Here is a 110246-nt window from a genome sequence, read left to right on the forward strand (position 1 = left end):
GTCACTGGGGTGGGCTTTGAGGGTTCAAAAGCCCATGCCAGGCCCAGAAGTTAGTCTCTACCTTTCTCTCCCCACCCCCCTCTTTCCCTCTCCCTCTCTCTGGCCATGTAGATCTAGCACCACTCCTGCCTGCCACCATGCTTCCTTCCGTGATGATGATGGACTGAACCTCTGAAACCGTAAGCCAACCTCCGTCGCAGGTTTTCTTCTGCTATAGTTGCCTTGGTCATCATCTCTTCACAGTGGCAGATTTGCTGACTGGTTAGAAGCACTTGCCGCCCGTGCAGAGGACTTTAGTTCAATTCCCTGCATCCATGGCCAGGCAGCTCAAACCACCTGTGACTCCAGACCCTATGCTGCTGTCGTGGTCACCTGTCATATGTGGCATGTACTCACACAGATACACACACCACAAATACACACACAGATACATACACACACAAACACATACCACACACACCAGACACACACACACCACATACACATATCCACACCAGACACACACATACCACATGCACATATACACATACCAGACACACACATACCACACACACCAGACACACACCAGACATACACACATACCACATACACATATACACACACCAGACACATACACATACACACACATATACACACACCAGACACACACACATATACACACACCAGACACACACACATACACACACACCACATACACACATACACAGATACACACACACACACAATTTTTTAAACACCCTGACAAAAGCTACTTAAGAAGGGTTTCCTTTAACAGTTGAAGGTTCTGTCCCTCATGACAGGAAGCCAAGGCAGCAGGAGCTTCAGCAGCTGGTGACAGCACATCCACAATCAGGAAGCAGAGGGGGACGGATGCTTGCTGCTCCTTATCTCCCTTTCTGGTTACCTAGTCCAGGATTCAGTCTAGGGAATAACTCCACCCACAGTGGTCGGGTCTTTGGGTCTTTCCACCTCCACTAAGGTGGTCAAGATAACCTCCCAAACAAGGCTGTCTCTTGTGGGACTCTAGATTCTGTCAAGGTGACAACAGTAATCATCACAGGGTGGGAAACCCCACCCTAAATGGAGGCCACGTCATACAATGGGCTGAGAGGCAGGCTGTCTAAATGGGGAAGCAAGCTGAGTATCAGAACTTACCATTTTCTTCTCGCTGACTGACTGTGGATACAAAGTGGCCAGCTGCCTCCTGCCGCCTTCCTTGAGCTGTGGGGCTGCTGCTGACACTGAGTGGAATTCAACTCCTCTTTTAAGTGGCCTTTGTTGGGTATTTTAACACAGCAACATGAGAAGTAACTAACACAGAAGGTTACATTTTTACATAGCCTGGTTCCCTTTCCACTTATTTTCTATAGCATGAAAATCTCCCCGGTTTTCAAAAAACAGGTTTTTCAATTTTTGTAAAGAGGCTCACCTCGTGGCCATGGTTTACATAACTGGCCTGCAACTTCCAGCATGAATATACTCCTGGGTGGCCACTGAGCTGCTCCTAATGGATGGCCAAGCCTTCAGGTTTTCCCTGCCTACTTCCTATAGCTACAGTGGGTGGTATGACTGGGGTTAGGAGTACAAGTATTTTAGGGGCTCATGAAAAACCTTGCTTAAGTGAATTCCAGAGCTTGTGTCAACTGCTAGAGGAGAGACATAGCATTCTGTTCTAGTCACACTGCGTGTGTCGTCTGCAGGATTTGGAAAGCCCAGCAAGAGAAGCACGTCTTCCCCTGGACTTGTATTTTGGTGTAACTTTGGTTTTTATAGTCTTGTTTATTAGCCATTTACATGTATTTTTCTGAATTACTACTTTTTTTTTTTTTGCCTTGAATCTCATTCTAAATTTGTTTCCTCTTTCTCTACTGGATAGGCTGACAATCCCTTACCCAAAATGTGTATGGTCAGAAGTGGTTTAGATAGTTTTTCCAGATTTGTGAATATTTGACTATACATAGTGATTGATGTATCTTGGAGACAAGACCCGAATATAAGCATAGAAGTTTCATTTATTTATTTTCTTGTGCATGTGGGTGCTTTGTTTTCATGTATGTATGTACCTGGTGCCTTCAGAGGCCAGAGGAGGGCTTTAGGTCCCCTGGAACTGGGGCTACAGATGGTTTGAAGGGTCTCATGGGTGCTGGGAATCTAATTCAAGTCCTCTTGAAGAGCATTTGGTGCTCCTAACTGCTGAGACATCTCTCCCGATCCTAGGTATGAAAGTTTTAAAAATTTTTTCTATTTCTATGTACCTTATAAAGTAACCTAAAGTTAATTTTATACAATATTAAATAATTAGCATATCTGCACTTTGACAGAGGCCCGGGACAAGAGGCAGGTGGCACACAAAAACTCTAGAAGTCTGGATTTTGGAAGGTTTCAGATTTTTAGGTTAGAAATTCTCAGCCTGAGTTGACTCCTTTGTAATAATTACTTCTTACTGTTATAATGATGGAGACAGTGCCCTTCCTTCTCCTTAGAGTTTGAAAGGAGCTGAGAAACTTTGCTGACCCAACCTCTCTGCTTCCTTTTCCCATTCTTCAGCCGCTGTGGCACCCTACGCCCTGGAGTTGTTGTGTCTGTCTGTATCATAGCTGTTTACATGTCTCTTTCCTCTTTAAGAATGAGCACTCAAATCTTGTTTTTGTGGCATGGATTCCCAAGGGATATTTGCTGAACTAGACTGTTACATTATGACAGAAATGCTCACAGTCGTTTGTGAATATGTGCATATAAAGCAGACTCTAAATGGGACTCAATAAAATGCCTAGAATTCAGCCCACTGATGATGGAGGACTCTCATTGGTTAGTAAAGAAACTGCCTTGGCTTTTTGATAGGGCAGGATTTAGGTGGGTAGAGTAGACAGAACAGAATGCTGGGAAGTTAGTCAGACCACTGCCATGCCTCTCCTCTCTGAGACAGATGCAATGAAGCTCCGACCCAAGATGGACGTAGGCTAGAATCTTTCCCCGTAAGACACCACTTCGTGGTGCTACACACATTACTAAATATGGGTTAAAGAAAGATGTGAGAATTAGCTAATAAGAGGCTGAAACTAATGGGCCAGGCAATATTTAAATGAATACAGTTTGTGTGTTATTTCCGGGGCTAAGCTAGCTATGCAGGAGCTGGGCGGGATGAAAAACAGGCCTGCCCGCAGCTCCCCACTACACACTGATGTTTTGATTCTACCTGAAATAGTCACAAATGGCAGTTTCCTTCCCTTTCCTTGGATGTGTTTCTAAGATCCTGAGTTCTTAGCAACATTGGCTAATAGACAAAGTGGTAGTGATAGCAAGGGTCATAATTGAAGAGTTTTAATTGTCAAATGTTTAATTTACTGTTGTTTCCACCAAAATCATCTATTGTACCTGTAATCAACATAGCATACGTTTATGTAAGTTTCAAGTATTATATTATTATTAATTTTATTATTATTATTATTAATTATTTGGGTTTTCCTAGATAGAGTTTTCCTGTATAGCCCTGAATATCATGGAAGTAGTTCTGTACACCAGGCTGGTCTCAAACTCAGATATCCATCTGTCTTTGCCTCCCAAGTGCTGAAACTAAAGGTGTATACCACCATGCCTGGCAAGAATTCCCAATTTTTAAAATTTAATTCCCATTCAAAATATAACTATGAAAACAATCTAACTATCTGGAAAATACTTTGGAAAACTTTTTGATTCCTACCAATGAGGTCATAAAATAACATCTTGAAAAATTATAAAAGAAAATTATTTGGGAGTGAGAGGTATTGAGATCATTTTTCTAGGTAGCCCAGGCTGGCCTGTAACTGTCAGCCCTCATCTCTTAACCTTCTAGGAACTGGGGTTTACCAAGAAGTTTTAAAGATTGCATTGGACGTAGAAAACAAAATTTTAGACAAGTTTTTATTATTTATGTGTTTGTGTATGCTTCTGTGCATCACATTTATGCAGTGCCCCTGAGAGCCAGAAGGGGGTGCCGGATTCCCTGGTGTTGAGGGTGGTTGTGCGCTGTCAGATGTGGATGTTGGAAACGGAACCCTGTCCTTTTCAAGAGCAAGCGCTCTTAACCAGAGAGTATTTCATCTCTAGTACTTACAGGAAACTTTACCAACATCCTTTTATTACTAGCTGATCAAGTTAATTTTTACACCCCACTTTTTTTGGTTGGTTTTGGTTTAGATTCTTTTGTCTTCCACTTCCACCCCATTCTGCTTTGTTCTTCACACATTCCAGATGATTTCCTGGATGTCAAAGTAGAAATCCTGTTTCCTGTTTCTAGAGTGCCTTCCCCCTCTTGGCCCCTGTCTGCACCGCGCTGTTTACCATGAGGTTCTACAGCGCTTAGAAACTCCGCAATACTGTGAACGCATCCAGAGACCAGAAGGGACCACTGGGGTTTTCTTTCTGTAAATACAAAAACATCTGTGCCAGTGGCTGGGACAGCGTGCTTTTGAGGGGCACTTTAAGCACCCTGTGATTGAAATCACCTTTCCAGGAATGTCACACACCTGGCCTTTGTTCGCTTCCAACCGTCCTCCCTCCTTTAAAGTTTCACGACTCTATTTTGTTTAAAAGGTCTGCTCAGACCCTTGCTAACACCCGCGTGAAATGCCAAGTGCATGTGCGTGTTGCCTGCGTGTGCGCACTTGCAGCGGTAGTCGGCCCTGGTGCCCGACTCTGGAGGAGAGCATCCATCCACTCGAGCTCCTGGCATCCACGGTCCGCACACCTTGATCTCGGGAGCGCTGGCTGTGATCTTGGAAGGGGCTTCCGGGCTCAACGAGTAAAAGAGACACAGCCTCATTCTAAGCATGGGGCGGAGGGGGGCAGAAAAGGTAAGGAGGGCACTAGGGTGCTCGGGCTTTCGCCCTCATCCTCTTCTCACTGAAAGAAACAGGAGGGCGATTTCCAGGGCAGGAAGCCGAGGTTGCTCAGGCCTTTTCTGCGCGGGGACGCAACAGGGTTTGTGAGCTGGGCAAGCGCCGCCAGGCCACTGGGTTGGCATTGTTGTCCACCGGGTGACTTCCCGATCCCACGCTCCCATCTGAATCCAACAGGAGGCAGAGCCGGACACTTCATCACACCCTCTGGAAGGAGAAGACGGTGACTCAGGTTACACGGGTCCGAGCTTCCCTCCCCACAGCTAAGTCGTAGCTTTGAAAGGAAGTGACTTGGGTGGGGAGAGACGTCAGCCGAGGACCACCTTTTTTTCCCCTCCCCGAAAGGTCCACCCCTTTGGGTGGAGTCTCGCTTTTTCTTTCGCGTGTTGGCTGACTTACAGCTTCTCTAAAGTAGAGGCAGTTTCTGAACCCTAGGCAGCTGCCTGGCAGTTCTAGCTGGTGAGCGCCAATGCACAGCGCTGCCGGGAACGAGGTAGGTGGTGTCCCTGCGATTTCCAGGCACCTTCTCCTGGGGTGGGGCGTGCAATGGTCAGAAGCCCTTCTCTAGCAGGGTTTCCTCAGCTCTGCTGGTTTTCCTCAGACTTTGGAAGGGATCGGGGCAGGCTGGGGGACTGGTGTGGTGGTGAATGATGCCGGGTGGGGAGCGAGGTACAGAGGCTCCGCCGAGGACCACTGCTTTGTCCCTGGTGGTGAGGTGCCTTTGGGGGCTCTGCGAGCACCCCCCGCCCCCTCGCAGGGTGGAAGCGTTTGTTTGGCCACCAGTGAAGCTGTAGAGAATCCTCTTGATACGCACACGGGCTCTCTTTTGTGTTCGTGCAACACGTTCTTCTGGCTCTGGTGTTTCTATGGCAACCACAAAAATATACTCCACAAAATACAGTCCCGATCTAAATTGATTTATTTGTATTTCTTTCCTGGGCTTGGCCTGGCTGGGCCCCGCTGGAGCGCGACATGACTCTGTTGATACCCCCTCCTCGTTTTCATTTTGGTTTTTCCCTATCGCAGAAGGGCTGGGGGAGGGGAGTTGTCAAGGAAACAGGCATTTGTAATCACCGCGGTATTTACTTAATTTTATGCTATTTTATGCTTCTGGGTTCTCCATCAGATGTCGAGATTTTTAAAGGGTGTGTGGTTGATGTTTATGAAGCTTTCCGGCGTTTGGGGTAGTTTTAAAAAACTTCAGTATTTCTTAAAACGTGCTACTGGACAAGCTAAAAAGGGAAGGAGGGTTTAACTCTTTACAGGCCCGGAGGACTTTGAAATAAAGTTTTGGAAAGTACCTGATAATTCACAATGGTAAGTACGTTATCCTACACATAGAGACACACGTGCACTGGAGCCTGCCTCCTACACACAGAGGCTTGCCCCCAGGTCTAAACATGTATGAGTCTTGGCTCTACTCTGAACTTCATTTAGCCACAAATCAAAGTGCGGTTAGTGTAAGACATGTTAACTACCTAGCAGGGTCCCTAGGATGACGACTTGCTTTGGTCTGGCCTCCGTTACCCAGTATGTGTTACCCAGTGCTCACCCTCCAGTCTTCCCAAACCTGGAAGGATCTGTTCATCTGAAGAGTCATCCGCCAGCATTCTCAGCTAGTGAGAAAGTTACCTTAAGAGAAGGGAAACTGAGCATGCATGTCTCTGTATGTGGGAGGCAGGCTCCAGTGCACGTGTGTCTCTGTGTGTAGGAGGCAGACTCCAGTGCACATGTGTCTCTGTGTGTAGGAGGCAGGCTCCAGTGCACGTGTGTCTCTGTGTGTAGGAGGCAGGCTCCAGTGCACGTGTGTCTCTGTGTGTAGGAGGCAGGCTCCAGTGCACGTGTGTCTCTGTGTGTAGGAGGCAGGCTCCAGTGCACATGTGTCTCTGTGTGTAGGAGGCAGGCTCCAGTGTACGTGTGTCTCTGTGTGTAGGAGGCAGGCTCCAGTGCACATGTGTCTCTGTGTGTAGGAGGCAGGCTCCAGTGCACGTGTGTCTCTGTGTGTAGGAGGCAGGCTCCAGTGCACGTGTGTCTCTGTGTGTAGGAGGCAGGCTCCAGTGTATGTGTGTCTCTGTGTACAATGTGGGGAGGTCGGGGATGAGTGGGATGGGGGCTGGGCTTCTGTTTGATTAAAAAAAAATCAGGAGTCCCCAGTTAAAAATATGATATCCTTCTGATCCACCCGGGGAGATAAACAAACCTTCAGAAGAAACTAAGATGTGAGAGAAAATTACCACCTACCTAGTGATAAACAGGGGTAAATAGTTCATTGCCCCCAGGCAGGCCCATTAGCAGGTGTGGCTTTAGCTTCTGAAAAGTTGACCCTAGTCCAGAGGTCTTAAGCATGTCAGATAGAGAAGTTCTCTGCCAATGGGAGCTGAGCAGCATAGCACAAAGTCGGAGGGCTGGGTTTGTTGCTCAGTGGTAAAAAACTTGCCTAACATCCCTAGAAATCCTCAAAACGAACAAATCATCAAACAAGTGAAAAATGGGGTTAAAGACAAGTGAACTAGGTACAGAGCATAAAACGTCTGCAAGAAACGACTGCCTGACAATGGGCTTACCATGGCCTTCCACAGCCCATCAGCAGGGCGCTCACAGCCTGTCCCTCTTGAGTTTCCAGACCCAGGAATTTCACAGCAAAAAAACCCACCCAAACAGACAAAACCACTCTCTGATATCCAGGTAGAAAGGGACAGGTCTGACCTGTGGAAGACAGCTGGAGCTGTGTGGAAGCAAGGTACCCCAGGATGACCCCCAGAAGGCCAGCCTGTGTCATAGCCTTGGCTTGGAACCTTGGGCCGGGGTGGGGGAGGAGTAGGGTGGCATCTTGATCATCCATCCTGGCCATTGCCTTAAATCATGGATGCTCAGAACTAGAAATGACTAAGGCAACATTTTTTTTTTTTTTTGTGGCACCTACTGTGTTCTGAAGGGAGATCTAGTGGGCAGGGGAGAAAAGTCATGCGTGTTTCTGAGCGACTCTTGATTTCGAGATGGGTGATGGCTAAGCCTGGCTCAGCCATCCTCTGACATTGGAAGACCCTGTGTCTGTCCAGCTCAGCAGTTTTCATCTGCATTGAGTCAGTTTGGAAAGCTAGCATTAGACCAGGAGATTCCATTTTCTGGGGATGGCAAGCCAGGGCTGTGGGGAAAAGGGGTTCCTGCTCGGCCTTTCTTGGGACTTGTAATTATTGTGTGTCTCCTATATGTCAGGGGCTATGGACACATCAAGTTAAGTGTCACCGTTTTAAATCATGCGGGGAGGGTTTTAAGAGAGTTTAAAGGCTGGCCAATCTCTTTTTTTCTTCTTCTAATGGCTAAGAGAAAATGCCATAAAATGAGAGTGATTTCTGTTGACGCTGCTTCTACCCCACCCAAGAATGCACTCTTGTATCACAGAGGTTTCTTGTCTGTTTTCTCATTCTTTTAATTCGTTCTAGTACCTTCCTGGACCCTGAGCCCGGTTAGTGCCCATTGACTCGTCCACTTTTGTACATACGTCCACCCGTGTCCGTTGTCCAACGGCCCTTCATACAGTCGTTCATACATAGCATGTTGCAGCACTGTGTGTTCTGGGTACATGCTCAGGAGCTGGCACAGGGAAAGCACCCTCGCCCTGAGATACCTATAGAAACATCCACTAGCTAGTGACCCTGACTGTTGTTTCCACAATTATTTTTATACATATAGGTTGCACTGGGCAGTGGGGGAGGAAGTGGTTAGCTGTTGACTGACTTGCCTCGCTTCGAGTTTTTTTTTTTTTTTTTGTGTGTGTGTGTGTTTTCTCTATTGGTTGAACACAAGGCTGGGAAACATCTGTTAATTAACCTAAACAGGAGGGAACAGGACCCTGTATGCAGGACCCATATGAGAAGAGAGGCCGTGCAGAGCGAGATAGAGTTGCTGCGGGGGACTGTGGCTCTTCCCGGCAGATATATACAGAATATAGTTTGCTGTTTTGTTTTTGGACCTCTCATGTTCTTTGGAGCTAGCCCATGTGGAGCCAATAGAAACAAGAGATCCTTCATCACCTCAGGCAGGCTGTAGCCACAGCAGCTCACCTCCAGACCCTGGAACATCAAACAACCTCCTTGCTACCTCAATGTATTTCCTGGGGTCAGAAGGTTTTCTCAGCAGACTGATCTTACCCTGCAGTTGTTGCGTCTGCCTGGAAGTGACTTGGAATCCGGACAAAAGATTCCCAGGAAAAACACCCTCTTCGGCTTGCCTGCTTGACCTTGGGAGGAAACTTAGCGAGTCTCCCTTCCCATTTTCTTTGTTGTTTTAATCTCTGAGGAGATTAGCCTCAAAGGAATCTGCTGTCCCTCCCCTGGGTTAGGTCTCCAACTCTACCTGGGGTGGATCCTGCTAACCCTGTTGCCTAAAGAAGAATTTGAATTTGAAGAGCTGTTCTGCCTCCCTCAGTTTGCAAGTGACCGGCCGAGACACTGATGGACTGGCCTTTGTGTAGAATCCTGGAGAATGCTCTGGGCCCCTCTTTGTTGAGGGCTTCCTACACGTCAGCTGATTGATCGAACTTCAGGGGAATCAAGTTTGTTTTGTGCTCGTAACAAATTTGCATGCAAAATCTGTCCTCACTGCCCATTGTGCAAACACAGATTAGTAAAGGGACTCCTCTGGGACTGTGACTAGCTACGCTGGGGTTTGAACTCTCACTTCCCAGAATCTTGCCTTGGAGTGACAGAAGCCGCCTCCTCTCCTGGTCTGATGACTTCTTTCTCTGTGTCCTAGTCCCAAGCACACAGCCTAGAGCCGTGGTTCTCACTCAACCTTCTTAATGCTGCGACCCTTTAATACATACAGTTCCTCATGCTGTAGTGACCCCAACCATACAATTATTTTCATTGCTACTTCATAACTGTAATTTTGCTACCATTATGAGTCATAATGTAAATATTTCCAGAGATGGAGGTTTGCCAAAGGGGTTGAGACTCACAGGTTGAGAACCACTGGCCTAGAAGACAATGGACCTGTGGAGCCTTATTTATTTATTTATTTATTTATTTATTATTGTGGGGTGGGAAAGCTTAAGGGGGAGACAAGATTTATATATCCAGAACTGGCCTTTAAACTCCCTATGTAGCTGAGGATGGCCTCGAACTCCTGATCTTCCCGCTCCACATTCCAAATGCTGCAGTTTCAAGTGGGCACTACAAGGATACCCTTTTTATGCAGTCTCAACCACTGGAAGTCCATCCCCAGCCGAAGGAGAGAAACAATGTTTGTGTTTTAGGTGAGCAAATCGCTACCCTCTGGATCTTCCCCCACGTGCCTTTCGTACTTATTTTTTAAGTCTGCTGAAATGCTGCAAGACCAAGAGACGTTTCAGAAGTTGGAGAAGCAGAAGCAGTGCGGAGAAGACAAGCAGTTGTCATTCCGGAGAGTGTTGTAGTTTTCTGGGAGACAGTGTGGGCAGGGAAAGACATTGCAGGGCACACAGTAAAACCGGTATGAACTGCAGTCAAGACCTGTGTTTACCCAAGGAGCCAGCCTGCCTGAGTCACTTCTAATTAAGGACCCCTGCTGCTGCCCCAGTCCTGCAGGCCAAGATGGATGGAGCCCTGGAGCCCGGCTTTCCTCACATTCAAAACCCCGGTTAAAATGCAGATTATCTGTGAAGATGCCGCCTGGCTTTATCTTGGACAAGCTTTGAAATGCGAATGGGAAAGACGAATTGACAGGGGTGCAGTCCGGTCGGCTTCAGCTCTCTCTGGGCTCCCTAGTGAGCAGTCAATTCCCTGCGGGCAGGAGGCTAACCGAGGCTGATGAAATTTTAAAGAACCAAGCGCATCTTCTTCCCAGATTGTGTGCTCAACACACACAATCAATTGTGTGCTCAACACACACAATCAATGCCACTGTCAAAACTTTTGCCCTGGATCCTGGTTGGCTGACAATCGCCCTAGCCCCTCCTTCCCTTCCCTGTTGTGAGAAAGGGGGAGCGTTGGTGGGAGGGTTCAGGAGAAAGGGAGGCCACACAGGTGTTGTTACTTTTCTTGGTGCAGTGATAAAATGCCTGAGGAAAGGATGGGAAGGCGTCTTTGGGCTCACACTTCAAGGGGACACAGGGCAACAGTGCAGGAGGCAACCGGATTTTCATTCAGAAAGCAGAGAGAGAGAGAGACAATGAACCTTGGTGTGTCCCTCACTTTTTCTCCCTTTTATTCAGACTAGGCCCTTATGCATGTGGAAATAAGTTGGCCACATTTAAGCTGGGTCTCCACGCCTCAGTTATCCCCAGCCACAAACTCTGTCAGAGGTTAGTCTCCTAGGTTAGTTCTAGGTCCTGTTAAGTTGACAGTCCATGTAGACCATCCATCTTCTTGGTAACCCTGAGGCCATCTCTCTCTCTCTCTCTCCCTGATGTTCTCCACCCACCCTTCTAGAAAGAGTGGCAGGGGCATAGTTGTGCCACGTGGCAGTTACTGACTACCGTCCCAGGTTCTTATGGACAGTGCTGGCTTCTCAAGGAACCATAGTTGGCACAGAAGAGGGCAACACGCATGAAAAGGGAGTCCTTGGTTGAGAAAAGATGGGCACAAGGCCGCCTGAGGAGCTGCCTATCTGTGTGCCTCCCGGTCAGGCTTCCCACGTGTCCTTCCTTAACGGCAAGACTGCTCTGCCGCATCACAGTTGACTTTTGGGGACAAATAACTCTTGTGTGGGGGGCTGTCCCATGCAAGATAGGCTGATAACGGCATCCTGCCATGAGATGCCAAGAGTAGTAAGGCCTCCCACTGAGGCCCTAACAATCTAGAATGTTCTAGAAATTGCTAGATATATCCTTCAGGGATAAATTTTCCCATCAAAGCTGAGAGTCATCACTGTGCGAAAGAATTTCTGCTTATAACTCCAGGAATTCGTCTGTTTGCTTCCTGGCTCGAAGGAAACAATCTTTTAGGGCTCATATGCATAAGTGCTGCCTACATTAGTTTTGCCCCTCCCCCAAGAGGCAATCTCCTGATTTAAATTCCTAGATACTTGCTTAAGAACTGAAAAATACTGGCCAAGTAAAAAGTAGACATGGAGTCAACAAGCCCATATTGAAAGAGTTCATGCCTTCTGTCCCGAACAAGCTGCTTGTAGCGTTAGGCTGGGTTTGAACCGTGCAGGTAGATCTGCCCCTGATGGAGTCACAACCACCCCCCTCTAGTGAAATAGATGAGCATGTCAGAGAGTTGGGGGAGCCACTCTGTAAACTGGCCTCTGCTCCCTTCTGCTGAGTTGGTCTCATGCCTCCTTTGATGTACCAATTAGCTGCCAAATTCCATTGCAATGCCCACCCCAGCCACAAGTCTTTCTCTCCAACTCTGGCCCTGTGTTTCCCACACAAGGACCTCCCTGACTGCCTTCCAAGACCAGCCTTCGGGTCAGCCTCAACTTCCAGTCACTGGGAGACACTGAGTTTCTCTGACGAGCTCTGGCAGATCCAGGGTTCCTGTCTTCACCTCCCCATCCTTCAATCCAGCCTTGCACATCCGTGTGAGCAGTGCAAGTCCTGCATTCTACCGTCCCATACAAGTCAAGCCTCCCACATTTCTGGGCTCAAGTCCTTGCACTTGCCTACCACAGGGGGTCCAAGAAGGAACCAGACACCTCCAGTGCCCTGGAAGAGGGCAAGAGCCCACATAGATCCTTCTAGCCCTGTGAGATAAGAAGCTGGCCTCTGAGGGATCGCAAGGCCTGCCAGTCCACCCCTGCCCAGCCTGCTGCCTAGGAAAGCCTCCTGGAGACCCCACTCCATCTCATCCGAGCATGCTTGCTCTTCCTGAACAAAGGTAACGGTTTAGCTGTCCGTCACTGTGGTGAGATACTCGGACAAAAGCAGCTTAGAGGAGAAAGGGTTGTTGTTGGCTCACAGCTGGAAGTGTAGTCCAAGGGAGTTGTAGCAAGGGAGTTACAGCAGCAGGAGCTTGAAGTAAATGATGGCAGTACACCTGCAGTCAGAGGACAATGAACACACACCCTGCTCGGCCTCCATTCATACAGTCCCCTATCCCAGCCAGGAAGAAGAGGACAATGAATGCACACCCTGCTCAGTCTCCATTCATATAGTTCCCTATCCCAGCCAGGAAGAAGAGGGCAATGAACGCACACCCTGCTTAGCTCTCCATTCATATAGTCCCCTATCCTAGCCAGAAAAGGCCTTCAAGCATAGCTGGGCAGGTCTTTCCAAATCAGTGCCATCCAGATAGTCCCGCATGGACATACCCATGTCCGAGGTCACTCTAGATTCTGGCAGACTGATTGCTGTCATTCACCATCATAGAAGTGAAATCTGTGTAGCTGAGAGAGGAATGTAGCTGGGAGGTCTAGGGGGCTGGACAGCAGGCAAGCCTGGAGTGTGGTGGCCTGGGGAGAAGCACATGGCCTGTCCAGTGGGAAGCAGAGACCTCCCCAATCTGCAGAGGAGGAGAGGACGCAGGTTAGAGAATCCGGGAGCTGGTGGCTGGTTGTGTTGAGAGCCTCTCTGACACTGGAGGAAAGGGAAGGTTTCCTATGCTGTCCTTTCCAGCAGTCCCTTGTCCCGTGAAGCTCCATTCTGCCACATGGTCACTTCTCGAAAAGCCATGTCCCTCTGTCAGCAGCCACTAGATGTTGAGCGTGCGTAGTGCATGTCAGTCAGCCTATCCCTCCTCTGGCTGTGGAGGTTATAAGATTATCTTCCCTGGTTTGATGGAAGCTGAAGTCCCAGGGCTAAGAACCCTCAAGCACCCCAAGTGGGCTGTGCACGTGATGATAAGATGATCGCACACACATTACCCAGCCTCACCTTTCTCCAGGTTGATTTCCTCTTGCTGTGGAAAAGACTTCTCTTAGATTTAAAATGAAATGTACACAGACCTTTTTTTCTTCATTCTCACCCCAGTGACTCGGGAAAGACTGAAAAAAAAAATCACACAGACCAAATTATATAACGGACAGTGTGTGATCCCTTAAAGCCCAGTTTGGCCTCCTGCTGTAGAGGACGAATGCGGTTCACGCTTTAGTAGGTTGGGAGAGAGGACGATGGAAGGTTTCGAGTATGCCCAGTTGTTTGATTCTTTATTCATTCCAGATTTTGCATCATTGAGCCTCCTCCCCGCTTCCCTGTTCCTTCTCTCTTGGATGTCTGAACTGTGGACTCTGGTCCTTCACAGCTCCCATCTTGCTTGGTCCCTTTCCTCTGACCACATACTTTGTCAGGTCAGATCCGGCTGTGTCTGGGGGTGTGGAGGCAGCTTCCAGCTGAGCTGTTGTTTCCTGTGTTTGTTACTTAGTTTCCACCTGCCAATCAACAATGCCCTATCCTGGTCAAGACTAAAGGGACATAGATATGCCATTGGAGAGAACCAAGAATGCCACCTGCACCTGCTTTTTGATTTGGTCACTTGGAGCAGTGTACACACACACACACACACACACACACACACACACACGTGGGGAGCCTTTTAGGGACCATGAGGAGAACATGGTGTGGAGGGAAGCAGGGTTGAGGTACTCGGTCTGGGTTTTGCCCAGAATTCAGTGTCTGTCCATGAGACCTTGAACACGGACCAAGAGTTGCTTCCTGGCACATGCTGCCCCTGGCACAAGGGGCTGGCTCATCTGATGTCCCTGTGAGTGTTGCCTTTGTTTCCTTTGTGGTCAGCAAGGCCTCCAGGGCCAATGCAAACTTTGTAACCAAGGCACCAGCTCTGGAGCCATCTGTGGTGTGCAGACTGAACTCAGTCCTCTCTAAGGTCTCAGCGGTGCTGAAAGAGCTAAGGGGAAGACTTTGAAATGTGGAAACAGCCAGATGTGGCTGTGTTCCCCATACTCTGGAGGCAGAGACAGGAGGATCGAAGTTCAGAGCTATCTCCAAGTGCTCAGCTTTTGAGGCTGAGCTTGGTCTATGCGAGATCCTGATTTGTGAAACCAAAAGCAGGCTGGTGGGATGTCTCAGCAGGTTAGCTACTTACTGCCAAGCCCAACGTGACTGAGGGAGAGAACTACCTTCTGGAGGTTTTCCTCCTGACACCCACAGGGGTGCTGGAGCAACCCTGTCCCCAAAAATAAATGCTGGGGGAAAAAAGCAACAACAAACAAAACAAAAGCTAGCAGAAGGCACTTGGTGCTTAGCTACGAGCTCCCCTGCTTGGGGAATATTTCTGGGAAATTTTTGAGGAGAAACCCAAGTTGGATGGTCTCTTGGTAACTCTGGGAAGGAAGGCATGCTTGCTGGCCCCAGTCCTTCCATGCTTGTCTCTTTACCATCTATTTCCAGGTGTGAGCTTGAGTTCTAGAAGGATCAGAGGGTGCATGAGACGCAATCACCCCAAGACCGTTCTTGCCGTGGCTGCTTTTCATTCCTGCTTTTAAATTCCTGTTATTTTCTGCCAATAACACATTTAGTGGAGGTTTGTTCTTTCTCATCTCTCTGGTCATCTACCCTTTAGGGTCTTCCTCACTTCTGCTGGGATGAACTCCCTTCTGGGTTATTCTAAGACACACCCTGTTCTTTCTGAGCTCTGGTAATCCTGTCACCTTGGACAGAAACTGCTTAAGTCATAGACTGACAAGTTGTTTCTTAACTCCACGATCTCTGCTCTGGGGTCAAGGTCAGTCAGTACCTTCACACTATATAGCCCCTCCAGGTACTGGGAGCTCAGGGTTTTATGTTGTAGGAATTTGGAAACAGCCAGGATCTACTCATAAGTAAAGAGAAAAGGAAAAAAAACACAGACTAGTCTCATCACAGGAACACCCCTTCTTGACCTGGTTTTGAGTGTTTTTAATAGTAAGGAAGGCTCCAGTTGTCTAGATGTATTTCTCTGATCAATACACATTCCCAGACAGAAATAGGGTGATGTTGCTGAGGTTTCCCATGTGAAATGCAGCTTCTCCACACTACAGTGTTGGCTGGGTTGTGGGAGGTGGAAAATCCTCCTTTTGGACCCAGGGCTGTGCTAAAGCCTCCTCCATCAGGTGGGTGAGCATAGCTGCTCTGTTCTACCATGACCAGACTACTCAGAAGCCACAGCTGGATGTCCCTTGAGAATAGTGGGGGGAAGGGACCAACCACCACCTATTCTGAATATTTCTCTGTCATCAGCCCCAGCCAGGCCTGCACAGGACACCGTGTGTACAAGGCTGGAAAACTGTCCTCACGTAAGGACTCCGTCTTTGTGGGAAGGCAGAGGGACGGGAGGTGGGAGTTCACATTTCATCCTCGTATCTGAGATCCTAGGCTGCCCTTCACGTCACTGACCTTGGAGAAGGTGCTCCTTTCTGTGCTCTGCTTGAATTCTGTAGCAAGGATCCCCACAGTGTAGAAGCGACCCTGAAAAGACCAGCAGAGGGGCCCTCCCTGAGTGGGGAGGGAGATGGCATAGGCTATGCAGGGTTTTGAAGGGCGAGCATTCACGCACTCAACAGTCAAGAGTGCTGTGAGGGGAGAGGCACAGGCAGAGGGGACGGAGAACACAGTGTCCAGAAGTATGGGAGTGAAGGCCACTTTGGAATTCTATAAGTGGGAAGAACCCCCTGCCCTCACTGCTGCCCTCTTGTGCTGGTCTCTGTCTCCACTTTTCAGCACACACTTTACAGGAGAGAGGCAGTTAGCATCGACTTTGTTACTTAAATTTATTACCATTCTTTCTTAGAGTATAGCAAACTCCTTGGGAGGTTTAGCATCCTGCTCCCCTGCAAGGTGCTTCCAGAAGCATTTATTTTTTGAGGAGCAAACGGTATCCTCTGAGGAGATCCCCCATCGCAGCTACTCATCTGAAGCCCACATTGCACACCAGCACCCAGCTGCTGGACCAGGTGATGCTGTTGTTCAGGTGAGGTGAGGGCTCCTATGTCTTGCTGCATTTCAAAGTGGTATGAAAATTAGTTCCAGTCTTCATCTCAAATCTTTGCATCAGAGATTCCCTCCACAAGGCGAGTCCTAACGGTCTGTGAGCAGAGGCCAGAGGCAGATACAATCTAGTTGCATGCTCAGTCCCAGGGCAGAGGTCACACATGTGCAGTTGAGCTAGTTTCTGACTTTGAAAAGTCCCTTTTCAGATGATGCACATGGACTTTCTGAGAGTTATAGAACTCTCAAAAAATAAATGCTTCTGTAGTAGGTATAGGTGGACTTCTGGGGAAGTGGGAAATCTCCCAGATATAAAACTGGAAAAGGGACAGCAGCGTTTGAGTCCTGTCTGGGGCTAACTTAGCTCTTCGTCGGTACATTTGAACACATTTCTTCTCTATTATTCTCCCCACTGACTCCACCAAGGGAAGCCCGTGGCAGCTCCTCATCCATAGTCTTCCTCAGTGCTCGCTGAGTGCCACCCTCGCGGCCCCAGGGAGCTGACTCCAGGGACACTGACTATGGGAAGTCAGCTTCCTCCCCGTCTTTTCCCTCATGAGTCATGAAGCTTCATGGGAGTTACAGCCTGGTGAGTCTGGTGCACACAGTCACCCACTGCATCTGTTAGTGAGCACCGCCCTTACCACTGGTGACAGCTGGTGAGTCTGGCACACACAGTCACCGTCACATCCATGAGTGAGCACTGCTCTTACCACGGGTGACAGCAGAAAATGTAACAGTAGGTTTTCGGAGTAGGCTTATGTGAAGAGAAACAGTCCCGTGTCCTGCTCAAGGTTTCCTTTGAGACTTCGTGTCAAGCCTGGTTTTTCTCAATGGAGGCAATCTCTGCGTGGCACACAGGCCTCTGCTTTTGATGGACTGTCGACAGAGTCACTGTGACGTTCCCACAGCCCTTCCCACCTGCTGGCTGTGCTCAGGGGCAGGGTGATGTTGGACCTGATTTTCGTTTCTGCTCCGGATTCACAGATGTCTCAGTGTAGGAAGGTCCCTGGAGCTTCCCCAAGGTGCTCTGACCACTCTGACATCTGCCAGGGCCCTTTGATGACATGGCTGAGGACTGATTGCCTTCTCTGTAAGACTTGGTTCATTTCCCTGTTAAAATAATACCCTACACTTTATCTGCCCACTTTTCCACGTGGACCTAAGCTGCTTGTGCTTATGGTTTGTCTTCTATAGGACCAATGTTGTGTGTGTGTGTGTGCACGTGTGTGCACGTGTGTGCACGCGCGCATTACAGTTATTCTTGGGTGTGTGCAGGTGTGCATATGTGTGTGTACATTTGTGTGCATGCATGTGTGTATGTGTATGACATCCAGAGGTGGACATCAGCCATTTCCTTGCTTGCTTCTCAACCTTACTTTTTGAGACAGGGTCTCTCAGCGAAGCTGGAACACATTCATGACAACAGGCTGGCTTACTAGCAAGCTCTGGGGGCCCATCTGCCTTTTCCCCATTGCTGGGGTTGCATATAAACACCTCTGTGTCTGCCTCTTCCATGAGTGCTAGAGGTGTGAACTAGGGTCCTCATCCTGTGCCACTCACATGGAACCATCTTCCAAAGCATCTTCACGGCCCTGCTTTAACACTACCATCAGGGAGACAACAATGGCCTGTGGTGTGTTCTGCCATTTGCAAAATCTGCTAAATGGTGTGAGATGCAGTCCTTTGTGTTTCTAGAGCCTCTGAGTTGCCAGGATTTACTTTCTTAGAAATAGAGTCCCGAGACGAAGGAACCGCCTCCAGAAAGCACTAGTCTTCACTGAACCTGGGGCTCCAGTCTGCCACTGGGCAATGATCTTTAATTAAATTATGATTAGCATAAGTCTTGGGGCCAAGGCTTAAGAGAGGAAGTTCTACGTCCTCTTAGTAAAACCTCAGGATTTGCTAAATCATGCTACCGAGAAGAGACAATGAAAGAGTGCCCAGAGCTTCTAGAAGAATTCTTTTCCCTCTGTGCTCTGCCCTCGGTCATGTTTACTGTGAGCAAAAGAGCGGGAGCACCGTCAAGCACACAGTAGGTGCTCCACAGATGGTATTTAGAATTGCCCGTGGGTGCAGACATGTATACCTTTAACCGCTTGTCATGCACACAGTAGGTGCTCCACAGATGGTATTTAGAATTGCCCGTGGGTGCAGACATGTATACCTTTAACCGCTTGTCATGCACACAGTAGGTGCTCCACAGATGGTATTTAGAATTGCCCGTGGGTGCAGACATGTATACCTTTAACCACTTGTCATGCACACAGTAGGTGCTCCACAGATGGTATTTAGAATTGCCCGTGGGTGCAGACATGTATACCTTTAACCGCTTGTCCTGTTCCCGCCAGTTTTCTTATTAGATGTTCTCAGTGGTTTTGTGAGTCAGGTCAGGAGGAACTGTGAAAGAGGAACCAAGGCTCTGAGAGGGTTGGGGATGGACAACAGGGCAATTAATGGCTGAAGAAATTCAAATTGGAGAGCGTCCTTGGGCCTTTGTTTTTTACCTGTAAAATGTTCATATAAATAAACCAGGAATAACAGATCACAAAGCGATCACTGAGTGGTGACTATATAGCCTTGCTCATGGATCTAAAAATGCATTGAGTGGTGTTCCTAAGAGCACTGGCTACTCGTGCAGGGGACCCAGGTTCGGTTCTCAACACTCAGATGGCAGCTCACAAACCTCTGTGACATCAGTTCTAGGGAATACGATGCCCTTGTCTTTCACCTGCAAGGACCGTAAGCACATGGTACACACACATGTACATAGGCACATATATGCACACGTGTGTGTAGTGAGGAGCAGCGGGCTGTGTTCCTGCCACCCAGCTCCTGGCCGCCTGGCTTTACACCCAAAATAACAACACACAAATTGTATTCATTTAAACACTGCCTGGCCTATTAGTTTCAGCCTCTTATTGGCTAATTCTCATACCTTGCTTTAACCTGTTTCTAATAATCTGTGTAGCACCACAAGGTGGTGGCTTACCGAGAAAGATTTAGCATGTCTGACCTGGTGGCTGGCTTCATGGCGACTGCCTGACTCACTTTCTCCCACAATTCTGTTCTGTCTTCCCCGCCTACCTATGTTCTGACCTATCAAAGGGCCAAGGCAGTTTCTTTATTAACCAATGAAATTAACACATAGAAGACCCACGTACATCATGTGTGTGCGTGCATGCGTGCACGCACACACACACACACAAGTAAATATTTTTTAAATTTATCGTGAAGCTTTGACCTTTAAAAAATAAATATATTAGCTAATTTTTAGCTAATCTTTGACAAATAATTGGGGAGCCCAGAGAAGTGTAAAGGAAATGAACACCTTTTATGAGCTCACTAACGTAGAGTGTCTGCTGGAGTGTGGCTTCTGGAGAGAAAACTGGCCGGGCAGTGGTGGCACACATTTTAGTCCCAGCACTGGGGAGGCAGAGGTAGGCAGATCTATGTGAGTTTAAGGTCAGCCTGGTCTACAAAGGAAGTTCCAGGACAACCAGAACTGTACAAAGAAACACTGTCTCTAAAAAGAAAACAGAAAAACCACACACACATACACACACACACACACACACACTAAACAAGACAGAAAGTCAACTGTTAATCCATGGTAAAGTTGAAGCTGTGAATATCAGAATGCCATAGTGATTCCAGGGCTAATATTTGTTACTGCATTGCCCATGACAGTGAAAAACAAAACAAACAAACAAAAACAAAAAAGAAATATCCACCAATATGGGAAGAGATTAAGTTTGCTGAAATCCTTCTAAGGAATATTCTATTGTTGCTAAAATGACCAGAACAGGCTACGGAGCTGGCTCGGTGGTGAATAACTTCCTGGAGGAGTGGGAGGACCTCAGTGTGGATCCATGGGATCCATGCAAACGCCTTGCATGCCTGTGTGGTAACCCACGTGGAATTCCAGCCTCAGAGGATGCTGGGAAATCCCCAGCGTCTCCCAGCTAAGGGGGAGCTCTGGGTTTGATGGAGAAAACCTTCCTCACTGAGTAAGGTGGAGGAACAATGGCCGTAACTCCCAACACCAACTTCAGATCTCACATGCACGTGTGTCCATACATGTGTAAAACGCACGCAGGCACGCACGCACGCACATACAAAAGGAAAAGGAAAATAAACATTAAAACAACTGGAACTGGGGGTGTGACAAAGAGCAGAAATCAGCGTTAAGTGGAAAGAGCAGATTAGAAAAGGAAGCATTCACTCATTTTCTGCAGGCTGAGGGGGGAAGGTAGAAAGAAGAGTTGCCTGTGCTTAAACATGGTGACAGGCACCCCCAGTCTTATTTCACAGTGGGGCAAACCCTCCCAAAGCCCCAAATAACAGCTAACTGAGAAAAAAAATGCTCACTTTAAATGTTGTAGGTCAGAGGTTGTTTAACATACAAAGAGCTGGGTTTTTGTTTTTGAGACAGTCTCTCTCTTTGTACCCCTGGCTGTCCTGGAACTCTGTAGACCAGGCTGGCCTCAAGCTCACAGAGATCCTCCTGCTTCTGCCAGAGGAGGCAAGAGATAAGTGAACACGAAGAGCCAGAGTTCAGGGCCAGCCTGGACTACATTTGGAGATCTGTCTCAAAGAACAGAACTGTGCCCAGTGAACACTGTTGAATTACTATTTATGATAATGTAACTGCTAACCTTCCGACCAGCACCATCGTAAACACCCTAATTCTTTATACCTTAAAACTTGCATCTCGTTTTTAATTACTAAAGCTTTTTCCACAATGTCGACCACTTCATTATTTATTCTTGAAAAGAAAAACAAAAACAAAACAAAGGTAGGTGTGGAGGTGTAGTCTTGTAGTTCAGGACTGAAGCAGGAGGCTCCCCCAGAGTTCAAGGCAAGCCTGGGCTACACAGTGAGCCTCAGGTCACCCTGGGCTCCGACGCAAAACTCTGTCTTATAAAAGAAAGGGAACAAGAAGAAAAGCTTAATTATACAACACAAAGCAGAGAGGTAGGGATTCCCATAGCCTAGCATGCCTGCTACATGGATAGTTACATTGCCACATGAACAGTTACATATTAGGATTAAAGAAAGAACACTGAAATTGCTTACAACAAGATTGTAACCATGATTAAAAGCTAAAAAAGTCCCCCCTGCAGTGAGTTAAGCAAGAACAAAGCAAAGCCTTCTGTGATGTACTAAAAACTAGAAGAAAAGGAGATTAGAGTGTCCCTGATATATTTGTATTCTCCACCTTTGAGCTTTTTCCTAGTGTGTGTGAATTACTATAATAATGGGAATAATTTCAAAGCATTCATGACCCTATGACTGATAAATAACTCATACAGATAGTTCAGAATCCTGTTTTTACCAGATCTGTTTGTATTTTAATGGAAAACTCCTTTCTAAAAGGACAAGTCTGTCACCTGTGAGCTCCTCCATCTAGTATCTGGGGCTTAGGTAGCTCATTTGCTTTCTTGTGACATTTGAGTCTGTTTGAGAGATGGCTTGGTACTTTTGCAGCATTGCCATGAAGAGGCTCTTTGTGCCACCTGTGGGGTGCAGCGTGTTGGGTGGCAATCCTGTAGGTTTGTCTGGCCTTTGGAAGCAGGCGCCATGATGAGGCCCCTGCTCTGTGCTCGCTCCAGTAGCAAAGGAGGGAAGGTCCATCTGCTCCTGCTGTTCCTTTCAGGTTCTTTGGGAATTCACAGCCATCAGCCTGGAAATTTAATTACATTACATCATCTAGAAATTGAGATCCAATCAATGTTTATTGAGGACCTGTGTGTTCTGTGAGAGGGGTAAGGGGTGGTAGTCTCTCCCGACTGCTGTATAACCTGTTAATTGTATTACATCATTAGATACAACATCTAGGAAAGACCCATTAGAATCACAAGTCTAATGTAATACATGTATAAAGTGACCTCCCAAACGCGAAACAATCAATTAAAAAAAAAACCTTAAATTACGATTAGTGTGTGTACATTACATAGAGGAACACCATATGGCACATGTAGAGGTCAAAGGACACTTGCAGAAGTGGCTCCATTCTGCCATGTGGGTCCCTGTAGGTGGGGACTTCTTGTTTTTTTCCCAGCCACCCAGGCCCAAAATAATCACATAGAAACTGTATTAATTAAAACACTGCTTGGCCTATTAGCTTATGCATATTTCTAGCGAACTCTTACATCTTAAATTAACCCATCTCTATTAATCCAGGCATCATCATGAGCTACATGGCATCTCCCTGACTCTGCCTTCTTTTCTCCTCTACCTCTGCTTGGAATTCCTGCCTTGCTCTATCCTGCCCTGTCATAGGCCCAAGCATTCTTTATTCATTAACCAATGAAAGCGGCACAGATACAGAAGGTCTTTCCACACCAGGTCCCAGGATCAAACTTGGGTTGTCTGACTTTAGTGGCAAGTTCCTTTACCAACTGCTCCATCTTTGGGACCCCAAGCGATGAATTTTTTGGTTTTACTGATTTTAAAGTTAGCATACAAAATAATGACTTCTATCAGGATGTTTCATACATCTGTATCAATAAATTTTTCAACTTAATAATGAATGAACTCCAAAGACAGACAACCTAGTGAATGAACAAAATTATCAATGAATGAGTAACTGAGTGTATGACTTAGGAATCCCATCCTGGGCTCTGCCTAGAATCTGGTATGCCATCACCACTTTGTGAAAGTCTGTGCAGCTCCGGAACCGTAGGACTGAAGACAAGACAAGGAGTGTGAAGGCCTTGCTTCATGCATCGTCATCTCCGTTAATATTAATGAGGCTTTTCGAGGAACAGCGAGTCCGCAGTGACCCCGAAAGCATCCTTCAGACTTGAGTGCTTTGATGTGCTTACAGCTGAGTTTCAAGGCTGTCGAGAAACAAGGGTACTGTAAGTCAGCTTATTTTGGTCACTCACCGCCAGCACTTCTGTCTCCAATAAATGATTCATGTCAGAGAGGCACCTAAGTGCATCCGCGTCCTAGCGCGACTCTCCAGGCCCATTGCGGTTGCGTCTACTTGGGGGAAATGGCCTGGGTTGGTTTGACATCCCGGTATGAAAATCAAAGCAAAAATATTTTTCAAAGGTAGTTACATTGATCGCTCACTGATTCCACTGTCCTTACCAAAAAAGGAAGATTGGCATAGGCAGTCTCTCCAAGAATTCAGGAGTCAAGGGCACCTCACAAATAGGGACAAGGACAAAGAAGAGCCCAGCTGCCGGTATCTGAGATGCAGAAGGGAAAGAAATGCCTGTTTGCCCCAGCCAGCCTTTTCTGGGTGGAATGTCCCTGGGTCAGCACCGAAAACAAGTTCTTGTGGCACCATGGCCCCATTACCACACTTTCCTTGGACTCTTGGTCTAGGTGTCTACCACCCCAAGTACAAATGTGTAGCATGAATTCTAATTGGTATTAACAATAAAAACCCAGAGTCAGATATGGGGGTTAATGCTGAAGATCAGAGAGAAGCAGAGCGGCCAGCTACTAAAGAGTTCTTTTACGTCTACCAATGCTCATGCTGAAGGGATGGGTGATCCTGTCTTCAGACTGCATCCTCAGACTGACTGTCTCGACTGCGTGCTCCTCCTGCCTTATAGACCCCTCTCTGCCCAGCCATATCACTCCTGTCTCCAACTCTCTAGTGCCGGGGTTAAAGGCGTATAATCCCAAGTGCTGAGAGCACCTTTGTGTGAGCTCTGATCTTCTTAAGATGGATTCAATCTCATGCAGTCTTGAACTAACAGATTCCTCTGCGTCTGTCTCCCAAGTTCTAGGATTAAAGGTGTGAGCCAACACTGCCTGGCCTCTAGTGGCTTAGCTCTGATCTTAACTCTGATCTTCAGGCAAGCTTTATTTATTAAAACACAAAGTATCAGTACACAGATGCATGTTCACTTCCACAAGCACGAACACGAGGGTGCAGGGCGTGTGGATAAGTGCCCACATCTACATTTTCTGGGCCATGAAACCAGCGCCTATAACACGGTCTGTAGTCTGTCCACAGGGTTTCTGCCCATCCTGGGCCCATGGGAGAGTCGGGACATGGGGAGGTCAGTGATTTTTTTTGGAGACAGATGAGGAAGCTGAGATTTGGCAAAGGTACTCAAGAGTCAGCCTCACACGTTCTGACTGTAGGGATCCTTCTCCTTTTGCACTTACTTATCCCACCATAGAGAGCCCCGTTTCTAGGCTGTCAGGTAACCATGGCAATACAAAGTACATCTCTTCTTAATGACTTTTCTCAAAGCTCGTTGGTTTGTTGAGTGTCTCCTTCTTGTGTGGCGTTGTTATTGGCCTCTGAGCTGTGGTTCCTCTCACTTTAGGTCTGAGAGAATTTATCTACGACCCAGTAACCTCCACAGGGCTGGAAGCTGGACCCCTGTCTATATGGTTTACCGTCTCTGTTGGTTTCCAGCCATGGCAGGTGGCCACAGATAATATATCCTGTGTGAGATGGAGTCCTAATGGAGCCATTGGCCCAGACAGGCTGGGTGGATGGGACCAGAACAGCAGGCAATGTGCCGTCCTACCCCCTTTCAAGGTATGAAGAGGACTGGTTTGGCTGCCGCTGGTGACTGGAGTTGTCTCCCCATAGTGTCCAGCCTGCCCGTCTATCACAGGGCAGCAGGATGTGGCTGCGTTTCACCTTGCTGGAATCTAGTCAAAGATCACAGAGGACCGAAACGATTATGGTTGATGCCTTTCCCCATAGTCATTAAGAATGGGAGTACTGGTCTAGAGACATGGTTCAGCATTTAAGAGCACTGGCTGCCCTTGCAGAATAACCAGGTTTGATTCCCAGCACCCACATAGCTGCTCACAACTGTTTGTAACTCCAGTTCCAAGGCATCCAACACCTTCTGGCCTCTGGATATCAGGTACATGTAATTCATAGTCATGCATGCAGGCACAACACCCATACACATATAAAATAAACCATTTTTTAAAAAAGGAAAATGCTAGATGATAAAATAACTTCAAGGTAATTCCCAACAAAGTTTTGAAATTTTTCCTAAGTCCTAATTTCAGGACAAGATGAAGAAAAATCTGACTAATTCAAACTGATGACCAGAGGCACAGAAGAAAAGTTGGTAAGAAAAAATCTTCTGGGGGCTGGAGAGATGGCTCAGTGGTTAAGAGCATGGCCTACTCTTCCAAAGGTTCCTAGTTCAGTTCCCGGCAACCACATGGTGGCTCACAACCATCTGTAATGAGGTCTGGTGCCCTCTTCTGGCCTGCAGACATACACACAGACAGAATATTGTATATATAATAAATAAATTAATATTTAAAAAAAAGAAAAAAAGATCTTCTGAGTTGAAAATCCCATGGTTGAAATGGTTGAGACCTGAGTTTTGAATTTATGTTTTGTTTTTTTTTGATTTTAGAAATATTTGTGCATACATCATGAGATGTGTCAGGCGTTGGACCCAAGACTAAACTTGAAATCCATGTGTATTTCATGTTCTTTACATACATAACCTGAAGGTGATCTTAGATAATAATTTTAATAACTTTTGTGCATAAAACTTTGTATTTAGGTTTTCAGAGAAATGCTTATCCTATAATGAAGATATTGGGGGATGTAGGGAAGCATAGGTGGAGCAGGAGAGGGAGAGCCACCTATAGCAGGGGTGAAGGCAGAGGGTAGGGTTTGTGGTTGCACTTGGGGCTCTCTATCAAGAATGCTGATGATTGTAGCTCCATTAAAGTAGTATAAAACCCGAGGTTCGGCCGGGCGGTGGTGGCGCACGCCTTTAATCCCATCACTCGGGAGGCAGAGGCAGGCGGATCTCTGAGTTCGAGGCCAGCCTGGTGTACAAGAGCTAGCTCCAGGACAGGCTCTAGAAACTACAGGGAAACCCTGTCTCGAAAAACCAAAAAAAAAAAAAAAAAAAAAAAAAAAAACCCGAGGTTCGCTGATGACTGGCTAGACAGACACTGCGTGTTCAAGGTCACACAGTTCAGATGGGGCACTCCACTGATGTGTCTATCTGCAGCTCCGTTGAGGACAATGTGAGAAGGGCAGCAGTGGCCACCAGCAAGGCTGCTGGCCCTGGCCAATGACGGCAGGAGTAGACCAGGAAGTATTTGGTGTAGGGAATAAAGTTCTCAGTTTCCAGTGTCAAATAGCAATACCATTTCCTTCACGTCTACCTCTCTAGGCGCAGAAGTGGGGTGGTCAGTCATTTCCCCACTTCGATGGCTCCAGTGGAGGGTGTGGCTACCTCTCCTGTTCCTCTGCCTCCATGTGCCGCCACCATAGGCTTATGCCCCATCAGCTAAGGCCCCTACCAGATGGCGGTTGTCACGATGATGAAGATCACAGCAACATCCAGTTTCCGTTTAGCATTTGCTGTTCCCCTCCCGTGTCTGGAATGTTTCATTTAGTGACTGAAACTGTCTCATGCAAAGCAGGGGGACACGGAGAGGGTCATCCATTTAGAAGGCGAATTTTCCTTTTTGCATTATAGGTTTGGGTTTTAGTGTTGTAGGAACTTACTATATTTTTTTTTCTCCAGTTTTTATTGGACTCAGCAAACTCTAATAATACACAGTCCAGACTTGGGAGATGGCTCAGTAGGTAAGATGTTTGTTGTTCAAACATAAGGACCTTATGTTTGGTGCCCATATCAAAAGGGGGGCATACAGCACGTGCCTGTAACCCCAGCTCCAGGAGGGTGGAGAAGGGAGACCCTCAGGGTCTCACTGGCCAGTCAGTCTAGTTAAGCAGGGCTTTCAGGTTCAGTACAAGATCCTATCTGAGGAAATGAGGCGGGGACTTTTTGAGGGACCTCTGGCTTCTGCAGGCACTCAACACCGTACACCCGTTATACACATGTTATATTATTTCTACTGAGCATCTTTTAAAATAGCTGTTGGCAATGAGACCAGCCAACCAGACTCTGCAGGCTGTGTGAAAACATGGTGGTCAGCACCTGTGAGCACCCAGCCCTCAGGGAGGTGGGGAGAGCAGGGTTAGGGTCTAAGATCATGAACATCCTGCTTGGAAGAAGGGCACCTCTGGGATGCTCTGGGACCGCCAAAGGACTGCTCAATTCACCATCACCCTACCTCAGACATGGGACCAGTGATGAGAATCTGAAGCAGTCCTGTGAGGCTGAAGAAGTTCATGGTGAAGCTGCCCATCTAGGGCCTCTTGTCTTACAGGGAATGTCACAGTGATTGACACCAGGAGGCCTGGTCCACATCTGGCCCTGCCTCGACCTTCCATTTAAACTTTTCCCCTTAGCTGGGCTATGGACATCTGTTTGCTCGTGCAGTCAGAGGATGCTTTTCCCCTCGTGACTTCGTGTGACCATGAGAGAATGTGACACATTTGTGGTAGGGGTCTGACTTCATCAGAGAACCTGGGATGTTTCAGTCTGAGAGCTCTTGTCTCATACAAGTCCAAGCTTCCAAAGACCCAGCAAATGTTCAACACACTTCCCTTACCTGCCTTGGGGGCTCACAGCTGTAATCCCCGTGCCAGGGAGGCAGAGACACGAAGACTACTTAGTGAGTTCCCGAGCTCAGTGTGAGGCCCTTTTCAAGGAAAAAGATAGAAAGGAAGGAAGAAAGACAGGGTCCCGGGGGCAGTCCAACAGATGAAGGTGCTGTCATAAAAAAGTCTGCCCAACCCTCGCATCCCCAGACCCGAGTACAGGATGGAGAATCATCTCACTGACTCATCCTCTGACCTCCACCTGCATATTCAGATCCTGACCCCCGTGTCCCCATCAGAGAAAGAAAGATAATCTTTCTGTCTCTATGTTTCTCCTGTTATCAGTTTTTCTGAGTTTTCTTTTCTTTGAATATAAAGCTCTTTATATTTGCCTTATTCCTGTAAGCATCTCAGAACTATTAAATATAAACAAAGATGCTGTAGGCGGGCTGCTTAGACCCGAAATAATCACACAGAAACCATATTATTTAAATCACTGCTTGGCCTATTAGCTCTAGCTTCTTATTGGCTATCTCTTACATCTTAATTTAACCCATTTCTATTAATCTGTGTATCGCCACATGGCTGTGGCTTACCAGCAAGGTCTGGCTCATTTGTCCCTGGCGGTGGCTACATGGTGTCTCCCTAACTCTGCCTTTTTTTCCCCCAGCATTCAGTTTAGTTTCCCCGCCTAGCTATGCTCTACCCTATCATAGGCCCAAAACAGATTCTTTATTAACCAATGGTATTCACAGCATATAGGGGGGAATCCCACATCACAAAGATGTATATTTTCTGTGTCCTGTGTTTTTATCGTCCTGTAGCTAAATCCTGGAGAAGGGTGAAGGGCTGTTCATTAGAGGACAGAATGAAGCCCAGAGTGATTTATGGGCTCCATGGTTTGGCATTCTTTAATGGACATCATGTACCATACAGAGGATTTGGACAGTGTCCTATTCTATGAAATTTTAAAACAAGCTACTTTTATGTAAGAGTCTGCCAAACCATTAGACAATGATGGTATTTTAATTGAAGAATATTTTGGTTCAAGATGGTCCTGTAGACGGTTAAAATTCAGTCTAGAACACTTTCTCTGTGTCATTTTTTTGGCCTTAGGCCAACAGTGTTGCAGAGATTCTAAAACCTGAACCTAGCCTGTTTGTCAGGACAAGCCAGCCCACTTGGGGTTGCAGACTCCTTGCCATCTCTGGGGAGAATGGCTAAACTCCTCCAGCTGACGTGCGTCCAGTAACCAGAATGCTCTGTACCCCAAAACGACTTCACTAATTCCTCCCAGGATGGCGCCACTCCCCTCCGCATTGCCCCTGGCTGTTCTCTGCCCCACAGGCCACCAACACTGGCCTAGAAACAGAATTTGTCAACTGACCCCACTTTAGCTGCTTCTGCCATTGCTAGCCGCTGAAGCTGCGCTTGCTTTCATTTATCTGGTCCCTCGGGCCTCCTTGAGGACTTTTTCTGCAGGCGGTGTTGTGGAAGGGTTTGGAATTGACTTGGTAACTTACCTTTGTCCATTCTTCCTGAGGTAGGCAACTGGGGCCAGGCTCCAGGCAGGCTGGCATGCACAAGTATGATATGCATATATGTAGAGGTGAGTGTACGCACATATGTGGGATGTGTGCTATATGTGGACAAGTATGTGTTTGATGTGTACATTCCTATAGTGTGTGAATGCATGTACATGTGGGATGCATTGTGTATGTGTACTAAGATATCTACTGTTGACATTCTGGCTGGGCCTTTGGTGTTCTTGCTCCAGTTATTTCAGAATTGTAATTCTGTGTAACTTTGTACCCTTTGTCATTTTGTATCACAGTGAAAATGTATCCTTCCCACTACAAATCTGTTGCAGGACAGTTCACCTTCTCCTTGAGATGGATCACCAGGGGCTGGTCCGATCGATCAAGTAGTATGAAGATATTGAGGGCCCTGCATGTGCTTAAATTGCAAAGAGGACAAGTGAGTTTGTGCTCCCATGGAAGCCATGAGTCCCTCTGTGCCTCATTCCTTCAGAATGGAGCATTATAGTAAAAAACAAATGAGCTTTGTTTGAGCTTCAGCTTCCTCGTTCTCTTTTTGTGCATCTTGTACAGTGCTCTGGATATGGAGTCTCTAAGGTCCTCAGGTGATGGTACTGCTGGTGCTGAGCTGGCATGGAACGTTCAACAATTCTTTTTTGTTTGTTTGTTTTTTGAGACAGAGTTTCTCTGTGACTTTCTGTGGAGACCAGGCTGGTCTTGAATTCATTAAAGATCGGCCCGTTTTTGTCTCCCAAGTGCTGAGATTAAAGGCATGCCCCATTATTGTCCAACCAAGTTGATTTGCTTAGTACACAGGAAGAGGTTTGGCCTCTCTAAGCACCTGACCTAATTGGGTGCTATAGCATGAGTGATGGATAGATTACGTAGATGATAGATAGATAGATAGATAGATAGATAGATAGATAGATGGATAGATGATAGATTAGATAGATAGCACTATAATGTGCAATAGACAGATGATAGATGGTAGATAGGTAGATATAGATAGAGGATAGGTGATAGTGCTATAACATGTGCAATAGACAGACAGACAGACAGATGATGGGTTGTGGGAGGGTGGTTGTCCTCATGCTTTCTTCCTAGCTGCAGATCCTGGGTGAGACTGAGGTGTAGGTGTCCTGTTTGCTTCTCCTCTGTCTCTGTCTAGAGAAGGGTACAGTTCAAACTCTTCTGTCTGCTTAAGCATCCATAACATGTCAAGACTATGAAGGCCATGTGCATGCGTGTGTACCTGTGTAGCTCAGTGTCTGTAAACTCCATGCTAGATGTGCTACCTAAGGGATCCAACGAGTTGGTGGCTTCCGCTGGTTTGCACTTTAATGTCCGATTATCAGTTGACAAAGGAGATAAAGTCATGTGAATTGTACAAAATTTTATTTATTTTTTCTTTTATGTGGGTGTTTTGTCTGTGTGTGTGTGTGTGTGTGATGTGATGTGATGTGCACACAGTGCCTGCAGAAGCCAGAAAGAGGGCATCAGAATCTCTAGAATGGGAGTTACACATGTTTGAGAGCCACCATGTGTGCGCTGGGACTTGAACCCACGTCCTCTGTAGGAACATCAAGTGCTCTTGACTATGGAGCTGTCTTACCAGCCTGGTCATTAGAGTCTGAGGTGCATCATCTTCCATCCTAAGACCCTACCAGGAAGCATAGATGAGAAAGAAAGCATGGAGAACGGGCATCATGACCTGCATTGAGAACACACCGAGGAGACGCCAACATCTAAGTAAGATGGATGGAGGATCTAAGAGGAGGAAGAGTCTACCCACAGCCCACAGCTTCCCCTTGCTGCTTCCTCCTTGCTTTATTGGAAGTGAGAGAACTTCTATGTTGCAGGCATCATGCTAGTCTATCAGACATGCTATTCTTCTCACCCTCAGAACTGCCTGGGTTAGACAGAGCCGCTCTGATTTCACAGAGAGGAACGTAGAGAAATGGCCAAGCTTGGATTTGTGTCTAGGCTTCCAGGATCACTGGTTTACAGTGCCCCGTGCCATGGTGCCCTGTGCACACTGTGGAACTTGGGTTCTCCGTAGTCCCAACTCCTTCATATTCCAGGATTCCCTTGTTACTGACAGGTGGATGATCTCTCCTTTCGTCTCAGTTAGTAGGCAGCATGTTCTTCCTCCCTCACAGACATGTGGGTGCCTCCCCTCACCCTGCATGTTTGTCAATAGCCACATCAACCTCCGAGAGCTGGGATAGGGATCAGTCAGTCTCTGTCTCGCAGGACAGGTGTCATTCTTTTGGCAGAAAAAAAACAGTAAATCACAGAACTAAGCCACAACTCTCCTGCCAGTTAAGGCACTATTAGTAGATGGTTGTGGATTGATCATAGAGTAGAGGTGAGTTCTATTTCTGTCTGTCTATCATCTATCACTTATTATGCATCATCTATGTCTATTACCTATCATCTATATATCTATTTACCTCTCTACCCTCTATCGCCTATCATTTATCTACTACTACCTATGAATCTATCATCTATTTGTAAATCTATTATTGATCAATGACCTATCAATCTACCTATCCCCTATATCATCTATAAGTTATTACCTTACTATGAATCTGTTATCTACCTAAATGTCTATCTATCTGTCCTATCTATTTATCTTTTATCTATCATCTCTCTCAACTGCCTCATGCTGGTTCATACATGGGGAAACTGATGGCTGAAGAGGTTTAGCCACCGTCACTGTGTTGATCATTGCGTCTTTACAAAGTTATAACTTACATACAACTTCATTGTTAGGGTTGCTCTCTGAATCCCATAGGTTATCGTCTGGATCTTCTCAGAAGTAGTGTACAATTCTGTCCCACTCTTGCCTCGTCTGATCACAGACTGTCTAAGTGGCTTTGCTGAGGTGCTTTTCCACAAAGTCTAAGGACTTCCAAGTGGAAAGAAAAACAGGCAAAGGATCTTACAGTATTTTCTCTCTAGCTATTTTCATCTTCGCTCAGATATTTATACCATCTTTTCTCAGCCTGATGTGAAATTGGCTAGTTGCCACATTAGGAGAGAAAGTTCTTTTTAATTCAGAATGGCAGGTTCCCCAGACTTTATCTGGGATTAAAATTCATATCATCTTTTCTACACCAGACATACCCGATACCTCTCTAATGATTTAGTGTTCTGTCTCTGTCTCTCTCCCTCTCCCTCTCCCTCTCCCTCTCTCCCTCTCCCTCTGTTCTTCAGGGGACACCCTGACTTATTTTGCTTTTGTTTTTCAGTTAGGTTCTGATGCATCTCTATAACCAAATACTAGAACCTGGATGATGTCTCAAGAAAAAAAGATTTACCTAATTTTCTGTTCTGGAGGTTCTAGAGCATGCTGCTTGCTTCTCCCTGGCTTTTGGTTGTCTTAGTTAGGATTTCTATTGCTGTGATAAAGCACTGTCACCAAGCATCTAAAGCATCAACCTTTGGTGGACAAACCTTATCTGGACTGTGGAAGTCAAATTAAGTTCCAAAGAGCCAAGAAACATTATCTCCCTTGGAATTTTGATTAAAATGGAGTAGCCATGGTAGATCACAACTTCAAATCCAAGCTACCCAGAGAAACCCCAAGTCTATACCTATACCTATACCCATACTCATACCTATAGCCAGAGTTTGGGCCTGTGACACAGGACGGGCCATGTCTGCTAGGCCCAGCTAACTGCTAAGGAATTGGACCTGCTCTCCCCGTACATTTCTCTCCTTCTGGAAAGGTGTGGGAGTTGCACAGGATTGCAGGTGCCTTCCCTGAAATCTTTAGGATGAACCAGCATTCTTCTTGTGCCCTTCCTCATTGTCAAGACCCTCTTAAAGTCAGTGCAAATGACCCAAGACTGAGTCCTTGCTTCTATCTCCCCACTTGAGTGTCCTTTGTGACTTGGAACTTCGCTGCAGGCCGCCCTGTCTTTTGCCCTTGGGGGACTGTGTGAGCTGCTGCACAGAGAAATCTTGAGTCGGTGTGGGCCCATATTTCATACAAAATATTTACAGGCAGGCGCTCTGGCCATACTTAATTTCCAAGGCAGCTGCAATTCTGCCAAACAAGCTAGCCACCTAACAAAGGCCAGGATGTATGGCTCCTTCTCCTTTGTTAAAATGTAGATCGCCTGGGGAGAGATGTTGTTTCCAAAGCTGGTGACTTAAGTTGCAGGTGTTTTGCTAGCCCCCCACCCCTCCAGTCCCCTGGAAAGAGAATATTAATGAGTATCCACTGGTTTACCTGGGGGATAAAAGGTGTTTTGTATAATAAACGCGGGTAGATCTTCAGGAATGGATGTAGCCTGAGATGCCCTTCCGAGATGGCTGTGTGAACTGTGTCTCGTTATTCCTCGCACCTCCATACCAGTCCAGTTAAGGGAAAATAGTTTCTATGTTGGGGCATACGGGCCCTGACAAGTCGGGAGAGCGCCCTCCTCGCAGCCCATGGGCAGAACAGCCTAGACAGGTGCAGGAAAGACTGAAGCCCTAAAATCAGCTACCAATTGCCATGACTTCATGGAGGTCACCGAGCCTAGAACTGCCCCTTTCCTTGCTCTGAAAAATGGTTCAGTTGGTAGAGTCCTTGCCTAGGCTTGCCTTAAGCCCTGGGTTTCATCCCCAGAACCACATGAATCTGGTGTATAGCACACACCCGTGATCTCAGCATTCAGGAGGTGGAAGCAAGAGGGTCAGGAGTTCAAGGTCATTGAGGTCATCCTGAGGTACATGAGACCCTGTCTGAAAACAAAAGCCTGAACTCATGATATTCCTGGGCATCTAGGATAAACTAACAGATGTGAATATCTACAGATCGGTGGTCATGCTAAGCTAACAGATGTGATCATCTACAGATCAGTGGTCATGCTAAGCTAACAGATGTGAATATCTACAGATCGGTGGTCATGCTAAGCTAACAGATGTGAATATCTACAGATCGGTGGTCATGCTAAGCTAACAGATGTTGAGCATCTACAGATTGGTGGTCATGCTAAGCTAACAGATGTGAACATCTACATATTGGTCACCGTGCTAAGCTAACAGATGTTAATATCTACAAATTGGTCATCGTGCTAAGCTAACATATGTGAACATCTATAGATTGGTCATCATGCTAAACTAATAGATGTGAACATCTACAGATCAGTCATCATGCTAAGCTAACAGATGTTAATATCTACATATTGGTCACCATGCTAAGCTAACAGATGTGAACATATACAGATCGGTGGTCATGCTAAGTTAATAGATGTGACTATTTACAGATCGGTCATCTTTGCATGATAACAAGTTAGCAATTCTAACCTCTGCCAACTGTGAGGAAGTTTTTTCTAAAGCGTGAGGCTTCCTTGGAAGTCTGAAGTCATCTTGGCTCCTAGGAGAAGTGAGCCTGCCTCCACCCTTTTTTTCCAAGGCCGAACTGTGAGGTCATTTTATCCTTTTTGTTCCAGACCTGGAGACTGCTTAATGGCATTACACGTCCGGACTCTCTGTGCTGGCAGAGTTATTTTCTGATTTAACAAATCTTATGGGGTGGGTGCCATATACCCGTACAAATTACATATATACATTATAACCATACACTGAGGATTGGCCTAAGATACTAGGAGTTAAATGAAACCCCAATCAGGATAGCAGACAACTTATGGGTTATTGAGTTGTCCACTGTGAACTAGTCTAAGGCTCTTGAGGGTAGAGACAAGCCCAGCTGTGTCCCCCTAATGTCATCCAGAGTAATCTTGAATTCTGGGAAGTCCAGCCAGCAGGAGTGGTGAGGTGAGGTCAGTAGGAAAGCAAGCAGAAGGAAATGGGGAAGGGATGGGCAGGCCTGTGTTGCCTGAGTGAGGCCCAAGCAGGGGCCACTCAGTGTGAGTCTGGGACTCCATGCCACCGTGGCTGCTGTTTGAATAGCAACTTGAATGATCTTGATCTAGTCGCTTCATTTTTCCAGGTCTGGTTCCTGACCCCAGAGGCTGCTGGGAGAATTAACGGGAACACGGCTGGCCCTAATAGGGCCTAGACCGACAAACGGGAAGCAATGCCATAGCGATGCCTACTAGACAGAAATGAGTCAGCTTTTACCTTCTGGCGTCTGCTTTTCCTGTTCTCTAATATAAAGTTCACCATGCTTCTGCTAATATATAACATTCCTGTGTTTCAGCTGCTTTCTTGAGCCCCGGCTCTCTCTCACTTTTGGAACTATCTCACCATCCACATTTCTCTACTTTGAGAATTCTCCCACGTCATGGACCTCGTTGGGCTGCTGAAGTCCCAGTTTCTGTGCCACCTGGTCTTCTGCTATGTGTTCATCGCCTCGGGGCTCATCGTCAACGCCATCCAACTGTGCACACTGGTCCTCTGGCCCATCAACAAGCAGCTGTTCCGCAAGATCAACGGCAGACTGTGCTACTGCGTCTCCAGCCGTAAGATCCGTACCCTTCGCGCTTCCTTCCTCCCCAAGATGGGATGCTTGGCTTCTGGTTCCTCACAGGCATTCCACTAGGCTGGCACGCTAGGCTGGGCTGCTGTGTCTTGCTCTTGGTTGCTTTAGATTTGAAATGCCCATTCTTCCCCCACTCTACAAAAATTATCCTGCCCGTGAGAAATGCCAGTAGCGCAAACAAAGCTGAGCAGCCGAAGGGCGAACTGGGAACGGCAAATGTACCTTCCATAGCCGCTTCTCCCGCTTTCCTCCTCAGAAGTGAGGGGTCCATTTCTGCTTAGTTATCCGGATGAAAATGGAATTAATCTATGGCTGGCGTGCACCCGAGAGCGGTGGGCTCTCTCTGGGTCACAGCCTTGGTTTGCAGTGCTGCGAGTCAAGTATACATGGATCTTTAGAAACTAGATGCCAACATACCATATTGCTCTCTTTCTTGCTTTTGTTTTTTCCTTATTTTGTGATCATCATAGACGTATGTGGCGTTGTAAGAGACAAAACATTGAAATCCCCAATTTGTTATGGGATGATGTAAGAGAAAAAAAAGGGATGAACTTGACTCTACACCCAAGCACCCTGTGCTAGTTCCCATTAACTGCACGGTGGTCGTGTTAGTCAGGCTCTCTAGAGGAAAAGAACTGGTAGAATGAGTATTTATATGTAAGCATTCATTCTAATAGGTCACATGCGCGCGCGCGCGCGCGCGCACACACACACACACACACACACACACACACACACACACACACACGGCTTATCTGAGTGGCTTACAGTCTGTCGGCCAGCTAATCTAATAACGGCTATTGTTGTAAGCCATACTTTGGGGTAACTTCTCTAGCAGTCTAGCCATGACAGGTTCGTGCATTCCAGGGTAGGGGCGTGAGGATTAGAAACGTTAGGTAGGAGGAACAGAGATATGAGAGAAACACAGACATAGGCGAGTACCAGGAGGGCAACTTAGTGGATGCTGATACTGAATTTGTCCAAGTTTAATTTTCGTATGCTTTCATATCCCAATACAAAACAGGGGAAGAAGGTGAAAGACTCTTTAACGTGACACAAAGTATAACAAAAATAGTTACTTGTTTCAATACTTGAGATATCAAGCCATTATTTCCTGGGTAAAACATTTTGATGTTTTGGGCAGGATATGTAGCGAATACACCTTAGACACAAGTATCCTATAGACAGTTACTTCCTATGTCAAACCTCCTGTTTTAAAATGAAGGAGCAGGAATAGGCTGAATCCTCTGACCTTTGGTCAGGCTGAAGCAGATCCCCCTCTATGGGCCATCTTAATGTCCAAAACACCAAGTAACCACATCCTAGGTCAGAGTTTCTGTTTTGAAAGAGCAAAAATAAGCTCAAACTCTCTGACCTCCAGCCAGGGTGGGACAGGCTCACATCTGTGGGACCTCACAGCCTGTCTCTCAATGGAAGGTTCAAGAATCCAGTAGTTGTCCGTTTTATGAGATGGGCTGTCTCAGCTGGTCTTCAGGATATGTCAGACTCCCCATAAAGCAGGCTTGAGGCTCTGATGCTAGTGAAGGAACGCCTCAGCAGCAGGATAGATGAACTTGCCAGCGAGAAGGAGGGCAAGCAAGCAAAGAGCAAAAGCTTCCTTCTTCCATGTTCTTTATGTAAGGTGCCATTGAGAAATGTGGCCAGATTTAGGATGGGTCTTTCCTCCTCAAAAGACCTGGATCTAAGGTGGGTCCTTCTATTTCAAAAGATTCAAATAACAACAAAAAAAATCCCTTAAAGGTGTGCCCAACTGCTTGAGTTTTTAGTTGATTCCAGATTTAGTCAAGTTGAGAACAAAGGTTAGCAGATAATTGGAATACAGTATTAGCCAGGAAACTGATGTTCATAGAAAACATCAAACATGCTTAGCTTTCTTTCATCTTTGTGTGTGTGTGTGTGTGTACTCATGTGTGCGCACATGTTTGTGTGTGTGTTTATGCTTAGCTGGTTGAAGCATAACTCATTTGGCCAGAGCTTCCACAATTGAAAGCAAGGCGGCAGTATATTGCAACATGTAGTGGTGAATTTTGTTGCTGATAAACACTGAGCTATATTGTTCCTTAAACTAGAAAATACTGTTTCATTATCAGTTATATATGTGGCTGAAAATATATTCAAAATGTGGGCCTTGTTGGTCAAGCCAAGCAATGAAACTATCTCTGTAGCCTTAGATTATGGCCAAGAGACAAAACTATTATCTTTCCAAAGCAAACAAGGTTATACTTAAACATCCTGCTTTAAACAGTAAGTTCTCTATTGGAGTTTTTTATTTCATTTTTTTGATTTTGAGACAGGGTGCCACTATTATAGTTAAAATAGTTTTGAACTTGATAATCTTCCTTCCCTGACTTTTGAATATTGGGATTCTAGCCATGTGTTACTTACTGTAGGCAGAGACTGTTTGTTTCCTGGCAGCTCCGACCCAAATAATCTCACAGAAAACTGTATTAATTGCAGCACTTGTTAGTCTATTAACTCAGGCTTCTTATTAACTAACTCCTACATCTTAAATGAACCCATTTCTATTAATCTGTATATTACCATGAGGCTGTGTCCTACCGGGTAAGGTTCTGGCGTATTTCTCCTTCTGGCATCTCCCTAACTCTGCCTAATCTCTCTCTATGTCTCTGTTCAGATTTCCCACCTGGCTATATTCTGCCCTACCATAGGCCCAAAACAGCTTCTTTATTAACCAGTGGTAATAAAACATATTCACAGCATACAGAGGGGAATCCCACATCATGTTACAATGTCCAACTTTATAGTCTAAACTTGTAAACTTTATTATCTTCCAGTGTGTGCATGTCTGTGTGTACATATGTGCATGTGAGTATAAATGTCCACAGAGACCACAAGATCCCATCAGATTCGTTTCTGGTGTTTTTTTTTTTTTTTTTTTTTTTTAGTTTTCAATGTCATTGTCTAATTTTGGTGTTACAAGAGTGCTGGCTTGATAGAATAAATATGAATAAATATGGAAGGGTTTCTTCTATTTTGGTTTTTTTGTTTTGTTTTCCTTTGTAATCTGAGAATGGACAGTGTCAGTTCTTTAAAAGCTTGGTAAATTCCACAGTGAAGTGTTTGTTCCCAGAATTTTCCTCCTCAGGAGACTTCTGTCAGGTTCTCTGTTGCAGTTCATTGTTTTTTTTTCAGGTTTTCTGTGTTTGTATGGTTCACTTTTAGTACGTTATATGTACCAGGAATTTAGCCGTTTCTTCTAGGTCATCCAAGTTGTTGGCATCTAGTTCTTCATAGCAATCCCTGTGACCTTTTGTTTCTGTTGCAGCCATTTTAGTGTCTCATTTTTTCCTCCCTGCTTTTAATTATTTTTGTCTTCTCTGTTTTGCTCAGTTAGGGTAGTTAACCCTGTGTTTTGTTTGTAAAACAAACCCAGTTCTGTTTCATTTTTCCTATTCTCTTCATTTTGTTTATGTCTTCTCTGATCTGTTACTTCTCTTCTGTTAAGCTTAGGTTTGTTTTGTTCTTGTTTTTCTAGCTCCCTGGTTTGTATCATTGCATTCTTCACCTGAGTTGTCCCTCCATATCTGATGCAGGTGCTTGTTTCTGTACGCTTTCCCTCTTGGTTCAGCTTTGGATTCATCCCGGAAGGGTTTACTTTGTTGTGTTTCCACTTTTACTTGTTTCAAGCAATTTTGAATTTTCTTTTTGATTTCTTCATCGACTTATTGATTGTTCAAGGGCATGCTCTTCTTTTTAAAAATACGTTTATTTATTGTTCTTGGTTGTATGGGTGTGCTCTAGCTATGGCGGGCGGTGGGAGTCAGCTTTCTTCCTCCTTGAGACAGGGTCTGTCTTGCTTCTTGCTGCTTCTAGTGCACTCCTGCTTGTGATTGAGCTTCCCTGAGTTTCTCCGGTCCCAGCTTCCTGGCTCACTGTAGAATTCTGGGTAGGTCCCACTGACTGGCTTTCTTTTGTGTGTTCTGGGGCCTCAACTCTGGCACCTCACTGGCATAGCCAGTGCTCCAAGCTGCTCTTTTTTCATGGTGAGCAATTTCATTGGCCCAAGGTCATGCCACTCAACTCCCTTGAGTTTATATCATTTCTAAAGTTCTTGTTGAGTTCCAGTTTTATTGCATTGTTACTAGAGAAGATTTATGATATGGCTGCAATGTATTCAAACTCATCGGCCCTTCTTTGTTTTTGGCTAAGCTTTCACACAGGGTCTTGCTGTATGTCCAACACTAGCCTTCAGTTTGACATCTTTCTGCCTCAGCTTCTGAGTGCTAGGGTTACAGGTCTGCACGGCCACACCAGGTTGTAGCATATTTTATGCCTAACATATGATCTGTCCTTTTTTAAAAAAATACATTTTATTATTTATCTATGTGTGTGTGTATACCTGTGTGAGTGCAAGTGCCCCTGCAAAGGCCCAAAGAGAGCATCCAGTTCCCAGGAACTGCAGTTATAGATGCTGGTGAGCCACCACATGGGTGCTGGGAATCGAACTCAGCTACCTGTAGGAGCAGTCAGTGCCCTGGGCCATCTCTCCAGCTACTTGAACATTTTTTTTGTATGTTGGCATTTTCAGCTATTGTATGAAATACTCTCTGAGTGTAAATGGACCTCTATGTGATCGATAGTGTATTTTAATTTCAGTGTTTCTTCATGGACTGTTTTTGTTTGGTTCTGTTTAGGTGGTCCAAAGTGGGGAGTTGAAGTTCCGATCTATTACTGTCTGGAGTCAACCTCAACCTTTAGACCGGACAGTGTTTGCTTTGTACACTTGAGTGTTCCAACAATGGGTGCACATGTTCTGAATTTACAGTACTTATTTCTTGTTTTGGTTGATCTTCAACAGTGGCCTTTTGGCCTTTTATGACTTAAAATTTATCTCACCTGGTATAAATACAGCTGTTCAGCACTCCCTCTGCACGATGCTTGTGATCCTGTTCCTTCAGTTGCGGTCTACATGTACCTTTGATAGTGACGTGAGTTTCTTGCAGGCAGCATATCATTGTATCTTTCTTCTTGTTTTACTTTTTGTTTTTAAAATACCCATGAGCATTTTAGTAATAAAAACTAATAGTGCCAAGTTAATGCTGTTTGGTTTTTGTCCATTTTACCAGTCTCAATCCTTTTCTAAAAATTTTTATATGTGTGGGTATTTATTATGCTTACACAGCATGTGTGTGCTTGATGCCCACATAGGCCAGAAGAGAGTGTCAGATCCCCAGACCTGGAGTGATAGACATCGTGAGCCACTGTGTGGGTGCTGGCAACTGAACTGGGAACAATAACTTAACCCCTGAGCCATTTCTCCAGCCCAAGGATACTATCCTTGGTTGGCATTTTTTATTCTTTTAGGAATGTGGAAGTTGTTGTCTTCTGGGCTAGATGGTGTCACTAAGAAGTCTGCTGTCATTCTGTTGGGAATTCCCTCACATGTGATGCTTCTTTTTCCATTTATTTGTCTGACTGTCTATTTTGTTGTTGTTTTTCCAAGATAGAATTTATCTGTTTAGCTCCGGCTCTCCTGGAACTCACTCTGTACCCCGGGCTGGCCTCAAACTCAGAGATTGCCTTACCTCTGTCTCCTGAGTGCTGGGATTAAAGGCATGCACCACCACTGCTCAGCTTTTCCTTTTATTTTTGAAAGTCTCTTTGTCTTGCACTAGTGATAGTTGCCTGTGATAGTCCTCAGAGAACATCATAAATTGTTGGGGAATATTATTTTAAGGTGTGTTACTTTTGTTTATGCTGTAGAACATTGGTTTAATGACATAAAGATGTGCTGCTTTTGTTTATGCCGCATTTGTTTAACTCTGTGAAGCTGTGATTTGTTGCCTGTCCAAAACACCTGATGGGTCTAATAAAGAGCTGAACGGCCAATAGTGAGGCAGGAGCAAGGATAGGCGGGGTGGCAGGCAGAGAGAATAAATACAAGGGGAATAGAGGAAGAAGGGGAGAAATGAGAACAAGGGAAAGAGGACATCAGGGGCCGGCCAGCCAGTCTCCAGCTACTAAGAGTGGAGGATATACAGGAGTAAGAAGAGGAAAACGCTCAGAGGCCAATGGTAGATGGGATAATTTAAGAAAAGCTGGCTAGAAATAAGCCAAGCCAAGGCTGGGCATTCCTAAGAATAAGTCTCTGGGTGTGATTTATTTCCCCAAGGACCAAAAGAGTAAAGAGAAAGAATAAAAAACAACCACAAGTCCTTTGAGTGTCCTGCATCTGGATGCCCATACATGTGTTTTCCAAATTTAGCTCCATTTTCAGTATTTTATTATATAGGTTGTGCGCTGCCTCGTCTGTTCTGGCTAGAGCGCCTTTCGTATGAGTATTTGCTTTCTGATGTCACAACTGTCTCACATGCTTTCTTTTGTCTAGCTGGGTTTTAGCAGAAGATCTTTTCAGGTGAACAAATTCTGCTTGGTCTGGTCTCCTGTTGAGGCTCTCAGCCGTTCTGTCATTTGCTTTTGCTTGCTTGCCTTTTAGTTCATCGACTGCATTCTTCAGCCCTAAAGTGTTTTTTTTTTTTTTTAATTTTACATACTAATCCCAGTTTCCCCTCCTTCTCCCCCCATCTTCCCCTACCACCCCCCAACTGCTCCTCAGAGATGGTAAGGCCTCCCATGGGGAGTCAACAAATTCTGTCACATTTCCATGTTGAGGAAGAACCAAGGCCCTCCCCTTTGTGTCTAGACTGAGCAAGGTTTCTCTTCATAGGAAATGGGCTCCAAAAAGCCAGATCATTCATTAGGGATTGGTCTTGGTCCTACTGCCAGTCAGCCCCTAAATTATGAAGAACACAGCAAGTCATGAGTTGTGATTTTTTTGTTTGTTTATTGGGTGAGGGGAGGAGAGAGTGAATGAATCACACCCTGTGGACCACACTCTCCTTCCCTAGGAAACATGCTGGCTCCTCACAGAGCGCTCGCCCCTTTTCCATTCATGCCCCTGCAGAAATGACTGTCCTGCTTGACCTAAAACTCAATGAGCTGTGTCTTGGGGAAATAGGGACGGAGCACATGGGACATCCTAAGACAGCAAGTCTTCGGTATATTTAGACTGCTTACTCTTAATTTCACTCAGCCCTGAAAGGCCAATTGTCTTGAATAGTTAATTCTGGAGTTTCGTTTGAATTTGTTCTGAATATTTTAATTTATTTGTAATGCTTTTAAAAAATCCTTCATCTTTCTTTCTAAATTGTGACTTACTTTAACTTCCACCAGAAACGAGTATATTAAAGTACCCTCCAGATAAATATCTCCATAAGCAATCCCTCTCAGACATGGGCCTGAACCTGGCTGCTGACTTCTAGCTCCAGTGAGAAGTCTGACTCTTAGCTATCAGGTTGAAATGTGGACAGGGTTCATAACAGTGCTGACAGATATGGTCTCAAACTTGAAATGGGAGGATTTTGGAATCACGTGAAGTATATGCTAGACTTCTAAATGTGATTTTTTTTTAAAGTACAATCAGCATTGCTTTGATAAACTTCATTTCATATAGATAGACCTCCCCTGCTTCAGTGTGGGGAAATACCTTTAAAAATGTAGTCTTCAGCTCAGTCAGCTATCATCTCTCCCATAATTATGCAAACCCTCCTTCACACAGCTGCAGTCCCTCCTACTTCTTTAGGCTCTGACGAATATTTCCTTTTTCTGCACCAGTTTAGGTGCCTAAATACTAGAACCACACAAGAATAAAGCCGATGACATGGGAAGGCACGCTGTGTGGTGCTGGGCTGAATGGGTGTTTGTATCCAGTAAGCCATGGACAACAGATTCAAGACTTCAGGTCTTAAAAGGCTGAACATTCTTGACATGTGTGTAAAAACCCCCCTGTGCGAACGTCAAGCTTCAGAAATATGATCAGATGTATTTGTGAATTACGAGTCGTAAAGGGAATTCTGAATAAGGGTGTTGTTGTCATTTTTTCCTCATAAGTATTTCTTAATTTACAAAGTAAGGCACATATAAAGGATGATGGGATTGCCAGGTGGCTGACTAGAAGTGTCGGAAGGGAGGAAACAATGATCAGACAGCTGTTCTTACTGTCTCAGTCACCCCCAGAGTCCTGTGGGGATGGAGGGGTGCACACACAAAATCGGTTTGTAAAGGGACTGAGCTGCATAACACCTTTCTTCAATATACCCCAGAGATTATCCCTAAAGAAAGAGGGACTTTGCTCAGTAAGCAAACAGCCTCAAGACATGAACACCATGAGCTTGGCCGCTGGAGGGGCACACAGCCTTTGCAGGGCCTTGCACCCTGTGCAGGAGCTGCTGAGTTACCACACTGCTACATAGTTCTACAGAACAGCCTGCCATAGACCCTGCCTGATGCAGATTCATGCTGCAAAATGCTCCTGACACGAGCCCAGCAAGGGTTCTGTGAAGTAACCAGGCAACTGTCTCCAACTACTTCATCTTGGCCCTTAAACCAGCCAGGTGGCCCTGCTACTCTCCCACACCACAGGAAGCAGCCGAATGCCATGCTGAGTAGCTCAGTCCAAGGGCCCCCTGGGAAGCAGACAGGTGGTTGTATCTACCCACACTTCCACACAGAAAGCAACTGAGATGCCTCCTAAACAGCTCAGCCCACGGAGATGCCTGGGGAGCAAACAGGTGGTCCTACTCACTCATCTTTGAACCTCTGCCAGGCCAAGCTTGATCTACCATGTGTCCTGGGAGGTAGTCAAGCTGGGCCGCTCACCATTCCATGGCTGGAGTTATCTCTCCTTTCTGAGCCAGACACCAGGAAGCAGATAGGAAGCCCTCCCTGGGCAGGCCACCAATGCCCTGCCCCTACACCCCCAGCCCTACTGAATGGTTCTGCAAAGACAGCTTCCCAGCTCAGACACAGAGATAGGAAACCACCCTGACCATCAAGCGTGGTCCTCACACACGAAAATGCACACACCCTTCCTGCTCTGACAGCTACACACTGTCAGATTATTGACCCCAAAGCCAAGCAACATCACAGTCAGGGCAGTCAGTAAACTGTTCAAGTAACAGCTGCATCCCAGAGATACGACCCTTCCCCTTTATTCCCCCCCCCCCCCCACCGCCTCCCGCCAGCTCAGTCCTAGGTCACTCACACACGCTGCCAGGGTTTATTACCGGTGTCAACTACTGCGCCAGCTTCAGAACAAGGCCAACATAGCCTACTCAAGCTGTACCCCACACATTGTTGGAAGAGTCTTACAAACTGGTAAAACTGACCTACCAGATGTGCAAATGGCAATGTGCGGACATAAGATAAAGAAACACAATAAACAGGAGAAACTTTGATGCTGCTTAGGAAACATGACAACTCTCCTTCCTGTAGACTAGAAAGAAAAAGATGAATTGCCTGAAAAGAATTTAAAATGGGTGTTATAAAGAAACTCAGTGAGATACAAAATGATACAGAAAACACACGGGCTAAGAATCACAAGTCGGCCTCTTGCTCCTCTCTCATCTCTCTTGTTTCTCTTGTTTCTCTTCTTCCCCTTGTCCCTTCCCTGTCCTCTGTGTCTGCCTGCCTCTCGTGGACCCACCCTTTCAGAGCTCATGGGTTCCATCTGATGCATCTGCTTAGATCTCCACAGCGCCCCCTATCTGCTATCCCAGTGGTAGGCGCAGAGTCAGGTTTTAATTCATCTTGTTTTCCTTACTTTCTCTGAAAAGCTGCAGAAGGTCAGACTGTAGGACGCTCTCCTGGGCTTTGATTCTCCAGCCGACAGGTCACTATCTGGGCAGCAGCTTGGTCAGCAGAGAGCTGTGCCATGCTGATCTGGCTCACCTTCCTATATATTCTCTCCAAGTTAAGATTAAAGCCTGCTCTTGGAGTCTAATGGTTTCTTCTGGCACATGAATCACTGGAAGCAGAGAATCTGCGGCATCCATCATTTGCAGCTGATCCGCTAAGAGAAAGCAGATTAAATTGTTTCCCGGGGTTGGACCCTGGTCACATTTCACTAACTGTCATTTTCCTTTCCTCTGTTAAATATTCGAGCTCCCTGTGTCACCAGTGTGTCCCGGGGCAGCATCCAGCTCTGACGTACCAAAGAACACAGTGGCCTCGGTGACAGATAAAGTATGGACACTGTAGTCACCAGCAGAACACAGGGAGCAGAGAATGTCCATCTAGCGGCTAGGGCCAAGCTGAGTGATTGGCCTGGTGGGGAGTGGGAGGCTGAGTGGTAGGCAGTGCTTTGCCATCCTGTTCCTTGATTGCCGTGCTGTATACACAGAAAGCGCTAAGTCGGTCTCGCCCTGTGCTCTCAGAGTAGAAGGAGCCCACTGAGCAAGCTCCTGGGAGGTGAAAAAGGAAGCTGGTTGTAAGCTGTGGGATGGAGGTTGGATCTCACACCTTTGTACTGTGCAGATTAATCTCCAGGGTAGTGGTTATCAACCTGTGGATCACGACCCCCTTGATGTAAGGGTCAAATATCAGCTAGCCTGTATCAAATATTTACATTATAATTCATAACAGTAGCAAAAACTACAGCTATGAAGTAGCAACAAAAAATAATTTTATGGTTGGGGTCACCACAACATGAGGAACCGTATTCAAGGGTCTCCGTGTTAGAAAGGCTGAGAACCCCTGCTCCAGGGGATCTGTGCTTTTTAATCTCCAGGAAAAGGAGGCGGAGACAGGCTCATCTGAGATTATATTTTCTTTTTTTTTCTTATGCTATAAACAAAACAATCAGAAAACTTAGTGGTCTATTAATGTCTATTAGTGTCAGGGGGAATAAAGCTTGTGAGGAGAGCTAAGATGGAGCAGCTGTTTTAGAAAAGACTGAGGAAATAAAACAAAAACAACTCAGCCTCAATCCCAGCTCTGGGGCGTGGCTGCCAAGTTCACTGTTCCTGTGCCCGCACAGGATTGTTCATGAGCTATGCTGCTCCTGGTTTCAAAGGGCTGCGGCTACAGAGTCCCTCCTGTGTCCAAGTCCACGAGGGAAGGAGAGAGACAACCTGCAGTGTTAGGATGTCCAACAGAATATTCTAAAGATTGTTTAATGTGTGTGTATGTGTATTTGCGTTTGAATGTTAGTTTGTGCACCAGAATTCACGTGCCCATGAGGTCAGAAGTATTAGATTCCCATTGGAACTGGGGTTACAGGTGGCTGTGAGCTGCCTGATGTGGGTGCTGGGGACTGAATCCCGGTCCTCTGCAAGAGCAATACATGCTTTTAGCCACAGAGCCCTTTCTATAGACTCTAAATAAAATATTCTGCCTACCTGCTTACAGGCCAACAACTGACCCGCCACAGGAACCTCAGTCCAAATGATAAGACCTCAGTTGCTGGTGGAATATGCAGAATGAGGTGCTATATATAAAATGTTTCCTAAATTGCTTAAAGTCAGGCTGGAGATATAGCTCAGTGGGTAGAGTACTTGCCTAGAATACAAGATACACTGAGTTAGATCCTGGGCACTCGAGTAAATCAAGTGTGCTGATGCCTGAGTTCAAGGTCATCCTTGGCTATAAAACTGATTTGAAATTAGACTAGGGTGGTGTGGAATATTTTAATCAGGCAAAGATGTGTTGCGTTCGTTTATGCAGCAGACTATTAACTATGTAAAGGTGTGTTACATTTGTTTATGCTGCGTTTGTTTAATGATGTAAAGATGTGTTGCATTTGTTTCACCTTGCCTGCCTAAGGCACCTGAGTGGTCTAATATAAAGCCGAACAGCCAATAGTTAGGCAGAAGAGGGATAGGTGGGGCTGGTGGGCAGAGAATAAGTGTGTGTGTGGGGGGAAATCTAGCCTTGAGAGAAAGAAGAGAGGAGAGAACAAGGGAGAAAGGGAGACACCAGAGGCCAGACAGACGCCAACTAGTGAGAGGAACAGACAGGTTTTCTCTCTGTAGGACGAACAGAGATAAAGGTAAAAAACCCTGAGGCAAAACATAGATAAAGAGAAACAGATTAAAATAAAAACTGAACTAAGGCCAAGCATTCAAAATGAATAATAAGTCTCCTTATCATGATTTGGGAGCTAGTTGGTGTCTCAAAGAAAAAGCCTGGAGCACAAGGGTACGTGAGATCTTGTCTCAAGGAATAAACTAGTAAGTAAGGAAGTGGATTTTAAGATGAAGTTTAGAACTCGCTGTGTGGGTCCGTAGCTCGAGGAGACTGGGAAAACATGCCTGTCTTTTTCTTCCCGTTATGGTTTGTTACTTGGGTAACTTTGGAAACTCCATATGTTTGATAGAGGATGGGTTGGAATTGACGAGGAGCCCCATGCTTCGGATATAGTGTCTTGATTTGTTGTTGCTGTGTTTGATCACAGGAAGGTATTTATGCCACCTTTCTGTACCCCAACTCCAAGTGACCCTGGAGGTCACTTGTCTCGTGTTTGTAGTCGGCTGATCAGCAGTGGCTGAGCCCGGGAGGAACAAGTTCTGGATATCACTTAAAGGACTTGCTTGGGTCCTTCTTGGGATAGGTCGATTCTCTCGCCTTGAGCCCAGTGGACACTAAGGAGTGTCTCAGGGAGGTGGAGCAGGTCTGGGAGAGGCTGTCCTGTTCCTGTCTGAAGGGGGTAGTGGGGCTCGGTGCCTTGCCAATCACAGCCTCAGAAAGGCTATCCACGAGGGAAAGGAAAAGGTCCTGTGGTGTCTAAAGACGGTGGGGACAGAGGGGGTCCAAAATGGATGACTGTAGGAAACGGGAGTCAGTTCTTGTCATCCCGAGGGAAATGGAGTTTTCACCCAGTTAGAGCCCCCAGCACAGTTTTTAAGCTGTTCCATCTTCAGGCTGGGTGGAAGATTGGTGATCTGTTCCTTCCCTGGGTCATCTTCTTTGTCACGGTGAAGCATCAACAGGAACTTCTGTAGATGAGGGTTCTGGAAGAGAAGCAGTCTGTGGCCCATGGGAAGAAATACTGGATCAGAGGAGCTCAGCTCCTGGACCTCGGAGGCAGCTGTGGTAGCTGCTGTTTCTTTCTGTTCTGTCCCCTCCCTCCCCTAGTGTAGGGGTGTGACTGCCAAGGCCCTGCTGGGGTATCCCTGAGTATGAACCTCCTTTTTCTCACTGGCTAACAGCCCCTTCTGCGTCATTTTGATGCAGCAAATTGCAAAACAAAACTCGCCCCTACCCTCCCCCCCCCTTTTTAAGTAAGAATTTCATTTTCTGCTTCCTCTAGGGAGCTCTTTGAGAAAGGGCAGATGACAGGCGCATGGCCTGTGTACCAGGTCCATTGAGGTGGAGGTGGGACCAGGGTGATGCTCTGGTGAGAGACCTGCACATCGTCACGTTGCTGATGTGTGAATTACAGAACTAACACAATCCAGCACCTCCCGGTCTTCTGACCTGGGGAAGCGGGAATCAACTGGAGGTGGTCGCTTCTTCAAGCTTGTCAAGGGGCACCAGAGAAACAGTAGCCCTGTGAGGCCAGGCCCATGCCTGTCTCTTGGACAAGCAGACACTATTGAGTGTGGTGGAGAATAGGCTCACGAGCTGGTGCTGTGTAGTTAAAGACAAAGATCATCTGGACACCTACCTAGTTAGAAACTAAGGAGCCCTGGGAGCAAGCAGCCCTAGCTGGTGTGGGGAGGAGGAAGGGGCTGCATGAGGGAGGGGAGGAGGACCAGACATACCCTGAGCATCAGCTCACTCTGGATTATAGGCTTCCTCTCTGGGGACTCAACAGGAACCCCACCACCTATTGAGTCCCCAGCAGCGTCTCCAGAGGGTGGAGGTGGCCTCACCTGGGTCCCAGAGAGAGGGAAGCTCTAGGGAGGCCTGTGGGGAACTGGAGAAAGGAGGAGGCTGTATGGAACTCCAAGAGAAGGAGCTGAGAGGAACCCCATTGGCAGACACCACGAGGAACGAATGGCACCCCTGTTCCCTGTGCTGCAGCCTTGCTAAGGACCGAACAATTCAGCCAATCCCAATCTAGACTTGTTTAGGGCTTCAAATCTAGCCCCTTTCCCAGATATTGCCTAGACTGCCTTCTGATGCACTGAAGCCACCTGGGCACGTGGACTCACACTAGGCCCTAGGACAAGGCTCTGCTGTGCCGGGGAGTGTGCCCACTGTCAGGGCCACTGAGGCCAGATGGCTAAAGGCTCCATTCTACTCTGGTTCCACCTAAGGGGCATTTGTCACCAGGGGACAGCTGGACAGTGGGTAGAAAGACACTGGAAGGCAGGCACTCTTGCCACAAATCTCATCAGGGACCCAGGCATTACCAGCGATTCCTGCCTGATTAGGGACACTTGTACCTCTGGGTAGCCCACCCATCCCTAACCCATTGAATCCTGTTTGCTGGATTGTAGGCTGGTTCTGGGACAGGTGGTATTGGCGGGCATTGTGATGGCTATTCTTGATTGTCAGCTTGATTGCATATAGGATTTTAATTAAGCCAAAAGCTGGGCACACTTGTGAGGGATTTTCAGGTAATTGGATCACTGAGGTAGTAAGACCCACCCTCAATTTAGGCCATACCTTCTCCTGGCAGCTAATATAAGGACGTGGAACAGAGCAGCCCCCCTCCCCCTCCCTCCCTCCCTGTCTCTGTCTCTGTCTGTCTCTGTCTCTGTCTCTGTCTCTCTCTCTCTCTCTCTCTCTCTCTCTCTCTCTCTCTCTCTCTCTCTCTCTCTCCCCCTCTATTCTGCTCCTCTAGAGAAGCCAGTGCAATGCAGGCATTAAGACAGCCTTTTCCTAAAGCATGCATTGTCCTGCATCACTGCTAGTCTTGGAGCACTGAGCAGAGAGTTGCAGGAGGCCTGGGATACGTGGGTATGAGAAGCAGGATTACACATGAGCTAGGCACATGTGGCTCTACGCTGTAGAGAGAGGCAGCCAGGGGTTAGCTAGTTTCAGTTCCCATCATTGCATTTTCTCTGGAGTCCCCTGAACCACTGAAGCTGATCACAGCCCAGGTGGTAAAGAATGGGCATTACCCTCGCTCAGGTGGGCAGAGTCCTCTCCAGGCTTAATGACAGCCAGAGGAAAGCTCCTTTCTTTGTGTTTTTGCATAAAAAGGCCTGGGAGATGAGGTCCTGTCAGATAGACCGCATGCTGTGTTGTTCCAGATCCTGAATTTTGTATTCTGAATCTCGAGAGACCTACCCCAGCTTAGTTAAGCCGTGTTGTTGCTCCCCGGTCACTGTGGAGCCACCAGTAGCGGAATGATTTTGTTTAACATGGAGCTCATTACAAGAGCAGCCTTTGTGCCAGCAGCACCTCTGTCAGCTTCAGGGAAAGGAGGATGGCCTGGGGTTGATTTCTGGGAATACCGTCCGTGTGTGGTTGGCTAGCTAGTCTATCAAGCAATATTGCATGCTGTGTGGCAATAGGTCCGGCTATTAGCAGCAAACTGAACCTTCTTATAGCTTTACACTAGGATGCAAACTAAGAGAGGAGTGGAAACAAGGGCCTTGAATTTTTTAAGTTATTTTCTATGTGTTCATGTTTGTGTGTAGTTGTGTGTGTGTCTGCATGTGAAGGACAAAAGACAACATTGTCTTCCCTCAATCACTCTCTACCTTGGTTTCTTTGGAGGCAGCATCTCACTGAACCTGGGGCTTGCTGAGTTGGCTAACTGGCTGGTTAGCCTCACCTGGGTTCCTTTAGTTTCTGCCCCTCCGGTCTGACACCCTCCCCGCTCCGCCATGGCTGGGATTACAGGTGCTTGCTGCTCTGCCCAGATTTTTTATACATGAGTGTTGTTGAGTGTCCAACTCAGGACTTTTGTTTGCACAACAAACACTGGGGTTTTCAAGTTCTTAAAAGAGTAATTATACTATTATATTATATATTTATTTTGAATAATGATCCACTTGTTGCTGCTTTCCCTGAGTGTGTGTGTGTGTGTCATATGAATCGCTGATCCTTGGTAAAAGAAATGACTTTACATCCTTAGAACAGAGAGATGTTTATAATGTAAAGTTTACGGTTAGGCCCACTAAAGAGCTAGTGAATTTGGGGATTCAGCTGCTATGCTGAGTGCTATGAACTGGTGCCAGGTTGGCTTAGCTGTTGCTATGGGTTACAGAGAATGATTGTCCTTGTTTTGGGATTTGTTTGGGATGTGGTAAGCTTCGCTGGTGGCTTGGGTTACAGTTTTCGGTTTGGCTTGGAGTTAAATGTGGTGTCTTGGGTGTGGCTTGGGAGACTGAAGTTGCCAGGAAAGAAACCATAAGGTTTCTACTTATATTTCTTTTGTCATATCAATCTTCTGAGCAGGAGCAAACAGTTTAATATATTCCATAAATTATGAAAAGTACGTTTCACATTTATAAAACTTGTGTATGCTAGTGATACATATTTAATTTTTTAAAGAATGAAAAATATTTGAAAAGTATTGTGGTTAGCCTGGAGTGTTTTGTTTTACTATACCAGAGAGGGAAATAAAATGACTTAATTAGCCATTAAGTCAAGTTGGGGTAAAGTTCTCAGAAGGCCCAATCCCTCATAGCAAAACATCTCCTGTTTTCCTCCAGGTCACTACTTCTCTTGGGTCCTGATGGGATAGGAGGCTTCCTCTAGGGACCCATACCAGGTTTCCAGGAAGGAGGGAGTTATGGGTAAAAAGCATTCCCCAGACTCCTCAAATCCTAGGAATGCACGCCACCCCATGACTTAAAATGTGTACTGTGCCCCTCCCCCTCCCCAGGTAGAGCTCATGGTGTGGGCAGCCCTGAGCAGAGCAAGCGTCCCCAGTGTTGAAGCTCCCTTTGGAACCTGCATGCGGCTGTTAAGGGGGAGTCTACAGTCTCCCCCTTAACAGCTATAGACTCCCTAGGAGGAGGGGTTCTTACTATGGAACTAAGGGAACCCTGATATGGATTTTTCCTGTTTTGTTTTTAATTTTGAAACAGGAAAATGCACTTCAACATGCTCTGAAAACAGGAAGGTGAAGGGTAGTCTCAGGTGTTTCCCACCTGGTCAGATAAGCATAGTCTCAGATGGCAGCGAACACACGTGCTTCTCGGGGAGCCTGACCACCAGGACTGTGTGCAGAGAAAGCTTTTGGGTGGGATGGAGGGGGTGGTGAGAGGTGGAGGGATGTGGAAGGAGGTAGATGCTAGGGAGCCCTGGGAGGATGGGCCTGGGGGTGGTCAGAGCAGTGTTTCCGTGTCGAAGGACATTTTCTGGGAGAAGTACTCCTTGCAAACATTCTCTAACCTGAGAAGGCACCTGGAGAAGGCACCCCAAAAAATGAACGCAGAGGCTTCAGCATAGGGTCCACCCAGAATGGAGCAAAGACCCACAGACTCGGGGTTCTCGCTTCTGGGTAGTGTGTGGCCTGGCATGAACGTGAGGGCTTTCTTCAGTGTGGAGGAATTGTCCCCTATGCCCTCAAGCCATAGAAATGAGCCTTGAGCAGGTTGTACCTGCTCCGGCTGTGTTGAAAGTTTCCCCCAGCTCCTTAAAGGCATCCTTATGAGACTAAACCCTTAGTGCTTAACAAAAGAATCGGGCTTAGTTCAGATCTGTAGGGGGAAAGAAGTTAGGGTAGGAGAAACCAAACTGTGAAGATGCTGAGCTTTTGCTAGAGAGGATGGGCAGAGGGCTGGACTTGTAAGTGTGCACAAACTGTGGTGCTTTGAGCTGAACAGAAGTTCTGGAAAGCCCATGGTTGTGACCACAGTGCTGCTCTTAGCTTGGGGGGGGGAGGCCAAGGCGGGTGGGGGGGCATAGGAAAGACTGATCAGCCCAAGGCACCTCTGTCGGCATTGGTGTCTTGTTCCCCCGATGGGGACTAGTCCACCCTGCTCATCTGTCCCTCACTTTGCATATGGAATCTTCTTTTCTGTAAGAGGGCAATACCCAGTCAGACCACAAAAGGTCAGTCACCTTAGCTTTGTTCAAAGCGAGGATCTCGAGACTTTAACCAGTGCCTACAATTGGACCAAGTTGGCGTTCATCCTTGGTGGGTGACCTTAAGGCAAGGACAATTGATTTCCCAATAATGCAGGCTCTCCCGTTTTAACCTTTGACTCCTTTCTCTTTTATCATGAGCCTCAGGTACTGTTCATTCTCTAGACAGTGTTTTTGGAAGATTTCTCAGGTGTTGTGTTGGTGTGGATGCTCAGGGTAAATAAACCGGCCAGTCACCCTGAGCTTTATAAATACGACGTTGGTGTGTGTTGCATCAGCCAGCAGCTGTGACTGGCAGAAAGAAAACAGTCCTACAAATCCATGGCAATTAATACAAATGAGGTTTCTGTTTCTAGCTTAACCTGGCTGGCCGTTGAAGGTCACTGCCCTGTGTACACCAGCCTGCAGGCTGGTGTGTGGAAAATCAGTGGTGGGCCTCTGTGTGTGTGTGTACCATTCTCATGTCATTTGCATGAGAATAGTTTGTCATATTGGGGATTCTTTCCTTAAAATGAAAGGGTAGCCTGGTGTAGATGGAGCAGCAGGGCTGCGTCCTGTCACCCGGCTAGCTTTACACCCGAAATAATTACACGGAAACTGTATTCATTTAAACACTGCTTGGCCCATTAGTTTCAGCCTCTTATTGGCTAATTCTCACATCTTGACTAACCCATATTTAGTAATCTGTGTAGCACCACAAGGTGGTGGCTTACCAGGAGAGATCTTAACCTGCGTCTGTCTCAGAGAGGAGAGGCATGGCGACTGCCTGAAGCGTCTGCCTCACTGCCTTCTTCCCAGCATTCTGTTCTGTTTACTCCGCCTACCTAATTTTCTGTCCTATCAAAGGGCCAAGGCAGTTTCTTTATTAACCAATGAAAGTAACACGTAGACACTCCTCCATCAGTCTGGGCATTCTGTGGAGTCTTCACCAAAGGCAGGTCCTTTCACAGTGTGTAGCATGCTCTTCCACGGCTGCGCAGCATGGTCGTCTGGCTACTGTCTCACTGAAGGACCCGTTTCCTTATCTCCCGAGCACGTCTCTCTGATGTGTTGTTTACAACACTTGCCTCTGAGCCACCTGAAACCCAGGTGCTGCCACTCAAGCCACTGGTGGATGATGCATTTCCCAGCCCTTTCCTGGTCTCCTCTAACAATGGTCATTTCCAGTTGAAAACTGCATACGCTAGGGTCAGTGGGTTAGGTTAGGGGTGAGATCCAGAGTCGACAGCTCCTGCTATCCTCGCCCTGGAGGGGGCCCCCTTTCCTGTGTGGTTCTGTGAATGAGCTAGTCTGCCTACTACCCCCGTGCCCGGTGTGCGCCCCATATGGCACTGAGTGCCCCTAGACTGTACAGACAGCTGACTTGGACCCTGGAGGTACTTTTCCTTAACCTTTGGAGTATGGGGAGACCAGGATTATTTTATTATTATATTCCATTACTTGTAAGTCATCATGCTTTAACGAACTCCAGGCTGTGTGGCTAGGGCTCATCCAGCTGTAGCCATGAAACCAATCATAATACAGAGGAAGAGCACACACAGCTAATCTACCAATTCCTTCATATCAGAGACATGAGTACTGGGACTTCCCACAGAAAGAAACGTGATTGGGACTGTGGCCAGGCAGTGGCGGTGCATGCCTTTAATCCCAGCACTTGGGAGGCAGAGGCAGGCGAATCTCTGTGAGTTCAAGACCAACCTGATCTACAAGAGCTAGTTCCAAGACAGGCTCCAAAGCTACAGAGAAACCCTGTCTCAAAAACACCAAAAAACAAAGCAAAAAACCCCCAAACATTTGTCTAAAGATTGGGACTGTGTCTCAGTTGACAGTGCTTGCCAACTGTGCTCCAAACCCTGGGTTTGATCCCTAATACCACACAGACCAAGTGTGGTGGCCCACACATGAACTTCTTCACCAGGGAGGTAGAGGCAGGAAGAAGAAAGTTCAAGGTTATCCTCGGCTACATTGTAAGTTTGAGGCTAGCCTCAGTTACCTAAGCCCCAGTCTTGATAAAACAGTTGACTGGCTTCAAGAGGGCCAGCCTTGAAAAGGGAGGGGAAGGTAGGCCATCCAGGGTGTTAGTGGTGTGGCCTGAAAATCGGCTAGCTCCACCAAAGCCGGGGTAGACTGGCTCACAAGCCCTCACTGCAGGAGACAGGCAAACTTTAGCCTTCCTAGGTGTCTTAGGTGCCGCACACTGCACGGCTGTACCAGGAAGGGACACTGAGTTCTGTTCTCTGAAGATGTCTTCTCTTCTGGAAGCCTGGCCGCCAGCAGCTGCCTGTTCTCCGCGTCCTCTTTTATGCCACCCACACGGTCAAGGCCCCCCAACACACACGCATCTGGCCTGGTCTGTAGCAGCTCAGAGTCCACATCCAGTGAATGTGCTACAGACCAGCTGCAAAAATGTCAGGGATTTTTCAAATCGTTATCAAATACTACAGACGTGTGATAAATTATGTTATATAATCAAGTTGATGTTCAGGACCCGTCACTACCCAGGTAGCTGACTGTATGGTACTATTGCCTGCATGCCAGACGTTAGGCCTTTTTCCCCAACTCCCATTCAGTAATTCCCTCCCCCACTGCCCAATTTCCCTTTCAGTGACTCCCTTTCACCAGCTGCCCTCTACCACAATGGAAATATGGAAACTGGCAAAGCTATTTTGATGGCAATTATCGATTGTCAACTTGACAGGATCGAGAACTGCCCAGGAGACCTTTATGCATGTGTGTGAGGGGCTTTCTGAACTGGGCTCCCTGATATGGGAAGACAACCCCCACAAATGTAAGGCAGCCCCATTCTTAGCCCCATTCTTACGGATTGGGTGCTACCTACCGTTTATCACTGGCTCCAGCGCCTCGTCTTTTGGGGTCTCAGTGGAACACAGTGCTCTGTGGAAGAAGTGGGTTGAGTGCAGAGGAAATCTGGATGATCCAGGGACCCTGACCTCAACCCAGCTGTGGTGCAGTGGGAGCGCAGCGCCCCCCTGGCTGATGGTTGTGAGATCAGTCCAGCATCAGAGGAGTGTGGGAGAGCTGACCACAGGGGCTCTGACCTGGGTGCATCCGATGAGGGCTGGGCTATGTCTAGGGCATTTAAGCGAGTCATTGTGCTTTCTGGATCATTCCTTCACTGGGATGCTTATGGTGGTCCCGAATATGTGACATTCTGCACAACCTATCCAGGCTCCTTAAACAGATGGCGAACGTCGCAGATCCTAATCAGTGGGATAAACCACAGCAAGACCCACACCTCTGCACTAAGTTACTATAAACAGAATCAGCCTCGGGGTGCAGGAAGAAGCATTTACAGTGGGGCAGTTGGCTTGAAAGGTCCTGCTCCAAATCTTCCCCTGACGTCTAAGCATGCACAGTGGAGTGATCTTCTAATCATTTCAGTAGACATTTAGTGAGCACACACTGTCATCCCTAATGGGCCTTGTGTTTAAGTGCCGGACTCAGAGATGACTGGGGCTGTTTTTCTGTCTTGAGGCCTACAATTCCCAGCCTCAGCACTAGGCTTGATTTACAAGCAGGATGGCCAAGTCTTTTCACATCCCATACCTGTTCTTAGTCTCTGTCTCCTGACGCCGTTCCTCGTTTTCTCTGTTCTCTGACAAGCCTCGTGGCAGAGGCAGGCCAGAATGAGGACTTGCCTGAAAAGAAATCATGCAAGGGGTGGAAACGTCTAAAGAAATATAGCGTGGTGAAGCAGAACCTCGTGCAGGAAGGAAGACCGCACTGGGCAGTCAGAGCGCTGGGCCTTGGGCAGCCAGGGGGCAGACATCATGCATGAGTATCATTGAGCTTCCTGCAGCATAAGTTGCAAGAGGGCAGGGATGGGAGTATGTGCACCACTCTCTCCACTGACGATAGGAATTGGAGCAGGCGATGCTGCAGCTGCCTGCCCTCCTGAACTCAGGAGAGCATACTGCTGAGATCCTAGGGATGCTGCCTCAGCAGCCTCGGCCCCTTGCGTCCGTCATCTGTTCATTTATTCTCACCCAGCCCACAGTGAACTCAGAACTCTGAAAAAGAGACATCGCCAACTTGTATTTGTGTCTACACATGTCACAACCTTCTTTGTTAGGCTGTGAAGGAGCCGCCTTGTCAAGTCCGGAGGGAGGGAGCCCTTGGCAGCCTCTGGGGTTTGGCTCTCATTGAATGGCAATTTTTATTTGTTTTCTTTAATCCCTGTCAAGTAACTGCAGAGCGGCAGAAAGAGGCGAGCGTGTCTGAGCCCAGACAGCTTCTAGCTCCTGGACAGAGAGAGAATAGCTAGCCGTCCTTCATGGGGAGGGTGCGGAGAAGCATTGCTTGTGAGCACAGACCAATGAGTCTGTCGCCTCTCCTCAGGGTGGCATGTGGCTCCTTAGGCACTGCTTGGGTGGGCTGCTCTACCTAGGAAGGAGAAATGGTTGTAGTTTGGAGACTGTGCTGGATCTTTTGGTTTCGTTTTGTTTGCGTTTTTGGAGCTAGACTCTTGACTATGTAGCCTTACAACGATGGCATCAGACAGGCCATTCTCCTATCTCAATCTTGTGCTGCTGGGATCACAGGTGTGTGCCTCCTCCCCTGCCCCCTCCAGGCTTGCTTTCCTTTTGAGTACTAGGAGAGACCATTGTCTCAGGTGGATCAAGCAAAGAAGATTCTTAGCTGTCAAAGGACCTCATTATTCCAGGATGTCCAGACTGAAATGTCTGCCAATTAAAAATACACAGTCTCCACTCACGGGAGTCAGATGAGGGCGGCGCCACGCTGAGCATCCAGGTTGTTAGGTACGGTGACAGGACTAGACCGTACAAAGTCACTGTCATTCCGCCCTCCCTGGTGTGAGCATATGCCAGCCAGTTCAGGAATGAAAGTGGCAGAGATGGAGAGGGCTGGCAGTACAGGGAGCCTGAGGTCCAGTATACACTGCCCACTGGGGTTTGGCAAACTCTCCAACCCACAGAAGGTCAGAAGCCGTTGGCAAACTAATAACGCATTAGAAACTTGGCAGGCAGTCATATGTGGGAGTAGGGTCATCAGTTAAATAGAATAATTAGTGTTGCTTGCCAAATTGGGAGGACTTGTGTTGTGTATAATAAGCATTAGAATTGTACTCCGGCCTGGAGGAATGAGAAGTGTCTGGTGATATCACAGGAGCAGACAGGAAACATAGCGTCAAGGTGGATGTAGACTTGTATCGTTGTAGGAAAGTAGGGGCCCTGTTGCCATTATTCTAGTTCCATCCAGGGACAGCTGCGGGACAGGGGTAGAGGCCATTCTGCACTCTGAAGCACTCCTTTTTGGCACGTGTGTGTGTGTGTGTGTGTGTGTGTGTGTGTGTGGCGGCTGACAACCAAGCTCTGCACAGTGCATTCCTGCTGGCCTGATAACAAATCTTCCATATTCTCTGAGGCTTTCCTAGGCTGGCAGGTTGCAGGCAGGCAGCTCCCAAGTGATGCCTAGGGAGGCATGGGAGACCAAGTGCAGTAGTTGGGGAAAAAAATGCCCCCAAAGAAAGGGAGTGCCACCATTAGAAGATGTGGCTTTGTTGGAGTAGTTATGGCCTTGTTGAATAAGTGTGTTTCTAAGGAGGTAGGATTTGAGGTCTCTGCTTAAACTTCACTCAATGTCACAGAATATGTCCTGTTGCCTGCAAGATGTAGGATGCTCAGCTAATTCCTTGTCCGCATGCCACCGTGCTCCCTATGATGATGATAATAGACTAAGCCTCTGGAACTGTAAGCGAGCCACCCCAATTAGATGTCATGGTCATGGTGTCTCTTCACAGCGATAGAAACCCTAAGACGGCAAAGGAGCGACTTCTGAATTCAGCTTACTGCGGGTAGATGTAACCGATGACCCGAAGGGCACAGACCAGCCAGACTGAGTCTGGTTCCCAATTCCGCAGACCCGCACAGGAACTGGGGCTCAGTTAACTGGATGAGTCTCCATCAGTTCTTGCCTTGTACAGGCTCTTGCATGAATCCGGTCTCTGACCCACCATCTGTCTATGCATCTTGAGTTCCTTCCTTCCTTCATTCATTTAGCAAACATTTGTTCAAGTTGTGCGCATGCCACACTGCTCTTGGAGGAGGGCAGACAAATGAGGCTTGTATCCCTGTTGGAAAACCCCAAGGTGTGACCTACAGTCTTCCTGTAGCTTGGTGGTTCTCAACCTTCCTAATTGTGTAACCCTTTAACACAGTTCCCCATGTGGTGACCCCAGTCATAAGATTATCTTCGTCGTTACTTCATGAGTGTAATTTTGCTACTGTTATGAATCATAAATATCTGATATGCAGGATATCTGATATGTGACCCTCAAGGGGTGGTGACCCATAGGTTGAGGACTGCTGCCCTACAGCCTGAGGGACTCCTAACTCTTGAGGCTCAGATAAGGAGTCTTGCTGATTTAAGCAGCCAAAATAAACTTGGCTGATCTCCCTGTGGCCGGCGCTGCCTGGCTCTAACTCCTTCTAGCCCTGAGATTCCAGTCTTGGTTCTGCAGGTTTCAAGCCCTCCGTGTGCCCCAGCTGTGGTGCAGATGGAGATTTACATGACAGGAAACCAATAACCTAGCTCCCTGCTTTGTTAAAACTGTGAACGCATTTGTAGCTACATTGGTGAAACCTTTCTTTTGGACTGGGATTGTTCCTCCTTAATTGGATGGCACCTAAACCCTCTTCTCTAGGCCTCTGGTCCACATTGTATCACGAGCTGTCAGAGAATATGGCATAATGCCAGCAGACCTTGGAGCAGTCTTTGGGCTTTTTCCCACTTTTTCTCTTTTTCGGGACAGTAAAACTCAAGAGTGCTGAGATTACAACAAGTGTGTGTGCCCAGGCCTGGCTAAATCTCCGAGTTTCTGCTTGCCCAGCTCTTAGTCTGAGGGTCCTGGCGGGAAGGAGCTCCTTCCACATGTTCCACTTTTGATAAAGAAGAATGTGTTTCATCCAAGGGCCAGGAAGCATCGCTCTATTCTGGGTGGAAGTTACGTTTCCGTTTTCTGATAGGTCTGTGTCATTTCCTCCTAATTCACAGGAGGCCATGTGTAGCCTGGGGATTCCCTCAAGGGCGGGCCCATCCTGTACTCAGATTCCCCAGTGCTGACAGCATCCGTCCATCCTGTCATGACCAATTCTTTCCTGTTGGCTGGCCACACATTTTATCCTGTCTTCTGCTTCAGTGGTTACAAATTATGAATGAATGAAACACAAACTGTGTTTTACTGTGCCTAATGTAAATACTCGGAAACATATTATTTATGCATTATATTCAAAAGTATTATTTATTTGGTTTCCTTCTGACTACAATTGTTTTTCTTATTTTTCTGCATCTCTAGTAATGAACATCTGTGTCTAAATGGATAATTAGGCCTTGAAAACTAAATGGCAAACGATAGCTAATTTTTCCTTTAACTCAAGGCACTCATTGCAAGCATTTGTGTGTGTGTGTGTGTGTGTGTGTGTGTTGTTTTTAAGTGACTTCATATTGAACCTATGGAGATGGGGTAGTCATGTGCTTCATTGTATTCTCGGGTTTGTCTCAAGGCTGCTGGTGTTGTCTAGTGACAGTGTGCAGTTCACCAGCTTCTTAGCGTCACAGTTAACAAGAGGTGACTGAAGATAAAGAGTGGGTTTATGTTAGCACCTAGGCTGCTATTATTTATTATTATTATTTTCAACTTTTTATTATATTTTTTATTATGTTTAGAGAGAGCATTTTCAGGCTGTGGTCTACACATGGAGGTCAAAGGGCAGCTTGGACTCCTCTTTCTGCCTTGTGACTGCTAAGGCTGGAACTGTGGTCACTGGACTTGGTGGCAAGCTCCTCTATATGCAGAGCCTATTTGATAGCCTGTTATTTTCAACTCTTACAGCGGCCTTTCCCCTTTAATCCATTTCTTAAAATCAATTTCCCTGCAGTTTGATGTTTCAATTCTTAGGCTCTGTTGGTTATTCTATGCTGTCTTTTGTTTTTTATTTTTGTCTTTTTCCCTAAAAGTCACATTGCTTCTTGAAGCTGTGTTTTTCTTGTTCGTCAATGCTCTGGAGCAAATCCAGTCGGTACAGGCTGCACCAGCAATCTGCTAAGCTACGTCTCAACCCCTACAACCAGGAGCTTGTTCAGCTGTCCTCCAAGAGTTGGGCTGTTCTGAGAAGAGACAGGTACTGCATTTGAAGCGACCTGGACATGGACTTGGCATTGGCGTGCACCCCGGGGGTGTCACTCTTCTGCATGTGATGGTTCATCTTGGCTCTCAGCTTGACAGAGTCTAAAATCACTGAGGAAACGAACCCCTGGCACATCCGTGAAGGACTACCTAGGTTAGGCCAGCTGCTGGGCATGTCTATGAGGGATTGTCTTGATTAAATAAGATGAGAAGACCTACCCTAAATGTGGGCTAGGGTCCTGGACTGAATCAAAAGGAAGCAGCAAACCGAGCATAAATAACCACCTCTCTGCTTCCTGGCCACAGATGCAAGGTGATTCCAATGCCATGAACTCCCCTACCGTCATGGGTGATGGCCAAGAGCTGTGAGCTGAAGAAACTCCTTTCTGCTTAAGTTGTTTTTGCCGGGTCATTTGTCACAACCATGATGCAAATAATGACAGCCTTGCCTCCATGGGATACTGGCTAGGCTGCGGTACTGCCCAAGGTCTGATGCCGGGAGAGAATATTCTAAGCTCAGGGTCAACACAGGCACTGGAAGGAGCCTTGTGGCTGCCCCTTCCACGGTCTCTACCGCTGATGTCTCTGTCAAGCTAGCACAGGGTTCATGCTCAGCAGGACACATGTCCTGGCACCTGCTATGGGTAACCGGGAGAACCTAGGGTGGAGGCACAAAGGTGCAAAGCATGGGTTTGGAATCAGTTTTGCCCACCGGGTTCTGGGTCCTGTGATTCTGGCCAAGCCAGCGTTGCTACGCTTCTCAAGCTTCCCTCAGGAAGCGGCACAGAGGTGCAGTCTTCACTCTTTCCTCCATCACGAGTAGTGAGCGACCTTGAGGCCCTGTTTGTGTGTGGTTTGAAGGCTGTTTAACCAATAGTGCCACCAAGTTGTTCACACCAGGCTTGTTTTTTTAAATGCATTCACCTTGCTTTCTTTCTTTAAACCACAACTGTAATTACCCTAAAGCTGACGTAGAAATAATTTCAAAGCAGTCAGTGGGTCAAAGGGACGAGAATTGTCCAAGCCTTGCTTTCCCCAGGATTTGTTTATGTTAACTACTTTCCTTCTTCCAGTAAGAAAGTACCTGCAAATACAACTGAAGGAAGGGAAGGTCTCTGCTGGCTCTCAGTTCAGGGTGCGATGTGTAATGGTGGCGAGGTCATGGCGGCTTGCCACTTGGCATCTACAGTCAGCAGTAAGAGGGCTGAACCCTGGAGCTCACTCCTCAGCTCTCTTCCTCTTCGCTGTTGAGTTGAGGATCCTAGCCCATGCCATGGTGCTGCCCACATTTAGGTTGCATCCTTTCCTTCCAGTTAACTGAACCCAGAAACTGCCCCATGGGCACGCCCAGAGGTTTTTCTCCCAGGCAATTCTGTATCCTGTCAAGCTGACTATCCATAGTGGCCTTTGGGGATGATCAGACTTGACAGCTTCAACTCACCAGAGTGTGGCTGCTCTGCCCTTGGCGCCAGGGCATTTCAATTCTGTACGGCTTCTGAGGGCAGACAGCTGTAGATCAGTGTTGATTGACACTTTGTTTTTCCTGTGAAGATTTAATTAGCATCTATAAAGTTTCAGGGAGTTAAACTTAATCATGAGATAATGGGATAATGAGAAAGGGAGCTTTTTTTGGTTAATTGTCTTCAGCTGAAGGACAGATGTCAGGCTTCACGTGGGGGTCAAGTAGGAACTGCATTATTTACTTTCAAAGGAGAAACTGCTTATACAGCAAGTGGTATGAATATTAATTGGAATATTATTAAAGCCAACAAAATAACAAGTCACCCGAGTCAACTGAGGAGCGCTTAGAAGCTCACTGGTGGAGAGGAAAGGCGTCTTGAAAACTCACTGAGGAATTTTCATCCCAATCCAGGACCACATCTTCAGATCAGACGGCTGGGCATATACACTCTGTCTCTATGGAAAGAGAAGCCAACTGATAGGTGAACACATACGCGCCTAAGGATTTATTGATGTAGAGAGTCAATGTATTCTACTCATCTGGATGTAAGTTAAGGTTTTTAAACATATCGCTGCCTGTGTGTTTAGACTTGAGAAGGTCAAGTCCACTCAAGAGGCCACTGCTGGAACAGTCTAGGATCCACATTAATCTTAAGTGTTTTTGGCTGGAGGTCTCAGCCGCTCAGCTAATCCCTGTGACTACTCATTTATGCTAATGTATGCGTGTACTTCTGTTGCAGTGGCATCTCTGGTAAATGCTTTCCCTTTGAATTTAGAAGGTCTAAAGAGGGTCAGGCGCTTCAAAGGGTGGGGAATTGGGTGCTACCAGTGGTCACTAGAACTCTTCTGTAGGGCTTCAGACTGGTAGACCTCAGGAGCTTCAGTCATAGAGAACTCACGCGGCCAAATCCCACCAACCCTGATGCGTTCATTATGCGTTCAGTAAACATGTGGAACATATACCACATGCAAGGCTTTGTACTAGTCGCTGGCTGTAATTCGTTGAGTAGAACGCCGCAGAATGTCCTGAAGATTCACTATCTAATAGTCTAATGTGTGTTAGGGTTAGAGCAGGCCAGGGCATGAATAAACAATGGAGATGCATTCTGGTTACTAACTGCTGTGTAACACATGATCCCTGCCCCTGAGCAGCTGAAAGCAAGCATTTATTCTGCCCTGAAATTCTCCGAGCCTGGAATCAGAGCGGTGGGCCACTGGGCACAGCTGGAGTCTGCGCTAGGTTGCCTGTTTTCACTGGGGGATTCTGTAGCTGTGGAGCAGGAATCAAGGGTGATGTATTTATTTACGTGTCTGACAGTTGCTGTCTGCTGCCTCCGGGGCCTCACCTGAGCTCTTAAAAGAGCGATTTATCCTATTTATCCATGAAGCATCATCAGCATGGTGTCCAAGGCTCTGAAAGTGGTGTGTCAGCACTCAGAGGACTACTACCTTTTATGGCCTGTCCTTAAGGTGGGCCACTTCAGCAGGTCAAGTGCTGACCGCCCAAGCAAGAGAACCAGAGTCCCGATTCCCAAACACCCATGCTAAATGCAGGCACCACAGCATGAGTCTGTTAAACCAGCACAGCTGAGATGGAGATGGGGAGGCAGCGGGCGCTCATGGTCACCTGATCTAGGTTCATAGCAAGATGCTGTTCAAAAAATAAGACAGAAGTGGTACGTGAAGATCCCGATGCCCACCTCTGGCTTCCATGCTTGTTACATATCAGCCAATGCCTCCCACCCCCAATCCACACACAGCCATGTACCACTTCCACCATTTCCTCCTGGCTACAGGCAAGCTAGTTGTCCTTCCAGGTCAAATCTGTCTCAATGCAGGGGAATGGCTGTGTTCTAGAAGAACACAGGGAATCCACAATACTGCTTCCACCATTTTTAAAAATATAATCTATTGATAATGGTCGTTTAAAAAATGTCTCTGATGGTTTTTCTTGTAACAAATGAAATTTAACACTTAACTCCCCTATTGGAGGGAGGAAGGAAGGACTTAGTGTCTTCTGTTAAGTGGCATGAATGGTGAATTCCAAGGGAGAGGCATTAAAGCACAGCTTCTGTCTTTTCTCTCTCTCACACTTATTTTTTTGTGAATGATTGCATGCATGCATGTATGTATGTGCCTATTACCCAAAGAGGGCAGGAGACTTCACATCCCCTGGAACTGGAGTTACAGACATTGTGAGCCACTGTGTGGGTACTGGAACCTGAATCTGGGTCCTCTAGAAGAGCAACAAGTGCTTTTAACCTCTGAGCCATCTTTGCTGTCCCTTTCTCTTTCATTCTTGTGGAAATCAACTACCAAGACCCTTTACATCCTAGCATCTTAGCAGCCTTCAGAGAGGCCTTGAGAGGTGGCGTTAAGATCTACAGCTAGTTGCTGGACATTGCTTGTTGGCCTCAATCAACCCTAGCTGATACCCTCCCAGGAGACTCTTGACAGAAACCCAATGCTGAGCCTTGCCAGTCTGAATTCTTGACCATCCGAGATAATCCGTCTTCACTGTTGCTTGAGCCGTTATCCTCAGCAGCAAGCAGATGGCGTGTCTAGCCGGGCATCATGGCATGGAGGAGTGTGTCCATTCAAGGTGTGCCCATAAGAGCATCAGACCATGAGGACATTAGAAATAGGAAAAGGATTATAGAGAATAATGGCCCAAGCATAGATTATAGATCATTGTTGATTCAATGGGGCTCTCCTGGTCAGGTTGCAGAGTGACAGGAGTGGCCTTTGGGACACAGTGACCTCCCCCCCACGCACACACCTGCCCTTAAGTCAGCCTGGGCATCTCCCTGCAACTGTTGATAAAAATGCGAAGTCAGGGACTGGAGAGATGGCTCAGAGGTTAAGAGCATTGCCTGCTCTTCCAAAGGTCCTGAGTTCAATTCCCAGCAACCACATGGTGGCTCACAACCATCTGTAATGGGGTCTGGTGCCCTCTTCTGGCCTGCAGGCGTACACACAGACAGAATATTGTATACTAAATAAATATTTTTAAAAAATGCGGAGTCAGCGCGGGGGTGGGGGCGATGGCTAAGCTGATCAACTGCTCAGATCTCAGTTTGATCCCTGGAACCCACATGATAAAGCTGGGGTGTTGGCACATGATTGAAATGCATTGCTGGGGAGGTCAGGACAGGTGGGTCCCCAAGACTTGCTGGTCAGCTAGCATAACGTTTTCTCTGCAAACCCCAGGTTCTAGTGAGAGGATCCTATTGTGAAAAATAAGGAGGATGGTACACCTGTGGCTGACTTCTGCCTTCCACATGCGTGTGCACACACAAGCACCTGCACAGTCTGTACTCATACATGTACGTCTATACACACACACACACACACACACACACAATGCAAGGCCATTGCCCCGACCCAAGGCTCTGCAACACTAGCTCGTGCCCTGCCTACAGGGCATGTTCTGGTTTGAAAAGCCTCTCTGATCTTGGAGTTCCAGGTACCTCCCAGGAAGTTCCTGCTAGGGGAATTGAGGTGATAACCTGCAAGCAAGAAGTGACTAATAGAAGAGGCAGAAAACCCAACATTTCTCTTGGTTTTTATAAATGACTTTCTTTCTTCTGCATTCTATTTTTAACCTGAAGTGCTCGTTGAATAAAAATGAGACTTAAAAAAAAAAAGTCAGTCGGCCCCTGTAATTTCCTTTCCTTCAGATATTTTAACATCTCCCTGGGGACCACAGCGCTCATTAATCCAGTCCCAGGGAAAATTGTCATTTGTCATTAATGACTTCTTAACCTTTGCCTTATCTGATTAGGTTCAGAATTAAGTCTGCCTGGACAAGCCTCCGCGCCCACCCTGCCTCCCGTCCTAGTGCATTTTCTCCAGAAGGCACCGAGCCATCAATACTTGCAGGGGAAGTCAGAACAGATCAATGGAACGAGATTTCCTTGTCACAGGGCTCGATTGTGATGACTTCTTGGCTAGCTGCTGTCTGGGTGGCTGGAAGCTTGGAGCTGCTGACAGAGAAATCTCTCAGCTCAGTCTGGGCTCACGGCCATCAACTGTGCAGTCACAGCCTCCTGGGCATAAATGTGGTGTTTTGGTGCCTTTTATAACCTGTACTGTTACAGGGACCAGCTGTTCTGTGCTTGTGAGTTTGGACATTCAGAAATGATGGGATCTAGGGGTAATCCTTAGCATCATAAAGGACAGAAAGGAAAAAATAAGAACCCCCAAGAGGCTAGTGCTGTCTTAGGTCATGTGCCAAATGGATCATGTGCCAGACTGCTTCAGGGTCCATACCTATGATCCACACCATCTCCTAGGTCTGGGCCAGATCTGTTAGACACCGGGCCAAACTTCTCACTGATAATTAGTGTCTTAGTGCAGATATCTGAAGATAAAATTATATTTTAGTTAAGAGATAACTCTGAGTCTAGACAGCCTACTCTATTATTTCTTGGTTTGTAAACCCCTTCCTGTAGGGTTGTTTGGCACTCAGAGCTTAACTTTAAATATTAATAATACTCCTTGAACGCATTCAGTGCAAGGGGTAGTTTCACCAGCATTGACTCTCTCTGCTGTTCTACCATCAAAGGAGCACTTGCCTGCCTGGGAGGATTGAGTGGATTTTAAGTTTCCACATTTGCCTCTGTCCTTCCATTTCTCCTTCCACCCTCACTAGACCCATCCTCCTGCTGTGTTTGCTTCTCTAGAAACACACTTCAGCATCTTTCTCTGTCCCCCTTTCTCCATTTTCCCGTTGCTCTGGTCCTGCTGAAAGGAGATATTTAAAGCTTTGTTCCAGGAGTCCAAAGACTATAAAGTCTTTAGACAGAGTTAACACTCTGATGGGAGGGGGTAGGGATGCAACTCGGACCATTTCTCCAGCTAGCGCGTTAGGCATGGCCCTCATTCCCTGTCTCTCAGCCAGTGTGGGCTGCTCTATCAGCCAGGCTTTTAAAGGGATCGATGTTGTGTGTGTGTTGGGGTGTGTGTGAGGCTATAACCACAAATTGACCCCTTTGTAGCATCACCCACGCTAGTCCTTGATTAAATCACTGGGTACCATAACCCGGCCAAGTAGACAATTCTGCTGTCGTTGCAACAGCCATGGCAAAGTGCCCGCTTGTGGTTTTTACCCTGACTGTTGGCCACACCAGTCTGTGTTTTGGCCAGAGAGAGAGAACTGTGGTTCATACAAAGGAGAGGAGGGTGTGACTCAGAGGGATGGATGCTGGCAAGTACGTGCTTATGGAATATACTCATGGTACTGTGTGACAGCTTCTGTGTCTCTGGAAGCTGGACATGATGTTGCACCGTCTCATTTATGTAAGAAGGACCAAGAGGCCAGTCATTTCTCTGTAATTAGCAAACTGGGATCATTTGAAAGCTATGCTGTTATGATGTAGGTGTGTTTTCTGTCTATCTGATGATTTCATTGGTTAATTAATAAAGAAACTGCTTGGCCTGATAGGTCAGAACATAGGTGGGTGGAGTAGACAGAACAGGATGCTGGGAGTGAGGCAGACACCTCGGGCAGATGCCATACCTCTCCTCTCTTAGATAGTCGCCATGAAGCCAGCCACCAGGTCAGACATGCTGAATCTTTTCCGGTAAGCCACCACTTCGTGGTGCTACACAGATTATTAGAAATGGGTTAATCAAGATGTGAGAATTAGACAATAAGAGGCTAGAACTAATGGGCCAGGCAGTGTTTAAATGAATACAGTTTGTGTGTTGTTATTTCGGGGCATAAGCTAGCCAGGCTGCCGGGAGCCAGGCGCGGGAATGCAGCCTGCTCGACTACTCACTACACCTTTAGGCGAGGCTGTTTCATGCATATGTTCAACAGGCCACTGATAAACACTTAGAATTAATGGAGATAATCTTTCCCAAAGGCACAGGGTGGCATGGGTTTCTCTTAGGGTGTCACTAGAGAGAGTTCAAATATGGAATCCTAGGTCATGTGAGCAAGTTGTTTTCCTTCCAGGCTATACTCTTGTATTCATTTTAAAAAGAATACATAAGACCACTCCCAAGCATTTATACACTTAGTTTTAAAAAGGCCATAAAGCTGAAAATATCTTAGGCACTTTTCCCATGGCAGATGGAGAAACTGAGGCAGCATGAGGTGCCAGTACACAGTGCAGAGCGAGTAACTGTGCAGCTGACTGGCCCTTAGCAGGGGGTTGCGCCTGTGTGTCATCCTTGTGACGGTCAGTAGGCATAAGTCAGGTTCACTGTGGTAGCCTGGCTCACATTTGATGCTGTGCCATTGTGGTAGGAACACCGGAGGATGCTTAGCTGCATTCCTGACCTCTACCTGCCAGCACCAGCAACACCCCTCCCCAGGTGTGACAGCCTAAAGTATCTGCCAGAATGTCCCCAGGGAGGGGTTATCACCAGGCTTAGGATAGCTCTTGGCTGAGAGCTGTTTCCCAGACTTTGAGAAGCCTCTCGCTTATCAGAAGAGGAAGCCACAGTTTAGAGTGTTCTCTTATATTTAGGAGACAATATGTAAATTGTTTTTCCTACCCACCTTTAAAACTGAGAACAAGAAACACAGAACTCTTTAGTAGAAAAGCCTATTCCAGTTCCTTTATTTTTAAATAGAAGGGTTAAGAGAAATATTTTAAAATACAAAGCAAAAGAACCATGCTCCATTTTGACTGAGAAATGTCCCCTGCAGGCTCCAGTTCTGGGGATTGGTTGCCCTGGTGATGGGTGGGCGTCAGCCCCTTGGTGGATTCATACTGTGGCATTATTGGAAGGTGGTGCCTCGTTTGAGAAAGCAGGTCACTGGAGGAGGTGTTTTGTCTCCCACCCTTTGCCTTTCAGCCCCTTCTTGTCTGTGCTGAGGTGAGCAGCCTCCTGTGTCTCCTGGATGGACCCTTCCTCCTCTAGCCGCTCCCTTGGTGGTTCTCACAGCCCACCCCCGTGGCATATCTTCTTTTCCTGTGATGTTTTTCTGTAAGGCATTTTGCTACCTCTTACCCTACGATCACATCTCTTTCCTGAGACTCAGAGTTCTAAGGACATGGCCTTTGTCAGGGGGCAATTCAGGCAGCTCATCCGATTTCTAGAACAATGACACCCTATGAACAGGACTCAGTGTTTACCCCCCAAGACATCAGGCTGCTGCTGGGTCCCCAGGGTGGCCTCTCCATACTTCTGGGGCCTCACAGTGAACTGGACATGACTTTCAATTCTAGCTTTCACCCCATGTCGCTTCTGGCGTCTTTGGAGCCCTAGGTTGCCCCCCAAACAATCCTTCTCTGGCTTAACTGCTCCCCCAAATGCCCGGTGCATCTTTGCTATCATTCCTCTGTGCCGTTTGATACCCATTTCCTCCTGTCTCCTGGTCTCTTCTTCCTGACTCCACCCCTTTCCCGCTTTCATACTCTTCAGTGCTTTTCTTCCTTTTATTCTCTCGTTAATTTTTTAAATTGATTTTTGAGATAGGTCTTCTGTTTTTTTTGTTTTTTGTTTTTTTTCATTTTTTTTGTCTGTTTTGCCCTGCAGCTTACTATGTAGCCCAAGGCTGGCTTCAAACTCGCAGCCCCCTGCCTCCACCTCCTGTGTTGGGGATACAGGTGGTGGCACCACACCCAGCCTCGTTTGCATTATTATTCCCAACCTTGCTCTCCAAGTAAGAGCCTGACACTTGGCACTCCTGTCTTCCTGGTGGTCCCCCACCTCCATCTCTTTCCTCCTGACAAGAATTTTGTAAGAGCAAACAGGCCAAACCAATCAAGGGAGGCATCAAAGTCCACTTTCCGTTTTCAACTGTGATATCAAGGCCCATTAATTATGTTAGTTCTCAAAGTCTAACCCTTTGAAGGTTCTTGAATGCCAGGTGTGGCAGCTGTCACAAATACGGCGTTGTGAGAAGCTGCCAGGTGACCTTGCAGAAAGCTGAGGCCAGTGCAGCAACGTCGTGATACTTGGGGAAGGGATAAACCTTAAAGCCAGACTCTTGCGTGACCCTTCGAGGCTCCAGGGTTAACCTGCAGTCCAGAGGCAGGCCAGTCGGGCCGGACACAGTGTCTGTGGGCTCTCCTTTCCTGCCTCCGGTTTTTAGGTATGAGTAGTTTGGGATCTGAGGGCAGAGGCCTTCCTGCAAGGTTCCCCTCCTGGGAATTTTCCTCCCAGGGTGGCTGAGGCTGCCCCTGTCCCGCTCAACCTGTACAGTCCACACCCTCAGGTTTCTCCCTTGGGCCTTGCTGAGTTTTGTTTCTGCCTTCACTGCACACGTCACAAACATACCTGGCCCGAGGGTCCCATCATGGGTACTTGAGGAAATCCTTTCAGCTCTTACAGTGGCCCTTCTGCCATAAAGGACAAGCCTTCTCCCAATCACAGGGTCGCTGTGTTTCCAGATGGTGAGAATGACCTAAATTCGTCACATATTTCAGCACCAGTGAATGTTTGCTTAGGTGTTTGGAGTCTAGCGTGCATTCCCGTCCGGTCGTCTGTGTTGGTGCTTTCCAAATGCTTGAGTCTGTTTGGCAGAGGGAAAGTTAGACTTGCCCTGAAGATGGAAGCCACTTTCTCACCTTGAAAGCTTCTGGCAGGGTTCAACTAAGTTATTTAATATTCTTTCAGACAGTTAATGGTCTCAGCGTTGACCTAGGTGGTGGTAAAGGCTTTCAGAGAGGTCCAGAAGTGGCTCCATTTGTTAGGGACTTGCAGAAACTGAGCAAAGGCATAGAAGGAAGTAGGTAAAATATCCCTTGCTGCTAACCAGAACCGGAGAGATCACAGCTTTGTGTGAAAAGCCAGTGTCTGTTGGCCAGACCCCAGGCTAGGCAGATGGCCCCAGACATTGTCAGGTGGCCCAGGGCAGAGCTTAGAGGTTTGAGGGGGAAGATCAAGGGGCAGTAGGATGCATATGGGAAGAATTAGGGAGCCAAACCCAGAGTGTCCAGTTCATCTTCCCATAGAGACCAATCACTCAGGAAGAGTCCGGGATTCTGAGGTTTCCTGGAGAAAGGTCCTGCCATGAGAAGCCGTGGTGGTTAAAAAGAGGCACTGCTCTCTCTAAAGGTCATGTGTGTTGATCTAAGGAAATGGGGCATCCATTCACGCCATAAATGTCTAGGTCCAAGTCTGGTGACATTAATGAGTAAAGCAAATTTCTTTCCTCAAGTAACTGGTCTGTGGAGGAAGCGTGCATGCGTGTACGCTCACACACATGGGATGCGGGTGGGGGAGGGGAGGGGAAAAGAGAGAGAGAAATGACATCAAGCAACCAGGCTGACAAAGAGGCCAGCGACAACTCACAAAGTCTCTGTGTCTTTTTATTAGAGTTGCTTATCATGTTTATACGTGTGAGCATTTGCCTCTGTATATGTATGTGTGTATGTGTACCACGTGTGTGCCTGGTGCCTGGTCAGATCTCCGGGAACTGGAGGTAGGGATGGCTATGAGGCCCCATTTGGGTCCTGGGGACCAAACACGGGTCCCCTGGAAGAGCAGCCAGTGCGCTTAACCTCCTGAGCCGTCTCCCCAGCCCCTGTTTTTATACCTTATCTGTTGGACTGATCACATTTCAAAATCTTGGCAACCTCATGGCTGCAGCTGCCATACTGGGACAGCTGTGGAGAGTGGCAGGAAATCCTTTCACATGGCCAGGCTCAAGGCCCAGAAGCCTTCCCTACCTTAAAGTCAGGCAGACCCACAGCCCCAAAGGTGCGACACCTGAGGGTGTCTCCCCTTCGTCTATAAACAACTTGAAAGCATACATTTAAAATTCCTTTTAAAAGAATCAGAGCTGTCAAGAAAGAGACGGGACATTCAGGTAAAACCCAGGGGACTTGGGAACCCGGAGACTCAGCATGCTCGACTGGGAAGGAGTTTGAGGATATGTCCTGAGAGAGTGTGGGCGTCTGTTTCCAGTGCCACTCAGCACAGACATGGGATCTAGAGCCTGCCAAAGGTCAAGTGGGAGATGCTTGCTGCACTAAATAAGATCCTGAGTAGCTGTAATGTCACACAAAAGTGTGTGTACACGCGTCTGCACACGCATGTACTTATAGAAGTCAGAGGACAACTTTTTTTTTTTTAAATATTTATTTATTATGTATACAATATTCTGTCTGTGTGTATTTCTGCAGGCCAGAAGAGGGCACCAGACCCCATTACAGATGGTTGTGAGCCACCATGTGGTTGCTGGGAGTTGAACTCAGGACCTTTGGAAGAGCAGGCAGTGCTCTTAACCTCTGAGCCATCTCTCCAGCCCCAGAGGACAACTTTTAATAGCCAGTTATCCCCTAAGCCAATCAGCGAACCTCCCTGATTGCACACCAGCCCTGACCTTAACCAGGAGGTGTGAATCGATTCTTAGAGGAGCCACTAAAAAAAGAAGAGTTTCTATAACATAGCTTGGTTGGTAGAGGCCTGCCCAGAATGTGCAAGGCCCTGGGTTCAGTCCCTGGAAACCCATAATCTAGGCGTAGTCCCGCGCACCCACCAATACTTCAGACATTTCAGGGCTAAGAACGCTAGCATCAGAAGTTTGAGGTGATCCTTAGCTATGCGTAGTGAGTTCAGAGCGTGGACCACACGAGACCCTGTCAAGGAAGGAAGGGAGAAAAATGAGAGAATAAAGAACAATTCATTTGTCCATGATCTTCTGGAGAAGCAGCCCCTTGACTCCAGAGTCCATAGAGGCAGCAGTGACCTTGGGCTCGGGTCGCATCCTTGAGCTCTTGTGCAGTTGACAACACCTTTGTCACCGACACTTTAAGTATCAGGCTACAAAAGTCACACAGCTGCCGTTTAGTCTTGATTGTGTTCTTAACCTAATTACTCAGTCCATGTCTCGAGGGCTGCGACAGGTGAGGGACAAGTGTGTGCATCTGTCCTCTCCTGTTTCCTACCTCCAGAGCTTCTGGGAGTATCTAACAGGTTGGACCCTTTTCTTGATCCTGTTCAAGAAGCCTGCATGGGTAGTAGGGTGCTTGGCCTAACCTAGCATTCAGAGACGGGTCTGTGGTAGTGCCTCTATCACAATGAAACCGTTTTTGTTTTAGCCCTGTTGGGAAGTGAGAGGAGTTGGAGAAAGAGGCTTTGTGAGAATGTCCTTAAAGGATATGGAGAGACTCATGAGCAAGAGGTTTGTCCTTCCTTCCATGTTTGTGCCCACCATGACTCAGAGTCCAAGCAGAAGATGGGAGGGAGCAGAGCTGGTGGCAAGAGAGTGGGTTGATGAAGGTACGGTGCCCAGAAGGTGGGCGCACTGCCCTGGCTGTAGCCCCCAGCCACCCAGATCCACTGTGTGAGAAGGGCACGGATCCCGAAGTCTTGGCTTTATGTGGTCTGCGGCGAGCCCAGCTCATGCCATGAACCTGCTTCTTCATCTCTTAGAGGAACACGAAACCTGACAGGCGACTCCCGTGAGACCTAAGCCTTGTCTGCTGTCTGCAGTGTGTGGGCCATAAACCTTGACCAGTCCCCCTTGACTCCTCATTACCTTCTTTGTGCCTTTATCCCATCAGTGCCTGTCCCTGGGTCCTGGTTGTCACCCTGAGCTGTATGGTCCCCTCCTCCAGTGTCACCGCTGTACTAACCCTGTATATGCAAGCTTCTACAATCTTAAGAGTCAATGCTTTGATTGTTCTCCACGCCAAAGGCCAGATGGGTTCCACATCCTGACTCCTGGTGTCCCTAGGGCTGCCAGGCTATAAGGTTTAGGCAGTCACTCATAATTTCACTAGCAAACTCAGGCGAAACATTGGGGACATCCTCTCTCTAAAAAGGTTGGGCGTAACTAAAGTACGAATTTACTGTTCAGACTTATTGTCCCGTGAAACATGTATCCTACCTTCGCAAGAGGCCAGCAGAGTCAGAGACCTTGACCCTCAGTAGGCAGGGTCTCAGCAGCTTGGGACAGTCAGCATGCTTCCCTGGATCTGTGTGGCTTTGGGAGAGCCTCATCGGTGATTTGAGATATGGACATCCATCTGGTCAGGTGCAGTTGGCCAGTGAGGCCCTGCTCCCCTGGGGGAGGCTGTTTACCCCTGAAAGGTCACTTCCCCATCCTCTCTAGCTGTATCCATGAGTTGCAGCAGGGCTGGTTGCCATGACTACCACTGGGCAGATGTGGAGACTGCCTGACTTAACAAATAGAAACTCGGCATCAGCCACATTTGAATTCCAGGCAAACAATAAATGATATTTCAGTGTTTGATTCCAGTGGTGCTCATAATTTATTACAAATATGTCTGGTCAGGTTTATGTGAGCAAATGAAGTGTAGTTTATGAGAAATCAATATTTAACTGTATACCTTGTGCTTTACACGGTGACCTCAAAGGGACAGAAAATCACACCCCCCCCTTTTTAAAAAAATATTAGAGTTAAAGATTTCACTGGCAACAACTGGTATTAGGGGAGGACCTCAGAGCTGTGTGTGGGGAGGGTCCAGCACTGTGTGTGTGTGTGTGTGTGTGTGTGTGTAGGACCCAGAGCTGTGGGGGGGGGGACGACTCAGAGCTGTGGGGGGTGGACTCAGCTGTGTGTGGGGAGGACTCAGAGCTGTGTGTGGGGAGGACTCATCACTGTGGGGGGAGGACTCAGAGCTGTGGGGGAGGACCCAACGCTGTGTGTGGGGAGGACTCAGAGCTGTAGGGGAGGACTCAGAGCTGTGGGGGGAGGACCCAGAGCTGTGGGGGGGAGGACCCAGAGCTGTGGGGGGGAGGACTCAGCGCTGTGGGGGGAGGGCCCAGCACTGTGTGGGGGAGGATTCAGAGCTGTGTGGAGGAGGACTCAGAGCTGTGGGGGAGGACCCAGAACTTGGGGGGAGGACCCAGAGCTGTGGGGGAAGGACCCAGCGCTGTGTGGGGGGAGGACTCAGAGCTGTGTCAGGGGAGGACCCAGCGCTGTGTGTGGGAATGACCCCCACTATGTGAAGGGAGCATCAAAGAACTCTGCAGAGACTTCACTGGTTCTCAGTCTGACAGGAGAACCTACAATTTATGCCTTTTTCTCCGTAGTTAACGTTTTTATTATATTTATTTAATTGCATGTGTATTTGTGTTTATTTGCATACATGTTTGGGTGTGTTCACATCCTGCAGATGTGTGGAGGTCAGAGGACAATTTGTGGAAATTCTTCTACCAGAGATGGAATTCATGTCAGGCTTGCTGACAAGCGCCTCTGAAACCATGTCACTGGTCCTTCCTACATAATTAAGCTGCTTTATTTAAAGGTCCTGTGTCTCAAAAGAGACAGACTTAGATATCCTGAGGCCCCATACTAAGCAAAGATGCCTCTTGGGAAGATTTTTTTTTCCTCAAGAGAAGGTTTCTCTGTAGCTGTGGAGCCTGTCCTGGAACCTGCTCTGTAGACCAGGCTGGCCTTGAACTCACAGAGATCCACCTGCCTCTGCCTCCCGAGTGCTAGGATTAAAGACGTGCGCCACCACAGCTTGGCAGGGAAGAAATGTTTTAAGAACCTGATTCAAGGAGACCACACTCCCTTTGCGTTTCTCTCCGATCAGTTTGATAGTTGTATACACTTTAGCATCGGCTTATTCCTTTCAAAATTTGGATAAAGATGGTTTGTGTATCTGTGTGCATACACATTTCTATTTCTCTGTGAAGAATAAGTTTGTATTTTGAGAATAAGTCTTATTCTATTCCAATGTGAAGAAGCAAACAATAATGAAAATTTAAAGCAGGTGTTTCTTATGTGGATTTAAACTTTAGTATAAACAAACGTTCCTTAAATGACACTTAATGAAGTGCAAGAGAAGGCTCAGAGGTTAGGAGCATTTCCTGCTCTTCCAGAGGTCCTGGGTTTGTTTCCCAGGACCCACATGGTGGCTCACAACCATCTGTAACTCCAGTTCCAGGGGATCTGGTGTCCTCTTCTGGCCTCCAAACCTCCAAAGGCTCCAGGTATGCACATGGTACACAGATATACAGGCAGACAAAACTCATACACATAATTTCTTTTAATTGAAAGATAATAATTTATTTTTGTTGTTTCGGAACACAGTCTCACTCTGTAGCCCAGGCTGACGCCAAATTCATGTCAATCCTCCTGCCTTAGCCTTCTAAGTTGTGGGATTACAGGTGTGAGTGACATATGAATGTTTTCCGAGGTTATTTGTAGGATACTTTTTAAAAGGTCTTAGGACTGAACCATTTCCAGTTTTTGTTATTGTTGTTTTGTTTTATCGAACACAAAATCTCGCTCTTTAGCCTAGGCTGCCTTCAAACTTGCTCTCCCCATGACTGAGCCCTAGGATTACAGGTACACACACCATCGTGTCTGGTTCCTTAGTCAGCTTTTAAAAAAAACTTAAAGGATATCTTGTAGTCTAGGTTTACCCTAAACTTATTATAAAGCCAGGGATAACTTTGAAATTTCTATCCTCCTGCCTCTCTCTCCCAGTTTCTGAGATTACAAGCATGCACCGTGCATGACTCCTTAGTTGGTGTGACCCTGGACCTTGGTAACATGACTCAGCTATAGCTTGGTTGTTGGTTTTCAGAGCCAAGGAACTCAGGGTCCCCCCAGGAACAGTCCTAGCCGAGGACACACAGTGACTGAGGAGTTTTTACTGTGCCTAGCCTGTGTCATAAGGAGACAGTGGAAGTCGTGACAAGATTCAAGTGTCAGAAGGCTGTGAGAACCCATTGACACTGGAGACAGTGAGAACCACACCAAGGAGGGAGGATGTCGTAGTTAGGGTGTCTATCGCTGTGAAGAGACACCATGACCACCATTACTCTCATAAAGGGAGACATTTAATCGGGGTGGCTTACAGTTTCAGAGGTTCAGTCCATGGTGGGACGTGGTGTGTAAGCAGACATGGTGCTGGAGAAGGAGCTGAGAGTTCCACATCTTGATCCATAGGCAACAGGAAGTAAACTAGACTGGACATAGCTTGAGCATAGGAGACCTCAGAGCCCACCCCCACAGTGAGACACTTCTTCCAACAAGGCCCTGCTTCCTAATACTGCAGCTCCCTACGAGCTTACTGGGGGGCAGCCAATTATATTCAAACTACCACAGAAGAGAGAATGGGCAGCAGTAGATAGAGGAGAGACATGGGCAGGGCCAAGGTGATGCGCGGTGGGCAGCAAGAGCCATGGATATGTGAGCAGATGACTCTAGAGTTTGCCAGAAGTTAACTAATGCAGAACAGTGTCATATGAGTGCTTGCAGACCAATGCAGGAAAGAGCAGGGTGGTACATGGAGTTTCCCAGGTATGGTGGGCTTTAGGAGGAAATACCTCCGAGAGTCAGCTTCTTGGTGTGTTAGACTGAGAAGTGTTTCCTATTTTGGACGCAGGGTTACATGGGGCCCAGATTGACCTCAGACTGACTGTGCGGTCAAGGATGACCTTGAGTTTCTGATCCTCCTGCCTTGCCGCACCTGGTTTCTGTGCTACTGGGGACTAAACCCAGGACTTCATTCTCTGAACATTAGGTGAGTTCCAGGCCAGCCAGGACTAAGGGAGGTGTCTCTGGGAGCAACATGATTTGAGAACCTGAACTCGGATCCCAGCACCCATGTCAAAAAGCCAGGTACAGCATCTCACGCCTGTAACCCCAGTGCTGTGGAACAGAGACAGGAGGGTTACAAGTGCTCCCTGGCCAGCCTGCCAAGCCCAGACTTGAGCTCCAGGGTTCAGTGAGAAGCCCTGTCACAAAAGATAAGGCAGAAAACAGATTAAAGACACACTGATGCCAGCCTCTGGCCACCACATGGCTCTCCACCACAGCACAACAGCGTAATTATTATTTCATTCATAACCTGCAATTGATTTCTGCAGTTGTTTCCAAATGTCTTTAAAAGAATAATGGTGGCATTCAAATGGGGCTGTGAGTGGCAGTCACATACCACATTTAGTTCTCTGCTGGTTTCGAGGTGTGTCTTAATTTAGAAGAGATTTCCCACTTTTTTTTTTTTTTTTTTTTTTGTCATAGACTTTGGGTCAGCACAATGACTGACATTTGCTCCTCCCTCTGCGATATCCCCACAAACCAGAAGTTAGGCATAAACCCTGGGCAGATGCAAGCACGCTGACCAGGCAGTTTGGCCTCCCAGGGAGCAAGTGTACATACCTGGGCAGGAACCAGTATTCAGAGGACCAAATCCCATTCCCTCTGTGCTTGCTAGTTCCCAGTCCTCCTGTGTCTAGAACACCCAGGGGAGGGGGGGACAGCAGGGCAGCGTCTCCAGCTTCATTTTTCTCACACTTACCTCCATCAGCCATGGATCAAAAATATTAGTCGGAAAATTTCCTGAAATGAGTAATTAAGTTTTACCTCGCATGCCTTTCTGAGTGTATTGACATGATGTTAGTTAATCGCCGGCTGGGTTATCAAACTGTCTGGTGGTATCTATCTCAATGGGTAGTCAGAGCTGTGGGGGTGCTGAGGGTCAGTGCTCTCTACCGCTTCCTGGGAAGGGACTTTCAGAAGCCCAGACATCAGACCACCAGAGCGGAGGTGGTAAGTACACAGGGTCTGGATGCCCCATGCTTCTTTTCCCCTGTGCCCCAAGGGCGTGAAGCACCACTTAAGCCTTTGACCGCACTGCCTCTTTCTGAGAACCAGACCAGCCCTGCCAGGATCAGAGGTCATCGCTACTAGCCGAACTGTGCACATCCTGTAGACATAGGCCCAACTTGAGAGAAGGGCATTTAATCATTCGGATCAGCTAATTTTAATAAGCACATAATTACATAGGAGATTATCTGTCATTGGCGACACAATAAGTACATGTAATTATATTTTATAATTTAACTTTTAACTGGTGATAATTGAGGTTAGAAATGAAGCCTCTCCTCCTTAGAAGCTTCCGAAGTACAAAGCCTGTCTAGAAAGATCCCGGTGCAGGACTGTGACATTGTCTACCAGGGCTAAAGACACACAGATTCCCCAGCCTCTCCCAGGAGTGAAGAAGAGCCCAATAGTAACTCTATTGTTGCAGCCACGCCACCACCCAGGGGCCCGTGTACAAATTCCACACTGGCTCCAAGGCCTGCCCAAACTGGAAATGAAAGCACAAATTTGGTTAGTGAGACCTGAGCAAACAGAAAGGCTTCTGACTGAGGCCTGGCTGTGAACCCAGAAACATTGTCCTGAGTGGGCTCTCACTGTAGGGTGGGAGCTCTCCCATCCAAGCTGGGGCGCCACCTGCAGGTTCTGTGTGGAATCACAGGTTCCTTGCACTCTGCTGGCCCCAGACAGCTCCAGAGGACTCAAGTGGGGACTCCCCCATCTGCCGTTCCCTGGCTCCGTACCCTGGCTCCGTACCCTGGCTCCGTACCCTGGCTCCGTACCCTGGCTCCGTACCCTGGCTCCGTACCCTGGCTCCGTACCCTGGCCCTTCATCTCTCTATTTCTCACCTCCACCTTCTCAGCCAAGCCTGATCCCCTCTTGAAGGATCCCGTATTTCCAAGGTACCTCAGGGACACCAGGTCCTCCTGACAAGGAGTGGCTCTATTTACTGAGCACTTCCTTTTTCTGTATTTTTTTTTTTTAATGTTAACTTAGCAATACATTGTTTCCGTCATGACTACATTTCTGTGTCACCAAACTGGGAGCAGAGTAGTGTCTGACATTTCCAGCCCCATCCTGGGATCTCTGGAGTATCTACACTTCCCACGCAGGCGCCTGGACCATCAGGTGAATCTGAGGCCAGATGCCGGTGACTAACAAGGAGGCCATTGGGAGGAAGCCACTGTGAGGAAGCTGGGCCCTAGCTCTGTGTGTGATGGGGTTTCCCACTCTGAAATTTCCCACCCTGACTTCTCTGATGAGTCATTTTCCATGCTCCTGAACATCCCAAGACTGTAGGTGTCTTGTTATAGCAAGTATTTATGATGGGGTGGTGTTGTCTCTAAAGAGATGGAAAATGGTCAAAGAGGGTAGATAAAGAAATTTCTTGTGGGACTGGAGAGATGGCTTGGCAGTTAAGAGCACTGAGGGCTCTTCTGGAGGACCTGGGTTCAATCCCCAGCACCCACCTGGCAGCTCACAACTGTCTAACTCCAAGATCTGACACCCTCATACAGACATACATGTAGGCAAAACACCAATGCACACAAAAATAAAAAAAAAATAGATTAAAAATTGCTCCTTTAGTGGGTCTGTGTGATTACACAGCTCTATCTCATATATATTTGTAGTTTATTTTTAAAGATTTATTTATTTTTTAATTTTTTATTTTTTAAAATTTATTTATTATGTACACAGTGTTCAGCCTCCATGCCTGCAGGCTAGAAGAGGGCACCAGATCTCATTACAGATGGTTGTGAGCCACCATGTGGTTGCTGGGACTTGAACTCCGGACCTCTGGAAGAGCAGCCAGTGCTCTTAACCTCTGAGCCATCTCTCCATTCCCATATTTATAGTTTCTATATGTAGTTTATTCTAGAGCCAAAGATAAGTGACTATAGCCTAGCAATGCAGATTTAGGTTACTCCATATACCATGCTCCAATACAGTAATAGTTTCATGAAAAAAAGTAAAGATAGATTTTATTTATATATATGTGTGTGTATATATACACATATACATGCATATACATATGTATATATAAATATATGCAACAAATATATATGTATAGACATATCTGTGAACGTGTGTGTGTAGTGTGTGTGTGTCTGTGTGTGTTTGTGTACGGGGGTGTTTTGCCTGCACATCTGAATGTGTATTATGTGTATGCCTGGTGCCTATGGGGGCCAGAAGAGGGCGTCAGATCCCCAGCAACTGCAGTTATTAAGGATTATGAGTTGTTATGTGGGTGCAGGAAACTAACCCAGTAAGCCACCTTTCCAACCCTTTTCTGAAACTTTTAAAATAACAAAAAAAATCACAGACCAAGACACTTTAAAATGCATTAGTAGAAACACCAGGTGGGTGGAAACAGCCAAGTGGGGAAACCTTGACTCGGCTTCTGAGCTTTGACTGCGTCCTGAGCCCTCGGGTTAGTGAAGGTCAGGGCTCTGTTTTTATAGTCCCCAAAGGATGTTAATTGATAGTCACACACTGAGGAGCGTAGTACATGATTATCAAAAGGGGTTAAAGATGGGTCAGGATAATTTGGCTTTTGATCAGTCAGCCAGCCTTGTAAAATGCTTAAATAGACACAGCTACCTCAAAACGGACACTGGGCCCACCTGCTTCCCTGCTGCTTGTGTGTGTGTGTGTGTGTGTGTGTGTGCGCGCGCGCGCGTGCATGCCCACTATGTGGTCGTCAGTGATAGCGCCGTGGAGAAAGCCCCTTCGTGGCAGGCAGATATGGACAAGCCTTTGGGCTGTATCATTTCATCTTTACAAGGTGGCTAATCTGAGCACAGGTTCACCCAAGGTCAAGGTGCATCCCCTCCCTGCTGGTCCTCTTGTCTTTCCCCATCTCTTCTTGACTCCTCCTCTAGACAGTCATGGCTTTTAGGTGTTCAGCATCTCAGATCTGGACCAGGTTCTGGAGACACCTCCCGGCTCAGCCTTGGTGTGCATACCCACATCTTCTAGGCCATCGTCCCCCTTCTCCGAGACTCCGTACCCTCATTTCCACAATTGCTCTCCTAGGACGCCACACATGCCTCCCTTCCCTCCTTCCGAGTTTCCTTGAGTCTTCCTTTCCCTACCCATAACTTCTTTAAGCTGAATGGTGGGTACAAGAGCAAACAAAACCAAATCTGTAGGTCAGGCATAGCCAGAGTTTAAAGCTTTCAGATTTCAATTAGCCCCTCAAAGCAGTAATTACGGTATTTTCCCCCCAGTGATATCACTTCCTGTAAACATTCCTCTTTCTGGCATCAGGTGCCCAAGGACCATTTCAGGAGTCTGAAGAATACATAGCAGCCAGGAACCCGGGCCAGGGCTGGACACCAGGTGCAGCTGTCCTGAGAAGGGGCAGCTGTCACGCCTCTGTTCGAGGGAACAGCCTAGAGAAAACCGATGTGGGCAGCATTAAATAAACTGAGAGTTGAGAGATGAGAGGTTTTGAGAATTGCTGCTGACTGCTTAGAGACCCTGAATGCTTCCCCGTCCCTTGCACCCGGTGTGTACCTTCCCCGGTTCTCTGATTTCACAAGTGCCGTGTTGTGTATTTGTTGGTTTATTCCAAATGGAGGAGAAAGTAGCTTGTGGGGAGAAGTGGGGGCCGCCAAAGAAAGCCTGTGTCTTGTTTCCTCGTCATCTGGGAGAGCTGCTGAGGATGGAGGCACCGTTGCAGGCGGCCGACTGGGCTAACTGTGTCCAGATACTTCGGACCCCTCCAAAGCTTGTGCTTGTGGCCAGTGAGGCTCAGGCTTCCTTTTCGGAGGCTCTTGCTGGTCACCACCAACTGCAGCACTGGTCACTTCGTCCACAGAACTGCTGCAGAGCACAGTGCATTCTCGCCCTGGGGCACTGCCACGATGATTCAGGGCACAGGATCCAGAGGGCTGTTAGACAGGGAAGGAGCAAAGAGGGAGACAGAACCCAGGTTTCCTTCATGGACGATGGAAGAGTTCTTTCTTTGTGCAGTAACCCAAATCCTAGTCTAGAGGCTCAACCCTGGGAGCTCCGTTATCTCAAGTTTAGCCTTGCTTTAGAGAGCAACCTGAAGTGATGTTGAAAGGTGTGTTGTCATCATTTCGGCCCATCTGGGGTACCAGCCTGAGCTGTCGGGATGGAATAGCAAGAACCGGAGTGGGAGCTTGAGGTCTCTGTGACTGAGGATCCTCCATCAGACTGTGGTCGTGGTTCAGCAGCTCAGGAGGTTCTACAAGGTGGACCTGGAGAAGGAGGCCCCATTGCATGGGATAATCCCACTCCCCTGAAACAAGTGTTTCTGCCTGGGATCAGGGAGTAACCTATAAGGCTTCTGGAATCCAAGATGGCCTCAGGGTCGGACACTGACTAGAGACTTTCGGGTACTTTGGGAGGGGATGCTGCGTAGACAGGACATTGAGGATGTTGATAGCGACATGTCAGTTTTTTTCTGTCCCTTCATGCTTAGACAGATCACCCTTCGGTGATGGGCAGGCCTACCTGCATTAGACAGGTCTATCCCAACGATTTAAGACAGCACAGATAGATACAAAATGAAGGCACCAGCGTCGGGCTTTTCTCCTGCATTTAGTTGGGAGACAGTGTCTTCCAGCCGGAACAGTTTGTAAGTGCTGGGAGTATCAGGAAATGCTGCCTGTGGTCTCCTCAAATGGGATTTATTGGAAGGACAATGGGTGACTCACACCAAGTGTCTAGCCAAGAGGTCTCAGAAGAGCCAGCACTGAGGATTTGAAGAAGGTGAACCAGGGTAGCCTCTCACCTGTGTGTGACCCACCTGACATTGTCCCACGCCTGACTCCTGTTTCCAGAGTGGACTAACTGGGGATGATGGAGCCATAAGCCTCACCCACATGTAGGGCTCTATCCTATCCATAAGCCCATGGGAATGTGCCAGATGGCTCCCATGTTTACAGTTTCAGTAGAGTCAGGCTTTTGACCTGCATTTAAATTGGACAAAGGCTCAGAGAGACTAAATATCAGCAGTCAAGGGGACTTGGTGGCTGTTGGTGTCATTCTAAATGCCAGACTCACAGACTGAGCAGGGGGGAAATGTCTGGGTCATCTCAGTAGCGCCAGTCTGTGGGGATGACCTGAGGTGACAACAGACATTTTCCTATGGCACATTTAGTCTTCTCTCTTTTCTGTTTAGTGGACTTGAGGACAGTGGTCCCCACCGGGGTGACTCAGCCTCAGGGCACAGGGGCATGCCTTTGGCAATGATCCAAGGTATATAGCATGGTAGTCAGCAGGATGGGTGACATTCTCCTTGCCTGGCAGCCTCTGCGAGCACTTCTCAGGTGGCCTTCCCAAGAGGGAACCAAAGTGGTCCTGACTACCAGAAATTTTTACAAGATCCATTGAGGCATTCACACCGCAAAGAAAAGACTTGGCCGAACCATGGGGTTAGTTTATGCCCTGCTTAGAAACTAGACTATGGGGCCTTCTAGATGGTTCTAGTGTTCCATATTCAGCCTCCAGTCTGGAAGAGAAAGGACAATCTCCAGGACAATCAAGTTCAAACCCACTTGTCTTTGTGTGCATGTAGGGTGTAGGAGCCCTCTATACAATGTGTACCCCACTAAGTAGTACAAAAAAGGGTGCAACCTTCATAAAGAACCCATAGAGCACACCCCCTGCCAACACCTCCCACTCTAAAGGTTCACTTCAAGGGGCTGTGTTGTTATTCACATTCAACTCTGTGTCTAGAGCTTCCCCCAGCCTAAGAAAACAGGCCGCCTAGAATAAAGGCCTCCCCCAAGAACACGGTCAGATTGTCACCTGAAAACAAGTCTTAATTTTCACAGGCCCCTCTAAAGAATATGGCGATAGTTTTGTTGAAGCCTACAGCTGACTCCGAGTCACTGAAATGGAGAGACTGTGGTTTGCTCCACCGTGGTTGCTGCTCGTTCTTGATGCCGTCAGGCGTCATCAGTGGGAGAGAAGGAGTTGAGTCCATAGCATTCTCAGATGGAGTTTAGAAGCTTGTCAGCCAGTCGTTTCTAGAACATACACCATCTCATGCGGGCCAGCACTCGGACATAGATGTGGGTGGATCCAGACTGATGTTATGTCTCCCAAGTTACTTCGTCAAGAGGTATAAAGGACTGGCTAACCTGAAGCTTCCTCTCCTTCCCTGAAGACTGCTGCGGGGTCTTGCTTGTTTATAGTCCTTCCAACGGCTGGGGTCCTGGCTAAAATGCCCTGCAACTTTTTACCCCTAGAAGCAGCTTTGTTTCATAGCATGGCCCAAGACAAGCAGCCCCGGGACCCCAGGGCGGTGAAGTAACTCTGTGTGTGTCCTTTGGTTTCTTGCAGAATTGGTGATGCTTCTGGAGTGGTGGTCAGGCACGGAGTGCACCATCTACACCGACCCGAGGTCCTCCCCGCACTACGGGAAGGAAAACGCCATCGTGGTTCTCAACCATAAATTTGAGATTGACTTTCTCTGTGGATGGAGCCTGGCTGAGCGCCTTGGGATCCTGGGGGTAAGTGGGCTGTACCTTTACCGGTCACTCCTGTCTCAGCCATGTAACTTGTTCTTTGGTCTTGGTCACTCAGGACTTCTAGAATCCGCAGGGTTTGTTGTTTTTATTTAGGGGGTAGAGATGAGGTAGGATCTCGCTATGGAGCCCTGGCTTTTCTAAAATGTATCCTCAGCCTCCCAGAGAGTTGGGATGAGAGGTATGGCCAGCTTTTGGCAAGGTATTTTTATTTTTGTCTTATTATGATTATTGGTTTTTATAGAATGAAATGCTCCCAAAAGCTGCCTGTTTGTTATTTTTCTCCTTGCTGTGAGAAAATATCAGACAAGAGCAACTTAGGTAGGTAACGGCTGATTTTGGCCAGTTTAAGGGTCTATTCTGGCGGAGAAGGCTGGCAGGAAGAGCTCAAGGTAGCTGACCAGTCACATTTCCTCTGCAGTCAAGAAGCAGAGAGATTTAGCTTAGTTTTTTTTACCCTCTAATTTGTCCCAGGGCCCTGGGCCATAGACTGTTACTCCCCACAGTAACGGTGGCTCATTCTACCTCAGTTAATCTAATCTAGGCAATGACTCACAGGCGTGCCTGGAAGCATGCCTCATCGGTGAGTCTAGAACCAGCCACCTTGACACTATGAACCATCATGATGCTTGTCCTTCTTGCTTAGAGTCATGATTAACATCTCATGAGCAGTTGCAGGAGGTACCCAACTGCACCATACACCAATCAAGTTTTACTGTTTATTTACTGTTTAGTCCTTATCGAATTATTTATGAGTGGATGTAGACCACCGTTCTAAAACAGACCTCAATTAGAGAGAGTTTCTCTAGTCTGCTAGGGCCACCCAGCTGTAATTGGATTTGGACAGGAACTTGTCTAGTTTGGCCCAATTCCTGTTCTTAATTGCTTAGCTCACAGGCAGAATTCGCCCAATTTTGAATCGCTCTAGGCTTAAGAACGTTGAGTCTCTTAAGTGGCAAAGTTTCCGTAGCAGGATTTGGAATGACTCCTAAATTCCGTTTCCCTCGAATTAGTTCGACTTCCTGCTTGCAGTCTCCTTGCTTTAATAACTGGGTCTCTTCGGTTGGCTGTTGTCATCTATCACACACAGCAGTGTGTCATGCTTGAGCCTATGGCACAGCAATGACTCAAAGTTGCCAGCAGCCTTCAGATACCGCAATGGAAACTAACGTGTCTTGGCCCCAGGGTGGAAAAGGCCCCAGTTTTCCTGAGAACGCGGAGGTGAAGTCTTGCATTTGTGATGATGGCCCACAGACAGACAGGTGGCCTGCTCATGGCGTACTGGGTTTGGTTTTGGTAGCACATGAACACAGTCCTCCGTTATGTTTAGAATACTGAGCTGTGACCACGGAGTATGGGAGGGTCAGAGAATTTGCAGGTCTGCTTCCTCCATGCTGGTGAGGAACCTTTTGTTGACAGCATCTCTTGTTTTTCTGTTTATTCTTCAGTGACTCTTTGGGAAGTGGGGGGACAGTGACTCTTTGGGGGGAGGGCGCGCACACACACAAGCACATTTGGATTTGCGTTCAAATATGTTTTCAGAACAAAAATAAAAATTCTAGTATAGAGGTTCCTCTTTGGTCCATCGGGGACACACCAAGGCATCCGAAGAATGCCTGACTCTGTGGGTAATATCAGATCATGTATGTCCAAGGTATCCCAAGGATACCTGACTCTGTGGGTAATATCAGGTCACAAATGTGCTGTGTGTTGCTTTTCATGTTCTGACCTAAGAGTCTAACTTGTAATTAAGAATAACGAGGTAAATAATAACTAAATAGAGCAATTATAGTCATGATCAACAGTAATGGAGTATTTAAACTCTCTGTGTAGTATCGGGATGTTCCATTTATCACCACCAGACCAGATTGTCCCTGGGTGAGTCAAACCATGGGTGAGGTAGAAAGCTACCCTGTCCCTGTCACCTTGTGTTTGGAAGACAGTTAGAACTCCTGAATGTGCCAGGTGGCTTTGTAGCCTTTCTGTTCTGAATGTGATGGGTTTTCCGTAAGTCAAGAGTCACTGTGAGGGGGCCCCGAGGCCCTGTCAGCTTCCTGCTTCACCCAGGGGAGCGATATGACCCTGATCCCCATGTCTTTATGCACACCGTTCATGCCATTTCTCATCTGCTGTGGTGGTTTGAATAGAATGCCCCCCACAGGCTCGTAGATTTGATTGCTTGGTCGCCAGGGAAAAATGTTGGGACTGGTGGCCCTCCTGGAGGAAGTGGTCCCTGGGGGTGGGCGTTGGGGTTTCAGGCGCTCAAGCCAGACCCAGTGTCTGCCGTACTTTCTGCTGTCTGTTGATCTGGATATACTACTGTCAGCTGCCCATCCAGCCGTCTGCTTGTGTGACGCCATGCTTCCTGCCATGATGATAATGACCTAATCTCTGAATGGAAGCCAGTCCTATCATGTGTAACTTGGCGCTGGTGTGTGGGTTCCTGCGGGTCTCTGAAATGAAGACACAGCGTCACCTGAGAATGAACCTAGCATCTGCGGCTGCAGGGGGCTCAGGCTCGGTGAACGGAAGCCTTTCCCTTTGCCCCTTGGCATCTTTATTTTTTTCCTGTATTTACACTTTAGCTAGTAGATTTCCACATCTCAAAACAAACTGAATGAAGTTTCCAAAAATGCACTGCCAGGTGGAAATACCTGATTCAGGAGGTACTACTATAGGTTTCCGGGTTTCCTCTGAGTCGAGTTTTGCATAGGCTTTGTATCCATGGGAAGGGACCTCTCAGACAAGATTCATAGAGGACAACAAAAGGTATCTGTAACATAAAGAATGGACTAGGGGCCATGTGAAAACTCTGGAGCCAGGTCAGGTATAACCCAGCGGGTTTCATGGCTAGTGGAGGTTGCTTGCTATCCCTCTGGTGCCAGGTCAGCGGGACATTATACCGTAACACAGCCCCACTGAAATGTCTTCCTTTATAAGAGCTGCCATGGTCATGGTGTCTCTTCACAGTGGTTGTTGACGAAGACACTAACTGCTCCGTACTCCCAAATCAGCAGTAGTTTGCAAATCTGATTCCAAAGCTTTGGGAACTTGAAACCACAGGTTGACTGCTGGTAGGACCAGCTTCATGGTTACATACAGCAGTCCTTATGAGAAGCAGGAGTTGTTGGTACCTTTATGAGGTCTGGGAAGGGGCCGCAGGAAGGGGACACTAAGGTAGAGAAGCTTGCACATGGCCCCAAATCCAGGAACAGGCGTGGCCAAGAGTCCACAGCCAGGGAGAGGCAGGCATACATTAAGAGAAAGGGAATGAACCTGAAAAACTAACACAGAAAGGGAATCGGGGCCAGTGGGGTGTCCCCACGCCAATCAGGGGACTCATGAGAAGAGCATGGAGCCAGAACTAGAGAGGACACCAGGGCTGGAGAAGGGCCTCCGCTCCAGAGAATGTGCTGGGAATGGCTGGTGCCATGAAGAGCCAGACATTCATCCCAGCAATCTAGGGTTTTCCCCAAAGGCTTTGAGCCCTGGGAAGACTTTCTACCTCGGAGCACTGGGTAAGACACAGATGCCCTGAAGCAGACCGCCGCCCCTCCTACCAGCCAAGGATTTCAGTTCTACACTGATTTGTTAAATGAATATTAGAGATTTTTCATTTTTATTATCTTTAAACCCAAAGAGCCAGGTTTGGATGTAATGGATGTGAACATTCCCACCAGTGGGGGCAGCTGGAGCTTAGGAGTTGGGGAGAGCCCACCAAGAGGTTCGGCAAGCAGGTCTCAGACCTTAAACCAGAGCAGTGTCTACAGCATCCTGCAGCCTGGGAGCCAGGTTCACCCTGCTGTACCTCCCCTGCTGTAGTGTCCCCTAAAGAACTGAGGGGCGAGGAGGCCAGTTTTCTCCAGTCACCAGAGAAGCGGGCAGAGTCATCGCTGCATGAATTGCAAGGCTTTGGGAGAAAAGGAGGGAGAGGAGGAGGAGGAGAAAAAAGGAAGAATGGAAGGAAGACGGGGAGGGGGCTTCTTTCACGGGTAGTTGCTGCTGGACTGTGTCCTGTCGTGAGCAGAGGCAACTTTGCCGTCCCTCAGAGGCACCGTGCCTGCCCTCTTCCCAGAGCGACCCATAATCGTAATTCCTCCTGCTTTGAAAGGACAGGGGAAGTGTTTGGTTAAATTGATTGTCCTTCCAGACTCTTTGTCTTCAATGACCTTTAACAGCAGCACCTTCTCCATCTTTCCTCTCGTTGTATAACATGGTTTTGAGAACCTTCTGGGTCTGAGGAAATTGTTTATTTTAAGAGGAGAGAAGGGACTGAGGGATCGAGTGATGGAGGGAGATGATAGATAGATAGATAGATAGATAGATAGATAGATAGATAGATAGATAGATAGATGAGAGATAGATAGATAGATAGATAGATGATAGATAGACAGACAGACAGAGATTCAATCCTGACTTGTAATTTTTTTTAATCATATGAAATGGCCCAAGAGGAAATGAGTTTAAAATAAATATAATTTATAGAAACTCTTAATATTGACTATGAAGGACAAGCGATAGGATTTTCTTTAGAAACAGGTTTGACCTTGTGAAAACACTGAGCCCCCACCCGGGTGGGTACCCTGTCCTGGAGGCTCAGGTTCCCCTTAAGGCTGGGCTGTCATTGCTGGATGGGATCAGGTCTCCAAAGGGTCAAGTTGAGGTCTCTCAGACACAGACTGAACTTTGCCTCTTGGGGCCAAGTGTGACCTGGGTTAGCTTGGGAGTGTGTCTCCACTCACTCAGTGAACTAAAGCTTCTGGTCCTATTTGCTTGTCTTCCTGCCTCAGTGAAACACGAATGTGTCAAGGTCAAGACTGTGCTGTCTGTGCACAGTGCCAGGCTTGAAACTCCATTAACGATGTGTGCCCCGCTGCTGTTCCCAGAACTCATCTGCCACCCAGGCTGTGGCATGCCGGCGAACTCTCAGGCCATCTGGGAGATTTTGCTTCGGCTCCTTAATGAAGCTATGTGTCTTAGTCATCTGTGGCAGTGTGTGGTCCCCGGAGTGAGCAAGTTAAAGCACAGGCAGCAGACTCTTGCTGGCCTGCATTGTCAGACCCGCAGACACCAACCAGCTGGGCTCCCAGAAGAGAGCTAAAAAGACTGTGGTCATGTGACTGCCGGAGCGATGGTCTCATCCGCAAGTTTGGCAGGTACTGGCTAGCTTCCAAGCTTAGTCATAGGCTTGTCTCTGCCTCAGTCTCTGACACATGGGCCTGATGAAGGGTTTCCCTGGACAGGGTAGTCCCTTCTCCCAGGATGTGCAGAGCCAAAGAGAGCAGGAGTAGAACCCAGGGCAGAAGTCACCGCTGTGTGTGATGGAAACTTGTATCCCACAGGTTCCATTTGTTAGGCATTTCCCAGCCTGCACCCAGGAACACTCTAAGTGGGAGCATCTCAGAGACTGCCCTCCACGCCCTGTTGCTTTGTTTAGACCCTCTCTATTTCCTCCTCATGGCAGATATCAGCCAGGTGCTGCAAGGCAGCATGGCCTCAAAACAGGTTAGAATTTGTTGTGTTTCTCTGTGCAGAGAACAAAAGAGAAGAATTATTTCTTTCCTCTCTCCCTCTTCCCTCCCTCCTCCTCCCCTTTCCTTCCCGCCTTCCTTTCCAAGATTGTGCTAGAACTCCTCTGTAGACCAGGTTGTCCTTGAACTCACATAGCTCTTGCCTGCTCCTGTGGGATGTCCTTCTGCATATGCATTGCTTTTATTTGATAATGAAAAAAGTTGTTTTGACCAATGGCTTCGCTGAGTAAAGATAGGCAGGGAAATCTGAACAGAGAGAGTAGGTGGAGTCAAAGAGATGCCATGTGGCTGCCAAAGGGGAGGGACACGCTGGAACCTTACCAGTAGGCCACCGCTTTATAGTAATACACAGATTAATAAAAATGGGCTAATTTAAGATGTAAGAGTTAGTTAATAAGCCTGAGATAGTAGGCCAAGCAGTGTTGTAATTAATATAGTTTCTGTGTGATTATTTGGGTCTAGCTGAGTGGGAATGAACGAGCAGTCTCTGTTTACAGCCTGCCTCTGCCTCCAAAGCGCGCTGGAATTAAAAGCATGAGGCCCCACTTACCAGCTTGTGGTTTCTTTTTCTTTTTTAATTTTTATTGAAAATTTTTTATACAATATATTTTCTTTATGTTCTGTTCCTGTCACACACACACACCAAAAATCAAAACAAAGAACTACCAAGACAAAAATAAGCAACAACAAAATGAAACAAAAAGCTCACCAAAACCAGCATGAAGTTCATTTTGTGTTGGCGCCTGCCCTGGAGTGTGGTTGATGGACCCTGTGACACTCCATTTCTGGAAATTGATTTTCCTTTTCAGTAGGGATCAATTGCAAATATCTTATGGTTAGGGGTGCAACCCTCAGATCCGTTTCCCCTCTCAGTCTGGGACCTTGTCTGGTTTGAACAAGTATAAGCCATCTGGGTCGTGGCTGTTAACCCTTCGTGTGCCAAGGAGAATGGCAGGACAGCTCCTTAGCCCACCTATGGGGGTTAAACAAAACTATTTTAAGTGGACTAGCATTTGACTGTTGAGGAGCCTCCTGGGGACTTTCAGAGGGAGGTGGTATTGAAGGGAAGCCTGGAAAGACTTGGTGTGACTCCAGGAAGGGATAAGAGGTCAAGGTCAAAGGGCCCACGAGAAGAACCCAAGAGAGTGGGTGCTTGAAAAGAGAAATTATAATTGGCATTGTGAGTGGTGTCCAGGGACCATGGCAGCCTGGGTGTGACATCTGAGGTTTCCCCACTAGAGGGGGGCTAAGTGTGTCTATTAGCCCCCAACCCACCTCAACCTCCAACTCCTGCACTCAAGTCAACATGGGGTGACCTGGGTCTGCATGTTAGTGATGCTGCTTGAGCCCAGTGGAGGGATGGTGTATAGTGAGCACCAAAACCAGCCTCCTTCTCCTACAGGCTGGTGCTCCTGAGAGGTACAATCTCTGCTCTTCTGGCACAGCCCCTCCTATTCCCTACTCTATGGTTCAGGATTCTCACTCTTAGGTAATTACCATCCTGGGGCGCAAGATCATCCCCTCTTCTGACGGTGGGCTCAGCCATGAAGCAGATGGCCTGCAACTGCCCAGCTCTCAGAGCTCTGAGATTGCATACCAGCCATCAGCTGGGGGGGGAGGGCTAGCATCTCCTGCTTGTCTTTGGCTCTCTGAAGGGCTCCGAGAGCACCTCATATTGAAAATGGGCCCTAATAATCCATTTCTTACATCTCAGTGGAGGTTAATTGGCACCCTAACAGCAGATTTTGGCAAGCTGAGTGGACAGATGTGCTACTTTAAGCCCTGACCCTTTGTTCAGAGGCAGAGGCAGGGGGAGGAGGAGGCAGAGAGCCTGGTATTGTACAGATAAGTAATCCAAGTAAATGCCATCTACAAGGTGACCAAGTGAATCCTGGGTAGAGAAAAGTCCCAGGCATCTCAGAGAAGCTCAGCTGCCTCCTTGAATGTACTCCCAAGCCAGCCCTAATCTAGGTCTGCAGGGCCCCTTCTCCACTGGCAAGCCAGTTAAGTTAGCCCATGCTGGCCAGAAGCTAACCCGGCAGAGACTAGGCTGCCTGATAGCAGGGCTGGCCACAGCCACCTCCCTCTTCTGCCAGTGACATCTGCTCAGAACAGCTCTGCTCCCCACTAATTACCCCCACCCATCCCTCTGTTCCCACCCGGGGCCCTGCACACCTGCCACTGGGACTCTTTCAATTGGCCATCCCACCCCACACCTGTCAAAGCCAGGCGTCCCATTATCTCCTGCCTGTCAGGAGTCCTGTGTGTGTCTGCCTCTCTTTCGTACCCCACCCCCACCCCACTCCATGTGTAATGCCTTCTGCTTATCTTTCCAGATGCTCTGGCCTAAGGCCATCCTGGAAGCATCCAGGCAGGCCTTTCAGAATAGTAAGGGGGTGGCGAGGGGTGGGGGTCATGGGAATGGGGTGTCAAGGGGTGGTGATTAGAACCTTGCACAAGGTTAAGATAAGCTCCTTTTATCTTTTTGTTGTTCTGGCTGCCACAGCTCCTCAGAGAAGAGCCCAGGTGAAAAATACCCTTGCTGGTCACACAAAGACCACCCAAAGCCCCTTCCCTCCCCACTACCCTTTGCACACCGGTCAAATCTAGAAAAGTCTGAGGCTTGCCGAGGGGAGGGAAGCGGCTGGGTTGAGAGCTGCAGGACCTCGCACACTGGGCTTGATTTTGATAAACGATCCATGGTTATTTTCTGGCCAAGAGAGATGAATTCTTCAAGAGTGCTTTTGTTTCACGTGTGGCCTGTGTAATTCCCCCATGGCTGTGACTGATCGCAGAACAGGGTTCATTTTGTTTGGAGGCTCTCTTGGGACTCTCTAGTAGGAAACTCTCCACAGCCTTTTCCTGTGCGGGAGACCTTGGAAAGCCAGAGCAGGGCCAGCAGTGTAAGGAAGATGAGAGTCTCTCGCTTTTGGTACCCACTGCCACGTCCTGCTCATCATTGTGAGCACTGCCCTCATCTCCTTCACCACCCCGGGGTTTCCCTATACACATTGCTGTCCCAGGAGGGCAGTTCCTTGACCCACACACAGAGAAAGTGACAAAGTCAGTCCCCGCTGTTCTACCACGCTTTGCCTCTAAACTCTGCTACTGTCACACAGTCCCATCCACCGTTGTGTCCCCAGCACTGGCCCCATGCCTGGCCTAACAGAGGTCCTTGCTAGATAGCGTTCACATGAACTGGTCAGTTTGAGGTTAACAATTCCAGGAGATAAACTCTCATGTCACCAGTGGGCACCAAGGTTGTGCTGTTAACCGGTTGGCTTGCTCATCCTTCTTCCTGCAGCTTGTCCGTCTTGCAGCTCTAATCTTTATATATTTAGTAGAAATGACGAACCTTGGCTAGACCCGAAGGACTAACTGATTAAACCTTCAGGAGTGGTTCTGTGTCTGGAAGTTAGTAAGGTATTAATGCAAGCACAGCCTTGACCAGGAACCATCCTGTGGAGTGACATTCCTGAATAGGGTTTCTGCCAGACCCTTGGGAGTTTGGGGTTCAGGGACAGGGAACAGTGCTGGCCATGGATCCTAATCTGCAGACCCGGCATTGTCTTGGACCTAGAGGGGTCTCATTTGAAGTTTTGTACTGAAGTGGGTTAAAAGCCACCAAATCTGAGGGTTAAGATGCCCCCAAGTCCCTGTGTTATTTAAAGCAGATCTTTCTATGGTCATTTGGTCACACGTTGTGCCTTCTGGCTCATAGAGGGACTGTTTTCTCTGAGAGATGGGTGATGTCCTCCCTGGCTGGCTGGACCCCCATGGTAATGAAATTCTCATTCCCCATGACCCAGCAACACCCTTCACTCTCACATCCAGGCCTCCATTGCCAGATAATTTCCGGAGATTTTTTAACTGTAGGATGAACTGTGACCTAAAAACTGGCCAAGGTAGACACTGCAGCACCTGGTGGTTGTAGTCACCCTGTATAAATGTCAGGTTTCTCTAGATGTGTTTTTGTCTTCCTTTCAGAACAGTTTCCAGTCATAAATGAGCTGACTTATGAAAGATGTTAGCATGTCCCCCTACTCTCTCTCTCTCTCACCTGTCCTCCCCCCCTCTCATCCATCCACCTCCTACTTAGTGTAACACAAGAATTTCAGACAGCGTGAATATTAGTGGCTGTAAATTAAGGGTTGACTAAGTTGACTTGTAATTGGCCAGCCGGAGAGTGAGCAGTTTCATCTCTGTGGACTGCATTGTCTCTGTGATGTCCATTCAGCCCTATGGTAGCAGCTGTGTGGCTGCTGCATTCAGGTGAATGCTAGCTCTGGTGACAATAAGACTGCATTGGCACCAGTGGCAGGAGAGCAGAGTGGCCTTGGTTCACAGACTCAGCTATACTAATATACGAGTCAGTGAATGTTTTTACTATGGGGACAGGAAAGTGACTCATGGTAATGTCAGACAGTGATGGAAATGCAGACCCTTGAGTTACCTACTCCCTCTAGTTGAACCCTTAGATCCCACAACCCACCAGGGCAGCCTTCTCCACCAGCTACCAAAGGAGAAACGCTAGCACACACTTGAGTCTCTTAGGAGGACCAACCATGAATAGAAAGTGTGCCTGAGAACACAGCTATGATTGGCTGGGTGAGATTGGCCACCTAGCCAGCCCAGTAGCTGTGATGAGAGACAGCATCTCTGTAGGTGGCAGTATGGGTAATGGGTAATTCCTGAGCACTGCCACATGTAATGTTTGCAAGATGCAGTACATCTTAAAAACAGTTTTTAACTTACGGAAAGATGAGCTTGATTAGTCAGTGGAGGCTTTTAGCTTGGTTCCATTTGCTTTCATCATAGAAATTTTAAGTTTCTATGGGTGGGGACAGAAACAAAAGAAGGTGAGGGCCAGGAGGAATGTCCCTCCCTGTCATAGACGGGAGTTAGAGGGAGCTCCGGGGTCTGAAGTCTAGTGTGGACCTAGGGCAATGGGCTTCCAGGGAGAACTGTGGCCCAGAGACAGTTTGGTTTCCCGGGTGACAGGCATCACCTCAGGAGTCCAGCATTTGTTCCCCCTTCTGAGACTTTAGAGTTCCTTGTGCTGAGAAGAAAGCAGGGTAGAAACATGAAGATTGCTGAGTGGAAGACCAGAGGGGCCAAAGGGGAGGGGCTGCGTGAAGCGTCTGCTCTGCCCACTAGGCAGCCAAGGCTTAGGACCATGACTGGACAGATAGCTGTCATCAACTGTCCACACTGCCAACTTGGGTATCATCTCAAGAGTCAGGGAGCATCTTAGTCAACCCCGAACCGAAGTGTAAAAATACAAACGGGAGGGTGGTGGTGGAGGGGTCCTGGGAAGGAGGCTGAATGGCTAAAGTTGTCACACAAGCAGGAGGACCTGAGTTTGGATTCCCACGAACTTTTTCCTGAAAGTCAGACACATAGCGTGAGTGTCTGTAATCCCGGAATTACACTCACCTACAGGGAGGTGAATGGTGAGGGCAAGAGCATCCTGAGACTAGTGTGGGCCGGTTGTCCTGGAGTATGCAGCAATAACAAGGAGGCTCCACTTCAAACAAGGTTGAAGATGAGGGCTGATGTCCGCTGTCCTCAGGCCTCCACATGTGTACCATGACACACGTGCCTGCATCCATACACACGAATGTGATTGCATACACACATACAGCGGTATGGCGGGGAGGCAGGCAGGCAGACAGACATGTGATCCAGTTTGCCTTCCCAGCCTACCCTGCTCCTCATGCCAGCAGCTATGGGGCCCTTCTAACCCTGCTGCCCTCCACTCGCCCATCTGCCAAGTGGACACTGGCCTTGTCTGTAGAACTCGGTGGCTTTGTTGATGGGCTGATCTTTGATGGTGTAATATACATTTGCCCAGGCAGAGCTTCAGGGTGGGCTTTGTGAGCTTGCCAAATACCAATAACCTAGGAGGGCTCTGGTCCACGAGAGCATCCTCAAGGAGGGCTCTGGTCCACGAGAGCATCCTCAACCCTCTATACCCTCAGCAGAGAGCTGGCACTTTCACAGACCTCTGATCTGGAGCAGCCCACCCCCAAGCGGTGAGTATGATCTTGACCTCAGGTCAATGCAGCCAGAAGAGTTCTGGGCACCGAGACTTTGATGTAACTGGTTCCTTACCCCTAAAGTCTCCAACAGCCGTGAAGTAACTTCTGTCTCCCTCACAGATACCCTGAAGTGCTCTACCTCTATTTCAGAACTCCAAAGTCTTGGCCAAGAAAGAGCTGGCTTATGTCCCAATCATTGGCTGGATGTGGTACTTCGTGGAAATGATCTTCTGCACACGCAAGTGGGAGCAGGATCGGCAGACGGTCGCCAAGAGCCTGCTGCACCTCCGGGACTACCCAGAGAACTATCTGGTACGCAGGGACAGTGTGTGTTGTCTGGCTCCTATGGCTGCCACACTTTAGGGGCCACTTCAGGAACAGGAATGAGCACAGAACTAAGTGGGACCTGAAATTGTGTTTGACCTTAGGGCTTTGTGTAACGTGAGGGCTCTAGAACTGATCTGGCTTCAGGCGTGACTCTGCACCTCTTTGGGTTGACTGTGGCCTCTGGTTGACCTTGGGATTGTGTGACCGCATCCTTTGCTTTCCAGTTCCTGATTCACTGTGAGGGCACACGGTTCACAGAGAAGAAACACCAGATCAGCATGCAGGTGGCTCAAGCCAAGGGACTGCCCAGTCTCAAGCACCACCTGCTGCCACGCACCAAGGGCTTTGCTATCACCGTGAAGTGCTTGCGAGATGTAGGTAAGAATGCCGGCCAAACAGGGGTCTTCAAAGCTATGCAGCACGAGGGACAAGGGGCAGGTGCAAGGCTGGCTGGGCCCCTCATGTTTTTGCATCTCAATGAGTACCGCCCTCTGCTGGTCAGTGGCGTCACTGCATGGAGCATGCAGAAAGTGACGGCCTGATGGTGGAGCAGCTGCAGGGTCTTTGAAGCATCTCTTGCTTGTCTATTGCTATCAACCACCTGTAGATACCCTTACCTGTATACTATGGCAGCTTACCTGTGAGTCTGGAGCCTCAAGCCACTGTAGATAAAAACAGAAGAAAGCAGTAGTAACTTGCCCCTGGTGTCCTGCTATGACTTTATCCCTTTCCTCTTTCTTTCTCTCTCTCTCTCCCTCCCTCCCTCCCTCCCTTCCTTCCTCCCTCCCTCCCTTCCTCCCTCCCTCCCTTTTCTTTCTTTTTGTTTTTGTGGGGGCAGAATTTCTCTGTTTCTTTGTAGGTTTAGAACCTATGGAACTACTCCGTAGACCAGGCTGGCCTTGAACTCACAGAGCTTCACCTGTCTCTGCCTTTAATCCCAAGTGCCAGGATTAAAGGTGTGTACTAACACCGCCCAGCTTCCCCCATTTCTTTTTAAACCCTCTGCTTCAGTGTAAAATGTATTTTCTTATTCTCTTACGTGACACCTTTCTTGCATATTGGGCTCCAAGAGAGGCTTGATGTCATACTTGGGCTGGATAGGACTTGACACAGCTTTAAGTGGGAAGGCACCACAGGGTTGGGTGGGCCTTTGTAGAACTTCATGTGCCAGGTTTTGTCCTGCAGTCAGAAGTGGGTAAAGCTGGCCCTGTGGTTTCAGGCCCCATGTCCCTCTTCTTGTGAGGGAGACCTCCTTAGCCTCATGCCAAGGATTAGCCAGGGCACCAAGGACATGAACAGGTTAAATGCCTTTTGGTCTAGTGCCCACCTTAGGCAACCGTGCCCACCTATGATGGAGAGAGTTGTTAGCTCTTTCAGGGCACAGCCTCTGGGTATGCCTACGAGGGAGATCCTCACCCATCAGCAAAGGCAGTGGACTTAAAGAACTGTAATGGGGACCTACAGAACTGTAGTGGGGACGTCAGACATCAGGGAAAGAATGATGGTGATTTTATCATCTTTGAATCCTTGTTCTTCATACTTCCGAGTGGTCCAGGTACCAGTTAGGGTCCCTGGGATCTCCCACTACTTGCACTAATAGTAACTGCACTTACGTAAAGCTCTCGGCCCAGGGCTGTGATCTATCATCACGAGTATAGTGTGCTGGGTCTGCCATTGTGACCGACATCTGTCACCTCAGCCACTGTGTGATGGTGGCAACAGGAGTCCACTCTCTAGGACACCGAGGTTTGGAAGATTGAGGGATGCAGCTAAGCAAACTGCCTATTGCTGGGAAGAAGTGTTTGTGGGCACCACACCCAGCCACGCTCTGGGACTCCTCTGTTTTCTACTTTCTCTGCTGCCTTGCACACTAGGAAGAGGCCATCTGTTCCCGCCATGGTTTTCCACAATCTGTTCACTTGTTTTTGTCATGAGCTAGCCCATTCTTTGAGCAGTAAGCATTTCTTGAGCCTGGGCCAGGTCCCGGGCTCCCACAGCAAGCTTGGCTGTAATGTGGAATATGCTGGCAGGATAGCTTAGCGTCCAGGATGTAGATGTCTTGTCCTGGCATTGTGGCTGCTTCATTTGGGGGCTGAAAATGTTCATAGAAAAGTTTACACCATGGCTGGAGAGATGGCTCCGCGGAGCACTTACTGCGCTCGCAGAGGACTGGGGTTCCTGTCCCATCACCTTCCTGTAAATCCAGCAACAGGGGATCTGACCTCCTCTCCTGGCCTCATGGGCACACAAACACATCCACATAATTAAGTAAATCTTTTATAAATTTTCCATTAAAAAACCAGAATGGCTGTAGTTGTGTAACAGACACAGCCTTGGATGAGTTTAACCCATCTCGTGCCCACATTTGTCCAAACAGCCACAGGTGCCAGCCAGGACAGCTCTGCTGATTAGAAAGTCACTGATTACTGTCATTGCCAATCTAGATCTGATGGGAATCACCCCTTTCAAGCCCACGGGACCACAGGAGTTACTGTTGGATGACTAACTTATAGTTGGCTTTTCTGGTTACAAAAGATGACAAGTGGGCAATCTAGGAAAAGCCAAGGAAGAGATATCTTACCCCATGAGTCATTGGTAGATGGGCTACGGCATGCTGATGTCTTCCACTGTGTGTGACTACCAAGCAGAACCGGCCTCACCTGCTATATACTGCCTTGTGTTTGTCTTGTCTTATAGTCCCAGCTGTATATGACTGTACACTCAATTTCAGAAACAATGAAAACCCAACACTGCTGGGAGTCTTAAATGGAAAGAAATATCATGCGGACTGCTATGTTAGGTAAGTCAGCCCTGCATCCTCCCTAGGAAAGGGGCAGATGGTTCTAAGCACCAAATCACTACCTGCAGCCTTCCAGGAGCACCTGTTTAGCATCTCTCTGAAAGCTGCCTTCCCAGTCAACTTCTTTCCAGTCTTTATTTATGGGTGAACTCAAGAGGCACACCCTATTGCCAAGGACGCCCGGGGAGTAGCCTTCCCTCCCAGCTCCTTGCTGATCTGTTCCTTTCCTTTCCCCTCCCCTCTCCTTTCTCCTTTCTTCTCCTTCCTCCTCTCCTTTCCTCTCCTTTCTCCTTTCCCCTCCCTTCTTTCGACTTACACAATGCACGTAACTCCTGATCTCCTGAATGTCACCAAGATTAGTGGAACTACACAGGGAAGATGTAGCAGACAGGAAGCCACAGGGCATTTTGTTCAATAAACCAGTGACTTACACACTAACATTAAGTCTGAATCAGGTCAGGTGGCACTGGTGTCTGATGCTGTTGGTCATCTTTGAAGGCCATCCAAGAGCCCCTGAATGTCCACACAGAAGTAGACAAATGGCATTGAGCTTTTTGGTTAAAGATCCTTCCGATGCCAGGTCACAGCACAACGTGATGAAGGCCCAGTGGCTAAGCCCTCTGCCATGTCGTTCAAGGTGCTTCAGGGCACAGATGCTTTAGTGGACGGACAGCCTATGTTGGCTCCCCGGAAATGCTGCCAGCTTTCCCACAATATGAAGAAGCACCATCAGTGTCCTTTTCTGACAACACTGGCACGGGCTGCCCTACTGCTCAGTGTATGGCAGACAAGAGGCATCACGGTCACCCAAGAAGACCCCTGCCAACTCCCCCCACTAGAGATACAGTGGGTTCTTCTTCTCTGGAGTTCCTTTGACATTTGGCAAGAGTTCCACTCCGTCAGACCCTGGTAGTGTACAAGACTGTTTGACCGCCACTGGGGGATTTTCTCAGTAACTGCAGTTCTTTGGAGTATGTGAGGGGATTGGAGTCAAGTACACAGCCCTGTGATCCTTTCAGGTTCACCCACCAAAGTCAGCAAGCGTTCATGGTCACTGAAGAGGAGTCATGATGTTATCCGACATACCTGTCACTTGTAGTAACCCACTTAGGATGACTGGGATGCTCTTCAGTCCACGCCACCATCCATGTAAAGTATCATACATTTAGAGCACCGCCGTCTGGCACATTATCAAAAAGAGTAAAACTACGTAAGCTCCCACGATCCGAGCCAGGAAATGCTCTGCAAGGCATTGCTAGCCTTTCCTGAGACTTCCTGATCTTCCTTGCAACCAGAGATCACAAAGAGGAAGAAATGTGGATTTCATGGAAACACATGCAGGGACATTTTCTGAGTAGCTTGTAGGGAGTGTGACAACAGGATGAATTTACCCACGGAGAACACTGAAGCCTGTGGTGGCCAGCCTAGCAGTGGTGGCTAACTACAGACAAGGCAACCCCAGATCTCCTCCAAACCCCTACAATGTCCTGGGCTAATCTTTAATCTCTCCTCTCAGATATTTCTGGGCACACTGGGGTGTGAAATGTCCCATGGAAAATCATGACAAACACGCTTTTCTGTGGACCAAAGCAGACATCCTTGAAATTCTGGAGGCAGTATCCTGAGAACTCAAGGAGCAGGAAACTTCTCCATGTGCTGGCGGGCTCTTTGCTAACAGATATCCCTCCCACCCTTGCCAGCTCTGGCCTGAGAGCAGCCATTCAGGTGCAGAGTAACTTAGAGATCCCTCTTCTGCCCAGGTGCCCTCCCTTCTTACATGCCAGGGGTGCCTGAGCTGCCAGGATCTGCCTCAGTGTGGGTGACCTCGGTAGAGACCAAAGGAGTCACTCTGAGAGAGAGTCTGCCATTGCCATTCCTGTTGGTCCCTGGCTGAAGAAGGCAGTAGGGTGCTGCCCCGTAGACAGGGATTCTCTACCTATCGGACGGTGTCACATGGAAAAGAGGCAGCACTGTCCTCTTTGGGGGAAGCAGTGTCATGTTTGGGGAGGTGGAAGCTGGATAAGGCAGGTCCCCATTCCTGACACCATCTCTCTGTCATTGACTTGACCCTTGCTTGGTTCTGTTTGGCCATGGCTGCATTTTGGGATTTCCACCTATCTTAGGGTTCCTGTTGCTATGAAGGAACACCATGATCACGGCACTTTATAAAGGAAAACATTTAACTAGGGTGGCTAACTTACCGTTTCAGAGGTTTAGTCCATAATGGCAGCGTGCAGGCAGCCATGGTGCTGGAGAAGGAGCCGAGAGTCCTACATCTTGATCCACAGGCAACAGGAAGTGAACTGAGACTGGGCATAGTTTTAGAGTGTGAGACCTCAGAGCCCACTCCCACAGTGACACACTTCTTCCAACAAGGCCACACCTCCTGATAGTGCCACCCTGTGGGCTTACAGGGGCCAATTACGTTCATACCACCACCCCACCCTGAGCCGCTCGCCTCTCCCCACACAGCCAGAACTGTCATCAGGAACGTGGACCGGGTGCTCAGTGTGGCTCTCTCTGTGCTAACTCTTCTCTGCTTTCACAGGAGGATCCCGATGGAAGACATCCCGGAGGATGAGGACAAGTGCTCAGCCTGGCTACACAAGCTCTACCAGGAGAAGGTGGGTGCGCTCAGCTGTGGAGTCTAGGGTGGAAGACGACACTTTGGTGGGTGGGCACCAGGAACCAGTTATTGGCACCCCTAACGATCCACATGTCAAGCAGTAAAAGAGCAAGAGCGTAGCGGAATGCATCGTCAGGTGGCCCCACAGGAAGTGAAACCCTGGTGTGGGTGGACTGAACCAAGAGGAGGTCATGGCTGCTCTGTGTTGTCCAGAGAAGAAGTGACAGTCGCTGAACTCACAAGAGAGTTTTTATTAACGTGCAGCGAGCAAAGGAAGGGAACAAATAACAGAGGTGAGGTAGGAGGACAGACAGCAGACATCCTCAGCTGGGGACTTAGTGCATCCTGGCGGCATCACCTGGATGACAGAGCCAGGCTGGAGTTCTCAGCTGAGCTCTATCCACGGAGGAGCTCTGGCTTCCTCTTCCCGCCCAGGCGTTTATACCACAGGGTAAACGATTGTAACTCCTACTGGAAATGGTCCTTCTTCCAACTCTTCTCAAGCGCTCAGTGTTTTTAATTCTCTTAGCTGCTTGCTCTTTTCCATCCTCGCTGTCAGAGTTATGGAAGACGCTTGAAATGAACGAGCTCAGTGAGACAAGGGGGAGGGAGAGAGCACGAGCGAGCCTCCTTGTTCTCAGTGTCCCTTACTAACAAGCTTCAACAGCACGTGAGAGTTCGCCAGTATAATGTGTATCACAGTGGTCCAGCAGCCTGGCCTGCTGCCCAGGCACATGTCCCTAAGGGAGGGTTCACTTTAGTGACAGACGTGGTCTTGACTGCTCTTGAGGAAACTATTCGGTGTCCCTGTGCCACTTCAAAGTGTGACCCAAATAAGAATGCATCCCCAAAGGGTCCCTGGTCCAGCTCCCCAGCTCTCCCAGCTTGTTCTTCCTCCGAGCAGGGCCTCGGCTTTCACAGGCTTCTTTCTTCCAAAAATATAATAGGGCAAGGAGAACCTAATTATCATTGCCCTAACTTGATCTAACGGAGGTTGTACCAAGGAAGTGCTGGCTCCTGCAGTGAGGAGTACCTTGTCCCTCTGGACCCCCGGCTGAACCCAAGCTCAAGGCCAGAGTGAGCGCGTGTCCTTGGTTGGTGTGGGCAGAGCTCAAGAGGCCTGTCATTTGCCTTCTCCTCAACCTAACACCACCATCCTGCTGTGTGTCCTCGGTGCCTGACTGAGGCTGGCAAGCCCCAACCTCCATCCCACACAGGAAGGAGAGTGGCAGACAGCCACTAGATGTGACACCGGGCTGCACTATCTGTAAGGTTTTACCGGAGACCCAGTAGGCACCACCTGGAACCCAACATGGTGTCTGAGGTACATTTTCTGTCCCCAGGATGCCTTTCAGGAGGAATACTACAGGACAGGGGTCTTCCCAGAGACCCCCTGGGTTCCCCCACGACGGCCTTGGGCTCTGGTCAACTGGTTGTTCTGGGCGTCGTTGCTGCTCTATCCTCTCTTCCAGTTCCTCGTGAGCATGGTCAGCAGCGGTTCTTCAGTGACGCTGGCTAGCTTGGTCCTCATCTTTTGTATGGGTGAGTACAAGCCAGAGGCTCCAAGCCAAACCAGTGTGCTTGGCGGATGCCAGATGTGTGTGGGTTCCTTGCAGTCTGTGAAGCACCCCCAAGGGCCAGGCTCACAGTGCTGTCTGGGGTCTTGAGGTGTGTGTGGAGCAGTCCCCCAGTCTAGATGACATGACTTGGAGCTGCAATCCCTCGTCCCGAGACTCCTCCCTCTCTTCTCCCGAGGAAAGCATGGCAAGGGGCTTGAGGGATCTAGTTGCAAGCTCTTTGCCTTGGAAGTAGACTGTGGGGCCCTCCCTCTGGGACTCATGTAACCGGTGACTGGGCTGGAGTGAGGGAGTTCAGCAAGTTCCTTCTTCATTCTTCACAATGGCTCGCTTACCCAGCACTGTTGACCACAGCAGTTCCTCACACTGAGCTTGTGTGCACGCTGCTCCCTCTGTCACACCCCATGTGCGGTGTGCGACACTCCCCTGCCACCTGAAGGCCAGGCCTGCTCCCGAGGCTTATGCGAGCATGAGCAGCTTCCACTTTTCCACCAATGAGGAACAGTGGCACCCGACCAAGACCAGGAGACTGGTGTGTGTGTGTCCCGAGCAAACAGATTGGCTATTTCTGTGAAACAAATACTGTGGTCTCAGGGCAGACTCCCACTTGGAGCCTGGTGCTGACAGCCATCTCCCGAGGACCACTGCAGTCTCAAGCAAAAGGTACACCACGGGCTGCATCTTCTGAATGCTCTTCTCACTTAGTAGTGAGCACCCTGACATGTCTGTGTGCACCAGGGTGCTGGGAAGGAGGCTGGCCAGGGCTTGTGATACCGGGAAGGCCAGCAGAGGCCAGCAGGAGAGCTACATTCCTTAAAGATGAAGAGGGATAGGGAGCCTGAGCAGGCAGCCTGGGGTGCTGTGGTCATTTGGAGATGGTCCCAGAACTGATCGCTGTGTCCTTGTTGACACCGTAGTCTGGTTTGCACCACCCTTGCGTATTGCATTCCTCCCCTTCCTGAGACCTGTGGAGCAGAGCTTCCTACAGGTTATCACTGGCCCTCCTACTGAGGAGGCACTCCACTCAAGGGCCAGATTTGGGACAGGGCTTATATCTCAGTGACTCAAGAGGTGTCTGAGCAGACATTTCTCCACCTGTACAGGCAGATTCCCTGTTCACTGCACGGTCTTGAGTAGCAGCCTACCCAGAGCGTTTCTGACACACACCATCATCTGGGGGCTGCACCTGCTGGCTCACCCACTGTACCCTCAACAGTGTGCTCAGTGGTTAAGACACGGTCTGGCATACAAGGAACTCACCAATCCCCCATTGCAGAGGTGACTGCTTATCTTTCATGGCAGTTTCTGAGTGAGTTCCTTGATGTGTCCAGCACCTGGACAGCCACAGCTTCAGCCCAAACAATAATAGTTTGTGGGTATGCAGGGCCTTCATGCCCTAGGCTCTGTCTGTATCCTCACAAAGCGGCCCCCACCACAATCCCTAAACCACCACCTTTTTGCCTTGGAAAGTGGTATGGAAACCAGAGAAGTCTGTAAACAGATGCATGCTGCCTGCCCCGTTCCATTTACCTCCACGGTGCAAGGATGCCCTCCTCCCCCAGAAGCCCCAGCATTGGCTTTAAATGTCATTTCAACATGCAGAGGAATGCGCAGAAGCTGGGGTCAGATGGTACCGGCAGATCCATTTGCATTTTCAGGGCAATGGCCTCCTCGTGGCTCCCACTGGCCAAGCGCCCCTGGAGTGTCTTCAGGTGCTTAACTGCTTTTCCCTGTCTCTGCAGCCTCCATGGGAGTTCGATGGATGATTGGCGTGACAGAAATCGACAAGGGCTCTGCCTACGGCAATATCGACAACAGAAAGAAACAAACAGACTGACCTGGGAACGTTGCCTCCAACGGGAACCTTGGGGAACTGTTGGCCCCTGCCTAGCCTTCTTAGTAGGGTTCAGTGATGGAGCCTGGGAGCCTTGCTGGGAGGAGCAGAAGCCAAAGCCCCTCCAGTCACCGAGTTTGTCTCAGCACTGGAGGGGAAACGAAGACGTCCTTTGATGCAGACTCTGTCTACAGTTTTAAACCCTTTCCCCTTCCCCCGTGTCAATTCTTGGGTTTGGTTATCTTTTCAGTTGCGTGTGTGTGTGTGTGTATACACATGTACATGTGTCAGAGAGGAGAACGGCGTGTTCATTTGTGACCCTGGGACAGTAGGTCTCTGAGGCTGCAGGGAAGGGCGGGGCTGGGGTGAAAGGGAAGGTGGAAGGTGTCCCTGTCACCCCGTGGTGCTGCGTCTTTAACCCTCGATTGCCAGCGACAGAGTCAACAGTGCTTTAGGTGAGATGACTAAATTATGCCTCCAAATAAGAAAAAAAAATTAAAGCGTTTGTCTGGGTTGACTGTGGCATGTGTTTACACGAATGTTCCAGCCTCTCCTCCGCCCTCAGTTTGAGTATTCCAGAGAACTGTGCTCCTGGTAGGGGACTGCTAGGGGCTTGAGCCAAGATTTGTACAAGACATATTACTGAGACTCCCCCCACCCCCAAATAACCTGTCAGTGTAACAGAATACTGAACAACATTCCTGTAAACAAGGGTTTGTTCTGGGTCAGAGTTCAAGGCCACAGTCTGCCCCAGTGGGGAGGTCCTGGGCGTGAGGAATCCAGTTCAAAGTGGAAGAGATGAATGTGGGCACTCTGCTCACTCACCGTCTTGTGCGGGTCAGGATCCCAGCCCATGGAGGAGGGAAGCCCATGGCTGAGGTAGGTCTGCCCACCTCGATTGTTCTAGCCTAGATTACCTGCCCAGTCAGAGGCTCGTCTCCTAGGCGATTCTAGATCCTGTTGGGTTGGCACGCAGCATTAATCAATCATAGTAAGCCAATCCAGGGATGCTACCTGTAAGAGATGTGGGTGTGGAAGCCCCTCCAAGCAAGGGTGAAGACAAAGGTACTGGGCGACCAGCTGAGGGCTTGCTTGAGTCATAGACGAGGGGTCAATGGAGGACAGCTTTGGTTTCCCACTCTTGCTGAAATGCCATCCAAGTAAGTCTTGGACTTACGCTGGTTTTGAAACTGAATGGTATGAAAATATCAAAAAAAAAAAAAAAAAGTCACAGGAGTTGGGAAGCCCTCAAACAGGGGCAGGGTCATTTACAAAAATGGTACTACACTCCTTTTCAGCTTGTGTGTGGGTACCTACTAAGGAGCCACATCCCTCAGGTGAGCCCAGCTTGGGGCTCTGCTTAACCCACGGGCTTTTTGTTGGCTTCTGTCTGTTCTAACACGAGAGTGTTGGCTCGCCCGTGTCTGCAGCAGTCTTTGGAAAATGGCCAGGCACACAGCAAGAAGAGGGGAGGGTGGGGATGCTCTGGGCAAGGTCTACGGTAAGGCACTAGACAGTGTCCTCTTAGAGAACTGGCTTCCAGCCTGTGGGTCTCAGCCTCTTCACAGGGGTCACCTAAGATCATCGGAAAGCACAGATAGTCACGATTCATAACAGCAGCAAAATTACCGTTAGGAAGGAGGAACAACATTAATTTTATGGTTGGGGTCATCACAACATGAGGAACTATTTAAAGGGTCACGACATCAGGAAGGTTGAGAACCATTGCCTTAGATGGAGAGACTGGAGACACTTGGACTAAGGCCCTTATCCCTGTGTGGCTGCACACCACCTGGTACACACACACACCCCGAGAGGCTGGCCGTACAGTCCACCAAAGGCACATCCTCTCCAAGGTCACTGTAGCAGACAGACCACTAAATGGCATCCACATGACTGACCCTGAAGAGCCAAGGAGTGACCAGAGTTCTAGAGCCCTTTGTTTCCATACTACATTGCTGTTTGCAGAAATCTGACCACCACATTCTGGCTGTTTGTGGGGCAGAGCAGAGACAGCCTGGAGGCTGAGTTCCTGGAGTGCATCTGCCCAGCAATGCGTAGAGATGTTCAGGGAAACCCGGGGTTGCAGAAGCTGTTTGTGAACATCCCTTGCAGGCCTGCCCTGGGTCTTAAGGCCACTCTGGCTGGGACCACAGCTGGGTCAAGTACAATTCGATCCAGGCCATCCAGCCTATAGACCTTCGTGAACCCAGGTGACCATCTGTAAGATGGGAGTAATCCTTTTGCGGGGAGTAATCCTTTTGCGTGGCAAGGGCTTGCTGTGAGAAGGGAGGGTCACTGAGCCAATCCGGTGAAGGGATGGAAGGCTGCTTCCACTCTGCAACAGCTCAGAGTCACAAACCCCGAATGGGCGGTGATGTTCCAACTGGCTTTAGAACACGAAAGGGAACAGTGGCAGGGACCCCGGCAGCCTGTGCCTCAGCTACTTTATCCATGTGCTGACACAGACTTGGAATACATCTCGACTGCTCAATTTCTAAGTTAAAACCTTGGAAAAGTAACAGGATGTTCAAAACATTACAGCATCTACATTTTTCTTTATGCTCACTGGGGTCTGAAAACATGATCAAAATATAAACTCCAGTGGTATTGTCCAGCCCAGACTGGTCACGGGCAGCTAAAAGTGCTGTGGCCGGGCCCAGGCCAGGTGGAGTATAAAGCAGAGGAAGCTCAACAGCTGGCTTGAGAGCTTACTCATAAAGATGACAGCGGTGGACAGAGATGGCTGCTGGGTTCTTGAGATGGTCCACTCTTCACCAAACATTGTGCGTGCTACACACGCCTGCCAGAAGGAAAGTTAAGAAAGGGACTGCAGCTATCCGGAGGGGCACTGAGGGCTGCCATGACTTGCACAGGAACTGGAGATTGCCAAGGGGAGGAAGATGGACCTGCTGGTGTCTGAGGCTGCCTATGAAGCCTGCTCTTTC

At 47.9% G+C, this 110246-nt stretch overlaps 1 protein-coding gene across 1 annotated transcript; it reads left to right on the forward strand.

Annotated features, from left to right (window-relative positions):
- Positions 1-5274: 5274 nt before the first annotated feature.
- On the forward strand, positions 5275-107435 carry Agpat4 (1-acylglycerol-3-phosphate O-acyltransferase 4). Its single transcript, XM_038340337.1, has 9 exons — positions 5275-5370; positions 35840-36101; positions 86378-86547; positions 98285-98446; positions 98686-98839; positions 101159-101261; positions 103810-103885; positions 105231-105429; positions 107207-107435. Exons 2-9 carry the CDS (start codon positions 35924-35926, stop codon positions 107299-107301), a joined length of 1137 nt encoding a protein of 378 aa, XP_038196265.1. The 5' UTR covers positions 5275-5370; positions 35840-35923; the 3' UTR covers positions 107302-107435.
- The last annotated feature ends 2811 nt before the right edge of the window (positions 107436-110246 follow it).

This window comes from Arvicola amphibius, chromosome 8, assembly GCF_903992535.2.
Source record: "Arvicola amphibius chromosome 8, mArvAmp1.2, whole genome shotgun sequence".
Classification (NCBI taxonomy): Eukaryota; Metazoa; Chordata; class Mammalia; order Rodentia; family Cricetidae; genus Arvicola; species Arvicola amphibius.

Coding starts and splice junctions, on each gene's coding strand:
- Agpat4 (XM_038340337.1), top strand. CDS start 35,924: ATGGACCTCGTTGGGCTGCTGAAGTCCCAGTTTCTGTGCCACCTGGTC. Junction 36,102..86,377: donor GTGCTACTGCGTCTCCAGCC/GTAAGATCCGTA, acceptor GGTTTCTTGCAG/AATTGGTGATGCTTCTGGAG. Junction 101,262..103,809: donor CATGCGGACTGCTATGTTAG/GTAAGTCAGCCC, acceptor CTGCTTTCACAG/GAGGATCCCGATGGAAGACA.